Here is a 144,179-nt window from a genome sequence, read left to right on the forward strand (position 1 = left end):
TAGACAGCGTACACCTTTGAGGGAAAGGGGGCTGTTACAGAGGTGGAGCTCATCTAGTTTAGAGTTTTTTCAACCTCAGCAACTTTAAGATGTGTGGAGTTCAGTGCTGGCTGGGGAATTCTGGGAGTTGAAGTCTACACACCTTAAAGTTGCTGAGTTGAGAAACACAAATCTAGTTTGTATTTTGTAAATCTCATAAGGGGTAAATCTCAACGGGATTTCTTAAGATGATCACACCAGATTCAACCCTGACTAGCCATTCTGTGATACATTACATGTGCAGGAAAAGGTCCCCATCATGGAATTATAAAATGCAGTGTCATATGCCTCAGGGATACATGGAAGTATTTTTATATTAAAGATGCAGAATCTAAAATGCTGTAAAATATACTAGAGGGAGCACTTATCAAAGGCAGCAATAGGAAACTAGATTCTCCTTTCCCTTGGTCTACTCTGGTTGTTCTCTTTCAGCAACTGATGGGTCTGGCCCAAACTGTATAAATATTAGGTTGAGAGGTTTGCTTTAAATATATGTATAGTAAAATAAGAGCAAAGTCTTCCTTCCCCAGAGGCAGTCAGCTGCTAGCAGGGAGGGGTTTACTTTCCTCCCTTCGAAGAGATACTCATAGTTGCAGATGACTTGCTGCCATCTGCCAGGAAATGAATGAAAATGTAAATTTTTAAAAAATGCTCATGAACCACATTCACAGTCCACAATTCTCCTACACTTTGTGTCATCAACTCATTTTGCTTGCCTCATCTACATTTGGTTATTTCAAAAGAAAAGGCAGAGAGGAAGAAAATAAGAACAGTAACTTTAGGAAATATTTTTGGTGAAAGGAAATGTGGATAAATACTTTAATTTCTCTTCAGAAAAAAGAAATTGTAATCAGGTTTCCCTTACAGTCTGGTTGATCAGTGGCCAAATAGCCACCGATTAAATATTAATTTAGTTTCCACATAAAAATTAATATTGAATGCATTTCATTCAGTAGAAACTGAATAAAGAATAATTCCTAGTTTATATATCACATGCAAACAAAATATAAATGGTTTGCTTGATTGATTAGGTTTGCAGATTGCATTCAGTCACAATGAGGTTTGTTTGTTATTGACGGTGTTAAGTATGGCTTATTCAACAAACTATAGTTAATCAAATCATGTCTGAACACATGGAATAATCCAAGTTATTCTCTCACTTTGCTACTTCTTTAGTGTTTTTAATGGTCTATGGCAGTGGCAGTAGATATTTTACATAGCTTGTATAGTATTTGCCATTACAACTTAAATAGAAATATTCAAGAGTATTCTGTTACATCATTCTTTTCTTTAAGTGGTAGAATCATGAAGCAATACACCGGCATCTTCAGGTCATAATTTATATGATTCTATTTCATATGAAAATATTTGAAAATTAAGGTTTGCTTTAAGGCAGGGGTAGGCATGCTAGCTCAGGAATTCAAGGAGTTGAAGTTCACAGGTTGTAAAGCAATAGCAATAGCACTTAATGGGGTTTTCAAATGTGGCCCTTTTATGACTTGTGGACTTCAACTCCCAGAATTCCTCAGCCAAGTCTGAGGACCCCTGACTCTGACTTATATACCACTTCATTATGCTTTCCAGCCCTCTCTAAGCAGTTCACAGTGTCAGCATATTGCTGCAATAATCTGGGTCCTCCTTTTACTGACCTCAGAACAATGGAAAGCTCAGTCAACCCTGAGCTGGTGATAATTGAACTGCTGACAGTGGGCAGAATTAGGTAGTTTTCAAATTGAGCTTGTCTTTGGTAATTTCACATTCTCCTCCCCATGTAGTTTTCTCAGGGACTATATAGAAGTAGCTTTCTATATGGATTTACTCTAAGGATTTTCAGCTTTCTAGTGTCACCTAAAGACCTGAGTTCCCATCCAAGGAGTAGCCAGGTCCAGCCTGCTTAATTTTTCAAGATTAGCAAAGTTGGTTTTAGATACTGCCACCAGCTAGACTTGGCTTGTTTTATTAGTAACGGTGATGCAGGCTGTTAAATAGCTCACACTTCTGCCAATTGGAATATTAGCCTGTAACCCAAAGAACAGCACATTAGATTCAGACCACATGAGCAGTGGGTATAAGCTACTCCTACAAGATTGCTGTTCAACAACTAAAATCAAATATGAAAAAGTTGATGATGAACAGGTGTCTGTATAAATAAAGTGCTACACATATCACTGTTAATATACCAGAATCTCATTCATCATCATCATCATCATCATCATCATCATCATCATCATCAGAAGAAGAAGAAGAAGAAGAAGAAGAAGAAGAAGAAGAAGAAGAAGAAGAAGAAGAAGAAGTTGGAAGGGACCTTGGAGGTCATCTAGTCCAACCCCCTGCTCAGGCAGGAAACCCTATAACATTTCAGGCAAATGTCTGTCCAGTCTCTTCTTAAAAACCTCCAGTGTTGGAGCATTCACCACTTCTGGAGGCAGGTTGTTCCACTGATTAATTGTTCTAACTGTCAGGAAGTTTCTCCTTAGTTCTAGGTTGCTTCTTTCCTTGACTAGTTTCCATCCATTGCTTCTTGTCCTGCTTTCAGGTGCTTTGGAGAATAACTTGACTCCCTCTTCTTTGTGGCAGCCCCTGAGATATTGGAACACTGCTATCATGTCACCCCTCACCCTTTCTCTTCGTTAAACTACACATACCCAATTCCAGCAACCGTTCCCTATATGTTTTATCCTCCAGTCCCCTAATCATCTTTGTTGCTCTTCTCTGTACCCTTTCTAGAGTCTTGACATCTTTTTTACATTGTGGTGACCAAAACTGGATGCAGTATTCCAGGTGTGGCCTTACCAAAGCATTGTAAAGTGGTATTAGTACTTCACTTGATTTTGATTGTATCCCTCTGTTAATGCAGCCTAGCACTGTGTTGGCTTTTTTGGCAGCTGCAGCACACTGATGGCTCATATTGAAGTGATTGTCCACTAGGACTCCAAGATCCCTCTCACAGTTACTACTATTGAACAAGGTACCACCTATACTATACCTGTGCATTTGATTTTTCCTGCCTAAATGTAGAACCTTACTTTTTTCACCATTGAATTTCATATTGTTAGATAGCGCCCAGTGTTTGAGTCTGTCCAGATCCTCCTGTATTTTAAGCCTATCTTCTGGAGTATTGGCTATTCCTGCCAGCTTGGTGTCGTCTGCAAATTTGATGAGTTCCCCATCTATCCCCTCATCCAAATCATTAATGAAGATATTGAAGAGCACTGGGCCCAGAACAGAGCCCTGGGGCACCCCACTACACACTTCCCTCCATGTACTGTAGATGCAGTTCCACTGAGGACCACACACTGAGTACGGCCTATCAGCCAGCTACGAATCCATCTGGTGGTGATGCTATCTAACCCACAATTTTCTATCTTATCAAGTAGTAGGTTGTGATCTACTTTATCAAATGCCTTACTGACGTCCAAGTAAATTATATCTACAGCATTCCTCTGGTCCACTAGTTTTGTCACTTGGTCAAAGTATGCAATAAGGTTTGTCTGGCACGATCTGTTTTTGACAAACCCATGTTGACTTTTAGTGATGACTTTGTTTGCATCAAGGTGTTCACTGATTTGTTGTTTGATTATCTTTTCCAGAATCTTCCCAGGTATTGAGGTCAGGCTGATAGGTCTGCAGTTTCCTGGATCTATTTTTTTCCCCTTTTTTGAAGATGGGAACTACATCAACTTTCTTCCAGTCCTCTGGTAGTTCCCCAGTGCTCCAGGATCTTTGAAAAATATAGTTCATTGGTTCTGAGATCACGTCTGCCAGTTCGTTCAGAACTTTGGGGTGTAATACATCTGGTCCTGGTGATTTGAACTCGTCTAGGCTGGACAGGTGCTCACTTACCATTTTCTTGCCTATCTTAACTTGCATTTCTATTCTGTTTTTTATGGCACTGGTTTTGGTAGGTTGGACTGTTTTTTCCCTTTGTGTAAAGACAGATGCAAAAAACAAGTTAAATAATTCTGCTTTCTCCCTATTGCTTGTCACCTTCTTGCCACTTTCCCCTACTAATAGACCAATCATTTCCTTAACTTTTTCTTGTTTTTTATATGTTGAAAGAAGCTTTTTTTTGTTATTTTTGACTTTGGTTGCAAGCCTTAGTTCATTTTGAGACTTAGCTTTCCTCACTTCATCTTTGCAGGCACGGGCTATTTGCTGATATTCTGACTTAGTTATGTGTCCCTCTTTCCAATTCTTATACTTGTCCTTTTTATCTTTCAATTTATCAGAGAGTTCTTTATGCAGCCATGCTGGTTTCTTTTGAGAGCTGTTATTTTTCTTGTTTGTTGGTATTGTACTAGACTGGGCCTTTATTATCTCACTTTTCAAAATTTCCCAAGCTTCTTGAGTTGTTTTCCCCTTTAGGATTCTCATCCATGGAATTCTTCCCAAGGTCTCTCTAAGTTTATTGAAATTAGCTCTTTTAAAGTCCAAGACTCTAGTCTGGCTGTATTCTATTGCTTGTGCTTCCATAATGTTGAATTCCAATATTGCATGATCACTTCCCCCCAAGGTTCCTGTGGCTTCGACATTTTCTATCATTTCATCTCTGTGAGAATTAAATCCAATATGGCTAATCCCCTAGTTCCCTTCTCTACTTTTTGGGAGAGAAAGTTGTCTGCTAGGTTTGTCAGAAATCTGTTTGATCTTCCACTTGGTGCAGAGTTTGTCTCCCAGTTGATATCAGGGTAATTAAAGTCCCCCATTACTATTGTGATGTGCTTCTTACATACCTTAGTTAGCTGACTAGCAAAAAGTTTATCCATTTCCTCTGCTTGGTTGGGCGGCCTATAGCATACACCTATGGCAATGTCATTTTTCCCCCTTTTATATTGACCCAAATGCATTCAAGTTTACAGTTTTCGTCATTGTTGTGCTCTATTTCTGTAGAGATAAAGTTATTTCTTATATATAACTCCCCTTATCTCCCTACCATATATTTCAAGGCCATTCAGAAGAATCTTGATTTCAGTTTGAAATAGGTAGAAGGTCACTATGTTGTAAAACCCCAATACACGAGACTTTCCATTTCATAAACCGAAAAGGCCACCATTAACTTTATTTTGTGTTTAGTGTAGAAAACACTAGTGACACATCCTGAAATGTTGCTAAAAGGTGATTTTCTGAATTGATTAAAGGGTAATATAATTTTATTGATGAAACTATCCTATTCTGATGCTTACAGTAACAAAGGTAGGAAACTTCAAGCTATATTTCACTGATTCACAGTTACCCCCCAAAAGGTTGGATATATGTAGTAAAAATGTGCATATCAAAGACAACTTGGGCATTGTCAGATCTTGTTTCAGGTATATAATATGCTCATTTATAGTTTTCCTTCACTGAGAATCACAAGAGTTTTCTCTACAACAGATATATCAATAATTTGATAAATGCTAAGAAGTTCCCAATCACACTCAGTATGCAGTTTTATCCTATGTATTGCCAAGATATCTGTTGATGTTGAACATAGTTTCAGAAATCCTGAAGTTTGCACAACATTGCTGAATGCTATCGAAGTCATAAGGAAAATCTATGTGAGTAACCAATCAAACTTTATTATGGATTGAATTCCAATTATGAGTAACAGTTTGCTGGACAACATAGCAACATACATTCAACTACAATCATAGGTCTGTACAATTAAGGTTCACTGCAGAAGACAAAAACAAGTTGGAATTGTGTATCGATCAGATGATAAATAATTTGTGTTGATTCTTGATGGAAACATACTCTTGGAATGTTTTTGATGCCAAAGGACTGGGATTTTTTTTTTCCTAAAGTTAGAATTAAAAGGAGAAGTATAGCAAGCTATAATATTCCTCTGCACGTATTCAGAAGTGAATCCCACTGATTCAAAGTAATGGGATACATTATATAGTTGCAAACTTAGAACAGGTCAGCTGTAGACTCGATGAACTTTATCTCTGGACTCTACAGAGGGCTGAAATTTAATATGCAGACTGAAAGTGATCCATGTTATTTATTTATTTCTGCACAATGCTGAATGTTGCCCATTCCAAAGACTCCAAAGGATTTTTGAATATTCAAGTGACACCAGCTCATATAATAACAGAAAAAGAGTTCAATGGTTGTGATCAGAACCCTGGTTGGCTCAGTGGTTAGAATGCAGTACTGCAGACTACTTCTGCTGACTGCTGGCTGCCAGCAGTTCGGCAGTTCGATCCTGACCAGTTCAAGGTTGACTCAACCTTCCATCCTTCCGAGGTTGGTAAAATGAGGACCCAGATTGTTGGGGGCAATTGACTGACTCCGTAAACAGCTTAGAGAGGGCTGTGAAGCAGTATATAAATCCAAGTGCTAATGCTATTAGATTATGAAAGGAGCTTTGTCAGACACACACACCCCCGGTGTGTGTACACAGCATTTCATCTTATAGCAATTAATAAGTTGCATCTAGAAAGATCTCAAACAAGAAATCAAGGTAGCCACCTTCCTCCATTTTTCCTCCATGTATCTAGTTTGTATAACATGAGTAATACTCCTTCCTCCCCTTATTTTCTATTTTCTATTTTCCCCACAACGACACTGCGAGGTCTGAAAGACACTGACTGGTTCAAGGACACACAGCTCATTTTCATAGCTAATGTAACACTAGAACTCACTGCCTCCCATTCTTTAGCCTGATGCCTTAACCACTACACCAGACTGGACCAGTTTTAAACCATCCCTAACTGTGCTGGATTAATATTATGTTTCTCCCTTATTCCCACAGTCTCCAAGGATATTCACAACAGGTACTGTATATTATTTATCAGCTTTTTTCACCCATTACATGGAGTGGGTGGGTGGGGCTGGGAACAGAGGTGAGAATGATGACAGCAACTTTCATGCCGATATAGGTCCTTGCCAGCTCAAGGATGGGTGGAAAGCATTTCAGCTCAACAGTGCAGACAAGTTCTTGGATGCTGATGATGGCAGCGGCCCAGTTGCCGAGATAGGAGAGGCAAAGAGAAAATGCTTGAAAGACCAGAAGGAATGTCTTTCTAATATCTTCTGCTTTCCAACATCTATCACGTACTATTGGTGCTTTATCTATCTAATAAGAGGCCACATCTGGCTAAGGTAACAAATAGATGGACGTTGTCTGTTTCCTGCTAAAATGGAACTCCTGAATTACTTTTTCCTTGGTTTCACACCTGATTTTCAATCTATGCAAACAGTTTTATAAGTAATACGTCTCTCTCTTCTGCAAGTACATCAGAAGCAATAATGTCTTCTTAAGTGCAGAGGGGAGAAAGCTAAGTAGGCAATTATAGGTGCATTTTATAGCCATTGTGTTTGCAAATACATAAACTATGCTAACACTTAGCTAATACAATGAGAAGGAAATTGTGAATCAGATAACAATCACTGTAAACAAATTGAAGTGCCGTGTTCATTATCCATGTAGCTGTTCATGCCAGGAACAGTGTTGCCAGGTGAAAGAGCGGAAACCAAATCATGCAGAAAACCGTTTCATCATAACATAAAGACAATTATAACATCTGTTAATCTTTTGTGCCAGATGTAATTAGGTTCTATGGAGAAGTCACCCCTTAAGGATGATTCCTTTAGCATCTGTTCAAAGGACAAACAATTGTGGGTGGGTAATAAATGACCCTTTACAAGCAAGCAGTAAAATGTGCATATAGCGTGAAGTATAAACAGATCACTTTCAGAAAAAGCCAGCGTTTTAGGTTAACTCTTTACTGAAAAAATTCCGGAGTACCAACAGAATCAGTATCGCTAGGCCCTGTGTATACGATTCACATCCATTAAAAGTACGTGAATCATAAAAGGTAATGCTTTTCTTTGTCCTTCGTTGTTTACTGTTGACATAGGCTTCTAATCTAAAAAGTTCAGCTAAGTTCAGCTAGTAATTTTATTTTATTTATTTATTTTAATTCCATTTATATCCCGCCCTTCTCCGAAGACTCAGGGCGGCTTACAAGCTTAGCAGTAGCCTTCATTCTATGTATATGCCTGCTTATTAGGGCTTTCACACACACCCCAAGCGGCATTATTACAAAGTCAGCTTAATTGCCCCCAACAATCTGGGTCCTCATTTTACCTACCTCGGAAGGATGGAAGGCTGAGTCAACCTTGAGCCTGGTGGGATGCGAACCTGCAATAATTGCAGGCAGCTGGTGTTACTTAAGGAGGCATTAGCCCACTGCTCCACCAAGGCTCTTATCACTTTCCCCCCCCCCCCCAAATATGCCTATCTATACAGGTAGTCCTTGACTTACAACCACAATTGAACCCATTTTTTTTTATTGCCAAGCCAGACTGGTGTTAAGTGAGTTTTGCCCCATTTTCTAACCTTTCTCACCATAGTTGTTAAGTGAATCACATGGTTGTTAAGTGAACCTGGCTTCCCCACTAGCTTTCCTTGCCAGAAGGTCACAAAAAAAAGGATCACAAGATCCTGGGACACTGCAACTGTCATGAGTCAATGGCCAAGCATCTGAATTTTGAACCTGTGACCAAAAGTTGAGAACCAGTCATAAGACACTTTTTTTAGAGCCATTGTCACTAAATGAATGATTTTATGTTGAGGATCTACCTATGTAGTCCTTTATTGATTGGATAAAGCAGTTATTCACAGAAAGATTATACTTGGGAATTCCTTTCCTTGTTTTTTTGTTAAATTACAAATTTTGTTCTAATTTAGTTCAATGAAAACATTTCCACATTAACTACAAATAATACTGGTTTCCTATTTTTCTTTTTTTTTTAAAAAATCAAAGCCATCAAATACCCGGTACAAATCCTGTCCTTTAAAATGCTTATAAAGGTAAATATTTATTTAAATTACCTATTGCCATATTATTCAGCTTAACGTGGCCCTCTGGTGGCAATACTCACCTCCAAATTCTACCAGCAAAAGTGTCTTTTAAAAGGACTTAGTGTGAGCAGATTTACTCCAGGACAGGAAGCAAACTCATTTTAAAAAATGAGGGTCTCTCTCTCTCTCTCTCTCTCTCTCTCTCTCTCCCTCCCTCCCTCCCTCCCTCCCTCCCTCTCTCTCTCTCTCTCTGTGTGTGTGTGTGTGTGTGTGTGTGTGATGAATATGGAAAGTTGTCTGCTTACCTACTTTTTGAAACAAATGTTGAATGGCCAAACTGAAATCTACAACACAATTGAATTCAGAGCTGTCTCACAGTTTAGAGATCCTGTCTTTGAAAAGACACACTTGTGATGCTTATGGTGCCATGGGCATAGGGTGGATGGCAGGAAGTCTTTTAAAAATCAGTTTAGCTATCTTATAGAACAACAGAATTGGTCTTCTGGTCCAACCCCCTGCTCTAGTCAGAGACCCTATACCATTTCAGACAGATGGTTGTCCAATCTCTTCATGAAAACCTCCAGTGATGGAGCACCCACAACCCCTGAAGGCAAGCCATTCCATTGGTTAATTGTTCTGATTGTCAGGAAATTTTTCCTTAGTACCAGGTTGCTTCTCTCCTTGATTAGTTTCCATCCGTTGCTTCTTGTCCTGCCTTCAGGTGCTTTGGAGAATAGCTTGACTCCCTCTTCTTTGTGGCAACCCCTGAGATATTGGAAGACTGCTCTCATGTCACACACACCCCACTCCTCCCTTTCATTGGACTAGACCAGGGGGCTGCAACCTTGACAACTTTAAGACTTGTGGACTTCAGCTCCCAGAATTCCTAAACCAGCTATGCTGGCTGAGGAATTCTGGGAGCTGAAGTCCACAAGTCTTAAAGTTGTCAAGGTTGCAGACCTCTAGACTAGACATACCCAATTCCTGCCCTTATATAATTAGGGCATCAAACCAAAGAAACCAAACACCTTCATTTTAAAACAACCAGCAGCTGTCTATTTGTAGCATTTTCAATGTGCAACCTTTAAATACACATAAGGATTTTCCATGGCACGGAAATATTTTTGATTCTCTTTAGAATCAAAGGAGCCATTGTGGATCATCCAGTGGAAGCCAACCATCTCCAGCAGGTCTCCAACCATCTTCAGTCTCTACTCAGAAAGCTCAAGCAAGAGAGGAAACCCCTGTCCATCAGGGAACTGCATCCCCTATCAAAATGTCTTAAATCAGGGGTCTTCAAACTTGGCCCTTTTATGACTTATGGACTTCAACTCCCAGAATTCCTCAGCCAGGCAGGCTGACTTGTGGTTGAAGTACAGTCATAAAAGAGCCAAGTTTGAAGACTCCTGTCTCAAATTTCTTTAGGCTCCTCCCAAACAAATTGAAGCTGTATTCTGGAGACTGAGTTTAGAGATGGGAAGCAGAGGATTTAAATGAATCGGTTTCCTCCCAGTTATGATTCCTTCTCCCTTTCTTTTAGGGTCCCTTCAAAATACTAATAATATACCAAAATTGATCTGAGGAAGGAAAGAAGGAAACAGTGATTTCTGGGTTTTGGGAAGAAGGTGGAAGAGCTACAAAAGCCTTCCACTCCAACAAAAAAAAAGTGCCACCAAATTTGTGCCATTTTGCTGAACGGCTTTTTGATGGCTCAGCCTCAAAATGCGAAATAGGTATTATGGTTTTGCACACAGGTTGCCGATCTCTGAGCTATGTTACTGTTAAGGAAGGATCAGGAGGTACTTTCGTATTATACCTTAAAATCCCAAATTAAGCAAAATTTTCCCTTTCTCAATATAGTGATTAAGATTAAATCATGTCCCGGTAAATTAAGTTCCAGTAAATCCTATTAAATCACAATTATGACACCAAAACCAGCTCCACAAGAAGACTAATATGATACAATAACAGCATAACTGTATCCAACACAATAGTCATGCAAAGCATATGAAAGCTGCCCATGAATATGTGACTGTGTGAAAGGAATTTGTGCCTACACAAACGCCCTTTCTTTTAAAATATACAAAACCAAAAGTTTCTTAATAAAGGATAGTTTATTATTCTGATTTATTTCCATCTCTCTCAGAGCAGCCTTTCCTAATAGTGCCTTATTTTCCATCTATGATTATTTTTTTTTCCTTTTAAAATTAGGCAGATTATCTGCCCGTGTTCTCATTTTATATTTTCAAAGGAAAAGAAAAAGAAATGAGGAGGAAGAAGCAAGAAAAAGGAGGAGAAGGAGGGGGAACTGTTGAATTTAACAACTGAGATAAGACTGGAGCCTTATAATCAATTAGCACTGTCAAAGAAAATAATTTGCGACACAAATTTCCAGCTGCACAGATCTATTATGCATTCAGGCCATCCAGACCTCATCTGAGTCTGAGAAAACAAACTGGATCTTTCGGTGGCAAGCCTATCAAAACAAGGGGCTCAACAGAAACATTGGTTCTATAAATGTCCATCTTTCTGCAGCATAATATTTACCGGCTGCTTTATTAACCAGGCTGTCTTGGCATTAAATTCGCATTGTTCACAGTGCAAAAGGCAATTCCCATCACAGCGTTCAGCACCGTCTGTCACACTACATGGAGTTTGATACCTTAGTGCCAGTCAAAAGTAATCACCATGGCAAGAGGTTTTAAAGAACAATCATATGCCTCAGTTTCTTGATCAATTCGGTAACTATCAGAAACTAACCAAAAAAAATGGCTACTAAATGTCAAATTTATATAGCTTCTCACAGTGACTCTGGGTGACGTACAACAAAATATTAAACAATGAATATATATATATATATTTAAAAAGTCATTATTACAAAAGTTTTAAAGGCCATAAGGCATAAATGAGAGGTTAATAGTAACAATGGAGCCATTTCATGATCTCATTGGTCCCTTGGGAATCCCCCAGATCTAACGACCTAGACAGGTTTTGATGAACTTCTGCAAAATAAGGAGGGTCTGTGCTAACCTACTTCACGGGGGGCACCATAGTAGAAAAGGCTCACCTACGTCAAGCGTAGTTCCCTAACATACTTGCAGGATGGCTCTTTGCTGGATCTAATGCAGGCATGTCAAACCCGCGATGTCATGTGACATCGCGTGACATAGCGCAACTTTTTCCCCGTTGCCGGCAATGGAGTGGGCACAGATTCCGCGGGCTAGCAGTTTGATATGCCTGATCTAATGGGATGGGCAGATGTAATTGAAGAGAGGTAGTCCCTCAGGTAAACCAGCCCAATGCCAGAAAGGTTTTAAAGGTCAAAAACAACACCTTGAATTGGACCTGGAAGCAAGCTTGGCAACCAATGCAGCTCACAGAGCAGAAATGTAATATGTGCTGCTCTAGAAGCCTAAACTACTGGATTTTGCACCAGCTGAAGCTTCCCAATACTCTTCATGGGCAATCCTCTGTAAAGCACATTACAGTAATCCAAACAGCTGGTTACTGGGACATGATTGACTGTGAGCAAAGCCCCCCCCCCCATCTGGCAATGGGCACAGGTGGACACAACACAAAGCTATGCAAAGGGCCTCTTAGCCACCTGCTCCTTGAGCTGGAGTCATGAGCCCAGGGAGACCCCCAGATTGTGCACGGAAACTGTTTGGGTAAGTGCAACCCCATCCAGCATCAAGAACCAGCAGGTCCCAACACTTAAAACCACTCAGTCTTGCCAGTTCAGCTGAAACCTGTCGTTTCCCACTCAGACCCCCAGATCCTCCCTGGAACAAGATGTTTGTGGCATTGCTTAATTCAGAGATACAGTATATAGTTAGTATGTTGTTAGTATACGGTTAGTATGTTAGTATACCTCACCCCCATCATGGCAGGTGAGGGCGCCCAGTGGCCTCTTGCAGTTGTTGAATAGGAGCAAAGAGAGCACCAAGCCCTTTGGTACACCATAATATTTACCTCATTTCCAGCTGACTTTAAATTCAGAGATTCTTTCTTAGATGTAATGCAAATTTCACCACACTCTGTTGGCTCTAATTTATACAATGGACCATATTGCTTTAAACCCAAGCATGAGAGCAGGTGGATGGCTAACTATTGCCAGGAGAATGAAAATCATTCACTAATTGATATGTTAGCCAAATAGAGATTTGGCAATAGAAAGTAAATTAAAGCTGAGCTTTTCCCCTTATTCATACTGATAAGAAAATAATCGCAACCAGTAGTCAGATAAGATGAAGTCTCTTAACATTGCCATGCATCACTATGCTATCAGTTGAATTAAGCTTTAGAAGGGAATGAGGTAAAGCACTACAAATCCAATAACTTAGAGCAGGCCAGTGGCGTAGCGTGGGTTGTCAGCACCCAGGGCAAGGCAAGATAGTCCCTCGCTCTCTCTCCGCACCGCACTGCATGCTTGGCACCCCCCCTCCACAGTGGGCGGCGACCCGATCGGATCGGATTCGGATCGGATCGGATCGGATTCGCACAGCCAGCACTGCAGTGAGAGAGTGAGTGAGCCAGGCAGGGGCAGAGAGCTGCGAGTGCGAGCGTGCCCCCCCAATGTTGCGCCCGGTGCAGCCGGCCCCCCCTGCACCCCCCACGCTACGCCACTGGAGCAGGCATGTCAAACTGCCAGCCCGCAGGCCGGATGCATCACGACGAAACCGCGCCCTCCCCATTGCTGGCAATGGGGAAAAACTCGCGATACGTCACGTGACATTATGTGATGTCGGGAGTTTGACATGCCTGACTTAGAGGAGTCTTTTGACCTGAATCTATACCTGTCTTAGCAAGGAAAAACTCATACAGTTGCATTGTTTTTCCCTCTGCCTTTCAAGAATTTGTCTTTGTCGTTTTCCGAACAGGCCCTTTACCTCCTCCTTAGCTGAGTCAGTTTCCAACCAGGTATCTGTCTCGCATCCTTAAATCATAATTCCTTTTTCCATTTCCCCCAGAGAATAAGAACCGGCAAGATTTCTTTCTCCCTTTTCTTACAGTCTGCTTCACGTATTACACTGTCTGGTTTATATATTACATTGATCTATGGTTTGCTTAACCGTTGAGTAAGTCACAAATGACTTATTTGTGGCTTCACTAAGCCACAAACCATGCTTTACAAACCGGATTCATACACTGAAGTAAGCCGCAAACAAGCAACTCTCATTATAACTTAATTCTATCTCTCTGGGTCTGTTTTTCTTATAGATTAAGGCACTTCTGTGCAAGTATTGTGGGCCACTGCAAAGGAGATCTGGATTTCAATGTTCTTATTACCTTACTAGTGTTGTTGGTTGATTAATTTCCCGCTCAAGTGTAGTGCAGCTGAAAGGGCTCCAAAGGTAGGGTATTTTTGTTTTGTTATTTTGTTTTGTTTTGGGGAAACTGTAGGTCCCTTTCAGCATTGGAAAAGATACTTTTAAAATCTCTCCTTCCAGTTCTGGTACTCCAGGCCTATGCATATTTGAGGGCTGTGTAGTTCTCTCTTATAGCCAATAAAAGAAACGGGGATCACACTGAGATGTACTGTGTCAATATCCTGTTTTATTTCATCACTGGAAGAAGGAAACAAAATGCTAAGCTCTGGAGTTGATTTTTTCCTCTTCCTTTCATACGGAGGTGGGAGTAAAGGCTGGAAGAAGATGTGTTGCTGCAGATTTTGCTGGAGCTCAGCGCAGGTCTTTATTCTCTCTTCTCAGAAACATTTAAATCAGAAAAAGTGAAAGATGGCCTTCAGACTGCTTCCAAGGTTTAAGAAATTCAAATAATAGCAGCATGGAAGCGTACTAAGTATAATTTTACCCTTCTGTTTAATTTGATTTATTCCATTTAGACGGTCGCCCAACTTCAACTGACTTTGGCCAGTGTACAATAAAACTAACAAACATAAAAAAATACAATAATTATAAGAGAATAAAAGAGTAAGTCGCAAAAAAATGGCAACCTCACCAACACACCATCCAGAAGGGGCCCCAAGCACCCTAGCTTTGAAGAACATCTAGGTGTTTAAGATTTTCCAGAATGTCAGCAGGGTGGGATTCACATGGTATGGGGGAAATCTCATTACAGAGACCAGATGCTGTGAGAGAGAAGGATGCTTCTAGGGTCTTGTAGATAATACTCTTTAACTGAAAGGACCGTGAGCTTGTCAACTCTATTGGATTGATTCAATCCATGGAAGATAGGTGCCTCAAGTAATTAGGATCTATGCCTTGTAGGGCTATATAGGTCACTATATAACTAGCACCTTGAATCACAAACAGAATCATAACAGGAACCAGTGCAGATTGCAAAACAGTATCACATGGGCATACATTGATGCATGCCCAGCACTGGCAACCTGCTGCATTCTGGACTAGTTGAAGTTTTTGAGTGGTCTTCAAGGTCAGCCCTATGTAGAGCACATTGCGATAACTGAGTGACAAGTGACTGTCTGAAGGGCCTCCCAATTTAGGAAATGGTCCAACTGGTGGAGCAGATGAAGCCACACAATGGTCTTCTTGGCCACAGTTGCCTCCTGTTCATCTAGGAGATGTGAGTACCACAGATTGTCCATCATTCTTTAATGGAGAAGTATGACCCCCATCCAAGGTCAATCTTGATTGAGTCAAAGATGGTTCCTCTCCATCCAAACCTACATAGCCTTTAAGCACTAGGATAGAAACTCGAGGTAAAGGTCAAAGGTTATATGCCACCTTGAGAACCCTAGTTACTCTTCCTTGGATCCAAAATCAGATTTATTTATCGACCCTGTGAACTATGCAAATGTTTGTTTCTGTCTAATCTTATTTTGTTCCTAGAGAATTCTAACAAGAAGGGTACTTTATATTTTGTCAAAATCACCAAATTTATACTCAATATATCTGGACTGACATATTGGATGGACTTAACACTCTTTATATGTGCACACACAGTCAATGCAGAATATTCTCAAGATAAAAATATGGTGACTTACTGTATATTTACATGGTATTATTTATTTTATAAATATTAGAATAAAATTGTGAAACATGTAGAGAAGATTCACACAGAAACATTTCAGATAAATTCATGCTTACGTTAAACACATGCTGAAGTAATTAGCATTTCCAAATATTTATATATAATATTTGTATAATATAATATAATATAACAATATTTGAATAATAAAAAACCACAGATATTTTTAAAAGTGCTACTATATGCAAAGGACTACCCTCTTGGTTGGTAAAGGTCTTTATCTTAATTACAATTAAGGACAATTAATTTTACATTAATAATTGCATTAGTATATATGTTTAAATGTACTTCTTGTTAGGATCTAAAACCCACCATAGCGATATCCACAGGGCTTGTAAACACCTTATTTTAAATTCTTTACGTCCTAAAAAATGAGATGGGCAATGGTTTTTGCAACCAAGAGCTACATTTTCCATTCATTAACTCTTTTCCCCAAGGGAAGTCTGGGGATTTAAACTGGGTTTGTTAAGCCTCATAGAGATCTAACAGAAATATTTGGTGTGGTGGGTTTTTGGCTTGTTATTTTGCTAAGATCAGATCACACTAGTGAAAAATGGTGGGATTAATGCTGAATTCCAGTGGTGTCATCTGAGAGAGCTTTGTGGGGAAGTACAAATGGGAATGAACCACAGATTGTCTAGCTTTGTCTTCAATCTTACAATCTTACAAAGTCCCTTACCGTATTTTCTTCCTTACTTGGTTTGGGATTGTTTCCAATCAAATGAAAGAAACAGACAGAATTATTATTAAATAAATAAGGTGTGGAGAACATTCTGAATAAATAGGCATAGAATTTGTGGGTTGGGGATCAAAATTTTTTTCAGCAATAATCAAAGGAAACCCAAGGTGAAACTAAAATAAGAAAGAATATGAAAATAATTCAATTCAGCCCATTACAAAAGGCTTGAGTGATATGGGTTGAATAAACCTATTCTATATTGAAGATGTGGGGGCTTGGTTTTCATGTGTACTTATATTTTACCTACCCCTTTAGGTCTGTGGAGTCAATGTCCTTAGAGTGAAAAGTGAATCACGGAATGGAAAACACAGAATTATGAAATTTAAAAGGTCAGGCAAAGCTAAAAGTATGGCATCCTTATGAAGAGAGAGTACAGAAAGAGGGTGAGAGAACACAAGAAGGTATTTTGACCATCTTCTCTGCCTCCATGAGATGGTAGGAGCAATGGTTGAGAACAACCTCTTTTTGCATAGGAAGAAAGGATGAGAAAGCATTGTATAATATATTATTCCACGAAATATCTATGGGGACTTTGATGATTAAAAATACAATCCTATGGACGATCGTTCAGAAGTATACCCATTTGGGATAAAGGGGGCTTATCTCCAGGGAAGTGCATTGGGGATTGTATCCAAAAGCTCAAATTCTAGACAGATTTACAAGGGATTAAGTCCCATGAAATCCTATTATGTTCTCTTCCATGTCAACATGAGTAAGTAAGATTGCCCAGAGGGTGAGAAGGGACAGCATGGCAAATTCACATCATCTTTTTTTTCCTGCTTGCTCTCTAGTAAATATTTCATGCAGCTTTATTTGCAATTTTGGATTAATGTACACCAAGCTTTCTGAAAATTTACGTTGCAATAGCATGCAGCAATTTTGATTTGAAGCTGCTCCTTCTACTACTAAAGATTAAACTGAACATTCCTCCATCATGTTCCATCCTATGCACTATTGGTAACATCATCCAAACTTTCATGTTCAGCGGTTAATAAAGGGCTTTTCGCATGTGTAGTTTCAAACATTTTTTTTTGATGCCCTGAAATTTTTCAAACCTTGTGTGCCATGGATCAGGGCAGATCTGTGTTTTTTCTAAGTCTAAATACATCAGAACAGGTAATCCAATTTTGAAGCCCTTATCTAATATAATTTGAGCGATAACTCAAAAGTATAAAAAGTAGATGAGTAATTTCAAATTCAATATTTAGCTAGTGACAAAATATTCATTACAGCATTAGCCTTAAAATTGTAGACAGATGAATCAATTACCCCAAAAAGAGGTACAGCTAAACATATCCATAAAATTTGAAGTCAAAGTCAAACTCACGCTCAGCTTTGATATTCCTGCTTTATGAGAAAATGCATAAAACATATTGAACCATCTAACTATACTTCTGCCTAACAGCAACACAGTTGCCAGTTTGATAATGAATATTAACCCCCAGCTGCGAGACTGAAGCATAGTAAATAGAGTGACAAGAAAAGAATCAGAAATGTGCAAATAATAATAACAACAATAAACCCCTTACTTGCTGTTGCTCCATTAAATCTTGTTCCAGTACTAAAGAAATGAAAAACCTGTGGAAGTTTCCTGCAGTCCAGAATCCTCTTGAGTAAATGCTGTGTTTATTTATCAAGCCTTAAAAATTTCTGGTGTGGAGGACTGAGTGAGCTCTCAAGTTTATCATGAGCACAGTTGAAAGTCCTACTGTAACTGCAGACATAAAGTTTGCTGCCAGTTAGTTTTTCTGCGGCTCCGTACTTGTAAATACAAGCTCTGTGGACAAAGTCCCAAATGACATCACAAGCAGCTGCTTATTGTTGAGTCTTTATTAACTGGCTGTCAAAAAAAGAAAGAACGAACCACGAGGGGTGGGGAGGAACCACTGTCTATCTTGAAGTGCAAGCTGGGAGCGTAGTAAGAATTTTGCTTATACATATGTAAATACTTGTGATTATCTCAACTATGCTTTCCTTAGGAGGATGAAGCCAAGTTTCCGTAGGAATCCTATCCTTGCCAGACCCCAAAGCAGAGGAATAAAAAAGACATGCAGCCAAATAAATAGATGCTTAGTAAATTAAACGCTGCACTTTTTAAAAAAGACCCTGCATGCTTTAAGCATGACTGTGTCTATAAATATTATATAGAAGCATTATGGACTCAGCACAGATTTAAAATTTATTTACTAAATCAAAATTTGATAGAGTATGCCAGATCTTCCAGTAAAGGGGGAGGGTAAACAGTGTATATTGCACACAGTGTATATTGCAAAGATTTCAGCTCTTTCATTATACAAATATTTGTAAATAGTTTGTAGGATTAATAGTTTCTCTCTAAACAGCATTGTCCATGAGTTATTTTTTAGCAAAACAAAATTGTAGCAAATATGTAAAAGAGGAGAAAAAAATGTGGGTCTGTAATCCTTTGTTCACAATGTAAATTGTAAATTGGAGTGGCATTACTACTAGGTCTCCCCCCCCCCCCAGTAAAAATGGAGGAGAAACCTTTGGAAATGACAAAGGCAGCTATTCAGCTTGTGGTAGCTGATAAAACAAAAGAAAATATTGACCTTTCACTCCTCCTGGGTCTTCAGACTGGCTGGCTGTTTTTGTGTAAAACAAGGACAACATCTTCTAGTCTTCAAGAACTTGATGTTTGCAGCCATGCTCCACATTCTTGTCCCTAGGAATGTCTCCTCAAAGAAAGGCCTTAAGCGAAAGTCACACTAAATCTGCACTTATTTCCCAGAAGCTGGCCTTTTCAAGTGAAGCCTTAGATCACTGAAAGAGCAACATGACAGAAGTGCTACTGTGTACACTAATATCTTTTCTGTGCTGAGAATGTAAACATGGGGAAACTTCAGAGTAGGGAAAACTCAAGCAGGTTTATGAAGAAAAAAGTGATGATTCAACAAGCAAAGCGATGAAGAGGGCTTAAATATGAATTTAGATATTGATATTTTTGGAGAACTGGTTTCAAAATTCTGACTGGGGCTCTTGGGAGTTCTCTGAGTTTGGTTGTTTCCCTGTGGGAGTTTCTTTCTCAAACCCCAAGACCCCAACAGTTCAATTCTGAGCTACATATATTTCTACTATTGATTGAAATCCTGGTTTCCATACAGTTCCAAATTATACTTTCTAAGTTCAAACTATTCTTTAAGAAACAAGACATTTTGCTTTGCAATAGATACACAAGAGAACTGCAGCCTCTAAGTCAGGGGTGTCCAGTCTTGACAACTTTAAGATCTGTGGACTTCAAGTCCCAGAATTCCCCAGCCAGACATGCTGGCTGAGGAATTCTGGGACTTGAGGTCCACAAGTCTTAAGCCTTCAGGTTCAGTCAAATATGATTTGTTGAAGCAGCCCTGATACATCTGCAATATCTTTGGATTGTGTAAAAGTATACCAGGTGCAGGGTAGCCAAGATGTATCCAATGACTTAGTATGCCTGATCATACTATGCATTGTCATCCCATTCTGAAATCATTATTTATTTAAATAATCAAATCTAAAAAATGCTCATCTCACTCACAGACTAGCAGTAGCATCTGTAGTAGCAGTTTTCTTTGGTTATTTGTAAACAGAACGGGATGACATTTGCAAGGAAATTAGAGTTGGCAGGACATTAAATTCCTCAGAAATCGGTGGAAGAATTTTCAAGTCATGCTTGAACATAAAATTTGATTTTAAAAATCATTGGTCATTTTAAGAAACAAGATAATACGTTCACATTGATGGCAGATCTCACCAAAGTTACTTAAGTTTGGTTTCAGGGAAACACGAAAGGAAATGCAAGAGGAATTATTCATCTTTGTGAAGGTGATGGAAGCTACTTTCAGAAAAATGAATTGTAGGGGGGAAAGTAAAATGTATTAATATATCAAATTAGAGGTAGAAAAAGGTCAATTAATTAAATAATAATAATAGGCCAAGGTTCAGCAGGCTAATGTAACTATACAAGACCACACCACAATAGTTTGGATTTAAAAACTGACTGTGCCTCATGATGCAAATAGTAAAAATTAAACAACATTGGGTATGTATGGAAGAGTCCCTTCAGTTTGGCCTTCTTCCATTGTTTCTCCTTAGTAAAGCAAAATGCTTTGACATGTGGAAAAGAGCCAGAAGCAGCTATCAAAGCAGCTGCAGTACCTGGGGAAAAAAGGCAGGGCTACTTTAATCATCCATAGACACTTGCCTTATCCTGTGCCTTGTGAAACACCACTTCTGAAGACTATGTACAACCTTGTTAGTAATCTTCTACATATACATTAAAGATCTTTTCCAAATATATAAACTGTTTGTAGCAAAGTAATAAACTATATATAATTTGTTCTTTTTATAACCCTGTAATCCCTTTTTATCAGAGTGAAACTGGGACAACTGAATGAAGCTGAATGTTTTCTGCCTGATGCCTATGCAGAAGATATTTTCTCTTTGCACCCTGATAGAGAAACATCTGCAACTGCCTAGGATTGAACTCTCAACCTCCTGAGAGTGAGGCAAGCATCTTCACCTCTAGGCCATGTCGTTCAATAAACTCTATATAGAGGACATATAAATGTCCCTGTATAATTCATTAAGTTTGCTCAATATGTGGCTAAGGATATATGTTTTGGTTCTTGGTAATGTGCATGAAACGTTTTCAAGATCAAATCTGCCACAAAAGTGATAAGTAATCCTAAAGGTATAAATAGATTTCCAATTATCCCACTACCTTAAGTCTCAATCCAGTCATCAATTATGAACTCCACTGAACTGAAACATCATTGCTCTGAGCATATTCAGGCTCCTTTGATTGTAAAATAAAGTAAAACAAGAGTTTTGATTCTTCTAATAAAAACTCATCTCTAATCAGTCAGTTGACTACAAGTGTAAGGAGTTGATTTCTGACTGGCTATGAAGCTTCACAAAATGTATTACAATGAACTTTTATTTTGGGTTTATCCTGGTGCAAAATTTCACTTTACTCATCTCATGGCAGGTTGGCTTCCAAAGAAGAATATTTATTCTTCTGAAAAAGGAGGAAAGGTATCTATGATAAGGCAAACCAATAAAAGAGAAACAAGACAAAGCACGTGTCTATAGCATGCATGTATTCTTGTCTAGCGGATCTATCTGAAATAGCCAAAATAAATAAAATTTGAATCATGTGTCTAACTTACAAGTCCTAAGGATTAGGACCTAGGTAGTAGTAGAAACACAAAGAAGCATGGTCACTGTGAAATATTCCTCTCTGATAGATTACTATTATTTATTTACTAACCAAATTGTGTCCCAACTTATAGTATTCTAAGAAATGTGTGTATCTCTGTGGGGGGGGAGAATTTCAACCAAAACAGTTCAAGATCCTGTTAAAAAATGTTAGGCTCATCATGGCATTCTGGTGAATCACCACAACCAGAACTACCTCAGGCATTTAACTTGAGAAAACTTTCCACCGCAGGAGATACATATCATTTAGCAGGCATCACAATCTATGGGGGGGGGAAGTCTTTACACAATCATTTAAATTAGTGGTGTCCACTCTAATAATTTTGAGGACAGGAGCTGTGGACTACTAAGAGATGGAACAGATTTTGTGCAAGCAATTTTGGGCTTTGCCTTTTAACAGAGATGTGTGTCTTAGGGCTTTTCTCCTACAGTTTTGAATACTTCTCGTGACAAAATATCAGGAAACTGTGCGTCTGTTTTCAACAATCCTGGTCAGGAGGGCCTCTTGTGGCCACAAAAATACATGGGCAGTGTATGTGTGCATGCATCACATTATAAACTCTTGCATATGATGAGAAGATATTTGCCCTGTATTGTTCGTATTGCATAGATGATTCTCTTTGGCTTGTTTTACATTCTAAGGCAATGTAGGGATGTTCATCAATATTCCCCAAAGCCAATGGATCAATAAACTATATACTGGCAGATTGTTCTATCTCCTCTGAGAGAAAAAGACACAACCATAACATCTGTCACCCCATTTCCTCCTCTTCTATAGAAGCTTTGTGCATAGCCTCTAACAACAGAAGTCTTCTCCTGGTCAATTGGCATCAGCTGCTGCTACAGCAACAACAAAACCTCCATATTTTTCTTGAAAAGCGAATAGCAATAACTGAAAAAGGGGATGAGTTAGTGTCAAACAGCAGAAGATAGGGTGGCTATATCAGTCCTCATTAAGCAAATATGCGAAGATAAGGCTGCCAGCCCTTCAGCCTTTGTCTCCTGCCAGTTTGTAAAAGAAAGATGAAGGTTGACATACTTTAGGTTCCTTCTTTGAGCTCTTATATTTTAAAATCCAAAGACTAGACTTATCTATTTTGCATGAATGACTGGATAATACAGAGTCGTGACCAATGACTCTAAAGAACCCAAGCTAAGGCATTCAGGATGAGGCTGAAATTGTGCTGTTTTGTGTATCTATAAGGTAATAAATCAAAACTCAGAAGCCAGTTTGGTATGGTGATGACCTAAAGCTAAGGCTGAGGCTGACCTAGAAACTAGGTGATTGTGAGTTCTAGTCTCACTTTAAACATGAAAGCTGGCTGGATGACTTTGGGCTAATCCCTCTCTCTCTGCCCAATCCATCTCACATGATTGTTGTTGTGGGAAAAATAGGAAGAGGAAGGGAAGGAGTATTAGGTATGTTCACCACCTTGAGTTACTTATAAAGTAATAAGGGTGGGATAAAAATCCAATACATAAATATATAAAACCAAATCAATAGAATGCAATAGAATGACTGCAACATTCATGGGGTGATTTTGGGCAAGTGAACCTAGTCTATTTTACAGAGTTGTTGCTGCATAAAATTATGCTGCAGGTATAAAATCATACATACCGTATTTTCCGGCGTATAAGACGACCCGCCGTATAAGACGACCCCCTACTTTTAAGAAGTTTTTCAAGGTTTTTTGTCTTATACGCCGGAAAATACTTACATGCCCTGCCCTCCCTGTCCGTCGCAGAGGAGGCGAAGGCCCGACTGGCCCCGCCAGCCCTCCCACTGCTCCCACGCTTCTGCTGGCCCCCGAGACGCAGCGTTTCCTGGGTGGCAGGCAGCGCCGGAGGGCAGCCGCCACCCCGCCACGGCCGGCGCCCCTCCTGCTTTCCCCCCCAGGCCTTGAACTTCTCCCATTCGGTGCAGGGCGGGGCAGCTCCGCCCACAGCCTCTTTTTCATGTGCCGCTTCCCTCTCACCGTCAGCCGAGGCGCGCTCGGCCCGGGCTCCCAATCCCTCTTCCCGGCCGGCTTCCCGCCCTGCCCCTCATGGAGCTGGACTGGGCGTGCAGCCTCTCGGTGTGGCTGCTTTTCCTGGGCAGCCTGGTGGTGTGGCTCCTGCGCTTGGACCTGTTGCTGAGCCTGCGGCGGTTGCTGCACATGGGGCTGCTGGCCGTCCTGCCGCTGCCCCTCAGCGCCACGCTCACGGCGGCTGCCTGCTGGCTCGTCTCAGCACAGCGTCGGATGGGAGCAGGACTTCCCTGCCGACTCCTGTCCGACGCTCTTCCCTCTTGAGGCAGCAGCTGCCTCAAGAGGGAAGAGCGTGGAGCCGGCAGGGAAGTCCTGCGTGCGCGTGCGTTTGCAGGACTTCCCTGCCGGCTCGCTCTTCCCTCTTGAGGCAGCAGCTGCCTCAAGAGGGAAGAGCGAGCCGGCAGGGAAGTCCTGCAAACGTGCTCTTCCCTCTTGAGGCAGCTGCTGCCTCAAGAGGGAAGAGCAAGCCGGCTCTTCCCTCTTGAGGCAGCAGCTGCCTCAAGAGGGAAGAGTGTCGGACGGGAGCCGGCAGGGAAGTCCTGCTCCTGTCCGACGCTGCGCCGAGACGAGCCAGCAGGCAGCCGCCGTGAGCGTGGCGCTGAGGGGCAGCGGCAGGACGGCCAGCAGCCCCACGCGCAGCAGCAGCAGCAGGCTCAGCAACAGCTGCCTCAAGAGGGAAGAGCGTCGGACGGGAGTCGGCAGAGCAGTCCTGCACACGTGCGCACTCCCCAGCTGCTAAGGAGCAGCCGGGGAGTGCATGCGTGCGCAGGACTGCCCTGCCGGCTCCCGCCAGACGCCACCCACTGATTTTCTGGCGTATAAGGTGACTGGGCGTATAAGACGACCCCCCAACTTTTAAGGTGATTTTCATGGGTTAAAAAGTCGTCTTCTACGCCGGAAAATACGGTACACACACACACAAAGAGAGAGAGGGGGAGGGAGAGAAACACATAAATTTGTTCTCTGATAATTTTACTTAAACTCTTAAAGAAAAGATGAGATAAAAATGCAATAAATATATACATGAATGACCCTGCAGTATAGAGAAGAAATATTGCAGAAACCATCCTTCACAAATGCTTCCATTAATGTCAACCAAGTATGTTGGACATAAGAGTATAAATAGGTCCATCTAATTCTATAGTTCTCTGAACTGATATCACAAAGAATTGTGGACTGCCTTACATGTATAACTTCCACTTCATATAAATTTCCATCAAGTAAATTATTTTCCCTGTCACAGAGTATATAAAACCAGTTGGCATTTACATCCATTTTCATTCAGCTGGAAAAGCAATTCCCAAGTATCAGCCATTGTTTTCATCTGCATATGGTTATTATTGGCTAGTTCAATGCAAGGGAAAGGACAAAAAAAATATCATTACATGAACAAGTATTGCTGAGTAATACACAAAGTACCCAAAGAGTGCCAAGCTAGGACTGTGGGAGACTTAAGAGTATATATGTGTGTGACTGTGGACTTTGAGGACTAAATATCATAGAAATTTGCACACTTGTTTGCAAAGCCTGGTCAGGTACAACCATGGAAGTTAATGTGAAGAAGAGTCCTTAGCTAATCAGTAAGAGCTAATCAGTAAAATTGGTAGCAAATCATGGGCGGTATCAATATATTTCTAGGAACCCTGCTGCTTAAAAAGACTATGAAATCATATATTTTGGGACATCTGAGTGGCTCCCCCTTGATGAATAGCAGAATAAGAGAGTTGGAAGGGAATTTGGAGGTCTTCTAGTCCAAACCCCTGTGCAAGCAAAAACCCTATACCATTTCAGACAAATGGTTGTCATAATCATAATAGTAAAGTTGGAAGGGACCTTGGAGGTCATCTAGTCCAACCCTCTGCTCAGGCAGGAAACCCTATAACATTTCAGACAAATGGCTGTCCAGTCTCTTCTTAAAAACTTCCAGTGTTGGAGCATTCACCACTTCTGGAGGCAGGTTGTTCCACTGGTTAATTGTTCTAACTGTCAGGAAGTTTCTCCTTAGTTCTAGGTTGCTTCTCTCCTTGATTAGTTTCCATCTACTGCTTCTTGTCCTGCCTTCGAGCACTTTGGAGAATAGCTTGACTCCCTCTTCTTTGTGGCAGCCCCTGAGATATTGGAACACTGCTATCATGTCACCCCTAGTCCTTCTCTTCATTAAACTAGACATACCCAATTCCAGCAGCCTTATATATCTTTTAGCCTCCAGTCCCCTAATCATCTTTGTTGCTCTTCTCTGTACTCTTTCTAGAGTCTCAACATCTTTTTTACATCGTGGTGACCAAAACTGGATGCAGTATTCCAGGTGTGGCCTTACCAAGGCATTGTAAAGTGGTATTAATACTTCACATGATCTTGATTATATCCCTCTTTTAATGCAGCCTAGCACTGTGTTGGCTATTTTGGTAGCTGCAGCACACTTCTGGCTCATATTGAAGTGATTGTCCACTAGGACTCCGAGATCCCTCTCACAGTTACTACTATTGAGCAAGGTACCCCCTATACTATACCTGTACATTTGATTTTTCTTGCCTAAATGTAGAAACTTACTTTTTTCACAATTGAATTTCATTTTGTTAGATAGCGCCCAGTGTTCGGGTCTGTCCAGATCCTCCTGTATCTTAAGCCTGTCTTCTGGAGTGTTGGCTATTCCTGCCAGCTTGGTGTTGTCTGCAAATTTGATGAGTTCCCCATCTATCCCCTCATCCAAATCATTGATGAAGATGTTGAAGAGTATTGGGCCCAGAACAGAACCCTGGGGCACCCCACTACACACTTCCCTCCATGTAGATGTGGTTCCATTGAGGACCACATTCTGAGTACAGTCAGCCAGCTACGAATCCATCTGGTGGTGGTGCTGTCTAACCCACATTTTTCTATCTTATCAAGTAGTAGGTTGTGATCTACTTTATCAAATGCCTTACTGAAGTCCAAGTAAATTATATCCACAGCATTCCTCTGGTCCACTAATTTTGTCACTTGGTCAAAGAATGCAATAAGATTTGTCTGGCATGATCTGTTTTTGACAAACCCATGTTGTCTTTTAGTAATGATTTTGTTTGCCTCTAGATGCTCGCTGATTCATTGTTTGATTATCTTTTCCAGAATCTTCCCAGGTATTGAGGTCAGGCTGATAGGTCTGTAATTTCCTGGATCCATTTTTCTTCCCTTTTTTGAAGATGGGAACTAAATCAACCCATTCTTTAAAATTTCCAGTGTTGGAGCACCCACAACTTCTGGAGGCAACTCCTTCCTTGGATTAATTGTTGTAACTATCAGGAAATTTCTTCTCAGTACTAGGTTAGATCTCTCCTTGAATAGTTTCCATCCATTGCTTCTTGTCCTGCCTTCAGGTGCTTTGGAGAATAGGTGACACCCCCCCCCCCCTTAGATATTGGAATACTGCTGTCATGTCACTCATATTCCTTGTTCTCACTAGACTAGACATATCCAATTCCTTCAACCATTCTTCACACGTTTTAGCCTCCAGTCCCCTAATCATCTTTGTTGCTTTTCTCTGCACTCTTTGTAGAGTCTCAATATCCTTTTTATATCATTGTGACCAAAACTAGATGCAATATTCTAAGTGTGATATTACCAAGAATTATAAAGTGGTACTAACAGTTCACATGATCTTGATTCTATTCCTCTGTTAATGCAGCCTAGGACTGTGTTGGCTTTTTTGGCAGCTGCAGCACACTTAAGTGATTGTCCACTAGGACTCCAAGATCCCTCTCACAGTTACTCCTATTGAGCTAGGTACCACCTATTCTATACCTGTGCATTTGTTTTTTCTTGTAGAATATTATCTTTTCCCACCACTGATATTCTTTTTGTTAGATAGGGCTCTGTGTTCAAATCTGTCAAGATCCTTCTGTATCTTGAGCCAATCTTCTGGAGTATTGGCTACTCCTGCCAACTTGGTGTCTGCAAATCTGCAAATTTGAAGATGATTAGGTAGCTAAAAAAGATCTGGCTATTTCTTCAGGTTTTGGAGACAGGATGAAGGTTGAGCCTTTGGATGATTTGGCTGCATTCTTCTTTTTGTTTCATTTATATATTTCAAATATTTATATGGTTGTATTCAGGCCACACACAATTTTTTCTTATATTTTAATTGTAAGCTTTTCAGAGTTGGGAGTCAAGGTTATCTGAATTGTGTGCATGTATACATAAATAAATCAGAACATTTATCCTTGTTGCCAAATCTTCCTGCCATCCTAAGATTTCCTATCTATTTATGTTCCTACAGTAAATCCTTATATCAGCAAAGTGGGAAGCAGATGCTAGGTAAGGCTTTCTAAGCCAGGAGAACTGTTGGAGGCTTTGACTGTCTTAATTACAGTATTATCCATATATCTCCACTATATCTCTCATAAAATATGAGTGGATGTTGGACAGAAACTAAGAAATATTCAGAGTTAGCTGACTGCCCTTAGGCTATTTTAAGTGTAATGCATATAGCATAAATTTGGCTGTTATACTACAGTCCCAAACGTATTGGGTTACAAGTGAATATTTACAAAACTCTAACAACTGGCATGGCTAGTGCTTGGTATCCAAACCAATTTATTCATATGCAATATTCATATGCTGCTGCTTAACAAATGTGTTAGTCAACAGGTTTTTACAACCTGTTATTTTGAAAACAATAGTCCCAGTACAATTGCAAGAAATCAAGTTGAGCAAGGGCTGTCCTAATATAAATCCTAGGTACAGAGCACCATCTTAATGAGAAACAGTCTTCTATGTGGTATAATATATAGTTGGATTGCATTGCACTACTATGGTCAAAATGTCTTCAACATTAGTTAAATGTTGCTAAACACACAAAAATGACTGCACCATTCAAGCAATGTTCATCCTGGCCTGCTGTCCATTATAGCTCTGTTTCTTAAGTACTTCCAACATTATCCTCACTCCCAAAGTAATGAGTAGTGAACATGGACAACATTCAAAGATTAGATAGGATTGTTGGCTGAATTGATGATACCAGTATAAGCTCAGTGAGGTATAATGTAGCCCAGTTCAAAGGTCTTACCATTAAAACTGACATCAACCAGATCATAAAACAAGTCAAAGAAGTAGTGCAAGACTGTAAGATGAGAAGAGACCCAGCCCATAGGATCTCCAAGAGTCGGACATGATTGAATGGGTAACTTCATTATCATCATCATTATCATCAAAAGCTTATTCAGGTATAGTCCTGGCTGATATTATTTGAGAATTCCATTGAGTTTCACTGACTTGAAAATAAAATGGAGAAGGAAAACATCCCTTGAGTCAAACTCAGTTCTGGTGACCACATTTACGCAGGTTGTTGGCAGCATGACAGGAATAATTCTGGTTTTTCTCAAAACTTTTTAGTCTAAACAAAACTCCTGGAATTCTCAGATGGTGCCCAGTTCAGTCCTAAACAGGACTGATTCCAGCTTAGCTTTCAAAATCCACAGACCTGTTGTGATGAAGGCAAAATAGATGGTGAACTGATGCCACCAGGAAGGACATCTAGTATGCCAGCTATACTGTATGTAGAGCTCATAAGCAGAAGGAGCTACTCTCAACAATAACCTGACTCTTGATAACACTTAGGTGACAATTACAAGATATGAAAACCAATGGAAGTGGAGAACATGGATGTTCTACTTGTGGCTTTCATCTAGCAGACTAACAGAATAACAGAGTTGGAAGGGACCTTGGAGGTCCTCTAGTCCAATTTCAAGCAGGAGCCTCTATATACCATTTCAAACAAAGGGCTGTCCAGTCTCTTTTTAAAAATTTCCAGTGATGAAGCACTCACAACTTCTGAAGGCAAGCCGTTCCACTGGTTTATTGTTCTCGATGTCAGAAAAATTCTTCTTAGTTCTCGGCTGCTTCTCTCCTTGGTTAGTTTTTTGTCTTGCCTTCTGGTGCTTAGGAAAATAAGTTTTGGTTTTGGTTTTGGTTTGTTTGCACTCATGTCAGAAGCACCGAGGTGCTCCTGGGTTGAAAGAATTAGCCAGTGATATCACCATTGCGCTCGGGATGCTCATTTGGGGGCTCCTTTCATCCCCTGGCATGAGCTGGAATGAAGGACGAGAGATCAACCCCACCCCATGGCAGCATTCAGGTCTCAAACATGGGCTTGCTAACTTCCTGCCCAGCATCCCAACCACTCGAGTCACTGCACTGCTGGAAAATGGGTTGACCTCTCTTTGTACATCAGCAGTCCAGCTCATGATGGGTAAATTGCTGCATTTTTCTGATCCATGGTATGATGTATATAATGTGGCACTTGAAAAGAAAAAAGCTTTTCCCCAAACAAAAATACTTTAAGTGTTCCCTTTGTCCATCACAAATACACTTCATTGTGCTGCTCCTACCAGATATGAAGAGCAATCAGTGTAGCTTATAGAAAATAAGGAGTTTATTTTACCTTGACAAATTAATGCTTGGTATCCTTCTGAATATATAAAACAGATGGGGATAACATGAATCAGGCTGGGAGCAATCTGATGTATCCTAGAGAAATAATTTTATAGTGACAAAGAGAAAAAAAGAGACTTTGCCTCTGTTCTGTCTAAATTGGTCCAATGGAAGCTCTGTTAAAAATAAAGTTCACAAAATTATCATTTTCTGCCTTTGCCGTCTTTGAGAAGAAAGATTAATTTCCCAAATTGCATTTTTTTAATTAAAAAAGAGCAACCAAAAATAGAATCAGTCAGTTCTGTTTATGAAGAAGGAAATTTGTTTCTGCTGTGTTTCAGTGTTATTGAATGTTTGTTAAATAATAGCTACAAAATGTTGACGAAAGGTGATAGTAATTCTGTTTATATATAGAATCACAGATCAAACAGAGTGTAAAGTCACTGTGTGCTTTACTGCTTAACTGTTTAACTGTAACAGGAAACTCTACTTAGAACAAAAGAACATATTTACCATAGATCCAAAATTGTAAGTACTGTCATCTACTGGCTGAATACTACTGTAGTTGTTGCACAAAAATACATTCCAACAATGAATTCCAACAAAAGGATGAGAAAAGGATGGGTATTAAGGTAAATCCCTTCCTTGTAAAAAGGCTGATACTCTTCTCAGTCCACTGTAAAGGTAAAATTTTAGCATGGGAAAACCTGTCTTCTAACAAGCTATAATTCATTTTGCTATTCACTCCTTAATTCAAAATTGAATTGATGTGCATAGTAACCCAAGATGTACATTATGTGAGATTTTGTAATTAGTGTAGTCATCATGACAGAAATGTTTGTTCATATTAATTCAGTGACTTTTTCACTTCCATTGATTTTGGGAAAGTGTTCCTCACTTCTTCACTTCCTATACCAAGGCATATTATAATTGTGGCTGTTATAGTGTTTAAATAAAAAAAAGGTTGAGTTTTATAATACTCAAGATTTACCCAAGAAATCCTCCTTAGATCAATGATACTCATTTTATTCTGTGTTTAAGCTTGCAACCTAGGTTGCTCCTGTTTGTTGCAGAAATTATTTATGCTATTTTCTTTCATTTTCTAGTCCCTATGGATAACTTGAAAACATATAATAGGCACTAGTGGCTGAATTTAAGAATTATTTTTCTCCAGTTACTAGTTCTGGAGTCTTTATCAAATAAGGAAAATTATTTTGTGTCTCTATGAAATAGAAAATGGGTGTCATAGTTTGCATAAATGTAGTGTAAGAAATAACATCTTGATTATATTTTTATTTTTATAATTACATTGTACCATTTCTTTTTTACCAATGGGTTCTGAAAAGTGGATGTAATCTGCCGTGTTATTGTCTAAATGTTTTCTCTGCTGCAGACCTTGAACATTTTTCCCTGAACTCTTTAAAAAAATCCCTTCTGTACTCTTGACGCAACTGAAGTGCACTGCATAGTTTTACCAGTTATCTGAGCTTAGAGATGCAACCTCATACAATGTAATAAACTCCTCAGCAAGATTAGAAGCATCAAAAGAAAGCTGCAATTCAAAGCAAGAAACACAGGGATTATTATATTAGTTACAATAAAATTTCCAGATTGGGAACATTCTTCACTATTTTTATCTCCCTTGCATTAAACAGAGTTTAGAAGTTAAAGCTGGATGGAACAGTTTATCACCTAGTTTACAAAAGACACACTTTGAATACTGGGAAGAAGAGAAATGATTTGTCATAGGAGGGCTGAAAAAATCCAAGTGATCATCAGATAGTGAACATTAGGGTATTCTACCTTTTTTATGTTGAGGGAATTAGAGAGTAACTAAAAGGGTCATCTTAAACCTCACAGAACCTTGAACCACCCCACCCCCACCCATGGTGTCTGGTCCTGCTCACTTGTTGAGAAAACCTTTGTCCTGCCTTCTCTGTAGCCCTAAAAAGTTGTGTACCTGTGCAGTACAACATCCCATCCCTTCATAGTTCCTTTCCTTACAGATCGCAGTATATAGAACCAACATATGCAAGTAAACTATCATGCTTTTCCCTTTCAGGGTGGACAGTGTTAAGCAGAATAAAGAAAAGGGGCAGAAAGTGATTTATTTACCTATTCATTCATTCATTCTATTCTATTTTATTTTTATTTTATTTATTTATTTATTTATTTATTTATTTATTTATTTATTTATTTATTTATTTATTTATTTATCACATGTCTATCTCTCCCTAGCTCAAATGATTCTTGGAAGCTTACCCAGAATTTAAATGGGAGAACAATAAAAGCAACAATCAGCCCAACCCCACTATCAATAAAATGAACAATGATGGCATTGCAACCTAAAATTAGGAGAAAGCCCCTCTGAAGCAATTCTGTTTTCAACAATTTACAGAAAATCATCCAGGAGGGGGCTAGCCTGATTTGCATGGGAGTCCCTGAACAAAGAAACTGCTTACTGTGCGTACACTCATCTTGTTCCAATTGGTTCACTGAATAGGGTTTTGTCTGCTTGTTTGTTTTTATCTTGGATTGCATTCAGTATTGTGCAATTTTCCTCTAAACTTATCTTGATTCTTCTGCCATCACTGGGCATTGCAATAAAACATGTAATTATCCCCATCCTATGGATTCTTATTTTCAGAATAACCTAAAGTCCATGACATAGATCAGGGGTAGGCAACCTCGGCTCTTTTATGACTCATGGACTTCATAGCTGACTCAGGAATTCTGGGAGTTGAAGTCCATGAGTTGTTCAGTTCTGTTGTTCAGTTAAGTAACAAAGTGGTTAAATGAATCCGACTTCTTCCATTGACTTGGCTTGTCCGACGACTGAAAAAGGTGATCACGTGATTCAGTGACACTGCAACTGTCATAAATATAAACCAGTTGTCAAGCATCCAAATTTTGATCACTTGACCGTGGGAATGCTCTAATGATCATAAGTGTGAAAATAATAATAATAATAATAATAATAATAATAATAATAATAATAATAATAATAATAATAATAATAATAATAATTATTTTATTTGTCCCGAAGGACTCAGGTCGTAAGTCCCTTTTTTTCAGTTCCGTTGTAACAACAGAAGTCGAGGACTACCTGTAATGTGGCAGCAATCTGTCCTAGACCTCTTGTTTTAGACAGCTTTGTCCATATTGAGGTTCTCCAGACAGAAATAGTTCAGGATTTCATAACTACCATGACAACCGTGAACTTTCCCAATGAATATCTATCTGGTCTCAGGTTTACAGCAGAGTTCAGGCTGGAAATTGGTTCAGCTGGAGCCAATGATTTGAAAGTGGAGTTGCTCTCTATAGCACCCTTAATATAGACAAGTCACTTTTTCTTCAATGTTACACTAACAGGTGTTTTTTTAAAAAAGGAAGAAGATCCATTAACTTGCAGAGATAGAAGATGAATTAAAACATCTGATCCAAAGGTGCTGGTTATCACCTATAAAGCCCTACATGGCCTGGGTCCGGGGTATTTGAGGGAACACCTGCTGCCGGCATCAAACGCCCTTCGCCCAGTGCGCTCCCACAGGGAGGGTCTGCTCAGGGTCCCGCCGGTAAGAGATTGCCGGCGGGTGACACCCAGGGATAGGGCCTTCTCAGTGGGAGCGCCTGCCCTCTGGAACCAGCTGCCGGTGGAGCTGAGGACTGCTCCCGACCTCCAATCATTCCGCCGGGGCCTGAAGACCTGGCTCTTTGAGCTCTCGGGCCCAGGCTGAGGAGACATTCATTTTAATTGGGGTTTTTAATAGTACAGGGTTGATTTAATATTTTTTAAATTGGGTTTTAACTTTTGTATGGTTGATTTTTAACTCCCTGTAAACCGCCCTGAGTCCTCAGGGAAAGGGCGGTATATAAATGCAATAAAAAATAAATAAAATAAATAAACTGGCTAACACAGCCAAATGGTTTCTTCAGTGGACTTAGGGAATTTTCTGCCTCATTTGTCAGTGAAACTGTTGAAGCTTTGGCCAAACTGCAGATGAGGGTGGTCTGGACAGGTGATGTAATTGCTCATGAGCATTTCCTTTCCTCTAACAAAGCTAAATTAGCATCTTGGTTAAGGGAGTGATTAATGCCTCCTTCGTATTATGCAATGTGTTCCCATGCACTTCTTTTATATGCACCATTTTGTTTGTTTTTTGTTTGTTTGTACATTCAACCAATCATTTGGAACTGGAAGTTTGCTTGTGTTCTTGAAAGAAAATTTAATCTATTTACCATCATTACAGAACTGGTCCTTGGGGAAAATAAATGGAGCAGTTCTTCTTTAAGGATGTTACAGGTGTTGTCTTTGACAATGTAAACCTATGAAAATATTCAAATAACATTGCTCAATTTTTATCAAAGGTAAATGTTGCTTTTGTGGCTAGTCATGATCTCCAATGAAGCATTTAGTCATAACCTAGATTAGGGCTCCTGATTAGAAGGAGAAGCTTTCACTTCAATCCTTAATATTTCAAAGTAGGACTGAAAATTCTCTGCTCCAAAATTCTGGGGAGTTCCTGCAAATCGAAATCGAAAACTAAACTGGAGGGTCCAATGACCTGACTTGAGTTTAGAGCAGTTTTCTGTGTCCAGTAATTTTTCAAAAGCATTAGATCCCAGTGAAAATTACTCAGTAGAATTCGGATCAATGTCACTAGTATTCCCATTTCAACCTTTTGTAATGAGTATCCCTAAAAATACTTTTATAGATGTAACTTTCAGAAATATAACGAAATCTTAATTTAAGAGACCCTTGGAAAGAAAGTGCATCCATTAAACGGAAAGTCTGAATTTTAAAAAGTACTTTCCTGCATCTGGTGACTATGGAGACAGCCAGAAAGAGCAGATCATTGGGGTCTGAGAGAATAGGCAAGAACTGGACAAGCTCTAAGCAGAGATCAAATGTAGGTACTGATGGTGATGATGATGATGTGTCTTTCAGCTGAGTCTGACTCTTGGAGTTTCAAAGCATTGCTTTGTTGTTACAGATACAAAACCCAGTGGCTTTATGTAGGATTGGGGAGAGCATTGAGAAAACCCATCAAGCAAGGACTACAGGCTAGACTTCTCCCCCTCACTCTCCGGCACTGACAACACTGTCCAAAATCAGCTCCAAAGGAAGAAACAGAACAAGCACAACACAGCTCTGCCCATTCCTAACACTCAAAGCCAATCCAGAAGGATGCCATGATTGAAGGCATGGAAGGCCACTGATAGGTCAGTAAAAGCCAGGCTAGACACATTACTCTTAGTTCACTCCTGGGATAAGAAGATCCCACAGGTCACCCACAAGCACAATCCCAACTGAAAGGGATCCTCCAGATGATCTACTTCCTCCAGCATTCTTTGGAACTGCCATCTTCTCAACAGTCATCAAGGTTGGACAAAAAAAACCCTAGACAACCATTGTCCAGCATGATTGGACTTTTAAGCCAAGAATGACAGACAGTACAGGAATCTGTACACTACCATTGCTTGTATACATTCGTTACTGATAGATCACCTTTTTTTTTTAAAAAGAAAACTATAGCAGATTGCTTTTACATCCTTAAATATTATCCTTAAAGCAACTGATTCATGGAAGGAGAATGGTGTTTTCATGTCCAGTTTCAAGATACAAAAACAGCCAAAATGAGCCTTTATCTTCTAAGGATTTATTATTATATATTTATTGTCAATATATGTTCACAGATAACGCTTCCAGTGCAAACATTTTTGTTCATAACTTCCTCGAAAAGCCACTTCTGGGAATCTATTTAGGTTTGCTTTGATTTCATTTCCTCAGTTTATTGTCTAATCAGTTTTATAACATGAAGTTTATTTTGAGGTAAATGTTTAACAAATTGAATCCAATTCTCAGAAGACCAAATCTGGACTTATCAATTTCTGAGTAAACCAGCCTTACATCTGCTATAGAGGCACACATTAGGAATGTCCAGAGGTCATATCATACTCTCAAATGGCATTCTTTCTGTTAGATCAGTGCCTAAACTTGGTAGGATTTCTCCCTCCTTAAATACTGTCATGGAATGAACATAAAGGAGAATGAACACCTCATCTTACACTGGGAGTCCTCATTTAATGATGATAATCCTGTCACTAAGCAACATGGTTGTAGAGTGTGATGTCATGTGATCACACTGACTTAACAATGGCAGTTGCGGCAATCTCAGTTGCCATCGTTAGGAGGTTGCAGCATTCTACAGTCATATCATCACCCTTTGCAATATCCTGCCATTTATTGTGTGTGAAGAAGCTAGCAATGAAGGCTCAAAATGGCAATCATATGACCATATCATGCTGCAACATTGTAACAGAAAGCTGATTGCCAAGAGCTCAAATCAAATCACATGCCTATGGAGACATTGTGATGGTTGAAATTATGAGAATGTGTCCTAAATCTCCTCATTCAGCATTGTCAAAACTTCAAACAGTTGTTAAATGAATGGCCATTCACTGAGGACTGTAGCAAACAAACAAGAACAAGCTCCCTATTAAATTTTTTAATGATACAATAAATAAAAAAAGGAAGGAACCCAAATATCCCAATGGAATGGAATGGAATGGAATGGAATGGAATGGAATGGAATGGAATGGAATGGAATGGAATGGAATATGCAGTTCTAAAGATACTTGATTTTGGAGTTTAAATTTAAATTGCAGGCAAGGTAGTTTTATTCTGTCTCTGCACAGCAGGAGAATTTATGTTAATGATTTGAGGGACTACAGACACAGAAATGAGTTAAAACGTGGACCTTGAAATTAATACTCTTCCATAGAAGTAATTAGAGCTTCCCGTAATTGGATCATACTTTTCACCGTGTTTTCTGTTATTATATTATGTATTATTGTACAGTGTATTCATTTTATGTATATTATATATCATTATATATTATTTCTATCCCACCATTCCATCCAGAGGAAATTCATGAGGGATAACAATTTCAGAAAAGCATAAATTGTTAAAACTGATTAAAACACTTAAAATCAATTATACACAAACTCAAACAGGAAACCCCTGGTTGAAGAGGTCCTGAAACATAATAACGATATGCTTCTTATACCATGCACCAGTTACCAGCATTTTGTACCAACCAACCATCCTTTCACTATGTGCAAAATGCATTGCAGACGTATAGATGGGAAATCACCAATCGCCAAGTCCATCACTGTCTGACTGGCTTAGGAATGGTCACGGTTAGTGCATTAAATGCAATTGTGCAAACACACTCCTTGCTCTCATACAGAAATCCAAAAAGCTAAAGAGTTTAATGAGTACTTCATAACTCCAGACCTACACTTTCAGGAAGAATGCAACTTCATTTACAAATAAGCTGAATCCTAACCCCAGAGCCTATTTTTCCTACTGATTATCAGCATTTCTCAGTTTGGGGTTTTTGCTCTGAGATTTTATTTGATCTTGTTGACCTTGGTACAGCCCATTTCTGAACTTAGAAATCAATCCTCAAACTCCACTGCTTTCAAATTAGAAGGTAAGGTACAGTAGAATTGGGTGTCATCAGCATGATGGTATCACCACAACACTCCACAGTATGGAAAAACTTTGCCCATAGTTTCAAGTATAAATTGTTTAGGGGACCATCTGGAGTCATGCAAGGCATCACAAGTACAAAAGCCTAGTATAGTAATCCCTATACCCTTTCATGACATGGGTCAACAAACAGACCAGAACCATTGTAAAATGATATCCTTGAGGCTTAGTACAGGCAATATAAGTAGAACTGAAATCCATCAAAAAGTCCAAGAAAACTGGTCATGCTTCCCCAAAGGCACAGGACCATGAGAATGTCCAAAGTCTCCAGTCACAGTTGAAAGCTCAGTTGAAATGGGTTCAGATAAGCAGTGTCCATAGCTGTGCTGGAGGTGCCAAGCTCACAAGCTCCCTGTCAACACAGTAGCAACTGGATGATCACTTGAGATCAACCAACATTTTTTCAGCTTTTCTCAGGTCTTTTTAACAGAGATCTCATTACTATCTCCTTTAAGTAAGGAGCGATGTATCCGTTGTGAAAAGAACAATTAAATAATATCTCTTAATTATAAAGCCACTCTTCCTCTGGCTAACTTATTGTGCAAAGAGGAACAAGGACTAAACCAACAGGTTCTTGCATTCATTTTGCCAGACTCCTTTTCCATACTTTTGAGATCCATCAGCTGAAAATAATAATAAAAAATAACAGGACAACTGATTGCCACAATTACGTCATCATATTTTGTCCCAACATTGGCATCTAAGTCCAATTAGATCAATTTCACCCGCATAACTTGACAAACTTTTCACAGTTCATGATCCCCATTGAGGCCAAAAATTAGGAGGACAAAACTGAATTGAGAGGCAGGAAAAGAAGATCAGGAAGTGCTTGAGTTTGTTTGAAGGCACTTTATACATTTTTCTGTCTGCATAAATACTCCAGGACATACAACCACAGATCTCCACCAGATTTACTTTCATGATCCATAAGACATGTGGGGACGATATAGCTGAATGTCAAAGGTGTGATATTTTCTTTTCAAATAAAAGTAAATATGACTGCAAATACAGATAGTCCTCAACTGACGACCACGCTTGACCCCAAAATTCCCCTGGGTAGGCAAATTAGTTGTTAAGTGAGTTTTGTGCCATTGTACAACCTTTGTTGCCACAGTTGTTAAATAAATCGCTGAAGTTGTTAAGTTAGTAACATGGTGGTTAAGTGAATCTGGCTTCCCCGTTGACCCTGCTGGCCAGAGGGTCACAAAAGGTGATACCTGGGACACTGTAACTGCCATAAATACATGCCAGTTGCCAAGCATCCAAATTTTGATCACATGACCTTGGGGATGCTGCCGTGTATGAAAAACAGTCATAAGTCTTTTTTTCCCAGTGCTGTTGTAACTTCTAATGGATTCTAAATGAACGGTTGTATGTTGAGAACTACCTATACAAGTATTAAGCACATGATAGGCATAACCCGTCTATTTTTAACCAAAGAGAAACATACACAAGAACAAAATCAACCCTATATTCTCCCCCCTCCTTCTGTAATGTCAGCCAGCCTACCAACCACCTCTAGAAACCCACGAAAGCCAAGTTATTTTTAAAAGACAAATTACAGCTTGGAGACAAAAAAATATGTGCCAAACTCAGCACGGGTTTATTATACTAAATTATGAAAGAATGCCTCTAGCATCTTGGCCAATGCTGCTAATTTGAGCTCTGGCCCATTTTGGGGCTTCTATGCATTATGCAGCTTTTCCACTAGGTTATATAGTACATGCTGTGATAATTATAGGAATAGTTAATGGAGAAATGGTAGAATTTCCGGACACCAATGATATAAAATATTAATTTCCAGTATATTTCTGAACTATAAATGAATTAGCTCCATCTGGAGCACAAGAATCTACTAAGGCTTGTATCTATATCCTGGGGATACAGATTTTTTTTAAAAATCAATTTGCCTAGAGACATAGTCTGATATATAAAAGGTATGTAGCTATGCAGTGCAAACAATAAACATTGACATGCAACATCAGCAAATATACATTTGCAAATTACTTATCACTGCTTTTGAAAGATAAAACTGTCACTCAAGGGTTTTTCAAATATCAAGGCTGTAGCCAGGAAAAGACATGGCAATTAGTTCATTTAATGATCTAATCTGAATATAACTGTCTTTTCAAAATGCAGCTCCATATGAATAAAATATACAGCACATAACTCAAATCCTATAAGAAGCAAATGTCTCCATTTTGGGTTTTACAATTTGTGCACAACAGTCAATAAATCTAATTTATCTTTGGGATGTCCCACACCTATGAAAGAAGCATTTTCTGAAATGAAGATTTAAGCGGATTTGGCTTTTACAAAAAGTCATACTTTCAAGCCATTTTAGATGTTTAGATGTTTTATATTTTGGAGCTTTATTTATTTAGCCCAATCTATTGATCTGGAAAATATGTCGCATGTCAAAAAAAAAATCCAGAACACCATTTGACTCTTTTTACTGAAAGTTTAAATGTACAAGTAGTCTTTGATTTATGACTACAATTGAGCCCAAAATTACTATTGCTAAGAGAGACATTTGTAAAGTGATATTTGGCCCATTTCATGACCTTTCTTGCCACAGTGGTTAAGTGAATAACTGCAGTGTTTAAGTGAATCTGGCTTCCCTATAGATTTTGCTCTGAACTAGGCTAGACTGGGGATGAATACCACAAAATCTTCCCACATTAGCTTTGTGGTCAGGCAGCAGAGATATGAACCAACCTTTCCAGTAGAATCCAGGACCAAAATCAATGAATCAGAATCTTTGGAGAAGAATATCTTCCAATAATCAATACTGGTGCTCTCTGAGCTTGGTTGTTTTCTTGCAGACATTGCATTACCCAAACTGAAGCACTGTTGATGTTACCTTGTTTGGGTAATGCAATGTCTGCAAGAAAACAATCAACCTCGGAGAGCACAAAGGACCTCCAGTTCACCCTGGGTTATAAATATGGATCTTGCTGCCGGAAGAAATAGCAATTTTCACCAGCTATATAAGAATTAGACAGATTTTCAGTGATTAGTGGTTCTCACTACCTCATTTCTCAACCATTATTAGCAAGCTATGGAGGACGTTGTAGAAGAGAATCCTGCACTTGCTTTCACCACTTTATTCTCATGGAATCAAGCTACAGGCATACAAGCTACAGTTAGAACAATTAACAATTAATCAGTGGTACAATCTGCCTCCAGAAGTTGTGAATGCTCCATCACTGGAGGTTTTTAAGAAGAGACTGGACAGTCACTTGTCTGAGATGTTATAGTTTCTCCTGCTTGAGCAGGGGACTGGACTAGAAGACCTCCAGCTCTATTCTATTTTATTCTATTCATAATGCCAATATGTTGTCCTTTTCCCAGCCACCCCCACGTTTATTTCTGTCCTCTCCCATCAAACAGCTGTTGGGAAAATATCTACCAATTATCTGCTTAAGATGAAATGCACCTACTTACTCCTTTATCAAAATTTGCTCCATGTGTTTGTTTTTAATCAAAAGTGTACAAAGAGAGCTTGGCTATGGGGTGTCAGTTGACAAAGGGACTCCTTTTTTACATGGTTTACTGTGACTCCAGAAAAATGTTAAACGTGTTTAAAAAGTAGCCCAAGTAATACTTGATAAGATGTGGGCAACATGGTAAAAGATTCACTTCAGGTACAAGTAATCCTCGACTTATGACTACAACTGAGCCCAAAATTTCTGTGGCTAAATTTCTGAGACAGTTGTTAACTGAGTTTTGCCCCATTTTATGACCTTTCATGCTACAGTTGTTAAACTGTGTGGTTGCTGTAGTTGCTGAGTAGGTAACATGGTTATTAAGTGAATCTGGCTTCTCCATTGCTTTTGCTTGTTGGATGGTCACAAAAGGGACATTGAAACTGTCATAAATATGAGCTAGTTGCTAAGTATCTGAATTTTCTTCATGTGACCTTGGAGATACTACAACGGTCCTAAGTATGAAAAACATTCCCAAATAGCAAGAGCACTTAGACTAATATACTGATCCATTGTGCTTTTCAGCCCTCTCTAAGCAGTTTTGTCCCCAAAAATCTGGGTCCTCATTCTACCCACCTCAGAAGGATAGAAGGCTGAGTCAACCTTGAGCTGGTCAGGATCGAACTGCTGGCAGTCGGCAGAGTTTGCCTGCAATGCTGCATTCTAAGTCATTTTTTTCAATGCCATTGTAACTTCAAATGGTCTCTAAATGAATGGTTGTAAGATGAGGACTACCTGTAACACCAACAACTGTAAAGGATCCAACAATGCTTTTATTAGTTCTAATGTGGGCAAGATTAGGGTGAGTCACCCTGATGAGCCTTTAGATTATATACACCTTATACAGAATGTTGATCAAACACATAGTGAGCATCACATATATTAAAAGGACTCCTCTCCCGCCAAATACGGAGAGACTTGTTTTACAACAGATAAGAATTCAAGATAATAAAAAAAGGAGAGCTGGGCATATCTGTATGAAGCCTCTACTGATGGATTCTTTAAATTGTAACTTAGAAGCTTTGATCTATGAGAGGTGCCAAGTCTCTCATTGCCATTCTAACATGCTGACTTTATTGATCACTGCAAGAGGAAAGAGATATGAGGGCAAAATCAGTTATCTTTGAATCTGCTTGTCTACAAAAGATACATTGTAAGCAAATCCTTCTAAAAATCAGTTCTTCACTGGCCACCGAGTCACAGAAGCAACAGAGAGAAAGTTTGTTTCACCATGCAGCTGCCCTTCAGCACCACTTCTGGCCCAGTGGTGGGATTCAAATACCTGTATGTGAACAACCGGTTCTCTGTGTGGATGTCGCTTCCGGAAGTCCATTCTGGGCCTGGGCAACAAAAAATTAGCTACCGGTTCTGCCGAAGTGGTGCAAACTGGCTGAATCCCACCGCTGTTCTGGCCCCTCCCTCCTCTAACTTTGAAGTCCAGGGATAGGGGAAGTGTACCTGCACCAAAATGGCCAAATGGTGGTTAGCTGACTCTGGACCACTGACAGAAATGTTGATGAAGAATATCAGATTGTTTCAACAGCAAAATGTCTGGCAGAAGTAAGGGGGGAAATACATCTAAGGCAGCGCAGTCATGAGAACACAGCAGGGAAAAAGGAGGTTGCCGGGGCAGATGCAAGCAAGGAAAGAGTCATAGGTCAAATTAGGTTCACTGCTATCAAATATATATTCTGCTAGTGAAGATTCATACATAAAAGAGAATATATGATCTTCAAAAATCCAGATGGTCCTGAAATACAGTACATGTAGCAATTAAGCTATTGCAAGAACCCATAAATCGAATTGGAAATTTCTCTTTCTCCCATAATACAGCATAAGGTATCTCCCATTGCAAAGATGATAGACAGGACCCATGGAATTTAATTTTAAAGTGTAAAACATGGTGACAAATGTTTTACATGCCCTTTAAATTCCACTTTTTAAATCTGTATTTTTATAAATTATTCAAGGCAGCCAACATACTAATAATCCTTCCTCCTCCTATTTTCCCCACAACAACCCTGTGAGGTGGGTTGGGCTGAGAGAGAGTGACTGGCCCAGGGTTAGCCAGCTGGCTTTCATGACTAAGGTGGGACTAGAACTCATCGTCTCCTGGTATCTAGCCTGGTGCCTGAACCATTAGACCAATTCACCAATGTAGTGATATATATATATATAAGATACTGACAATGACTTTTAAACAGATGGCTGCATTAAACCATGTGAAAAATCATTCTCCATGTATTACAGGAGACAGAAAGATAACGAGTAAATTTTGTGATACACTAAAACACCTTGAGTGTTCTCTATCGTGCCATACATTGGGTAGCAGAGAAGATATTTAATATGCATTTTATATACACATGCCCACCCACATGACCCACCCTAAGTTCCTGTCATGATAATTAAATCATAATTCTATAAAAAGCAATTTAGATTAGTTTTCAAATGACAGATGATTTCAAGGATACATTTGGTTACTTGGAACTATTTATTGTAAACTCATTCTTCCAGCTGAGCACATGTAATGGAACACAACACCAGAAACTGACAATCAGTGCTTTTTTTGTAAAAGAAAAAGGTGCCGGAACTCACACACGTCATACAACCCACCTTGCCTACCCTACAAGGTTCCATCCAAAAAAGGTGCTGGAACTCCGTTCTGAGCGTTCTATGAGGAAAAAAGCCCTGTATAGATCAAACCATCAAGTCATTACTTGGCATGTACATGCTTGTGCACTATAAGCATTTGGCAATTTATCTCTGCCAAAATTCAGGGGCTTCTTATTCAGCAATTAGTAAAAATGTTCTCACGCACCCAAATTTTCCCCTGTGGCTCTTAACAACCATATTTTAGGTACAGACATCCTTGTTCAGCTTTTATCTGTCAAGAAGGATAAACTTAAAAGACAATAGCACTCCCTGGTTGGAAGGTGTATGTGTGCATGAATTATATACATAGGTCTAAACACTAAACAAATATTCAATAGACACCCACAGGTCTACTAATCTGAACTATTTATCAAATGAACCAAACTCTAAAGACAGGAAGCAGTGACAGGTTTTCTTGAACCGACCCAATAGTCAAAAGCTAGAAGCAGTTGGAGCCTGATTTGATATTATAAAAGAAGTTTTGAGAAAGACATGGGAAAAAAAATAATAATGCTGTGCATGCAAATGAATGTGTGGGAATATCTGCCAAAGAATGCGCAGTCAAGGTTAAAAGATGTATACAGTATTCAGCTTCCAGTGTAGAGGAATTGAGAAGATGGGTGGAATCCACAGATGATGAAGTTATCATTATTGTGTCCTACAAGTTCTTCTGGAAATGCAATTGGAAGACATCACGTAGGCTTGTTTGATGAGATGTTAGGGTTGACTTTATGCAAGAGGTTGCATAATGCTTCCTGCAAACATACTCCCTAAGATGCATCAGTTACTTTCTTAAACAGATTTCCCAATTGGCCACAGTAAGGTATATTACCTGATTTCAGTTCTCTTTTGTATGCAAAGCTCTTGTATTAAGTCTGAAAATGCTCTTCCCCTAACAGGAAATTTCTGCTACAGAATGATACTGTTATGATATCCATTCTGATATGGAATTCATTTGTATGTACAGTATATGCCTGCAGTATGCATGTTTCCTTGATTTATAACCTGATTTTTCAAGAAATTCTACTTATTTCTCCTCACCACTGTCACTTTGTGAGCTGAAAATGTTAGCCTTATGAAGCAGTTTAGACAAGCACACCCAGGAATACTAGCTCTATTTTCATTGCAAGATTATATTAATTGAATCTGGCAAGCCTGAAACCACCCCTCCTGTCACTTATTCTCCCCAAAACTAGGAAGGGTCCTTTCTGAGATACAGATAATCCTCAACATACAACCACAACTGGGCCCCAGATTTCTGTTGTTAAGCAAGACAATTGTTAAATGGGTTTGGCTCCATTTTACAACCTTTTTTTGACATCGTTGCTCAGTGAATCACTGCAGCTGTCCCATTAGTACCACGGTTGTTAAATGAATCTGGCTTCCCCATCGACAGGAGGTCACAAAAGGTGATCACATGACCCCAGGACACTGTAACTGTCATAAATACATGCCAGTTGCCAAGCATCTGAATTTTGATCACATGACCATGGGGATGCAGTAATGGTCATAAATGTGAAAAACAGTCATATGTCACTTTTTTTCAGTGCCGTTGTAACTTCAGACGGTCACTAAATGGGTGGCTATAAGTCAAGGACAACTTATGCTTTTGCCATCACTCCTCCTAAGAAATCAAGTTCCATTTGTCAGACTGTTGTCTAGGCTGGGTTTTTTTTAACCTGTCTTCCAAGGTTATCCCCACATGCCATTGCAACTAGCCCAAAGTCATGTTTAAGAGTGTACTTGAACTTTATCTTCCCTTCCTAAATCTATACGTTCAACTGCTGCAGCATACCATCTCTCCAATGCTTATATAAGGAAAGGGATTTATCTAGGTGATGTACAGTAGTAAAAGTGTGCAAATCTGTAAAATCAGATCTGAATCATCAATCTGATTCAAATTTGTAATCTGGTCCAGACCTCTGAACTCATCTTGCAAGTCAATCCATTTGAACAACTACTGTAGATCAGATTATTGAATTAGTACCATTTAGACTAGATTTTAAAAATATGGAAAAACTGGTGCATGTGCAGAGGTGTCCCAGACCATTTAATATAAGTCAAGGATCTGAATTTGGTTTAGAGTTTATTCGACACTCTGAATTAAACATTCATATATCCCTATACAATACTCCATCATTTTCTGATCAAAAACAGAGAAAGACTGAGAGAAGTTGCTGGTCCTTATCGCTATATCTCTTTCCTGCTTCCTCACTATTGTTCTGCCTTGGGTTCTTCTCCATTCAAAGAGTTACAGCTTCTGAGTAATGACAATGAAATGAAAATGCTTTAGTAATAATGTTCATGATTAAATGGTGTTTTTTTACTGAAATATAAATACAACCAACCTCTTTAAATCCAACTGCCAAGAATTTATAACAGATACGGTGATTAAAACCTGCTCCACATTCTCAAGCAGATTGCGGAAAGTTACATCAACAGATTTAGTATACCGAAGAGGAAAGTAATATATATGTTTTCCATCTGTGTGCTGTAATCTTGTGTGCTTTTTCTGTCTGTCTGTCTGTCTGTCTGTCTGTCTGTCTGTCTGTCTGTCTCTCTCTCTCTCTCTCTCTCTCTCTGTGTGTGTGTGTCTGTCTGTCTGTCTGTGTGTTTGTGTTTGTGTGTATCTGTGTGTCTGTATATCTGTGTTACTCATGGGTCTATTTCTCTTACCTCTTTGACATAAAACTATTAATTTCTTAAGTTTCAAAGTTTCTGCCATCTGTTTAGAAAGCAGTTTTCTTGCCATGAGGATCAGATATTTCCCCTATCACAAAATAATCTTTTAGACTATCTTTGCCTCTAGATTTGGAGAAACATCTCCCTTCCCTTCCCTCTGGTCCTAAGGGATTAGAAGGGTTGTGGTCAATTTTATATTTTCTGTAGATCCATCAACTGGAGTTGACAAAGTCTCTTACAGTACTTTAGCCCCTCTTTCCTTTTGGCTGGAGATCTCAGGAGGAAGAAGCTTTTCACTGAAGTTCTTCAGCCATAGTTGGAAAGAATTCCCCCTGCTTCTCCCCCTTTTAGCTATTTTAATTTTTCCCTTCTTAGCTAGAAACCTTAAGTGAGAGGAGAATACTGATTTCTTAAACTGACTGGAGATGAAAATGATTTATCCAGAACAGTCTCTTGTTCCCTCAAATCAGTATCTCAGAACCTTCCTCCTCTACACTCTGTCACCTTTCCTGTCCTTCACCCTCAAAATTTGTACAGTTGAGAACAGGTTGTCAGTCAGGCAATTTTAGTTTGTGGAAATTTTGCAAATGGAACTGTCAAAAAAGGTGAAGCAGAGTGGGGAGGACTGTACAAATTCTATTACTTCTCATCTTCAACCTCTGGGTAGCCCTTTCAAAGTTCTCCTTGCTATGTTGGTGGAAACCCAACATAAGTTTTACCTCAAAGCTCCTTTCTCTACATGTATTTGGAAGGGCTGCAGGACCAGGAAGGAAGGATGAAAAACCGGATGAGATACATTCTCAATGGCCAGTTTTTTTTAAGGCAGAAAGCAAAACTAAAGTAAAAATGGAGGGGGGAAAAGAGGGAATAACGGGCGTAGTTCTCTTCTGTCCAGTGTTTGCACAATTCCAGTCTTTCATCAAAATCTAAATGTACCTTGAATAAAACAAAATCTCTGGGATGCCTACCAAATGAGCATTTGGCCAGTATTGGCCAGTATTTCTTCTGATAGTCCCTATATATACTATCCATTTAATTTCTTCCATTTTGTCTCACCTGCTGAGCTAACAACTGAAAGCCATCTTATTCTCTCACACAGATCATCTACCTTATCATAGCCAAGGGATTTCATAGTCCATGGTTATCTGTTTGATAGTTTCATTGAACATAGCTCGCAAGATTTTTCCTTTTAGATTTGATGGACAAAGAGCTTAAAAGAAAATTTGAAACTCTAGTACTATATAAGTTGACAATGGCAAGAATCTTATATGCATAAAGATGGAAGGACACGCTAATTCCTACAATGCAAAAATGGAGGGTAAAGGTGATGGAATTGGCAGATATGGCAAAATTGACTGTTCTGATTAAAGAGAAGAATCTATCTAGTTCTCTGTTTACATTTGGAAAGAATCACTTGAAACAGAAAAAAACTTTAAACTTAGGTTTTGAAGATTGGAAGGATTTTGTTCTTATAGAAATGCTTGAAATCTTTAGAAATATAAAGCAAACGGTTGAGGCTGCAATTCTTTTTCTATTCTGCTGCACTGAAAAAACTTGGAAATTGCTACTTTGTTTTCTGCTTTTTTAATCTCTGTTTGCACCTTTCTGTCTTTCTTTTAACATTCCAAATGTTTATTTGTGTTTTATTGTAATAAAATGAGTGTAGCTTTTCATAAAATAATTTAGTTGTCTAGGAGGCTATTTTGTATGAAAAGTCTGGTTCCTTCATCAGGTTGATTGTAAACCATACATTAGATTGATTTTTTTTTAAAGAAAACCTATATACCACCAGCTCACTCTCAGTGACTCTGGGAATGGCTTACAAAAATAAAAACTTGATATAAAACAATAACAAGCAATAACAACCCCCCCCCCCCGACACTCCCCTGGTGATAGCAATCAATCAATCAAATAATGGGCTCCATCCTGCTTTAGCGTCCCCAGACTAATTGGCAAAACCAGGTCTTCAAGGGGTGGGAAAATACTCAGATTGTAAAGGGATTCCTCAATTCATAATGAAGGATGCAAAAAGTTTATCAAGATTCTGTTCTGTTAAGTGTCCCTTTGTCTTTTGATTATTCATGTCTACTCTCCCTTCCATTCTTTTCCCAATCTCCCACAATCTCTCATACTCGGTTCAATAAAAACATAATTGCAAATAAACGGCACCTATGAAAGCAGGCTAATGTCTCCTCATATTTCTCCTCTTCTTTCTCTTTCTCTTTTTCCATGTTTCATAATGTAAACTAAAGCAATGTATGCAAAATCGCCATTCTGGGTCCATTTTCATTATCAACATCCATGGGGTACAGGAACATGTTTAATGTCAATTCACTCAAGTATCAAGCAATCTTAATGTCACACAAAGAAAATAAGTAGATTCTTATCTGTACAAATTGGCAGATTGCTACTTCTTCTAGAGCATTCTAAACCAATCCAGCTATGCAAACTGCACACTTTTCTCCAAATAATAATAATAAGTTGGAAGGGACCTTGGAGGTCATCTAGTCCAACCCCCTGCTCAGGCAGGAAACCCTATACCATTTCAGGCAAATGGCTGTCCAGTCTCTTCTTAAAAACCTCCAGTGTTGGAGCATTCACCACTTCTGGAGGCAGGTTGTTCCACTGGTTAATTGTTCTGTCAGGAAGTTTCTCCTTAGTTCTAGGTTGCTTCTCTCCTTGACTAGTTTCCATCCATTGCTTCTTGTCCTGCTTTCAGGTGCTTTGGAGAATAGCTTGACTCCCTCTTCTTTGTGGCAGCCCCTGAGATATTGGAAAACTGCTATCATGTCACCCCTCACTCTTCTCTTCGTTAAACTACACATACCCAATTCCAGCAACCGTTCCCTATATGTTTTAGCCTCCAGTCCCCCAATCATCTTTGTTGCTCTTCTCTGTACCCTTTCTACAGTCTTGACATCTTTTTTACATTGTGGTGACCAAAACTGGATGCAGTATTCCAGGTGTGGCCTTACCAAAGCATTGTAAAGTGTTATTAGTACTTCACTTGATCTTGATTCTATCCCTCTGTTAATGCAGCCTAGCACTGTGTTGGCTTTTTTGGCAGCTGCAGCACACTGCTGGCTCATATTGAAGTGATTGTCTACTAGGACTCCAAGATCCCTCTCACAATTACTACTATTGAACAAGGTACCACCTATACTATACCTGTGCATTTGATTTTTCCTGCCTAAATGCAGAACCTTACTTTTTTCACCATTGAATTTCATTTTGTTAGATAGCGCCCAGTGTTCGGGTCTGTCCAGATCCTGTATTTTAAGCCTATCTTCTGGAGTATTGGCTATTCCTGCCAGCTTGGTGTCGTCTGCAAATTTGATGAGTTCCCCATTTATCCCCTCATCCAAATCGTTAATGAAGATATTGAAGAGCACTGGGCCCAGAACAGAGCCCTGGGACACCCCACTACACACTTCCTTCCATGTAGATGCAGTTGCATTGAGGACCACACGCTGAGTACGGCCTGTCAGCCAGCTACGAATCCATCTGGTGGTGATGCTATCTAACCCACATTTTTCTATATTATCAAGTAGTAGGTTGTGATCTACTTTATCAAATGCCTTACTGAAGTCCAAGTAAATTATATCCACAGCATTCCTCTGGTCCACTAATTTTGTCACTTGGTCAAAGAATGTAATAAGATTTGTCTGGCATGATCTGTTTTTGACAAACCCATGTTAACTTTTAGTGATGACACACTTCCTTCCATGTAGATATGCAGTTCCAATAAATGTCCCAGTTATTCCCGATGCCTTCTTCAAAAGTTACGGCTATTGTTTTCTTAGCTGTTAGAAAACTGTGTTATTTCTGAAAAAACACAAACACATTTCTCAATGAATGCTTAAGGAAAATTTTACCTGCCCTATGTAAAAATTCCTGTCAATAGTTGTAACCTGCAGAATCACCTCTTGTTTATGACTCCAAGATTTTTTCTCCTTTGGAATGTACATATATGATCGCACAGTTTTGTGGATTTAAATTTACATCAGGTTTCTTGATTATTTGGGAATGCAATATAATCATTACCATACACAGATCTGGGGCAAGGATTCCACATCTTAACAAATAAAGCCCTACTGTTTAAAATATTTGTAGAAGGGGACATAAAACACTAAGTGCGTCAAAGCAAGATCAGAGAGTACAATCACAAGTTGGGTCTTGTTTAGGCCTAATCCATATCATGCCTCTATGCCTCAAATTGAAAGGCTCTCCGCCTTCACGAAAAAAACAGTCAAACATTTTAATCATAACACATTGACGAATACACAAAGAATGCTGATATTTTGCCCCCACTCAAGGCAAATTTATAAACTGCATTATGTTATTTAGCACTGAGTTAAAATGAGGTAATCTAGCAATATGTGGAGAGGCCCAAGATCAGGGGTCTTCAAACTTGGCCCTTTTATGAGTTGTGGACTTCAACTCCCAGAATTCCTCTGCCAAGGCACACTGCCTGAGGAATTCTGGGAGCTGAAGTCCACAAGTCATAAAAGGGCCAAGTTTGAAGACCCCTGCCCTAGATAATAAGCCTGGAACAGTAAATATATTTACTAGGGAATAAGTTCCATTGAACATGGAAGGATATGATTGCTATGTATACATCTTTGTACAATTTTTTTGAAGCCAACAATTGCCATTACATCTACAGGATGTTAACTTTTAAAATTATTCTTCTGTGTGTGTGTGTGTGTGTGTGTGTGTGTGTGTGTTTGTGTGTTTGTGTGTGTGTGTGTGTGTGTGAGAGAGAGAGAGAGAGAGAGAGAGAATATGCAGCTGTTTGAACATATCTTACCAGATTTCTTTTTTTCACACCATCAGAAATGTTGGTGAATATTAGTATTCCTCTGCACAAGCCCAACTATATCTGATGGTATATTCATGACCACTTATCTGTATCCACTGGCCTACTCTACATACTAGATATCTACAATGGCATATTGCGACATCCTTCTCTTTACCTTGCTGCAGGACAATATCACACAACTCCTCTAACCTGCTATCTGGGTCCTTATAATGTAGAAGAAATTGAAAAAAATACATACAGGATTTTTATATTGTCCATATTGAGCTTTCACCAAAAGTACTTTTCTACTTTTCTGGTAACAATGCCAGGACAGTCAGGTGATTAGCATAGTCTTCCTATTAACAACAAACACTTTTGCTATAGGTCACTTAAAACATTCCCAAGTTCTGTAATCTACCATTGGTAGATGGTAGATGTTGCTGATGCAACTTAGTTCCTCCTCTGTTAGCTACTTGTCTGACTTTTGTATTTGTTTTTCCTTTTCCTGACTTTGGCTGTAATAAAGTTTTTATATTTGATTGGACATTAGCATTCATTGTCCTTTCACTTATACATTCATGATTGTTTGTGAAGCCTATGGTTTGGTGTATATCTGTTTAAAGTAAACTCTTTGAAAGCCATATTATTTATACTAGGCCAATCAATGGTGTCATTGACTCCAATGTGTTTTGTCTCAATATATCTAAATGGACCCAACTCAATACATAATTAGAGGCATGATCTCTTTTGTGGCCTTTTATGAAAAGCCAATGCAGGTTCTGACAATGGGAAAAGAGCTCTAATGGCTACATAAAGGGAAGGGATGTTATAGACCTCTTCAGCTAAAGAGCCCTCAGTCTGACTGGCAGGGTCCAAGGAAGAGGGCCTTCTCTGCTGTTGATCCTGCCCTGTGGAATATTCTTCCCCTGGAGGTGAGGAGGACCCAAACTCTTCTGGCCTTCAAAAAAAGGGTTAAGACACAGCCTTGCGTGGGGAGCCCAAAAAAGTATGCAGTCTTGGGTTAGCTGGTGCATGAGAGCCCTCTCTTTGTCCTTGTCAGCTCATTTTTAATTCTAAAACTTTAACTCTTAAAATTTATTTTTATATACTGTTTTATATTTTGCTGTTTTATTGTACACCACCCAGGGTCCCCTCTTTGGGGGAAAGGGGTGGTTTAATAAATACAGGTAGTCCTCAACTTACAACAGTTCATTTAGTGACTGTCCAGAGTTACAATGGCACTGAAAAAAGTAACTTATGACTGTTTTTCACACTTATGACCGCTGCAGCATCCCCATGGTTATGTGCAGTGCTTTTTTTGTAAAAGAAAAAGGTGCCGGAACTCACACATGTTATACAACCCACCTTGCCTACCCTACAAGGTTCCATCCAAAAAAGGTGCCGGAACTCCGTTCTGAGCATTCTATGAGAAAAAAAGCCCTGGTCATGTGATCAAAATTCAGATGTTTGGCAACTGACTCATATTTATGATGGTTGAAGTGTCCCAAGGTCATGTGATCACCTTGTGCAACATTTTAATAAGCAAAATCAGTGGGGAAATCCAATTCACTTAACAACCAGCTTACTAACTTAACTACTGTACTGCAGTGATTCATTAAATAACTGTGGCAAGAAAGGTTGTAAAATGGGGCAAATCTCACTTAACAAATGTCTCACTTAGCAACAGAAATTTTGGGCTCAGTTGTAGTTGTAGGTCAAGAGCTACCTGTAAATAAAGAAAAAAGGGAAAGAAAGAAAGAAAGAAAGAAAGAAAGAAAGAAAGAAAGAAAGAAAGAACGAAAGAAAGAAAGAAAGAGAAAGAAAGAAAGAAAGAAAGAAAGAAAGAAAGAAAGAAAGAAAGAAAGAAAGAAAGAAAGAAAGAAAGAAAGAAAGAAAGAAGCTATGCCCATTAGAGAATAGGTTGCCATGGCAGGTCTTTACTAAATGATTCATGTTCATAAACAAATTAATCAAGCTTGATAACTGTGCATTAGTGAATGCAAATGTCTCAAGGGATTGAAGACTCAATAAACTATAGAAAGCACACCATTATATAAAGCACAATCTGTCACTTACATATTGAAATAACTGGTATAAATGCACACATTTATACCCAGAATCCACTAGAGAGTACTAAAAAAAAACAAATATAATTTCTACCGCACTGATCCTGTTGCACATTCTCATTTCAGAGCTTTCAATGTCCTTGCAGGTTGCCAGCTAAAGAAATGCCTGATGATTTGCTGTTTTGCAGATCTGCAAATCACCTAAATGCTCATATTCTTGTCCTACACCCTTCTGATTTGCCTCAACAGATCACAGATCGCAGAATAACTTGTCAAGTGACATATCATTAATAGTGCTTTCCATAGGCTAGCAAACATTACTTTGAGGGGAATAAAAAAACCTGAACTTTTTACTACACAAATATCCTTTTTTCCCGCTGTCACTGAATGTAATTTTATCTAAAGTGGGACTTTATATGTATGTATGTATGTCTATATATGTATTTATGTGTGTTTGTGTATCTCTCTCTCTCTCATACACACACACGCACACACACACACACACACATCTTTCTGAGATACACTTGCACAGTTAATCATTTGAAGATTGTTATAAAGGCAGCTTGTTATTAATGGTGAGACTAAAGGAAGAAAGAGGTTACTTCCAGATTTTTTTCACTAATATAGCCAAATTCACTCCATAGGTTCAGTTCACAAATTTTCTAATGGAAATTGCAAGAAAGATGTTACCAGGCTTATAATGAACTTAAAGGACTTTCCCTGGTCATTCTCCCTGTTTCCAAAATCTTCTCTGGGTTTTGAAGATACGTCAGGTGGCCAAGAGTACGCAGAAATACTGTAGAATGAACTCTCTCCTTTTACCAGTTATCAGAGCAACTGTACAGGACAAGTCATTAATTGTTCATTAGCTGTTGTTGTTTTTCTCTTCCAATACAACAATACTTAATATGCATATATATCAATACCAGTCTAAATAGTAAAGTAAAAAAAATTAAAAGTAAGAAAGTAAAATTATCAAAAGAAAGGTCTCTGTTTCTGGGAGATTTTGAATAGCAAAGAAAACAAAGCAAGTGGAAGGAGGTAAAGGGCAACATGGAACAAACATGAGCAAACACAGCTAATGGGGCAGGATGCACATGAAAAGAGAGATTAAACTACTTAGAGTGCTAAATAAATCTAGAAAAATATAGTTACTTTATGATAATATGATTCCAAATTTGGGATTTCAGGAACAGGCCAATCTTCTCATCTTACTTAAGTTCAACTAATGGCAAATGTTTTCACAAAAGTATTTCTAAATTCCAACTGAAGCATATTTCTCTAATTATAATCATGCCTAATGATTAGATGTGATTATTCTATCAGTATCAGGGGTTCCCAATGTGTGGACTTCAACTCCCAGGATTCCAAACATGCTGACTGGAGAATTCTGGGAGTTGAGGTCCATCTTAAAGTTGCCAAAATTGGGAACCCCTGGTCCTAGATGTCAATGAATGAAGGACCTAGAATTAAAAATGTCTTCCATAGAATCTTATAATCAAATAACACAGGAAAGACGTTGCATTTTAGGAGTAAAGTCATTGCTTTGCAAACCACAGTGAGAAAGAAACAATTATTCCCTTTATTTCTTAAACCCAGACAGTAGTATTTATTCAGAAATGGTCCTTTAAATGTTGCTGGATTTCAACTCCCAGAAGCTGACCAGGTGGATGTCAGGGAGAATAGCATGGAATGGAATGGAATGGAATGGAATGGAATGGAATGGAATAGAATAGAATAGAATAGAATAGAATAGAATAGAATAGAATAGAATAGAATAGAATAGAATAGAATAGAATAGAATAGAATAGAATAGAATAGAATAGAATCTGGAAGGGACCTTGGAGGTCTTCTAGTCCAGCCCCCCCCCCTTCTCAAGCAGGAGAACCTATGCACAGGTGATCACATCCTTGATTTACTATGAAAGTCTCAATTCATTTAAACACCTGAAGAGAGAGAAAATATCTTTCCAAATTGATAGAAGCTCTTTAAGTAAGGACAGGATGGAGTGAGAAATCCTAACAGCGGTGCATGGCTTTATCAAAGCTCTCCAGTCATGGAGGTTTGGATGGAGACCATTGAAGTAAAGATAGTTCCGGTATTCAGTTGCTCTTTTTTCATTTTCTCCTGGAATGTTTTGGTGGCACCTGGGGGATGAAGAAGGTTGTTTTAGTGGGTGTTTGCCTAGAAATTACTGGATGTACAAGCCCTCCTGCTTTTGCTACTAGATCCATCAATTACCTTTGTCCTACCACATTTTTTGTGAACTGGATAGCAACAAAGTAGAAGTCAAAAATTGGAATCTAGCAGGGAAGATTATTTTTTCATAAATCCCAACATGCTGACCTGCCCTGAAAGCTATCATAAACATAGGGAAAAGCAGAAAATTATTTGAATAATATGAACATTTCATGAGATTTAAGAGGTCTGCTTAGAAATGTCCTTGTTTTTATGCCTATGGAGATTCTCAATCACACAGGTCATGGTTATCTTAAAGGTCTCTCTCTCTCTCTCTCTCTCTCTCTCTCTCTCTCTCTCTCTCTCTCTCTCTCTCTCTCTCTCTCTCTCTCTCTCTCCCTCCCTCTCTCTCTCTCTCTCTCTCTCTCAAAAGGCAACTGGACTTTCTAAGTTTTTTCCTTTGAAAATGTTTGGTTCTCATCCAAGAAACTGCCAGATGACTGCAAAAAATATAAATCTTTCCATTCCCACCAGTTAGTTACAACCGATAAAATTTCCTGGATGAGAAGCAAAACATTTTAAAAGGAAAAAATCAAGAAAGTCCTGTTGTCTTTTAGAGGTGGGGGGAGAAGCACCTTTGGGATGTCCTTGCTTTTAGGTATCCCTTTAAATCAAGATCATCTAAAAGTCTTCATTACAGACTACCCTGATATTTAAACAACTGTTTTATCAGGCTAGCAGATCCATTCTGAATTATTTTTTTAGCTTCTGGACTTGGTTTTCCATTTACCAACTCTCATTTCAACTTCTAGAATATTATCTCTGCTGACCGAATGTTTCACAAAAGAAACTAGTTTTTCTGGTAATAACTTCTCAGCTGACTTTCACTGCTCTTTTCACAGGTTGGCTCTGTGAATTGTGTGTTGCAAAAGCTTTGCTTTGCTGCTTGTTATTGCTTGGTACTTTGCATGCCTGAAACAAAACAAGAGAATATCTTCATATGAAATCTGATGGGTGACTTACTACATTATTCCATATGGAAAAATTTGTTTAGTACGCGGTGGCTTAGTGGTTTAGGATGCTGAGCTTGTCGATCAGAAGGTCGGCAGTTTGGCAGGTCGAATCCTGAGTGCCGCGTAACAGAGTGAGCGCCTGTTACTCGTCCCAGCTTCTGCAAATCTAGCAGTTCGAAAGCACATAAAAATGCAAGTAGAAAAATAGGGACCACTATGGTGGGAAGGTAACAGCGTTCCGTGTGCCTTTGGCGTCTATTCATGCCGGCCACATGACCACGGAGACGTCCTCAGACAAGCGCTGCCTTTTCGGCTTTGAAACAGAGATGAGCACCAGCCCCTAGAGTCAGAAATGACTAGCACACATGTGCAGGGGAACCTTTACCTTTACATCATTTTTGGAACTCATCGCGACTCCCAGAACCAATTAGTGATGAGTACTGAGGTACAACTGTAAAGCAATACATCAATTTATATACAATAAGAGTAAGTTAAGGTAAGGTAAGGGTTCCCCCACACATTCGTGCTAGTCGATTCCGACTCTAGGGGCCGGTGCTCATCTCCGTTTCAAAGCCGAAGAGCCAGTGCTTGTCTGAGGACGTCTCCGTGGTCATGTGGCCGGCATGACTAGACACCAAAGGCACACGGAACGCTGTTACCTTCCCACTGTAGTGGTCCCTATTTTTCTACTTGCATTTTTACGTGCTTTCGAACTGCTAGGTTGGCAGAAGCTGGGACGACTAACAGGCGCTCACTCTGTTACGCGGCACTCGGGATTCGACCCACCAAACTGCCGACCTTCTGATCGACAAGCTCAGCATCCTAACCCACTGAGCCACCACGTCCTTACAATAAGAGTAAAGCACTATAAAAATACAAATATATGTTCAGCTTCATCCACTAATCTGGTCCGATTTTGACCCAAAATGTATTTATATAGCTATTCAATAGCAATTTGGTTATTTATATAGCTATCATAGCTATTTTAAAAAAAATGGGACTATAATCAAGAGATTAGTAAGCCTGTTTATCTGTCTAAATTCAGAATGTTTTCCAAATTGAGGGCTGAACCAAAACTGGACATGCTCTTCGTCTAAAACATGATTGGTTTAGACTAAGAAGGAATTATAAGTGCCAAAGTGATCTTTGTAATTGTTGTGTCTGTAAATAGTTTGCAAACAAGGAAAATAGCAGATTGCAAAAGCAGGGTTTAGAGCGGGAGATTCCTGTGCAATCATTGGTTAAAGTAACAAGAAGCGGGAAAAAGAGTGTTGATGATTGGTGACAGTTCAAACAGTTCCACTATAAAAGCTTGCAACATTTGACAGTTGACAGTTGACTTATGTGTATTCAATAAACTCTTTCATTGTGAATCACTCTGAGTCCTCGTCTATCAGAACCAAACAATTGGCGACGAGGGTGGGATAGACAGAAGACCAGAGAATTGGCGAAATAGCTGCGCAAAAGCGGCAAATTCGAAAAAGGTGTCACAGTCAACCGAGCGGCCGCGGCGGAATAAAGAAAATTCTCCGAATGGCGCAAATTGGGTCATTGAAAGAATTCGACCCAAACTTCCCAGAGGATTGGGAAGAATACATTGGACAAGTCGAAGGGTTCCTGCTTGTGAATGGAATTACGGACGACCGGAAAAAGGCGGCAGCGTTACTGACAATTTGCGGCACACCAGTTTATCGGATCGCTGTGGGACTGTGTCAACCACAGCCGGTCTCTAGTGTGCCGTATGCTGACCTCTTAGCCAAACTAAAGGTTCACTTCACGCCTAGGAGATCCGAACTCTTCTGGCGGCGCATTTTTGAGAAAAGGAACCAGAGACCGGGCGAATCAATACAAAAATTCGTTGCTGCCGTCAGGGAAGCCGCAGTACGCTGTAAATACGATAATTTAGAAATAAGAATTCGGGACCGAGTAGTATTGGGCTTGCGAGACGAGCAGCTGCAAAACAGAATAATCGCCAAACCCACTGGCGATCTGCAAGAAGTGTTGGATGAACTTTTAACATACGAATCCACAGGGTATCGCGACCCCCCCCACAGTAGCATGGCAGCGTCTGCCGAGATCAACCAAGAAGGCTATGTGGACTGCGGGGAGGTGGATCAGCAATGGGAAGAAGACATTGCCGAAGTCTCCAGACGATTCGGAAAATTGGCGCCAAAACCATCCCGAAGTGAGGGGCCTGAACCAAACCGCTGTCACCAAGCCGCAACACCGCAACGACAAACGACAGGGGCCCCACGACCATGGAGAGACTCCACGACAAGACCACGCGACAACAACAACCGGTGCGGCAGCTGTGGGGGCAACCATCCCCGCGCTTCTTGCCGATTCCGTACCGCCAGATGTAGAGCGTGTGGGAAGACCGGCCACATCCAGGCCATCTGCAGGAGTTGTGCACGCGACAACCGCCTTCACGAAGTCGATGTGTGGCCCGAAGGTAAGGTAACCCCTTATTTTAGTGGCAAAGAGACCCCTAGACCGAGGGTTAAAAGTCCAAACCGCGGGGAGGTGGCGCGTGTCAACCGCAGTAGGAAGGGAAAAAATAACAATTTTCCAGAAGGAAAATTAAAAATCATAGTCCATTTGCAAGGGGTTCCTTGCAAAATGGAAATAGACTCAGGGGCTTCAGTGTCAATAATATCCAGTGAAACCCTTGAATGGATTGAACAAATAAGTGGAAGAAAAATTCCACTTAGTTCAACAAAAATCCAATTAACTGATTTTCAAAAACCCCCAATTAAAATAAAGGGAAAAATTACCATTAGCGTTAAATTTAAGGGGTTTAAGGGGGTCTTAGATTTAATAGTTACTGAGGGACAAAGGACTAGTCTAATTGGCCTTAATTGGTTCCCGGCCCTGGGCATTTGGATCGGGGGAATAAATTCAATTATTAAAAATAAGACCCTCGAGTCAGTCTGCAATGAATTTGCAGACGTATTCGATGGGTCTCTTGGTAAATACAAAGGGCCCCCAATTAAATTTAATCTAGACCCATCAGTCAAACCTATCAGGCTTAAGGCCCGAAGGGTGCCTTTCGCCCTGAAGGAAAAAATCGAGGCCGAGCTCAACAAGCTTGTAGGCCAAGGCGTCTTAGAACCAGTCGAGGGAGGCTTGTGGGAAACGCCGATCGTCACACCCCTCAAACCTAACGGGGATGTGAGGATCTGCGCTGACTACAAAGCCACCCTGAACCTGGGAATGAAAAAACATGCTTACCCGGTCCCGACGGTGAAGCAGGTCCTCGCCACGATACAGGACGGCGCCATGTTTGCCAAGTTAGACTTGGCGCAGGCGTACTTGCAATTAACTGTGTCTGAAGAGGCTGCAGAAGCTCAGACGATAGTTACCCACAAGGGGGCGTTCCGAGTCCACAGACTGCAATTTGGTATTGCAGCAGCTCCAGGCATCTTTCAAGAAGTGATGGAGAGGACCTTAAAGGGCATACCTGGTGTATGCCCTTACTTTGATGATGTCTTGATAGCTGGGAAAAATGAAGAAATATTAGCAGAGCGGCTAGAACAGGTATTGCAAAGATTTAGGAGGGCTGGATTGAAATTAAAAAAGGAAAAATGTTGCATTGGGGTCAAGTCCACTGAATTCCTTGGATTCAGGATTGACAAAAATGGAATTCATCCTACCCCTGATAAAATCAAAGCAATTAAATTGGCCCCTGAGCCTAAAAACAAGGCTGAACTACAAGCCTTCCTTGGCTTAGTAAACTTCTATCATACATTTGTGCCACACAAAGCTGCTATTGCAGAACCCCTCCATAGACTTCTAGATAAAAAGACCCCTTGGCAGTGGCTTAATAAACATAGAGTGAGTTTCCAAACTTTAAAGGACATTCTTTCCAGCCAATCAACAGTAACCCATTTTATAGAAAATAAACCAATTTATTTAGCATGCGACGCTTCACCTTATGGTGTAGGGGCTGTTATCAGCCACCTAGACAACCAAGGTATCCAAAGACCAATAGCATACTATTCCAGGACGCTAACCAAAGCAGAGCGGAATTATGCTCAGATAGACAAGGAAGCATTAGCAATCGTGGCAGGAGTAAAAAAGTTCCATGATTACCTTTATGGTAGGAACTTTACCATACTAACTGACCACAAGCCCCTATTGGGACTGTTTACTACAGATAAACAGACACCCCAAATCATGTCTCCCAGAATGCTGAGGTGGTCCATTTTCCTCTCAGCATACTCATTTTCTCTCCAACACAGACCGGGCAAAGACATGGGACATGCTGATGCCCTCAGCAGACTGCCATTAAATATCACGGAAGATGACCCTGCCCCTGTGGGACAAATAATGTCCTTACTGGACATTCCTGACTGGCCCTTAACCGCTAAAGAAATAGCTGTGGCAACAAATAATGACCATACTCTAAAGAGAGTTATGGCCTGGGTCCTTAGTGGGTGGCCAAATACTAACCCGGATGCCAAGTACATCCCTTATTTTAGAAGGAAAGATGAACTGTCAGTTCATTTGGGATGCATACTGTGGGGGAACCGTGTGGTCATTCCCGAAATCCACAGACCCGCAATTTTAGTAGAGTTACATGAGGGGCACCCGGGAATAGTACGTATGAAGGCATTAGCTAGGAGCCACTTGTGGTGGCCAGGATTAGACAATGACATTGAAGAATGCGTTACCAATTGCTATTTGTGCCAACGTTCTAGGCCTGAGCAACAACACACTCGTACGCATAAGTGGGAGTTAGCCAGGAATCCTTGGTCCAGGATTCATATTGACTTTGCTGGACCTTTCCAAGGGTTAACCTTCCTGGTAGTAGTGGACAGCTTCTCTAGATGGCTAGAGGTAGTACCAGTCAGTTCATTAACCTCAGGTAAAACAATACAGGTATTAAGGGGCCTCTTTGCCACTCATGGGTTACCTGATGTAATTGTGTCTGATAATGGGCCCCAATTCACCTCTGTTGAATTCCAGGATTTCCTCAAGGCCAACTCGATTAAACACAAGACATCAGCACCCTTCCACCCGTCCACCAACGGCTTGGCTGAACGAAATGTGAGGACCACTAAAGACGCATTAAAGAGAATCATCCGTGGCGACTGGCATCAAAGACTGGCCGAATTTTTGCTGACCCAACATACGACCCCATGTACAGCTACTGGCAAAAGCCCAGCTGAAATGAGGTGGGGAAAGAGACTAACCACCAAATTGGACAGATTACACCCTGACAGACTTCTACCAAGTGCAGAACTGGACATTCCAAACAGATCATTCAAAGTGGGGGATTTAATCTGGGCCAGGAACTATGCACAAGGAGACAAATGGATCCCAGGGGTGGTTACTGAAATATTGGGTCCCTTGTCTTACACTATTGAGGGGGAAGGGAATAGGATCAGCAAAAGACACATAGATCAGCTTAGAAAAAGAACTATTGGTTGTTTGCCAGTTGATGGGGATCAAAGTATATACGGGGGGAACTTTACATCAAGGTTCATTGATAACAACACGCCAGATAGTGGGGAAGCAGAAACGCAAAATAACTCATCCCCTGGTAACCAACAACAATTTAGTCAAATTGACTGGGAATTGCCCCCTCGGAGTAGGCCAGCGATAGCTGATCTGCAAACACAACAAAATCCACAAAGTAGTAACAGGGAAGCGTCAGAGTCAGTTAGCCAAGAGTCCAGGTCCACCAGAGGGAATCAGCCAAGCAGACAACTAGATAGGAATGACCCTAGTATCCATAGCAATAGATACCCTACAAGAGTCCATAGGCCACCCAAATATTTAAAAGATGTTGTACATAAATAACAACAACTGGGGGGTAAGGGGTGTTGTGTCTGTAAATAGTTTGCAAACAAGGAAAATAGCAGATTGCAAAAGCAGGGTTTAGAGCGGGAGATTCCTGTGCAATCATTGGTTAAAGTAACAAGAAGCGGGAAAAAGAGTGTTGATGATTGGTGACAGTTCAAACAGTTCCACTATAAAAGCTTGCAACATTTGACAGTTGACAGTTGACTTATGTGTATTCAATAAACTCTTTCATTGTGAATCACTCTGAGTCCTCGTCTATCAGAACCAAACAGTAATCTTAGTAATAATCCTAGATATACAAGAGTCAGATACGAGAGTGCTTAGAAATCAGTAGATAGATGCCAAACACCGATAATCTCATATTTCTTAATTCCTGGCAACCTTAGTAACTTTGTCCCTACAGTCCCATAACTGTGTCTGCCAGTGTTGTTACTCTTTCAAGCATCTTTGATTTAACTTCTTCTTATAAATTTTCTGTAGATTGACATACTAAGTTTATCTTCCTCTTAAGATAAATGTTTGTACTGAAGTAGCCCCAGAGTATTCCGCTAAATCCTTTGGGACAATATATAAATGTTATGAAAGTTTCGATAGAAACGAGCAGCTAAATTGTTTTTTAAAATGTTGTTATGTTTTAGGAATGCATTTCTGGCAAAGAAAGCAAAAACTTGCACACAGTGTCTTTTTATAGCCTAGTTTATGCAATAAATGGTTGTACTGATGTAGTTCGAATTGTAACCATTTTCCCTGCAAGAGAATGAGAGTGATATCAGTTTTCACATTGTTGGAGAACAGCTTGGTGGTGGTGGTGGTGGAAAGCATTTCACTTCATCTCACTCTGCCAAGATTTTGCTGCTGAAACAAACTTTTGCTTTGACTATTGTTTCCCGAATTTTTGATAGGTAGCCAATTTATTGCTGCAGTGGTGGCTTTTGTAATGGCATGTTTTAGATTCCTTTAAACATTTCATTATTCCACGTGGTAGTTTCAAAAATGGCATTTTTGGAACAATGTGGAATTGCTGTTTGCTTTATAGAACACTTACTGTCCTGCTGAAATTTCTTTTCCTGCATGCATTTTGACTGGTACGCTTTTGAAGAATTCAGTTAGACTTGCGGTAAATTGCCAGCTTGCAAAAGACCACATCGGAGTGACCTTACTCTTTGAGTAAAAGTACTATCAATTCTCAGGTGTCATAGATGAAATAATAGCAATTTTTAGGTCTTTACTCTGAGCCCATAATAAAATTCATATCACAGTGAAAATAATGATGCAGCTAGTAACTATAATTAATATTCAGATAGATAGATAGATAGATAGATAGATAGATAGATAGATAGATAGATAGATAGATAGATAGATAGATAGATAGATAGATAGATAGATGATAGATAGATGATAGATAGATAGATAGATAGATAGATAGATAGATAGATAGATAGATAGATAGATAGATAGATAGATGTTTGTGTATGTATGAGGGAGAGAGAGAATCTGAGAGAGAAAATAAATATGAGGAAATAACCACAAATTTTCTCAGGCAGCTCTATAAAGAATAATGTAGAGCTTTTCATATTCACCAACATGTTGGCACAGAAAAGTTACTGCCTGAGGAAAGCCTCTCTTTAGGAACACCCCATTATTAGAATCAAGCAGCAAGGAAAACCTGAGGCCAGATCACCCCCTTTGTCTTTCCAGGAGACTATACAAAACCAAGAAAGAAAGAAAAAAACATTAGAACTTGTGTGGCATTTTTAAAGCAATTTTCCCCTAAGCTAGAACCAAGAAATACATCAAACTAATGAGAGAGAGAGAGAGAGCTGACTGGGTCTGATGTAGAACTTGTCACTTAACCCATCAGTTAAAATCAACTGTCTCTCCTTCACAGAGAGTTGGTTGAGAGGTAAACTTAATAAATTACAAATTATTATTGTTGCCCACATATAACAATTGTCACTAAGACTTAACAATTGTTGATAAGAAAGGCAAAAAAAAGTCTGGAGAGTGGGCATTGATTGCAATGCGTGGAGAGAAGAGAAAGAACAGGAGACAATCACAAAATATAGAGACCTGCAAATAGAGTAGAAACACCATGCAAAAGAAAACCAAGATAATGCCAATAGTAATAGGTACCTTGGGTGCAATTCCAAAATATCTGGAGCACTACTTGAACACCATTGGAACTGACAAAATCAGCATCAGTCAATTGCAAAAGGCAGCTTTGCTCAGAAGAGCTTACATCTTGCAACGATACCTTTAATACTTTCAAACAACATCTGTTATCCCATACCCTTGGGAACGATTCAATAGGTGGATAAACATCTGGCTGACTATCCAACAAACCACAGTCACAAAATATAAAGACCTGCGAATAGAAGTAGAATGTTTGTGGCAAAAGAAAGCCAAGATAGTGCTAATAGGCACCTTGGATACAATCCCACAACACCTGGCATTGAGAAAATCACTCAGTGGGTTGCAAAAGGCAGCTTACAACCTATAATGATACATTTAACACCGTCAAAAACAACATCTGCCTATCTCAGGTCCTCAGGAAGGACCCAGTGGCTGGATAAAAATGCCAAGTCTAGTCTATACATCTGACCAACCATCATAATAATAATAAATAACTGTACTTGTTTGACTCTTTCTGTCTGCAGCATGGTTTCTTCCTGGTCCATCAGACATTTCTAATGAACATCCATCTCAGGAGAGAAGTTTGCCTATCATCAGCACGATGCCAGAAGCAAATGTTTTCTCATGATTATGGGTCTTTACAGATTTTACAGAATAGGTATATCCTATTTCTGATCAAGGAAAAGGATGTCTCAAGAAGGACATTTGGTAAACAGGAAAGAATTCCAAAGGAATCAAATTAAGTACTAGGGCTAGTTAGAGGCACTATGCGGCATCACATATATCCAACTGCTATTTATTTTCTGAAAATTTGGGAAGGAAGCAATCCCACAGATTGTTTTAAGTATCTCTTCCTAAACACAATTCACCCTACTATGCATGGCTTTATATATCAGTATTGAACTGAAATCGATGGATGATGGAAGATCTGTGCATTATTGCTGTGCTGCCTAGGATGGCATCCACAATGCTGACCCACCCTGTCATTCTAAAAGAATAATTTAGCAATAGAGGTAGCTAGTTTTGCAAGAGTGACATGCAGTAAAATGGTTTTCAGAATGATGAATGCTTCCTTGCTGTGCCATTCCTTTTGTAGAGTACTTTGGAATGAACTAACCATCTTTGTCTGCACCATACTTTTATCCAGGGATTGTCTCTTCTATCATTTTTATCTTGATGCTTGAGTCCAGGTTTGCACAGCAGTGTCCCCTGTGCAACTGAAATTCCTTTGCCAAAGTCCCTATATAGGCCATCAAATGAAATGCTTTTTAAAAATTCCTATCTAAATAAAGGGCAGAGCAGAGATAATAGATTGTAGTATTGTCAAATGTGAGAACTCACACATACACATACCACTCTAGGGAACCAACAGCCCAATTGTGGTCATCTGTTTTAGATAGGAAAACTGTTTTAGATATACTGTGGATCAGGCATGCCAAACTCAAGGCCTGTGGGCCAGATCCAGCCTTTGATGTGTTTAGATCTGGCCCACAAGCAGACTAGTAGGAGGACGTGATTGAGTATGTGGCAGGGGTTGAGCTGAAGCAGCAGCAGCACCAGAGAGGCCTGGGAGAGAGTCAGCTGAAGCTGCAGTGTTGCTGGGGCTCTGCTGAGGCCCTGGAACCAGCGTGCGTGGCTCCAGCTGATCGGGGCTTCCGGTGACCTCTGGGGTGGCCGACAGCCACACACAGTCTTCAGGGGAAGAGTCAGCTGGAGCGGCTGGGCTGCCGGGGTTTGGCGGGGATGCCAGGATCAGTGCACGCAGCTTCAGCTGATGAGTGCTGCTTGAAAAGGCCAGCCGGGCAGTGAGTGAACGCATGGGGGAGGAGAGGATATAAAAGGAGGAGTTTTGGCGAGAAGGAGGAAGAGGGAGGAAAGGAGAGATGGCGATAGGGAGGAAAGGAGAGATGGCGATGGGGCAAGCCTGGGGGAGAGAAGGGGATAGGATAGGAGAGGCTTCAGTGAGGCAAGCCTAAGGGAGAGAAGGCAACAGCAACTGATCCTTTGAGGGCAACCCTAATGCTGATGCGGCCCTTGATGAAATTGGGATTGACACCCCTGCTATAGATGGAAAAACAACTCTTCTGTACATTTACAGTCATAATAAACGACTGCGTGATATGAATTTGTCACTTTATCCATACACGATATGAGAAAATAAATGATGTATTTTCAGCATACTTCAAAAGTCCCATTAGGGAGATTCACTAATTTCATGATCTCCTTCTTGAGCTTCTGTTTCAGCTATTGGAGAATCTGATTAAGTAGCCCTAGGAACTTTAGCAAATGTATTTCAAGAATAATCTTTATTCATTGCAATCAATAAAAAATCTAACATAAAAGGAATGCTTTTAAGGAGTAATATCAAATATCATAACCCTAAACCAGAGAGCAGTCTACTCCTCCCCATTGAAATCCCTGGCAAATACTGGATAGTAATTAAGTAGATGAGTATGCACATACAGGGATTTTTAAATCATTGTTTCTAGACAAACCATGGGCTTTTAGCTTATATCTAATATAAAGGAGTTCATATGCCAGTGATCTTTGGAGAATATCTAATATTTGTGACCTTTCTCGCTGTGACAAAATTTGGGAAACCTACTTCAAGCTACAGGACAGCTTCTGAAAATCAATATGTACCCTGAAATAGCTGAAAGCAAAAATAATGTAATGGTACCCTTATGGAAAAGTTACCACACATAAAGGATTTGTCAGTCCCTTGGTTAATAAATATGCATCTTGGTTAATAAATATGCATCTGTTGCCAGCTATTATTTTCTTAATTTTCTTCACTAGGATCAAAAATCCATATGAAGTTTCAAATATTTGGCTCCTATAATTACTTTGCTGGTAAGGCTAAATATTGCCAATGGGGATTATGTAATTGGTGTGGAAGTGGGAGTGTCATTATTTCTATTTTAAGTATTTTTCACTAATAAATATCTTATATACTGCAAAGGTCTTGCTAAAAAAACAACACATTTCTAAAATTATTCTGTATAAAAATATTTCTCTTTGTCTTGCCAAAGCATTGAAAAGTAGTGTAATATTGAATCACCATTAATAAAAAGATGCTACAATAAATAATCCAGTGAACTTTTTATTGCTGAAGTTATAAGGCTGTTGCTTGCTTATTTCTGAGAAAAGACAAGAAGACCATGAAAAATATCAAATTGCTATTTCTACAGATTTCAAAAGCACTGGAAACAAGATTCAGAATAAATTTAGATATTTTTTCCCAATGTAATATCTATGTTATTTTGGTACATACTACAGTATGGTTTTATTATAAATATTGCACCAGAGGTCCCCAACCTTTTTGGCACCAAGGACTGGTTATGTGGAGAGAGGGTTTTCCGTGGACCGGAGAGGGTGTGGTTTAGTGTGCTGCCTGCATCCTGCAGATGGGACTTTGCTTGTTTGTGCAGACCGGTTGCTGGCATGCCATGGCCCGGTACTGGTCCATGAACCAGGGGTTGGGGACTCCTGTATCACACCCAAAGAGAGATACAAATTCTAGAGATTAAGAGACTAAACCTGAAATTTAGTAAAAACGAGCAGTATGATGGCGTGAAATAATTGGAATTCTATTTATCCAAAATGGCTTGGATGCTAAAATGGATTTCAAGGGAATTCTAAAGACTCCTGACTATAAATGAGGAGAAAATAATAGAAATCAGATAAGACACCATTTTATACATTTAAACATTCTTCTGATTGGGTGAGGAAGGTTTTCAGAATGTCTGTGAGAAACAAATATAGACAGAGAAGGGCAAACTGATGATACGAGTGTGAATACAGGGCCAGACCAGCACATAAAGGTTGAACAATGACCTCACCCCCTTTAGGGCTACAGCTCTATCCACTTAAGGCTGTAGTCCCATTTATTTATTTATTTGTTTGTTTGTTTGTTTGTTTGTTTGTTTGTTTTTATTACATTTATATCCCGCCCTTCTCCGAAGACTCAGGGCGGCTTACAAGCTTAGCAGTATTTATTTGATTGGCTCCCTGATACACTTGTCTAAAGTCAACTCAGTCCTCAAGCTGAAATACTGTAGTTTCCTACTGTTGATTTGTGTGGTCAATATCACAACAATCATCCCTCTCTGATTATTCTTTCAGGCCTTTTAATGTTAGCTCTGTTACAGTACAAAGAGACCACCTAATTATTTCTTTTCCCCATGAGTAAGTTCTGGGTGCCTAGTAGTTATTTAAATTCTTATTAATTATCCTGGCATGTTTTGCACTTTAACTTTTTGGTTTTAGTTGGAATTTTAGACAGGTTTTTTTTTAAAAAAAATGCAAACTATCCTCGGAAAGAATGCTAGATATAAATAGTGAAATGACAGATAAGTCAATGAATGGACTGTTTGCCTTCTGGTCACGTATAACAAGCCTTTTATAGAGTTCAGTTTTAGTCGATCTTATGGCCCCTTCAGCCCTGTCCCCTTCCTCTTGAGGAGAGGCAGGAAGAGAAGGTGAGTATGGATCATTCTGAATCTGGATGAAGGGCTGCCACTGGTTCCTCATTCTGAAATACAGAATTGCTTGGAAAAGTGTCATGAAAGTGCCACGGTCTACTCAAAGCTTGCAGTATTTACAATAATTAGTGGTAGATGTTGTAGGATCCAATCTGAATCGGTCACCGGGACCATAGATTTATTCTTCCAAACTTTGGGGCTCCCTCATTTTCAGGGAACTTTTCTCTTTCCAGAACATGGTGGAGGTACTTCAGGCAGGTTCTGCTATAAAAAGCCTATGCCTATCAGGTATGGGAATGACTTCTGTGAAGTAATCGGCCATGGTCTTGAACTGACCATGATTCTGACTTAGGCTGTCTGAATTTCTTAGTCCTTTACAAAAATGTTGTTGGAGTTGATCTTATTGGGGATAACTATAGTTTGAATCAATGTCATAGTAATGACATGGTAAGACGTAAAAAAGGAGACCAGAACCTAGGGAAAATTCATAGCAAACCCCTTTTGCAATAGGAATTTAAAATAAAATAAAAAAAATGCAATAATTGAAAATGTTTGAAAATTAGCACTAGTAATTGGATTCCTCTCTCTCGTGATGATTTATGAGTGCTAGTTAGGGCTCATCTACCTGGCTCTGTCTGTGGGTTAGAACAGCTTAGCCTGTGAAGACTTAGAAGAGTCTGACTCAAATATTCAACAAAGAACATACGGTAGTTTATGTGGCTGCCGTGTTGAAAGGGTTACGTAGGATTACATTGGTTCTGAAGTCCAAGGCCTTGCATAGAATCCACCTTCAGAGCTTATCCTGCCTCTCTGCTGGACCACATCCAAAAAAGGGAGCCTCTGATTTTATCTGTGGCTACTTAGATTAGGCTTTGCTTATCTACAATCTGGGCACAAATATCAAGAGATTTCAGGCATAGAAAGCAAAATCCAAACAGGTGATAAACAAACTACTAAAAGAAACAGACCTCTTTTCTCCTCTCCCTCCTACTCCTCTTCCTCCTTTGCAATCCTTTACAGCAGGGCTTTTCAACCTTTTCACTGATTGTACCACTTTTAGGATATGGCAGTATTCGAGTGCCACCAGTTGCCTCGCAATGTGTCAAAAACCTGATCACCCCCCCCCAAAAAAAAGGAAAAAAGTGATAAAGTACAGGTAGTCCTCGACTTACAACAGTTCACTTAGTGACTGCTCGAAGTTACAACGGCACTGGAAAAAGTGACTTATGACCATTTCTCACACTTATGGCCATTGCAGCATCCCCCAGGGTCACGTGATTTACATTTGCATGCTTGGCAACTGATTCATATTTGTGATGGTTGCTATGTCCTGGGGTCACGTGATCCCCTTTTGCAACCTTTTGACAAGCAAAGTCAATGGGGAAACTGGATTAATTTAACAATCATGTTACTAATTTAACAACTGCAGTGATTCACTTAACCACTGTGGCAAGAAAAGTCGTAAAATGGGGCAAATCTCATTTCACAAATTTCTCAGCCCTTTGCCTTTTATATCCTCTCCTCTCCCTCCCTCGTCCTTTTATATCAGGGATTCGAAATTGATTTCATTGAGAGCCACATCAGCATTACTGTCAGTGGGGAATGGGGCCATGAGGCCAGGTCTATGTCGCTCAGGTTGGGGGGTGCCTGTGGGGGGGATTCAGAGGTCTTCCCTCTTTCTCATTCACATCTCCTTCCTTCTTTTCTCTTCTACCTTTCTTCTCACGGCTTCTCTCACAAAAAGCCTTTTCTCTCTTTCTCACGCACATGTCCCTCCAAAATCTTTCCCATTCTCACACACACATCCCTCCAAAATCTTTCCCATTCTCACGCACATGTCCCTCCAAAATCTTTCCCATTCTCACACACACGTCCCTCCAAAATGCTCCCCATTCTCATGCACACGTCCCTCCAAAATCCTCCCCATTCTCACGCACACGTCCCTCCAAAATCTTTCCCATTCTCATGCACACGTCCCTCCAAAATCTTTCCCATTCTCACACACGTCCCTCCAAAATCTTTCCCATACTAACACACACTTCCCTCCAAAATCCTCCCCTTTCTCACGCACATACCTCTCCAAAAGCCCTCCCTCCCTCCCTCCCTCCATCTCTCTCTCTCTCTCTCTCCTTCTCTGACAAAAGCCTTTTCTCTTCTACCTCTTTCTCCAGCATCTTTTTTTTTCTCTCCCTCTCCCGCTAAAACTGCCTCCTTTTATATTCCTTCCTGTCTCCACCCTCCTCCTCCTTTCTTTTCCTGGTGAGCTGGAAGTGCCAATCCCGAGGCCTTTGCCTCACCCCAGCCACCCTGCAGCTCCTGAGGACTCTCTCGTGGCAAGTCCTGTGCTGTGCCACTTTGGCTCATTCTCTTCCCTGCTACACTTGGCTGGGCTGGGCGTAGCACCTGCCAAGTACCAACGTAGTCCTCAATTTACAAACACAATTGAGCCCAAGATTTCTGTTGCTAAGCGATACAGTTGTTAAGTTAGTTTTTGTCCCATTTTATGACCTTTCTTGCCACAATTGTTAAGTTAGTAACTTGGTTGTGAAGTGAATTGGTTTTGCTTGTCAGAAGGTTGAAAAAGGTGATCACATGACCCCAGGACATTGCAACGGCATAAATACATGGCAGCTGCCAAGTGCCCAAATTTTGATCATGTGACCATGGGGCTTCTGCAAGTCATAATTGCAAAAAACAAACAAACAATCAGTCACTTTTTTCATTTTAACTTCAAACAGTCACTAAGCAAATGGCTGTAAATTGAGGTCTAGATTGCTTAATTGATTGATTGACTGATTTTTCATGTGTCTAGACCGCCCATCTCCTTCAGGGGTTATGCAGCTTGTTTTTCTCTTATCTTACTGAATCTTATAAAATTTGCTTAGTCTATAATGCCTAACTGGTGCTGAAGAAATTGAGTAAGCAGAAGGCAGGGCAGAAGTTTTATGCCCTTGTCCATTTCTGGATAGTTTAATTCTTCCTTAAGCTTACAGTGGCTGTTTCTTGCCTTCTCCCATCTTATATAGAGCCAGCACATACATTCAGAGTCTTTTTAATTAGAGTGGAATAGATTAAAATAGATAACAGATTGTAATGGACTTCCGGTAACTCAGATGCCACTGGTGTTGGCAACGTTTATAGCTATTACTATTGCTATTATTCTTTTTTTTCCCCTGTTGGCTGTTGCTGCCAAATCTATTGACATAAATAGGAAGCAATCTTTTTCTGCACTTTGGCCTCGTTTGCAGAAACATACTGGAAAGTTCATGAATCATTTGGCCCATTTACAAAGGGAGAGTGGAAACAATATGCTAATGTCAAAGAAAAGGCCTTTCCCCTTTTAACTCCTGTATGTCCACTCCAATCTTCTTTCCCCACCCCTAAAGTATCCATTGATAAGAAAAACATTAACATACAACCAATGAAATCTAATGAAAAGAAGGAGTAGGGGAGAGATGATAGCAGTGCTCCAATATTTGAGGAGCTCCTACAAAAACTTTTTTCCAAAGCACCAAAAGGAAAAAAAAACAATGGATGGAAACTAACCAAGGAGAGAATCAGCCTAGAACTAAGGTGAGAGCAATCAACCAATAGAATAGCTTGCCTTCAGAAGTTGCGGGTGCTTCATCACTGGAGGCTTTCAAAAAACTGACTGGACAATCATTTGTTTGACATGGTTTAGAGTCTGTGCTTGAGCAAGGGGTTTCACTAGAAGACCTCCAAGGTCCCTTCCAATCCGATTATTCAATGTTCTAATTGTTCTGGAATGGATTCTGGAACTCTAAAGTGTTAGCTGTTTTAATAAAGCAAATATGCTTTGTGTAAGGTACTGAGGTTGGCCAATAAGACTGCACATCAATCTGGATCCAAGCTACATGAATGGATGCAAATATGCATGTGCTAGCCAGTATATTCTAGTAGTTAAGGGATCAGGCTAGAAACCAGGAGACCATGAGTTCATGTCCTGCCTTCAAAGCCAGCTGGATAATTTGGGGCCAGTCACTTTCTCCGAGCCCAACTCACCTCACAGGGGTTGTTGTTGGTTGTGGGGACAATAGGAGGAGGAAAGTGAGTTGGATATGTTCACCACCTTGAGTTATTTATAAGAACAATAATGGCAGGATACAAATTAAAAAAATTAAAAAAAAATAAATTTAAACCATAGAGACATACATACACACATTCCCACCACATCATTCTCTTTGGGGATAAGCAGTGGTATATTCAACACAGAAAATGAGTAAGAAACAACAACCTAAGGAAATTAAAGGAAGAGATAAAAGGGAAAGCATAGCTAAAACAAGTTACACCAAACTTACTCACTATCACTCTCTGTAGCTTTTCATCCTTGCAAACCACTCGATTTCATCACATCCACATCCACATTACACATACACACACACACACACACACACACACACACACACAAGGACAGGAGCTACTGGTAGGTGAGAATGAATTATTTGTAACTTGAAGCCATAAGACATGACTGAGATGAAACAAGATTTACTTATAGCTCTTAAGATCTGATCTCTTATTAACAGACCACTAATTTTCATGTATTCAACATCAACTGGCATCTAAAATCAATTCTTGGAACCCTCCAGATGTTTTGGATTTTAGTTTTCAAAAACATCACCAAAGAATTTCAGGAGTTTAAAATATCTCCGAGCATCAGTTTTCATTCTCCTGTTCTAGATTCAAGGAACTTGTAACATTAACATTAATAGGAACATTAATAGACAGAATTGCCCATATCATATGGAGCTGGGATGCAAAAAGTATGCTGTGGATTTTGACTTTATCCATTTTTAGTTTGTGGCTTTTAACAGGCTGGACAAAGGTCCATTGCAGTCCTGGAGTTGGTGAAAGATTTATATCCCTGATATAAAATATAGTACAGATAACAGACTTACATCCTCACTTTGGTGGTCATTAAGTGAATTATCCATGTCCTTCAGAGAGACAACATGTGACTGAGACTTGCAATTTTAATGCCAGGTTCCCCAATGATTTTGATTGTCGGAAGCTGGCAGCAAAGCTCACAAATGATGTTCACATGATTGTGGGATTCTGTGATGGTTATAAACGTCTGCCATTTGCAAGTGCCTGGATCTCAATCATATGACCCTGGGCATACTGTAAAACTCATAACTTCAAGGGCTGGTTTTAAAGTCACTGTTTTAATACTGTTGTAATATCAGAAAGCTGCTAAACAGGGCTATCAATAAGAGAGAACTAGCTGCAGTGCATTTTCCAAGTTATATCATATACCCTCCAGGATATTTATAACTATGAGGATTATATGAAATAATTTATAATTGTAAGATTAATTCCTACATAGTAAATTAGGGCATGGCTCTTTGTCTAGGATGATATAGACCGCATAATGGGAATATAAAGCACTGGAAATGGTATAGGTTCTCCTGCTTGAGCAGGGGGCTGGACTACAAGACCTCCAAGGTCCCTTCCAGCTGTATTCTATTCTAAAGCAGGGGTGTACAACCCACAAACCATAATCTTTTAAGTCTCTGGAATCTAAGATTATTTGTCAAGAAGAATTATTTGGCAATAAATGACCAAGATCCAATAGCATATATTTTTAATTTTTTTTAATGAGTAAAACACAACTGCCACAAAAAAGTTACACATAACTCCCGCAGAAAAGCTGTGCTTTCGTAGACTGAGCTATTCTCATTTCTCCCCCTTATGCAAAGAAAGACATGAGTGAGCATTGAATTCAATCCAGCCTTGTCCCACTTATTAATCCTGCCTTATTCATGGCCTGTCATTCCTACTGGCACATAGCTAAGTAAAAAAAAAGAAAAATTAAATAGAAGAGGGCTACATGTCTGAGCTAGACTGGACTGTGCCGGTTAACAAGAAAAATGTAGAAGGGCTGAAGGAACTGGAGAGGAATTTTGGGAGACAATTGAAAAAGAGCCCAACAGAAGACAGGATGGCTAGATATTATCATTGATGGCAGAAGCAGGAGCCTACAGATAGTCAAAGAAGCAATTATTGACAGACAATCTTGGCAAAATTATATCTGTCATGTCGCTCAGCAGTGATACACAACCCTTTCCCTGATACGGCCTACGTTTCTGCTGGTCTCTTTCATCCCAATCTAGTTCAAAATCCAAGTTCAGTGTTGCCAGTGAAGAAGGCACTATCAGAATATCCTCTGTAAAAATACTGTGAAAATATCTACAGACCCCTCACATCCTGGACATAAGCTGTTTCAACTTCTTCCTTCAAGACCACGCTATAAGGCATTGCACATCAAAACAACCATACACAAAGACAGTTTTTTCCCATGCTATCACTCTGCTGAACAGCTAATTCCCACAACATTGTCTATGGCCTAGGACAGGGGTGTCAAACTGACGGCCCACGGGCCGGACACATCACCAGGAAACCACGCCCACCCCATTGCCAGCAATGGGGGAAAAGCTCCGATACGTTGCATGACGTCACGTGACATTGTGAGTTTGACATGTCTGCCCTAGGATGTCAGACCACCTAGTAGGGCTGTATTATCTATTATCCTTCTCATCTTTCCTATTACATATTTCCTTAGCATATGATTATAATTTTGTTGTTTGCATCTCGATTTATGTTGACTGCCTTTATTTAGTTGTTGTTTGCTTTAGTATCCCAAGACTTATCACTGAGTTTGTATCTTATGATTTATGATGATTGCATTTTATGATTATGATCATAATTTATCACTTGTTCCTTGTATGTACACTGAGAGCTTATGCACCGGAGACAAATTCCTTGCATGTTTAAAGAATTAAACAATAAAGAATTCTGTTCTATTCTATTTGTGTGGCTAGCAGTAGCTGTAGCTCTTCAACCAATCAATCCTCCCTCTGCTTGTAGAATACAGGAGAAGGAAGAGGAAGGAAAAGGAAAGTCCTCTTTGGCTCTAGGAGATAATGGTGGTCTCTTAGATGAGAGAACACACTCATGTTTTTAGAAAGCAGTAATTCCATTACAGCAGCATAGGTAGCATTTAGCAGCTACGTGGCAGGCTTGCCAAGGCCTTTCACAGCTACAGCCTCTCATTCATCAACATTAATTACCGGTATGTGAGTAGAGTTAAATGCCAGTTTATCCTACATGACTGCTCAGGTTTAAAGGAGAAATGATTTCCGCTGCTGAGTAGAAAGAGACTGAAGAGATAGGAAATTATACTTTCTGTAATTTTAGGATGACGTTAAGGCCGAGACACTGTATGCCACAAAAATCTAGGTGTCAGTTAGGCTACAAACTTACTTAGCAATATTTGATAAGACAGCACATTAAGAGTCCGGTGAGCTGAGCTTTAAGATAATCATTGAGCCTTTAGACTAAGCTGTAAGACTAAAGGGCCCAGTGTTCCCATTCATTAGTTGAACTGATTTTGGCAACATTTCGAGAGAAGCAGATTTCCCCACCTGCTGTAAATTATTGCATTTAAGCATGGCAATGGTTCAAGGCTATTAATATCTTGTCTGCTCTTTTTATTATTTTTTCTTGGCAACTGTAACAGTTGATTATTCCTTTAAACTACCCAACCTTCTGAAGTATATATAGAAGTTATATATATGCTTTAGTTAATCATTGATCACTTTGTTAATTTACCACTACCATGTAATTCAGAACAGGTCTCCCTTTTTATGATTCGAATTCTATGAAGGTACAGTTAGTTCTAGATTCTTGATACCAGGATAATGTAGCAAAATAAATATTTGTGGTTATAGCACCAATTGATTTTAGCTTCACAATAAATTAGTTTTTCTTGTTGTTTCAATAATTCTTCCTTTTAATTGTTAGTAGCAGTGTTGTATTAAGCTATGAAAACTGATTATTATGTAGCTAGAAAGCTGACACATATTTCTGCAGATAAAAAAGAAACCGAATGTGGGTTATACCTTTATAAGGTCAAAGTTCAACATTCAGTTTCAAGCGAAATCACATGGACATTCTCTGAAACAAATGCACGCATACAATTAATTTGTGAGTTTAAAAAAGCTACAAAATAAAAATCTGATAGCAAATATAGAGAACAATATTTCCAAATTTGATTTAATGTGTTGGAAGACATTTGGGTACATGGGAAAAGATTTGCCAACCTAGTTTGCACATATATATAAAACTATAACTTAACTATAACTTAATGTAGGATAACTTTAAATGATTAGTTTCACAATTTTATAGTTTGTTAAGATGCCAAAAGCATGGTTTAAGAAGAATAGAATAGAGCTGGAAGAGACCTTGGTGGTCTTCTAGTCCAGCCCCCCGCTCAAGCAGGACAACCTATACCAGGGGTGTCAAACTCAATTTCATTGAGGGCCGCATCAGCATTGCGGTTGCCCTCAAGGGGCCGGGTGGGTATGGCCAGGGTGGGCGTGGCCTACTGGGTGGGTGTGGCTAAAGTGCATATGGCCTACTGGGTGGGCGTGGCCAGCTCTACATCGTTCGCATCAAGGGTGCCTATGGGGGCCTGGGCAGGAGTGGGACAGATCTGAGGGTCTCTGGGCCAGGGCCAAGGCAGTGGGGGCCATTCCCTCATTGTTTCCAGGATGGCTTCGCGGGCCACATGTAATCACTTCGTGGGCCGGATCCGGCCCCCGGGCCTTGTGTTTGACATGTCTGACCTATACCATCTCAGACAAGTGACTGTCCAGTCTCTTCTTAAAAACCTCCAGTGATGGAGCATCCACAATTTCTGAAGGCAAGCTGTTGCACTGGTTAATTGTCGTCACTGCTAGCAACTTTCTCCTTAATTCCAGGTTGCTTCTCTGATCAGTTTCCAACCATTGTTTCTAAAATGATCACAGCTGAGTTCACAAACTTATACAAAATCTACTGTAGGTGTCCACAGAAGTGCAAGTGATGAAATAAATGTCACAACATTATGCTGCAAATTCTGCCCCATACATATTTTATATAATTTTATTATTTGTAGCACTATCTTCCCAGTGCTTTAAGCAAAATCAATAAGCCTACTTTTCTCATTTTGTACGTAACATCCATATCTCTCTGTTCTGAGAGTTTTGGGGAAGATGGACTGCATATGCCATTCCCAGACAAAGCAGTTTGGACTTGTAATCCAAAATATTTGAAGCACACTAGATTTTAAGCCTTTCTTCTCCTATAGATCAATTCTTTCCAAACTTCAGAATTCATAAACGGAAAGCCTTTGATTTATTTTGCTGAAATTCTGGTTCAAAAAAATAGCAAAGAACATTTCTTATGTACGTCTCTGCAGATATTCACACCATTTCTTTCTCTTTTATGTTTCTCTAGAGGCACACAACTCTGCAACGTTGTATTTTTTTACTGCAGGTTTCAATCTTCCTTATGATTTTTATTCATCCACTGGCAACCTGATGATGTTGGGAGGAACAAGAGACTGTTATTAGCCCAAGGTCATATGATAAAGTTCAAGACTAAGAGAAAGATTTGAAGTGACATCTCCCAAATCCAGATGTAACACTGAACCCTTGAAATATGGATTCTTGAAAGAGAGCAAGAGATTGCCCTTCTCTGATGAATGTAAGGTTCATTGTCAATCTTTGGCCTTCTGAATTATTTACATGTACTCAGAATTGCTTGGTCATAAACAGAACATTCCAACAAAAAAATTGGCATTGATTCCAAGAAACAACAGACAAAGGTCATATTCTCACAAGAGTCTTCCCTAATGCAACTGAGCATGGAAAGCAACATGTTCTAAAATGAAATATGTACTCACAGCTTTCCTGTCCTCTTTGTGCATTTTACAGAGATTGAAGGAATTCATATTCATATTCAACACACATACACAGAGGGAGAGAGAGAGATTAATATACATTAATCTGTATCTACTTGAATAGATACACACACACATACAAACTATTATCAGTAAAAAGAGGGGCTCCTATTCCAATTACACAAGGTCCAGGATTCAGTGAATACAAAGTTCTACTCTAAATTTTTAGTGGCTGGGATGGAAGATTGAAGAAATGATTGCCCAGGAATGAGGAACATGGTTTCATTCAAATTAATGATGTGTTCATGTGATAGATAGATAGATAGATAGATAGATAGATAGATAGATAGATAGATAGATAGATAGATGGATGGATGGATGGATGGATGGATGGATGGATGGATGGATGGATAGATAGATAGATAGATAGATAGATAGATAGATAGATAGATAGATAGATAGATAGATGATAGATAGATAGATGGATGGATGGATGGATGGATGGACAGACAGATAGATAGATGATACAAGATAAATAGATACATATGACAGATAGATGTTATTATAACAGAATAACAGAGTTGGAATGGATCTTGGAGGTCTTCTACTCTAATCTCCTGCTCAGGCAGGAAACCTAAACCATTTCAGACAATGGTTGTCCAATCTCTCCTTAAAAACCTCCAGTGTTGGAGCATCCAAAACTTCTGGAGGCAAGCCATTCTACTGATTAGTTGTTCTAAGTGTTAGGAAATTTATCCTGATATCTAGGTTGCTTTTCTCCTTGATTAATTTGCATCCATTGCTTCTTGTCCTACCTTCAGGTGCTTTTGAAAATAGGTTGACCCCCCTCTTCCTTCTGGCAGCCCCTCTAATATGGAAACACTGTTTTCATGCCACCCCTAGTCCTTCTTTTCACAAGACTAGACATACCCAATTCCTGAAATTGTTATTCATACATTTTAGCCTCCACTCCCTAATCAACTTTAGATAGATAGATAGATGATAGATAGATAATTGCAAAAATAACAGTGATGATTTCTCATCCTTCTCCACCTTTGTTTGTTTGTTCAGTTTTTATATTTTCAGAACATTTTTAAAATATGTTTGTGATATTCCTGATTATTCCATTATTAAAAACTATCCACTGTAACTGCCATATGTGAAACAATTCGACTTAGCTGCTAGGGTATTTTTTCTTTTTAAAAATCTGCCAGGGTAGTCACTGGGGTAGTGACTAACCCAAAGAAATGATTCAGTATGAGAGAAGCAGAAAATTATTGCCAAAACAAATGTTATTGAGTCCCAGCAAAATAAAAAATCCCATTCGGGTCAGGATTTTGAAACCGAGATCAACACCCAAGACACTATGATGTTTGTAGTTCTGTTCCTGAAAACTCAAATCACAATATATTAAAGCATTCTTTGTATACAGTAAATGTATATAACCAGGGGTCTGCAACCTTGACAACTTTAAGACCTGTGGGCTTCAGCTCCCAGAATTCCTCAGCCAGCATAGCTGGCTGAGGAATTCTGGGAGCTGTAGTCCACAAGTCTTAAAGTTGTCAAGGTTGCAGACCCCTGTATATAACTATGGCTTCTCCCACTTAGTCCAGTTAAAGTTGTACTATGAAAAGGCATATTGTCTTCACAGAAAGGTTTAAAACTTCCATTACTAAAGACAGCAATGCAATTCTATCCATTTTCAACCAGATATGAGTCCCATGGTTGTCAGTGAAACTTCCTACAGCCAATGTTTTCAGCACATCAATGAAGTTGCATTGTGAAACATTTTACAATCTGCCACCACGTTAGCAGGTTATTTGGATTGATTCTGTGAAACAGTGTCTAAATTTTGTCCCCAAATAGATCTCATTATTTCCTTGGTAAAGATTTGAATTTGCACCTGCTCATTGATTTCCCTCCGGTTGCAAACTTATCAAAATGCACAGCACTGTGTACTGTATGGAATAAGGCACAAGTCAAGGGGAAAAAAAACAGAATAAGAAGCAAAGTTAAGCGTGTAAAAAGAAAATACCAAGTTCTTGCTTGTGCTATCAATCTTAGGTTTGAAAAAGTGAGGATCAAAATATTGCTTCATTATTATGAAAACTGGGATTCTGAACAAGCTTCCTGCAAGTATTATGATTTTATTGTTAAAAAGCCTCTCACTTTTCCAGCTTTCCACTACAGATTTATAATATTAATTTAAAAAATACAGCAAAAAATCTGTGGAAATGCAAACTGAAAATAGTTTTGACTGAGAAAATATTACAGTTCATGATTAGCTAAAGAAAGCATCAAAAAAATTGAAGTATGGCGACATACGAAAAATTGTAGCATTTCTTTGTTTCTAAAATTACATAGTCACCCATCTCAACTGAATTACTCTGGATGGCTAATATAATTATTCTAAAAATAGCCATTGACTTGATGTTCATTTCTAGATGGAATTCCATCATCACAGCAAACTCTAAAATAATATAAATGCAATTTATGTCTTTAGTAACACTGTAAATAACTAGCAGCTCTGGAAGCACCAGACAAATAGCAATACTAAAACACAAACAGGAGAATTTCATTCTTCTCATGCCAAGGACCAAGAAAAACGTCTTCCTAAAGCTGCAGGTTGCATTAGGAAAGTGAATCAGGAAAGAATGGGTGATGGATGATTGAAAGTGGAATAAATACACAAATGTTGACTGGTATGAAAGAACTATGTTGTGGGAATTTGGTCACATGGAAAGAGCGAAAAACAATTAAATAGCAAAACAAACATATGAAGTAAGAGGGAACAAGTAAAAAAAGGAGGAGACTAAGAAAGTCAAGGTTGGATGGAGTTGATGAGATCCTCGTAAGGAGGGATATATGGATGCAGTGAAGACAGAAGTAGCTGGCAAGGATAGAAAAATATAGAGAAGGATGCTGATGTAAACAAGTTTCAGCTAGGTTTCCTTTCCTTGTCCCTAGCCTTATGCTATTATGTTCTTGGGTTTACTGTTTTATACTTCTTAACTAGTTAGCTAGTTCAGTCCAATTCACATGAACTGGTCATTCAGTGTTGAACTGCCTGTCTTTTTATCTCATCTCCAAAAAGAAGAAATAAAAAAATAAGAGCTTTTTTTCCTCTGTCCATAACTCTTTAATCTTTTCAGCATCCTGTACTTCTCTCATCACATGACTTTTCACAACTTCCTATTTCCTTTTTTTCTCCACTTAATCTCTTTGTTTAATAAAGTCAGTCAATCATGCTCCTTAGCAAGTTTAAACACTCCTCTTTCCCACAGTGTTTGTCTAATTTCTATATCAGGGGGTTTTTTTCCTCATAGAACGCTCAGAACGGATTTCCAGTACCTTTTTTTGATAGATTTTTTCAACTTTTGCACAAGCTGTGCTACTCCCTCTATTGGCTTTCGAAAGCCAATAGGAATTGGTGCTGAGTGCGCCAAAAGTCCCAGCTGGCAAACGTTGCACATGCAAGTTGTCTGCAACGAAGGTGAGTTGGCAGGAACTTTGCACCCCTTCCTGCTGCCCAACTACACCATCTCCTAGATGTAAGTAAGAGAGGACCAGGAGTGGGAGGTGGGGAGCAGCACTTAATTCTGCCCTGCTGAAAAAGCAGAGTCCATGTGCACTCCTGCCTCGTGCTCACCTGTATCAGCCAGGCTCTCCATGCTGCGCTGCAACATGGAGAGCCTGGCACCAAAGCACGGAAAACATGTGCGTGCCTGCCTCATGCTTACCTCATGCCAGCCAGGCTGAACACAAGTCAGAAGGAGAAAACACAGTGGCAAAGAAACCCCCTCTTCAAATACCGGTAACTTGCATTTGTCAAGTCCACCCTGCCCTCTGCGAGACCCTTGGCCCAATGGCGAGGTGAGCCTGGTGGACATGATTTCCCGCTCCACCTCTTTTTAACGGTTGTCCTGAAGATATCTGGAGGAGACAGGAGCGGCAACGCCACAGTGCTGTGGGAGCCACGGGGCCCGCTCTACACGGCGGGGCAGGCGGTGGGGCAGAGGCGGTGCTAGCGGGGTGGTTGCGGGCGCTGGGCACTGAGGTGGCACACATGGAGTGTGGCGGGCGGCTTACCTTCCATGGGCCGGGCCAGCTGGTGGCCTACCCGGTGCTGGACTGTGCTGCTGCCTCACTCTGTGCATCTACGTGGTCGCCCTGGAGTGCCTGGCCTGCAACGCCTGCTGCTACCTCGGCCTGCCCACCACCCGCACCCTCCTGCCGTCCCACACTGGCATCTGGCTCAGCGACTGCAAGCTCTGCACCATCAGTTTGCATTGCGGGAGACACATCACCTTGTACAGATTGGCCCTGAACTGCTACACTGACTTAACCTGGTTTGACCATATCATCCCGTGTGGCCTGGAGGGGCTGGGGGTCACCTCCCTCAGCCAGGAACTGTGTTTCATGGCTACTTTTTTAGTGGTTATCTGGATTCTTGCAGATTTTGTACATCTATCTGAAGTGATAATCTTAAGCATTTTTTCATAAATTACTTAAGGATATGCAACTATATTTTCTCATATTTATCTAATGTTACTTTTGCATCTACTTTTTTCTAATCCATTTTCTTTCTGTCATTAATTCCTCAAGAATAAGAAATGTAAATTGTAAGCTCCTCATAGCACAGTTCTATATCATTGTTAAAATACACTGGGCAATTGTGGACATATTCATTCATATTCATAAATAGATTGAATTGTAACACTTTCCCCCTCACCTAAGCCTATTCTCTTGTGTGTATAATTTGAACATAGCCAGGTCATTTTTTATCAGCAGTTGTAAAGAAATAGAAACAAAATGTTTAACTTATGTATTAATAACAATTTCTTTGCAATTCATTATCTTGTCAGTAACATGACTCCATCAATTAAACACATACAGTATATGTTGAAGACAGCATATGCACTTGTATTAGACATCTATTATCTCCAACTGCTAGTCCTTCCAAAAGGAACTCAATATATGTCATACTATATATGGAAAAGTTGTCTCCTCTATTAAAGTGCAACACATCATTTTCCAAGTAGACAAAAAAATAATATTCCATCTTTACTATACCCACTTGCAGTATATAAACATGGGGGAGCTATCCCACAATTTTTCACCCCAATGGCAGCCTACTATGCTGTCTTCATGATAAATCTGATAAAACAGAACTTAGTGTTCTAAGTTCATCATGAACTAAGTCTGATGAAAATAACTATTTTGGCAGGGATGAATTAATAGCATGCATTTTGGGTTATAGGAGCATCTCATTCACTTAAACCAATGTGATCGTATCTTTAAAATGGCATGTACAAGCCATCAATAATGTGGTTGCTAATATAGATAGGTCCAGCTTATGAGCTGTTTGTATTTAAGGAGATGCTCACAACAAATTCTAGTTTCTTTGGTGAATGCCTGAAAGATGCATTATTACTTCATCTAAGCCAAAAACAGATGAAAAAACTAAAGGCAATTATGAATTAAACTTGACTCAAATCTCAAAGATTTGCCAGATGAGAATTGGACAAAACTTTGGAATTTACTATGAACATTTGCCTTAAATACAATAAATTAAATTTATGTTAAGAATTGAATATATAATTTTTAAATTATATAAATACAGGGCTTTTTTTTCTCATAGAACACTCAGAACGGGGTTCCGGCACCTTTTTTGGATAGAACCTTGTAGAGTAGGCAAGGCGGGTTGTATGACATGTGTGGGTTCCGGCAACTTTTTCTTTTACAAAAAAAGCACTGTATAAATATATAAATAAAATGAGAGTTCCGGCACTTTTTTTTAAAGCACTGTCTATAATTAATTCAAAAGTATTTTAAATAAGGCAAAACTCTCCCCTTAATCCATTTTTAATGTACTTTACAAACTCCGGTCAAGGTTTTTGCTTTTTTTTTTTGCTTTTTCTTTTTAGATTGTTAGAATTGTATCCTTAATTTTTTTGAAGGTGCATTAACTTGGGTGCCTTAAAGCTTACCATTACCTGCCCTCTCTGTAAACTATTTGTTTCCCAGCTTAGCAAAGACATAAGCTTCTGCTGCTTATTTAATGGATCTTTGTAAATTTACTGCAGCTTATGCTCTTGGCACAAGATATATGTGTCATATTTTGGATTGTCTTGCAGCCCTTTGCAATCTCCAAAAACGGGTGTCCATCATTGTTCTAAACAGTGGTGGGATACAGCCGGTTCGCACTGGTTCGGTAAAACCAGTAGCCAAATTTTGTTGAGTTCGGAGAACCATCTGAACCCATGCTGCTTCTGGAAGTTCGTTCTAGGCCTTGGAGGCCTGGAGGAGGTCTCCCAGCCTAGAAAGGCCCACTGGAAGTGCATGGACGTCACTTCCGGAAGTCTATTCTAGGCCTGGTGGATACCTCCCAGACCTAGAACGGCCTGCCGGAAGTGCTTTGATGTCACTTTCAGAAGGCTATTCTAGGCCTCGGAGACCTGGAGGAGGCCTCCCAGGCCTAAAACAGCCCACAGGAAGGGCATGGATATCACTTCTGGAAGTCCATTCTAGGCCTCGGAGGCCTAGGCCTGCATCCATGCAGAGAACCAGATGTTGAGATATTTGAATCCCACCGCTGGTTCTAATGTAAGGAGAAGCAACCTGATACATTCCAGATGCTTTGAATTTTGCTCCCAACCAGATGGTCAGTAACAAGGAACTGAGGAAGTGGTCCAATATGAGAAGCTCATCAGGATGTCTAATAAGTTATGTCTATGATACTCAGCATGCAGTAAAAAAGATAGCCACTGTTGTATAATCAGTACTGTAGCCAAACTCCTGTAGATTTCCCATAAGCTGGGGAGAAGGGAAGGTGCTTGCTATTTTGTTCCCTAGACTGAATCACTCCACTTTAAAAGGAATTCAGTGTCTGTCTACTAAAGCTTCTTTCCTAACTGTCAATGGGCTCTTTAGAGTGCAGTGCAGCTACATTTTTTTCTGGGGGGAGGGGAAAAATCAGCAATCTTCCAATAAATAGAATTGCCAGCAAATATATTGAAATAAATCAGCCATGCTTGAGGCATTTGGCTTTTTTAATGGTTTTCCTGCACAAACCTCACAAATCCCTCTGGAACAGTAGCTCCTTTCAGTTGTCCTTTAACGTTACATTTTTACTTAGCTCTGCTGGAAATTAGCAAATTGTTCATTTATTGAGGTGAAGATGGAGCCCCTGTATTGTCCATCCAACATTGCGTGGTCTTTTAGGTTTATTGGTATCAGGAAGATATGAACGTTATTTGACATATTTATTTGTACTACACAATTTTCAGGAACTGAAGCCTTTTTACCACTGAATTCAAAATATCATCTAGTGTTCTTCCAGCTAAAAGGAAAGAGGTCTTCATGTTTTTTGTTTTTGTTTTAAGAACCATCAACATAGTTCAGGAATAAGCCATGGATCGTGATCTTCTAGTTGTCCTCTAATCTCTGACTATCCCACATCATTGGCCATGCTGTCTGGCAGGCCATGTCTCACTCATCCTGACTAGTGAACAGATTGTCCTGCTTGAATAAAGGAGTTCAGTTTCACAGCTATGAAGCTCACCGGATGACTGTAGACCATAAAAAAGCCACTACAATTATATCACGGAAGCATTATGAAGATAAAAATAGGGAAATAGAGACAATTGTAGATAATATATCTTCTCTGCTTCTTGGCAGAGCAGGATTGGGTGTCAGAACACCATAATCCCATTTCGTATATATTTAAGTTGATATGTGTGTATGAGAGTGGGGTGGTGTTTGTATATTTTGGACTCCAGATTGTGAATCTTTAAGGGCAATATTCCCACATGCTTTTCTGTTTATTGGTATTTTGCTCTATATTCCTATCCTTCAGCATTAAGTGGACACTGGACAGCCTATATGCTGATAAATAGTTTCTATAAAACTAGTTTCATTTCACAGTAATGATGCATAGTACTGACTGAAACAAGCTGTTCCACTGAACCAGATTGAACTAGCTTCATGAATAAGTGACATTCAGTCAAAAGAAAGCTTACAGCATTCCAGTCCTCCAACTACAGATTTTAATAGTTAAGCTAGCATTTCTACATTTTCCAAAATACATCAAAGGATAAAGAGACAGTTGAACTCACATGTTGAAGTTGGTTGGAAATTTGTTTTAAAAATATTATTTTGTGGAGTGCCAGAATTTATTTTGGCAAAGGGTTTCTTAAATGTTTCAGGTTGGTGTAAACTGAATGATAGTTGGACATTAGAGATTGACAAGGCACGTTTACACAAATTGCTCGTGGGTGACATAATCCCTTCACATGAAAGAGTCTTGCTTACTCTTACAAGAAACTCCAAGACTTACAATAATTAAGGTTTCTACATGGAAGAACTGGAGGGAACACTATTAATAAACTCACCAAATATTGCCATTTTTAATCTATCATTTAAAAAACATGAATAGCACATTCAGTTATGTTATGGAAGTTACCGTACTTAATATCCCATTCTGTCATTTCATCAGGGATTTTTTTTTACTGTACCATGTGCCATAGAGAAAATATTTCCCTATCCAAAAGCCATTCAAGTTAAATAATAACCTCAGGTCAAACAGGTTTTTCTGAAGCCTTTAGCATGCATTAAAACTAAGACAGTGATTAACTACTCAGATGGAACAATAAAGTTTCACAAGTAAAACCAGGCAATAAACTTCAGAATCTCTGCTGAGGATCATTCGGAGGCAATCCAAAGGGAATTTCACAAGTCTTCACTACTGGGTCAAAAGGTATCTTTAAAATATCTTTCAGATTTTTGAACTTCTCAACCCCTAAAAATGGAACTTCGGAAAGGTAAAACTAACATTGGATGGCGCACAGTTTCTGGTGTACTTCATCTCTCTGCTGGCCCAAGATAATCTCATCGCTTCTCAGATTAATTTGCAAACATTAATACTTCCTTTCACCACCATCGCACCTTCCCCCTCCTTTCTTTTAAAAGTTCCTCTTCTATAAACAGATTTAAAACATGTGGCAAAAAGACGAAGTCAAAGAAGTTGGACCTTACCTAGAACAAGGCAGAGGAAAAGGTCAGTGCTCCTGTTTGGCTAAACTCAGCATTTTCACTTTCACTCTGTGAAAGCTGTGAAGATGAGGGGGAGAAGGGGAGGGGGAGAGAGAAGGGAAGGTCTGAAGTGCTAAGATCTTCCTCTAGAGTTTTAATCGCTCACTTCCCAAGATCCAGCTTAACAATGCCACTGTGTTCTGTCAATATTTGCACGCAGCTCCACCGAGTGCCGGCAGCCAAATGCACATGGTTTAAAGAACCAAGAGCCGGACCAACACTCCTGCCTTTGTCTCTTTTAAGGTAGTGCCCAACATGTCATCTGAGTTTCTGACTGCACACAGGCGCCGTGCAGAGATTCCACCCCCTTGGACAAAAATAATAACAGCCATGTGTGACTTTAATTATCTTGTTTGACAAGCGCAGTGACTTTCATGTGATGATGCCTTCAAAAGTTGTAGGCAGTTTTTGCTTTGTGTTTTGCTCCAAAGCGGCTGCCCTTTAAATGTATTTTAATTGACTGGAATTTAGAAAGAATTTCATTTGGCAGCAATTTCGCATTGGAAGCATGCCCTTTAGCAGCTGAAATAGGCCCCCATGACTTGACCAAAAAGAAACTGCTGGAATATCATTGGCTTCCCCCATAAGGGGCAAATTCAACCATGGAATCAAAATTATGTTGTTACTAATTTTTGGTATATTGTCTTTCAATTAAGAGAGAAGTCATTAAAAGGGCATGAATCAGAAGCCATTCGAGCAAAACACTGTAAAATGTTCTCAAAGGGTTCACAACTGGAACAAATCTTTATTATTTGGATGCCAGAAATATTTTTGTGTTTAATTGTTGCATTATGGGGTTGCAGCCAAACAGACCCCCAATTTCAGAACTTAATCCCACTGAATAATTGGGAACTTCTATGCTCTGCAGAATGACAACAAAATATACGCATGTGCATATTACCCACATTTCCATGCATACTCAATCCTGATTAAATGGGGCTACTTGCAAGAAACTTTACACATAGCTGTGATCTAGATTTTGCCTCTTAATTTGTAACATAGCCAGATGTTTAATTTCAATTTGACATGTTGATCTATCTATTGAGCCCTTCCCAAGGATCTAGATAGGCCAGGGGTCGGCAACACATGTCTCCGGAGCCGCGTGTGGCTCTTTCATCCCTCTACTGTGACTCCCAGTCTTCCGCCGCCATCTGCAATCCCGCAAACAAAAGAAGTGGGACTAAAAAAGTTCGATCAATCAATTCCAACCTCGCAGGAAAAAAAAAGATCTCGCAAAGTTGGAATTGATTGATCAAACTTTTTTAGTCCCACTTCTTTTGTTTGTGGGAGCTCCCCACAAACTTCTTTTGTTTGTGGGACTGCATGCTGCGGAGGAAGTGACGGAGGACTGCGGTGGAGCTGGAAAGAAGGTGCTGCGTGGGTCTGATCAGGGGCGCGGGGGGGCTCTGTCAAGCATCTTGTACAGAGCTGGGGAAACAGGCTGGGTGGGGGAAGCTGCCACTGCCACTGCCATGAGGCTTGACAGATCCCCCGAGCATCCATGATTCTCCCTTCCTCAGCCAGCCAGCCACCATCGCCCGACCTACCCCTCACCTAGCCAGCCGGCTGGCACAAAGCCTCACCGCTCTTCTCCTCCTCCTCCTCCTCCCCACTCAATCAGCTGCCAGCAGCTTGGGTGGCTCTGCTCCATTCGAGTTGAAAGCGGAGGTGCAGCAGTGAGATTGCTCTCAAACAATAAGAGCCGGGTGCGCTGCTCGCTCGTGTGTGCCCGGAATGCGGGAATGTGAGGGATTTGTATTTCAAACCATAGGAATATTCAGGAATGTCAGGTGTATGGATTTCAGCTCACAGAATTCTCAGCAGTGGCCAGTTAACTCAAGAATTCTGGGAGCTGAAGTCCATACTTCTGGAGGGTGCTCAGATTAGGAAAATCTGCCTTCTAAATGTGTTGCATCATAAATTCCAGAATTCTCAAAAGAGTCAATTGCCACACTGGGAATTCTGAAAGCTGTAATCTTTCATATCTAGAGAGCTCCAGGAAATCAAATGGCTAACTGGAAATGTCTCACATCATCACTAGTGTATTAGAAAGAATAAAGGCACTAAAGAAAAGGAGATTATTTTCTGGCTAGAGAACAATGAGAATTGTTTTCTATATATGTTGTCAATCTTCATGCTAAAATTCTAACAACTTTTGCCAGGAGTAAAAAAAAATGGCAGCACTTAAGACTGACTGTGTTGAAAGTGAAATATACATTATACACAGAACACTTCACTTAATTATAAGGAGAGGGATGATTTCACAAGTTGGCTGAGTACAAGTGTTGGAAATTTAGGTTCAAAAGCCTTGAAATTCTACACATTTTCTATGAAATTCACTCCTCTTCCTCCTCCTCCTCCTCCTCCTCCTCCTCCTCCTCCTCCTCCTTTTCTTCTTCTACTTCTTCTTCTACTACTACTACTTATTATTATTATTCCACTCCAAAAAAACACACCAGAGCTTAATTCTCTCACTGTGATCTTGCCGATACATAAAATATCCATGAAGCAACACATCTGGTTAAAGTCACTCAGAATCAATTTCTAGTATTCTTGATATTAGCGAAGCATTGAAATAAACACTCAGCTGATGATAAGTATCTGCAAGCCAGACATGATCAGGGCAAGATTTCTAGCAGCCTTGAGCCAATGGATCTGTTTTTTTATTTTAATTCTTCACATACTCCACTACCCGTTATCCATGTACCTCTACTTTTTTCTTTGCCATGGCCAAGGAAGAGGGTCACACAGGAAAGGACAACTATTCATTGAAGGTCGACATATTGGAAGTTCCAAGTTTAAATCAAACATCAAGAGAAAAAAGACTCTAGAGACAGTGATAAAATAAATTTCCCGCTCTCTGAAACCTGAAAAAGAGCTAGAGCAGACAGGGTCAGCCCTGGGGGACTGTTAAGTCCGGAATGACGAGCGTAGACAGCGAGGTTGAACAAGAGAACGTTTATTGAATGCACATGGGTCAACTGGCTAGCAGCCTTTGAACCCTATCTTATATACTAAGGTGCCTTTAAACATAACCAATCCCCGGCCCAGAATCTCCCGCCGAGAATGTAACAACTAATAACTGCACCAGGTTTTCCCACCTTAGGAAAACCACTCCCATTAACTATGGACACAACACCCCTTCCCCCCCAGATAAATGTTATTTACTTAACATAGTCTTTTAGATAACTTGGTGGCTTATGATTCCTGGCTGGGTATCTGCTAGCCGTGCTAACAACTGGGGTGCCTACTGTTCCGCTATTTGTTTCTGCCTCAGGGCCTGTTGTTTGTGGCACTGACTCAGGCAATGCCACACTTGTGGGTTGTTGGGGTTCAATGGACTGTCCAGGGGACTCTGTTGGGCTGCCCGGGGAAAATGGTTCAATTTCTGCTGTGCTACTTTGGGGAGTTGCTTCAGCTGCCCTGATTTGTATTCCAATCCCCTCACCCCCTGGTGCTGCACCTAACTGGTCATGACTGCATGCATTGTCTGGTGTAGTGATGCTCCTGTCATTGTTGGCCTGTACAATTTCAGGGGACCTTTTCCTTAGCTGATCAATGTGTCTCCTGATCAGCTGATTCCCTTCCCCCTCAATTAGGTAAGATAATGGTCCAGTTTTGTCAATGACTACCCCTTGTGACCATTTGTCCCCGTGTCCATAGTTCCTTGCCCAGACTGCGTCCCTGATATTTAGACACCGGGTCGGAATGACCAGTTCAGGTTCCACAGGTAGCCTGTCAGGGTGTAGTCTGTCCAATTTGGTAGTTAGACGTCTGCCCCACCTCATTTCAGCTGGGCTTTTCCCTGTGGCCGTGCAAGGTGTCGTATGTTGGGCCAACAGGAACTGAGCCAGTCTCTGATGCCAATTGCCCTGGATGATCCTTCTTAGGGCGTCTTTGGTTGTCCTGACGTTTCGTTCAGCCAATCCGTTGGAGGAGGGGTGGAAGGGTGCCGATGTCGCGTGCCTAATCCAGTTGGCCTTGAGGAAGTCCTGAAATTCATTGGATGTGAATTGGGGCCTGTTGTCAGAAACAATCACATCAGGTAACCCATGGGTGGCAAAGAGTCCCCACAAGACCTGTATGGTTTTGGCTGAAGTCATGGACTTTACAGGCACGACCTCCAACCACCGGGAGTAGCTATCCACAACAACTAGGAATGTGAAGCCCTGGAATGGGCCTGAAAAATCAATATGAATGCAAGACCAAGGGTTCCTAGCCACTTCCCACTTATGTACAGGCCTAGACCATTGACACTGATAGCACCCGGCTACTCTGTCCTCAATTGCTGTGTCTAACCCTGGCCACCATAAATGACTCCTCGCTAGGGCTTTCATACGAACAATCCCAGGATGCCCCTCATGTAGTTCCCCAATCACTGTGTTCCTATGACCCTCTGGAATGACAACCCTATTTCCCCACAGTATACATCCCAGGTGTGATGACAATTCATCCTTCCTTCTAAAGTAAGGTGTGAATTTGGGGTCAGGATTTTGTTAGGCCACCCCCCTTGTACCCACGCTGCTATTCTGCTAAGGATGTGGTCTTTTTTGGTAGCTGCTGCAATGTCCTTGGCTGTCAGTGGGCATTCTGAGAGTTCCTGTAGAGACAGGATTTGGCCCACAGGTGCTGGGTCCATGCCAGTATCTGCTAGGGGTAATCTGCTAAGGGCATCTGCATGCCCCATCTCTTTGCCAGGTCTGTGTTTGATAGAGAACGTGTATGCTGAAAGGAAAATTGACCATCTCAGCATCCTAGGAGACATGATTTGGGGTGTCTGTTTGTCTGTGGTGAATAATTCTAGGAGGGGTTTATGGTCTGTGTATATTGTAAAGTTCCTACCATACAGGTAATCGTGGAACTTTTTTACGCCTGCCACGATGGCCAAGGCTTCCCTGTCTATTTGTGCATAATTCCGTTCTGCTTTAGTCAAGGTCCTGGAATAATATGCAATAGGCCTCTGTTGACCCTGGTCGTCCATGTGGCTTATGACTGCCCCTACTCCATAAGGAGAGGCGTCGCATGCTAGGAAGATTGGTTTGTTTTCAATGAAGTGGGTGACTGTGGAGTTGCTGGACAATATGTCCTTCAATGTTTGGAAACTGATTCTGTGCTTTTCCTGCCACTGCCAAGGGGTCTTCCTATCTAACAGCCTGTGTAAAGGTTCAGCAATAGCTGCTTTGTGAGGGAAGAAGGTATGGTAGAAATTTATTAAGCCTAGGAAAGCTTGTAGTTCCGCCTTATTTTTGGGTTCAGGTGCTAATTTGATTGCCTTAATTTTCCCTTCAGTAGGGTGTATGCCCTGCGCATCAATTCTGAATCCTAAAAATTCAGTTGATTTTACACCTATGCAACACTTGTCCTTTTTTAATTTAAGCCCTGCATCCCTGAATATCCCCAGTACCTGTTCCAGCCTGTCTGCTAAGATGTCCTCAGTTTTTCCAGCGATTAGGACATCATCGAAGTAAGGGCATACACCTGGAATGCCCTTCAAGGTCCTCTCCATCACCTCTTGGAAGATGCCTGGAGCTGCTGCTATGCCAAATTGAAGTCTGTGAACGCGGAACGCCCCCTTGTGGGAAACTATCGTTTGAGCCTTAGACACAGTGAGTTGCAAGTACGCCTGCACCAAGTCGAGCTTGGCGAAAATGGCACCGTCCTGGATCGTCGCGAGGACCTGCTTCACTGTCGGGACCGGGTAAGCGTGTTTTTTCATCGCTAAATTTAGGGTAGCCTTATAGTCGGCACAAATCCTCACATCCCCGTTCGGTTTAAGGGGTGTGACGATTGGTGTCTCCCAGAGGCCTCCCTCTACGGGTTCTAGGATGCCCTGGCCTACTAGCTTATCTAGTTCGGCCTCGATTTTTTGTTTAAGGGCGAAAGGCACCCTCCGGGCCTTAAGCCTAATGGGCCTAACAGCGGGGTCTAAATTAAAAGTAATGGGGGGTTCTTTGTATCTCCCTAACGACCCATCGAACACGTCTGCGAAGTTATCGCAGACAGACTTAAGGGTCTTACTATTAATTGTGTTAATTCCCCCTACCCAGATTCCCAGGGCCGGGAACCAATTGAGGCCTACTAGGCTGGTTCTCTGGCCCTCGGTGACTAAGAGGTCTAAAAATCTGCTAAACCCCTTGTATTTTACTTTAATAGTGGCCTCGCCTTTTGGGGGGGGTTTGAAAATCGGCTAACTGTAGTTTAGTGGGTTTTAGGGGAATTCTACGGCCGCTTTTATTCTCAATGTATCTAAGGGTGTCACTGGAAATTATAGATACTGAGGCCCCCAAGTCCACTTCCATCTTGCAGGGAATGCCCTGCAGTTGGACTCCAATTTTTAATTTAGGCCTCAGAATGTGATTAATTCTAGGGGTGTGATTAATTCTAGGGGTTCCCACATGGTTGACCCCCACCCCCGCCCCACGGTTGGAAGTGCATGCCTTAGGTCTTGGGGTCTCTCCGCCACTCCCTTCGGGGGTTACCTCACCTGAGGCCCATGCGTCGAGCTCGTGGAGACGGTTGTCGCGTGGTCGGCTTCGGCAAATGACCTGGATGTGGCCCATTTTTCCGCACCCTCGGCATTTTGCGGTTTGGAACCTGCAAGTTGCTTGGAGGTGGTTTCTGCCACAGCTGCCGCACCTCGCTTCTGGGTCGCGAGGCCTGGTTTGGTTCTCCCTCTGGGGTCGTTGTAGTGCTGGAGGCTGCTGTCTTCTCCCTTGGTCGGGTCCGTCGGAGCGTGAGGGTCTCGCCGCCATCTTCCTGAACCTTCGGGCAATTTCTGCAACGTCGGCTTCCCACTGGTAGTCCACCTCCCCACCGTCCACATGGCTCTCAAGGTTGATTTCAGCCGAGGTAGCCATGCTGTTGTAGGGGGTGTCGCGTCTGCCTGTAGACTTGTACGTGAGTAGCTCGTCTAAGACTTCTTGCAGTGTACCCGTGGGCTTTGTGATTATCCGGTATTCTAAGTGTTCATCTCGCAGCCCCAAAACTAATCGAATTTCGAGGTTATCATATTTGCAACGCAGGGCCGCTTCTCTGACTGCCGCCACAAACTGCGTGATTGACTCGCCTGGTCGTTGGTTCCGCTTTTTGAATATTCTCCGCCAAAACAGTTCGGACCTCTTTGGAGTAAAGTGGACCTTTAGCTTGGCCAACAGGTCGGCGTACGACACGCTGGAGACCGGCAAGGGCTGGCACAGGCCGACGGCAACCCGGTAAACCAGCGTGCCGCTAATGGTGAGAAGAGCCGCCGCTTTCTTCCGGTCCTCCGTTATTGCGTTGACCAGCATGAACCCCTCGACTTGGCGAACGTACTCCTCCCAGTCTTCGGGGTAGTTCGGGTCGAACTCCTTCAGGGATCCGACTTGCGCCATTCTGTGAGTTCAGTCGCGGTAGTAGTTTGGTTGACTGCAATTCAAATTTCCCGCTTTTCGCTCAGCTGGCTTCCGCGGCTCCTTCGCTGTTCCGCCGTCAATCCCACCTTCGTTGCCACTGTTAAGTCCGGAATGACAAGCGTAGACAGTGAGGTTGAACAAGAGAACGTTTATTGAATGCACATGGGTCAACTGGCTAGCAGCCGTTGAACCCTATCTTATATACTAAGGTGCCTTTAAACATAACCAATCCCCGGCCCAGAATCTCCCGCCAAGAATGTAACAACCAATAACTGCACCAGGTTTTCCTGCCTTAGGAAAACCACTCCCATTAACTATGGACACAACAGGGACAATGTCTGATACACAGTAAGACTGTTGTGTCTGTAGCTAAATTGCAAAAAGGGTTTCTTTGAAGCGGGAAGTTTGGGTGCATTCATTGGTTAATGTTTTAACGGCGGGAAATTCCGGGCTGCGGATTGGATACAGTTCAAACGGCTGGAGTATATAAGCCGGAGTTATTCTGACAGTTGTCAGTTGACATATGTGTATTAATAAACTTCTTACTGTTAAACCTCTCTGAGTCATTCGTCTGCCTGAACCCAACAAGTGGCGACGAGGATGGGATTCACAGCAGACTAGAGACGGTTCGGCGACTAACAGCTGAGCGTAAGGCGGTAAAATTAAAGAATACACAGTCAACCGTTGGCGGCCGCGGCAGAAAGTAACTAAACCTCCGAATGGCGCAACTAGGCTCTTTGAAAGAGTTTGATCCAAACTACCCAGAGGATTGGGAGGAATATGTTGGACAGGTCGAAGGGTTTTTGCTCGTAAATGGCATAACCGACGACCGGAAGAAGGCTGCTGCCTTATTGACAATTAGTGGCACACCCGTGTACCGGGTTGCCGTTGGACTCTGTCAACCTATGCCAGTATCTAGCATCTCGTACGCCGATTTACTGGCCAAATTAAAAGTACACTTTACGCCAAAAAGATCAGAGCTCTTTTGGCGACGCATTTTTGAAAAGCGCAATCAAAGACCGGGCGAATCTATCACAAAGTTCGCCGCTGCAGTCCGAGAAGCAGCGTTGCGCTGTAAATATGATAACTTAGAAATTAGGATTTGTGACAGAGTGGTGCTGGGCTTGCGGGACGAACAGCTACAGAATCGTATTATCGCTAAGCCCACCGGCGACTTACAGGAAGTCCTAGACGAACTGCTAACCTATGAGTCAACTGGGAATCGCGACCCCCCCCCCGCAATAGCACGGCTGCAGCAGCCGAAATAAACCAAGAAAGCCTTGTGGACAGCGGGGTGGAGGACCAACAATGGGAAGCCGACATAGCCAAAGTCACCCGAAGGTTTGGAAAAATGGCGGCGAGACCCCCTCGAAATGACGGACCCGAACCGGGACGCCGAGTTCAAACAACTGCACCGCAACGACAACCAAGAGACTACCAGTCTAGACCATGCGACAATGAAAGCAGATGTGGAAGCTGCGGGGGCAACCACCCTAGAGCAACATGCAGATTCCGCTCTGCCAAATGCAGAATGTGCGGAAAGACTGGCCAAATTCAGGCCATTTGCAGAGGTGGTCCCCGAGACAATCGCCTTCACGAAATTGACGTTTGGGCTGAAGGTAAGGTAACCCTTAAATATAGTGGCACTGAGACCCCCAGACCTCTGGCACGTTACCCCAACCGCGGCGAGGTGGCACAAGTCAACCACATAGGGAAATCCAAAATACACCACATCCTGAGGCCTAAACTAAAAATCGTAGTACAATTGCAAGGAATCCCTTGCAAAATGGAAGTTGATTCTGGGGCCTCAGTGTCCATAATTTCCAGTGAGACCCTTAAACAAATTGAACTTAAAAGTGGACGTAAAATTCCACTTAGTTCAACCAAAATTCAATTGGCAGATTTTCAAAAAACCCCAATAAATATTAAGGGGAAGGTTACCCTTAAAGTTAAATATAAAGGGTTTAATGGCTTCTTAGACTTATTAGTCACAGAAGGCCATAGAACTAGTTTAATTGGCCTTAACTGGTTTCCAGCCCTGGGAATTTGGGTCGGGGGAATAAACACCATTAATAATAATAAGACCCTCAAATCTGTCTGCGATGAATTCGCAGACGTATTTGATGGGTCTTTAGGTAAATATAAAGGGCCCCCAATAAATTTTAATCTAGACCCAGCAGTTAAACCCATTAGGCTTAAGGCCCGCCGGGTGCCTTTTGCCCTGAAGCAAAAAATCGAGGCCGAGCTCGATAAGCTTGTAGGCCAAGGCATATTAGAACCGGTCGAGGGTGGCTTGTGGGAGACACCAATCGTCACACCCCTTAAACCTAATGGGGATGTGAGGATTTGTGCTGATTACAAGGCCACCCTGAACCTCGGAATGAAAAAGCATGCTTACCCGGTCCCGACGGTGAAACAGGTCCTCGCCACGATCCAGGACGGCGCCATATTTGCCAAGCTTGACTTGGCGCAGGCGTATTTGCAACTTACTGTTTCCAGGGAAGCTGCTGAAGCTCAAACTATTGTCACCCACAAGGGGGCGTTCCGAGTCCACAGACTGCAATTTGGTATTGCAGCAGCTCCAGGCATCTTCCAGGAGGTGATGGAGAGGACTTTAAAGGGCATACCTGGTGTATGCCCTTACTTTGATGATGTCCTAATAGCTGGAAGAAATGAAGAAATTTTAGCTGAGCGTCTGGAACAGGTACTGGGAAGATTCAGGGAGGCTGGACTTAAATTAAAAAGGGAAAAGTGCTGTATTGGAGTTAAATCCACTGAATTCTTAGGTTTTAGAATAGATGAAAAAGGAATTCACCCTACAGCTGAAAAAATTAAAGCAATTAAATTGGCACCTGAACCAAAAAACAAGGCTGAATTACAAGCCTTTTTAGGATTAGTTAATTTCTATCACACATTCTTGCCACATAAAGCTGCCATCGCTGAACCATTACACAGACTATTAGATAGAAAAACCCCATGGCAGTGGCAAGAAAAACATAGAGTCAGTTTTCAAACCTTAAAAGATATTCTATCCAGCCAGTCCACAGTAACTCATTTTATTGAGAGCAAACCAATCTATTTAGCTTGTGATGCTTCACCTTATGGTGTGAGGGCTGTCATCAGCCACATGGATTGTCAGGGCATTCAAAAGCCAATTGCATACTATTCCAGGACGCTTACCAAAGCTGAACGGAATTATGCACAAATTGATAGAGAAGCATTAGCTATTGTGGCAGGAGTAAAAAAGTTCCATGATTACCTTTATGGTAGGAACTTTACCATACTCACTGACCACAAACCGTTATTGGGACTGTTTACCACTGATAAACAGACACCCCAAATAATGTCTCCCAGGATGCTGAGGTGGTCAATTTTCCTTTCAGCATATTCATTTTCTTTGCAATATAGACCTGGTAAGGAAATGGGCCATGCGGATGCCCTTAGCAGACTGCCTCTAACTAACACCGAGGGGGACCCTGCCCCGGTAGGGCAAATTATGTCACTACATGAAATTCCTGAATGCCCCTTAACAGCTAGAGAAATAGCTGAAGCCACTAAAAAAGACCATATTCTCAATAGGATTATGACCTGGGTACTAGGGGGATGGCCAAGTAGTAACCCTGACTCCAAGTACACTCCATATTTTAGGAGAAAAGATGAACTATCATCTCATTTGGGGTGTATATTGTGGGGTAACCGTGTTGTCATTCCTGAACTTCACAGGAATACAATTATAACTGAATTACATGAAGGTCACCCTGGGATTGTCCGAATGAAGGCATTAGCCAGAAGTCATTTGTGGTGGCCGGGGTTAGACAAGGCTATAGAAAAATGTGTTTCTGGGTGTTATCAGTGTCAGCGATCTAGGCCGGAGCAGGCACACGCACACACGCATAAGTGGGAATTGGCCAGGAATCCTTGGTCTAGGATTCACATTGATTTTGCAGGGCCATTTCAAGGCTTAACCTTCCTAGTTGTGGTGGACAGCTTCTCTCGGTGGCTGGAGGTTGTGCCTGTTACTTCAATGTCATCTGGTAGAACAATACAGGTTTTAAGGGGCCTCTTTGCCACTCATGGGTTACCTGATGTGATAGTATCTGATAATGGGCCCCAATTCACCTCTGCTGAATTTCAGGGTTTCCTCAAGGCCAAATCGATTAGACATGCAACATCAGCACCCTTCCACCCTTCCACCAACGGCTTGGCTGAACGCAACGTTAGAACCACCAAAGACGCCTTGAAGCGAATCATCCGTGGCGACTGGCACCAAAGACTTGCAGACTTTTTGCTGACTCAACACACAACCCCTTGCACGGCTACCGGGGAAAGCCCTGCAGAAATGAGGTGGGGCAGATGGCTAACCACTAAACTGGACCGGTTACACCCTGACAGACTACCCTCTAGTGCAGAACCGGACATTCCAAACAGGTCTTTCAAGATTGGAGATTTAGTTTGGGCCAGAAACTATGGTCCGGGGGACAAATGGGTTCCAGGGGTAGTCACTGACATTATGGGGCCATTGTCTTACACCATTGAGGGGGAAGGAAATAGAGTAAGCAAAAGACATATTGATCAACTAAGGAAGAGGGTTTCTGAAAGTGTGGCAATCAATGGGGGTCAAATGGAACACAGGGGTGATACTGTATCGTGGCTTATCCAACATGACTTGTCAGCTAGCGGGGAAGAAGTGGAAACGCAACCTAGATTAGCTGTAGAAACTCCACAGCATAGTCAATTTGATTGGGAGTGGGTTTCCAGGGACAGGCCAGCAGTACCTGTACAACAACAACAGCTAGATCAACAACAACCACAACAGCCACATCAGCTTCAGCAATCAGTGAGTAGAGATTCTGCGGAGCCAGTAACCCAAAATTCTAGGCCCATAACAATCAGCCAGTCATTCAACAATGATGTAAGTTGCAAGTCCAATAGATACCCATCTAGGGTCCATAAGCCGCCTAAATATTTAAGAGATTACGTCAACAAATAACATCAACTGGGGGGGAAGGGGTGTTGTGTCTGTAGCTAAATTGCAAAAAGGGTTTCTTTGAAGCGGGAAGTTTGGGTGCATTCATTGGTTAATGTTTTAACGGCGGGAAATTCCGGGCTGCGGATTGGATACAGTTCAAACGGCTGGAGTATATAAGCCGGAGTTATTCTGACAGTTGTCAGTTGACATATGTGTATTAATAAACTTCTTACTGTTAAACCTCTCTGAGTCATTCGTCTGCCTGAACCCAACAAAGACAGTAGCTGCCCAGAGTCATTTTGTTACAAGATGGGCAATAAATAAATTCAATAAACACAAAAATAAAAGACATTTTCCTAAGAAAAAAACCACAGCAAATTGCAGAAGCTTCCTTTGGTGGGTTCTATGTCAGAATCTGGTAAACAAGAGACATACATGTTCAATGCTGTACTCTTTTCAAGGAGTGTTTTGATCTTGGCACGAAACTAAAATATTTGATAGGGATGCGAGGGTGATCCCTTCTCCCATGAACTGGTCTGGTTGGGTGCCACAGGGATACATAAATAGTGGATTGTGGTTTTAGTAACTTTTTAAAGATGGTTTGATTTTTTTTTGAATGTGTATATAATAAATGGTTTTGATGTCTCACTAGGTTCTATAAATGTGTAGGATTGGAATTACAGCTCTCCAAGTGGTTCATAAGAATAACAATCAGATGGATAGATGATAGATAGATGGTAGATATAGATATAGATAATAGGTAGATGATAAGAAAAAGAGAGTGAGACTGAAAGATATGATAGATGAGAGAGACACAAGGAAAGAAAGAGAAAGAGGAAAGAAAGAAAGAAAGAAAGAAAGAAAGAAAGAAAGAAAGAAAGAAAGAAAGAAAGAAAGAAAGAAAGAAAGAAAAGTAGATAGAGAGACTGAAAGAGAGACAGGCTGATACATTTATTTTGTCAAAACAGATCTTTAATCTATGTAATTTATTTATGTAATACTACAACCATATTTTTCCAATTAAAAAAAAATCACATTTTCCCACTATTTTATGGAAGCAAGGGGATTTGTAGAGCTATGCATTATATTAAAAATATGTTGTGAATTTATTAAATATGGGAATATATCTGTTAAAAGCAAATGTGAACCGAAGCAACCACAGGTGATTCCAGATACAGAAGTGTTCCATGTAAACCTGGGGAAGGACAATAGGTTATGTCATTTATTGTTTTCTTTATGTCAACCTTATTGTTTTCATCTTGTTAGTTTAATACTTTAAAAACGAGCTCAGGAATTCATCCTAAAATTTAAGTCTTTCCCCCTGAAAGCAGACATGCTCAAACTATTTTAGTCTGATATAGCTAGATAATATCACTAGTGTGTGAGAGTCTGCTGATTAGTTTTAGGATGAAATTCCAGGTGCTGGTCACAATCTTTACAATCCTATAAGATATCATGCCTAGTATCTGTGAGATATAGCGTGCCTGAAGAGAAGGACTGCTGACATCTCGATTCTCATAAAATATGCCTGCAGGATCTCCTGTCTTGTTGTGGAATTCCCATCCATCAAAAACAAGATCTGTCTCTCATTGCTGATTTTTACAAAGTTGTTAAAGATTTGTCTCTTCCACTGAACATGTGGGACTGTGGACTGAATATTCCCAGGACATACTTGATTTTATATTAGTTAAGAGAGAGTTGTGTGTTTGTTTATTGCTTTGGCATTTTGGACTGTTCTTAATGCTTGAAGCAACCTTCAACCACCTGAATATTTTTAAAAAAATGAGTGGAAATGAGTACACTCTGCTCAACATTTTGTTGTTCAATTTATGCACATTTGAATATTGTATAGTAGTTAGTCCGTGTTGTCTTATGATGCAATTCTGTGAAAGGCTCTGGGAATGCAGCAAAACATCTTGTGCCTCCAAATCTTGCTTGTAAAAATCACCATTAACATATGGGTAACCATTTCACATGTAGACATATAATACAGAGGAGGGGTTACCAGAACATGCAAATATCCTGCATTCTAGCAGAAGAGAAGAAGAACACTACATATCCTGCATAATTGTGTCCTAGGTTCCAGTCACTGGAATATTTTGCAGTGTTTGATCTGCCTTGGTTTTTATGGTTGATGCTTGTTATGATATGATAGAAAGATCATCACTTAAAAACCCAGGCTAACATGTAATAAAACAGTGCAGTGCTTCGGATTTAGACTGGACAAGGTGATTCAGGACAGGCAGGAGCATAATCATAGCACCTGCTTCCCGTTGGAGCTTAAAGCATTCTCTCTGTGCATTTGAGCATTACACGGAGGGGAATCCCTTAACCTGATCAAGAATGCATGAAGCAAGAGATTGACTTACAGGAAAAGCATTATAGGATATGCAAAGCCTAGCATTTATCTAGCTACAGGAGGACAGTCCAAGAATATGGCCTGTCTGTATGCCAGGGAAGAAAGGCAGAAGGAAATGGCATGACATCTTTTAGACCAAGAGTGATCAGAGTGAGGCAACCCACAGCAAATCTGTACCATTTAATCTACAATCCATTGTCCCCTTGGGGTAGTTATGAGGGCTAAAAAGTCAGCACCATTATATTTGTACTTCCCACCCCTCCAGCCCTTCAAAGCAGCTGTATCTTTCCCTAGGATTGCATGTTTGCCTTTTGCAGCTCCCACATGATCCCAGGAAAAGATATAGCTGCTTTAACGGGTTTCAGGCAGGTGTTACATTTACATCCCCATGCAGTCTGAAGCACCCTTTTTGAAATCAAATCAGAAGGATTGTTCAGCCCTACAAAGTCATATCGAGTAAGGGCATATATGTGTTTTCTGCTGCCAAATAATTGTCAAGCCTCATTCCACTAAACCAGAAGGAGCCCTAAATGGTATTTCGGTCAATTCTCCTATATTGGCTATATGCTGTCCAATCTTAGGCTGTGCCAGTCTGGCCTTGTGATTAAGGTGCAGGTCTAGAAACCAGGAGATCGTGAGTTCTAGTCCCATCTAAAGCCTTACTCTCTCAGCCTAACCCACCTCAAAAGGTTGCTGTTGTGGGAGAAATTGGAGGAGGAAGGAGTATTATGTAGGCTTGTCACCCTGAGTTACTTTAAAAGTAATAAAGGCAGGAGAAGGGCGGTATATAAATCAAATAAATAAATAAATAAATAAATAAATAAATAAATAAATAAATAAATAAAAGTCTCATAAATAATAATAAAATAAGACAGCAGAACAGAAGAAAAATTACTGGAGCAGATAACAAAATACATAGATCTGAAAATAGAAATGGAACTGAGGCAAAAGAAAGCAAAGGTATTGCCAATAGTAATAGACGCCTTGGGCGCAATCCCAAACCCCAAATGGAGCACCCTTTGAACACCATGAGCACTGACAAATTCCTCATCTGCAAAAGGCAGCTTCACATAGAACAGCTTGCATCCTGCAATGATACCTCTAACACCATCAAACATCCACATCTGCCTATCCCAGGTCCTTGGGAAGGACTTGATAGGCAGACAAAAATGCCAGATCCAGTCTGAACATCTGGCTGACTGTGCCACAAACCATAATAAATATTATGAATTCATAAGACAGTGTGTCCTTGTGTTCAGTAGAGCAAACTTGGTGTAGGTTTGTGTCTGCAGGGTTATGCAAAGATATTTACGCAGCTTGTTTTCCATTGTAAGAACAGCAACAAATGTTATGTCTAAATGGAGGCATCCAGCTGGCAAAGTTTTTAATTACCGCTTTTGTGCATTTGATATACATCTTTAAAATGGCTTTAAATGCCAGAAAGATATGTTAGCATGATGGAGGGGGGGAGGGGACTTTGGAAAGAGCGTATCTTTTTATTAAATATTCCCTGAGCTTTATGTGAGATTTTCTTCTTCGACAAGCCTGAACCAAAAATAAATAAATAAATAAACTAGCAGAGTTTTCCATTACACTATGTTGTTCATATATAAGGCAATATTGAACTTTTTCTTAAGCCACTTAACAGCCTAAAGGAGATGAAAATGAGAAAGCATTACTTTGATGTGTGTGTGTGTGTGTGTGTGTGTGTGTGTGTATGACAGATATCATTAAAAAGTTCATCAGTCCTAAAAAGTAAAACTGTAAACATCTAAAACCAGTTTGCACTGTCTCTAATGGCATTTTGCCACTACTTGCTTTCCCGAGGCTGCTGATAGGTAACTGGCAAAAAAACATAATAAATATTATGAATTCATAAGACAGTGTGTCCTTGTGTTCAGGAGAGCAAACTTGTTGTAGGTTTGTGTCTGCAGGTAACTGGCTAAGAAGGACAAAAATATTCCATCGTATCAAACAAAAGGCAGGAAGTCTTCTGTCCAGGGAGAAGGTCCACCCAGAATCTAACTGATAGCAAATAATGACTCCAGAGTAAACAGAAAAAGAGTTTTCTACTACACATTCTTTCCATGCATACATTATAGCTCCCAGAAATCTTTTGTGGAAATGTATTAGTAGCTACTGTATTAAAAAATAAAATCCTACTTGGGTAGGAAATTTCTCATGAAATTTTGCACCACCACCTGCTACTTAATCATTCTGTAGGCATTCCAGACTTATTCATTCATTTAGTGACCATTTGAAGTTACAACAGCAGTGGGGAAAAAATGACTTGTAATTGGTTTTCATGCCCACAATTGTTGCAGCGTCTCCATGATCATGTGATCAAAATTTGGATGCTTGGCAACTGGCATGGAGTTATGACGGTTGCAGTGTCCCAGGGTCATGTGATCATCACTTGGAACCTTCCCAGCCGGCTTCCAACTAGCAAAATCAATGGGGGAAGCCAGATTTGCTTAACAACTGTGGCAAGCCAGGTCGTAAAATGGGGCACAACTCACTTAACAATTGCCTTGCTTTGGGCTCAGTCGGGGTCATAAGTCAAGGACTTCCTGTAGTTCTTTTGCAGATCTGTAAATGGGATCTCATAACGTCCCATCCTTTTGGTAGCATTCGTGGGAATTTATTTTTTTTCAGCATCTCTCAAGGGAAAGATTTGATTGTGGTGGCTCAGCCATCATCTGACTTCCTTCTCTTGCACCACTGCATGTCACCCTTTATTCAGCTGCTAGATTTTTAAGTGAGTGTAACGGGAAGATGTACTGCTGCTATGACTTCACATGCAATAGGTTGTATTTACTTTGAGTGCTGCTGTGTTTATTTTCAGTTTGTCACTGTATGCAAAAGGCCTGCCAGGCCTTTTCCCTCTGCCACTTAATATCCAGAACAGCTTGATTGAAGACAAACATTTGTATACATAAGAATATTTGTGCCTGGGTCCTGTCCTGGTTGTGTATCAGCTGGGGTTGTATTGCACACTATAAAGGTGGGAACGTAGAAGCAAGGGGGTACTACTAGAGCAGTGCTTGGTGCTATGAACCTGCCACAGGTTTTCCTATCCATGTTTTTTCCATTGTGAGAAATAGACCAGGGGGAAAAATGGATTTGGTTGAGATGACAAGGTAGATTGATTCAAACAAAGAAAAGTGTTTACTTCGTCCTGTTTTTATCGGGAAGTCGCTTCTGATTTTTATGCTCGAAACAGAAAAAAAATGGAACTCAGATTTTACTTTGAAGACTGAGTAATTGCATTGTTATAGAAATGGCTTGTAATAACTATGTGTAATAAAAAGGTTCAGGATACAAATGTAGTTAGTCCTTAACTGTATTGATCGGAAGACAATTTTCTTTTCTTTTTTACACCCCCTCCCCCCCTTTTTTTTAAAAAAAAAATCTTTATTTTCATTGCAATGAAGTTTAATAAAGAGTGGTCCAAGAGCACAACTCCTTAGTGAACCGGCACTTATTGAAGAAATGGATCATAGCAGAAAAGAGTAAGTGAGTTTTAGTCCAGGTTCCAGGGAAGGGAAGAAAAGCAGCTTCAGGTGGCTTTAAAAGGAGACTGACCAGACGTCACCAATCAATGTCGCCTCCTGAATTATAGACAAGATGTTGGGGAGAAACAGTGGAAGAAGTCCCCAGTCCGTGCTCATGCTGACTCTCTTGGGCCTCTTGGTTGTCTAAATGACACAGGATGCTGCACTGAATAGGATGTCATCCGTCTTCTCTTTTCTTCCCAAAGGGAAAAATAAACAAATGGATGTCTGCCAATAGCAATCCAAGCAAAGACGAAAGCCAGAGACAGCAGAAAGATTATCTCATTGTTACGTTCTGGGAAAGAGTGTTGTTTTTAGTTGTGAAGTCGTGTCCGACCCATCGCAACCCCATGGACAACATTCCTCCAGGCCTTCCTGTCCTCTACCATCTTCTGGAGTCCATTTAGGCCCACGCCTACTGCTTCAGTGACTCCATCCAGCCACCTCATTCTCTGTCGTCCCCTTCTTCTCTTGCCCTCAGCCTTTCCCAGCATTAGGCTCTTCTCCAGTGAGTCCTTCCTTCTCATTAGGTGGTCAAAGTATTTGAGTTTCAGCTTCAGGATCTGGCCTTCTAAAGAGCAGTCAGGCTTGATCTCCTCTAGGACTGACCGGTTTGATTGCCTTGCAGTCCAAGGGACTCACAGGAGTCTTCTCCAGCACCATAGTTCAAAGGCCTCAATTCTTTGGCGCTCAGCCTTTCTTATGGTCCAACTTTCACAGCCATACATTACAACTGGAAAGACCATAGCCTTGACTATACGCACTTTTGTTGGCAGGGTGATGTCTCTGCTTTTTAGTGTGTGCTGTCTAGATTTGCCATGGCTTTCCTCACCAGGACCAAGCGTCTTTTAATTTCTTGGCTGCAGTCCCTGTCTGCAGTGATCTTGGAGCCCAGGAAAATAAAATCTGTCACTACCTCCATTTCTTCCCCATCAATTTGCTAGGAATTAAGAGGGCCGGATGCCATGATCTTGGTTTTCTTAATGTTAAGTTTCAATGGGAAAGAGTAGAGAATGAGTATTTCATCTCAAAAAACCCATTTTTTTCAGTTTACTTCTCTGGGCCTCAGTTCTTTCAGGTAGGCTGACAGGTATGCTGAGTGGTCCGTTTTGGCTGTGACTGCTTTAGAATGAATTGCAGCCCTTTGAAAGAGGCTGATCTGAAATAACCCCAAAACTGCCTTTGCAAAATGGTTCTGATCAGGCCACCATTGATTGACAGACCTCTGTAATGACACTAGTATATCTATGCCGACCGAATGGCAATTACAGGTGTTTATCTGTGCCACTAGTCTACGCACATCTGTTCTGCTGACTGTTTGCAGTAAGCCTTGAATTTAAGCCACAGGCATGCAGAGACCAACTGCTGGAGGGTTAGCAGGAAAAAAAAGTCAATTCTGCTGGTCTTTTACCTGTGCAGGTAGAAAGAGGGTTGAAAGAAGGGAGCATCCTTTCTCAGAACAGCCAGTTCTGGTGTAGAGTAGTACCACTTCTTCTGTACAGGTCGTCTTCGACTTACAGTCACAACTGAGCCCACAGTTTCTGTTGCTCAGAGAGTATTTCCCAGTTGTTGTGATTCAGGGTCAGCCTGTGGGTTTGGCAGTTGGGTCGGACGACTCAGAGGAGGAGGGGGGTGTTGAAGACCTTGCTGAGGGGGTTGAAGATCTTGCTGATGAGAGCCCTCAGCCAGGCCCCTCCCACTTGGTCACCACGGAGACCCAGCTGTGTGAGCCTGACAGCGTGGATGAAGATGACCCACAGCTGGCCCTGTTCAAGGACGCCCGACGCAGGAGGCAGTCAATCAGGAGTAAACAGAGGAAGGCAATGAGGCACCTCGGAAGGAGGCAGAGAGAGGCCATGCCCTGAACTGTATTTAAGGGGAATGTGTGGGAGGGCTGGTTTGCTGAAGGCAACCGCTTGGATAGTTCCTGTTTCTTAAAGCTCCTGTTTCTTGGTTTGTCTTGTTCCGTTTGTTTTTGTAGCAATAAATTTGGCAGGCGTAATTCCAGCCTCTTGCCTTCTTGTAAAAGGGGTTGTCCCTGCCTTTTCTGCAGGGCCGGTAGCAGGCTGGTACAGAACATTAAGTGACTAGCTAAGCGAAGCTGGCTTCCCTAATTGGCTTTGCTTGTCGGAAGCCAGCCGGGAAGGCCACAAATGGTGATCATGTGAACCTGGGACGCTGCAACCTTCATAAATACATGCCAGCTGCCAAGTGCCCAAATTCTGATCACGTGACCCATGGGGTTGTTGCAAGTTTCATAAGTATGAAAATTAGTCATAAGCCACTTTTTTTCAGCACTGGTATGACTTTGAATGGTCATTAAATGAATGGTTTGTAGGCGAGGACCACTGAAGGGCAAATTGATCGGCAATTGAATCTTCTTTCTGCACAGTGGGCCGCAACCTCCTGTTCTGCCTAGTTCAAAGGACTACCCATTCACAGACCTTGATCTCTATCCATTGGTTCAAAGCTGCCTCCCATCCTAATAGTCAGGTTGATCTTGACCTCTTCCCTGTGCACCTGACATAGGAATACATCTCTGGGCCCACTCTTCTGCCTTCTCTTAGCAGACCGCTAACATTTCCCCCCCCCTTGTTTGGCACATTTCAGGACTAATGTACAAGGCATCACTATAAAATGGAGCAGTGTGTATCTGTAACTTAAATAAATTATATCTGACTTGTATCTGCTTGGCTATCATGCTGTACATGCAGCTATTCATCGTAAGACAAACATGCCTTTATTTTCACACTTGTCATGATAATTTTCTGCTCGGTAAATATTGACATAGGCAATATTGTGCTTTAGGAAGGTTTGTATAAACACAGAATAGCATTGCCATGGATCCTGAAGGCCGAGGAGGGAAAGGAAACCAAACTTTATAAGCTACCTACATTTGAATAGGAGGAAGAAAACCAAAGACAGGGAATCTTTTTAGTGCAAAAGGAAAGATAAAATGGAAAATATTAAAAATTATTTTATTTATAAAAGATCTAGGAGTTCTGAGATGACTAACCGGTTGGGGAAAATGAGCTTTTTTACTAAAAAATAAAAATAAAAAAGGACTTACAACTGTAAGCAATTTTGTATTAAAAAAAATCTAAACATACCTGGTCATTTTATAAAAAGTATATGTATAAGTATGGCATAGGTTTGCCATACAGTTAGAAGTGTTAAAGATCTCTTCAATGATATCATTGACACAATTCTGCCTACAAAGGATACAAATGACCAGGCTTGTTCAACTCTTAACTTTGTGTATGTGTTTGTGTGTTTGTTTGTGCATCGATTATGAAAGAAAAATAAGATGTAATCCATCTGATTTGCAAAAATCTTAGCTAACAGATTAATGAAGGTAATGCAACAAGTGATTCATAGTGATCAAACTGGATTTATAAGTGGTAGACAAATGAAGAATAATGTGAGACACATTGTAGATCTATTGGAATTTTTGGAAAGAAATAATCAGATCCCCGCAGCGCTGATCTTTTTGGATGCTGAAAAAGCCTTTGATCAATTGGATTGGCAATTTTTGATGAAAGTATTAGAGAAAATGGACTTTGGGGAAAAATTTTTACAACCTATTAGGGCAATATATCAGAAGCAAACAGCCCGTATAATAGTAAATAACAGTTTGACAGAATCATGTAATATTGAAAAGGGTACAAGACAGGGGTGTCCGCTGTCACCTTTATTGTTTGTTTTAACATTGGAAATATTACTGATTAAAATACGAGATTTTGTATTCAAAAATGTATTGTAAAACTTTTCAATAAAAAAAAGATGTAATCCATCTGAAGGGCTGTTCAAATCTCAGTGTGGATAAAGAGTTGTAAGAAGGTATTAACAGGCAAGTGATGGTGGTCTACATCCATGTGTGGAAACTGAACACACACAATGAAAAATATCATTCAAATAAAATTCAGAAATAGCTCTAAGCAAGGTGATGGATTCAGAACTGTGTTGGCATGTGGGCAAGAACATAGAATATCTACATCTAGAAATCTGAAAACATTGTGGGTGGCTTCAGATAGTATAAGGACTTTTCTTAGGAATAATTGAAGTATTTGTGTATCTGTGTATACATACACATACACACTTACATATGGCTTTAATACTAATGCTCAACATTTAGCCTCTAACTACTCCATGAACTGCAATTATGATAATTAGGAAATACCATCATGTCATCAATATAACTTTGGAGGTTGAGCATGAATAAAATATAATTAACGGGAGATATAATTAAAACTTTTTCCCCTAGAGGAAAAGAGGTAAATACCATCACAACCTGAGCCTCAATTAATATAACAGCTGTCTTTTGCTCAAGATTGTACAATTATTAACATTAATGAAGAGCACATAACAAGAGGGGGAAATCTAGTGGGATTTTCCAAAGAATGTTTATCATTAATTTATGCTTATACTGTATTTATAGTATCACAACCAATGCTTGTACTCACTTGAATTTATTTAAATTTGTAATAAAAGTAAAATCTCCAAGTTGAGCTCAGTTCCTGGTGAATTCATGGACATGAACCTGGCAGCAATTTGAAACTGAACTATTACTGCTTTCTTCTAGAGTAGAATTTGGTTTGGTATGATTTGACTTTCACTCTAGCCTATAGGCCTACAAATCCTTGTTGCCAATTCAGGATTTAATAGGATACATATAATTATACTTTTTTTTTAATAAACAAAATCGGTTATGTCACTGGGCTAAAAATCCTATCACATTTGAATAACCCGAACGCACTGAATTCTAATTTGTTCTAAACTGTAGAATAGAAGTGGGAAAGAAAAGGAGATAAATTTGGGAAGCTATTTCGGAGCTAAAAACATAAGATTGAGGAGGATCGCGATACTTTCTCTTTTATTACCACCAGAGACATCTAACTTTCCAAGGCATTCTGCTCCACTGAACATGTCTTGAAATTTATCTACCCTGTGGTGTCACTGGAAAACTCTTTGATGGCAAATTCTTCGGCCAGGTGGAATCTGCCAGTCACAGAACAAGGAAGAGGCATGTTTGAGTGACTTCCCTTCCCTCCTATACTCTTCACATCTCCCTTTAATCTGTTCCAGATGGTCATGGGGCATTTTAGAACAGTGTAGGCTGCAGGAGGAAGGGAGTTTGATCATTTTTAGAACTTGCCAGAAAATCTGATCCCAGGGATTAAACACAAACACACATACACACACACACAGAGAGAGAGAGAGAGAAACATTGGAGTAAAAAGGTAGTTCTTTAGCAATGTGGCACTGCTAAAGAATGACCTTAGTGTGACACTAATTGGATTTAGCTTTCTGGCATCATAATATGCTAGAAACATAATATCTGAGACTATAATGCTAATGGCAATAGGATTGTGCAGTGATTTGATTTCAGCTGCAAAAAGGGGGTTTGAAGTTTTCAGCCATCATCCCAGGAAAAGACACAGAACTGTAGACAGATGTTATGCTTACACCCTACATGCCTTGAAGCAGATTTGAATCTGAAGTGCTATATTGCCCTAATTGGCAATATTTCATACCTTAATAAAAAAGTATGTAAAGTTATTAAAGATGAAGAGGTCACATTTATAATTTGTAGAGACAGTTCTGAGGACTGGGACATGAATAATACTTTTGGACGGGTATTTTGTCATTTTAGCTCGGTAATGCTTGCAAACAGGTCTGGAAAGGCAGCTTATCTAAAACATAATAAAGAGTGAGGACTTTCCATTGAGCATAAGCCTGAATAACGATTTTTAATTCCTGAAACCAACCTGCTACATTTCCTGATCATTCTACACATCTTTGCCCAAGCTTTCTTCTTCTCCTTTCTAAAAACAGTTCACTGCTTTTATTTAAGGTGCGTTAACACCTTATATGTTTCTGAACATTATGGTATCTTTGGCTATTTGTAGAACTTCTACCATTATCAGAAATAATACAAATGAGAGCCTGGTAATGCAAAATTGACGCTCTTCCTTATTGACACAGCAAGATCGTAAGTCAGTGAGAGAAAGTGGAAAAATATTGTGTATTGCATTTGCTTACACTTAATACAGTGTTTTAGCTTCAAAAATGTTTGTGAACTTGTTCTTTTTAAAGAATAAAACCTTCTTTGTTATGTTGAATTTTAGTCTTTTGTTTATATTAGGACGTAGAGTTTCTTTATATTGCTAAATGTGAAATTCTTTCAAGTCATGAGTTGAGATATGGAATGTTTATTTCACTGATATACGTTGCTATTTGGTATGATTTTCTTTGGAATTGTTAGCATTTAGAATAGGAAAAAGCTGTGTATTGGGTTTGTTTACATTCAACATGGGGCTTAAGCTTTTTCCCCCTACAGTTAATCTAGAAGTAAGACCTATTTGTAAGCTTGGTTTTTTTTTAAGAACAAAAGGTCCCTCTTTGTCATGTGAGTTTTTGGTTTACACTAGAATACTGCGACCACTTTATGTCTTTAAAATATGATTTTGCTTAGAGCTAAAAGTTGAGATGTGAAACGTTATTTTAGAGCTCGGTCTGGAGTTTTAGTTGATACCTGGATTGAAAAAAATGTTACTTATTGGATTTACCTACAGTTAAGAGATAAGTTATGGGACGAAGAGTTTTATATTTGTTAATTAAGAGGAAGTAAAGAAATTATGAAACTGCTTATACCAGATGTGATGAGGGTGGAAGTTATTTTCTTTTTCTTTTCCCTTTCATACTTGTTTTTTTGCATCTTTTTCCTTTTGTTTTACAGTTTGAATTATATTTGCTGTTGTAACTAAATCTTTAATAAAAATATTTGAAAGTTATTAATTTAAGTTAGTAAAAATATATCAAATTGATATCACGCTAATAACTTCTTGCGCATTCTGAGTTGTGCACATTATATTTCAGTATAGCAGATTTACATGGTGATAGAAATCTCCATCACTTTCCAGATGTCACTGAAAATTCAAATGATTTATCATACTTTCTGCATCTGTAGACATAAGAGATAGTCTCCCTCCGATGCCCAATTATTTTAAATCATTTCTGATTAAGCATTATTTATTTCTCTAGCTTTTTCTGAGTTTAGACACTTTAAATCATCAAAGTAACTGGGATATTGTCATTCTTCTTTATTATCACAGCATATTAATTCCCTGCTGAAGGAATACTCCAGTGCTTGCTGTTGTAGTCATCCATTACAAAAAAAACACATTCTGCTCAGCGATTGATTGATTGATTGCACTGTGGAGAATATAGACTGTCTCTCAGAAATGGATGGGCTGAAACATTCTGGAAGTGTCAGATCCCAATCGATACAAAAATATTAACGTAACCCTTAATCAAATGCTAATCAACTTTGCTGAGTTAGGTTGATTTTATTTATTTATTTATTTATTTATTTATTTATTTATTTGTTTATTTATTTAATTAATTAATTTTAATTCCATTTATATCCCGCCCTTCTCCGAAGACTCAGGGCGGCTTACAAGCTTAGCAGTAGCCTTCATTCTATGTATATGCCTGCTTATTAGGGCTTTCATACACCCCCCAAGAGGCATTATTACAAAGTCAGCTTAATTGCCCCCAACAATCTGGGTCCTCATTTTACCTACCTCGGAAGGATGGAAGGCTGAGTCAACCTTGAGCCTGGTGGGATGCAAACCTGCACTAATTGCAGGCAGCTGGTGTTACTTAAGGAGGCATTAGCCCACTGCTCCACCAAGGCTTTTTGCATTCTGCATTACATCTTACTCTGAAAAGCTCAGATATTTTCAAAGATTCAATGTGATCAGTGCATGGTGCACTACTCAGAACGGGTCTATTAGAGGATATCTGGCTTTTCCAAGAATAATTGTTTTACTGGGTTGCTGTCAATAGCTGTCATATAAAGGAAAGATTTTTTTCCCCTAGATGCTTCTCAGTATTTTGGGCATTTGGGTAACAATATGCTGCTTGCACCATTTCAGGTAGTCCTCGACTTATAACCATTCATTTACTGACTGTTTGAAGTTACAATGTAACATAGAGAAAAGTGACTTATGACCATTTTTCACCCTTATGAACATTGCAACATCCCCATGGCCACATGACCAAAATTTGGACACTTGGCAACTGGTTCATATTTATGATGATTACAGCGTCCCAAGATTATATGATCACCATTTGCCAACTTCCAACAAGCAAAATGGGGAAGCCAGATTCACTTAAAACAGCCATGTTACTAACTTAACAATTGCAGAGATTTACTTAACAACTCTGGCAAGAAAGGCCAAAAAATGAGGCAGAACTCATTTAACAACTGTCTCATTCAACAACAGAAATGTTGGGTTCAGTCGGGCTCGTGTATATTGTAGATTAAAGTAAAATCAAAAGGGCATCAAAAATTTATAACCAAAATAATTGTTGGCGTGTGGCATATTTATTAATTTAATTTAATTTAATTTATTAATATTTCTATACCGCCCTTCTCCCGAAGGACTCAGGGCAGTGAACAGGGCAAGAATAAAAACACAGAATTACAAAAGTTAAAAAATGATTAAATACATGCCCACTAAAAAACAATTAATACATAGTAAAACCCCAATAAAATACAATAAAAACCCTACCAATCCCCCATCAGGCCAGGCCGGCTTGTTCGAACAAGTATGTTTTTAGATCGCGGCGAAAGGAGTGAAGATTGGGCGCCGTCCGGAGCTCAACTGGTAACTGGTTCCATAGCTCCGGGGCGCCCACAGAGAAGGATCTCCCCATGGGGGCCACCAATCAACATTCTCTGACCGGTGGCACCCTGAGGAGGCCCTCTCTGTGGGAACGCACAGGGCGGAGGGAAGTTGATGCCGGCAGCAGGTGTTCCCTAAGGTACTCCGGACCCCTGCCATGTAGGGCTTTAAACACCATTACTAAGCTGAATCAACACTATCTCTGAGTTTTCTAGTATAAATAACAAATGAAGAATTATATCCCACCAGTCATCATGGGAAGGCGAAGACATCTCTACCACTGAATATGATAACTAGGCAGGATGCAAGTTGAAATCCAACATCTAGATATTCTGCCATCCAGGAAATTGGTATTTTTTTTTATATGGTTATCTTTGTTGTGAACCGAAGGCAATATCGGAGACCTCTTCCATGCAAAGCCTACAAGTTTCTACTGAAATATCTATTTGCTGTTTCTCCGTCAATAAAACATATAATAAACAGTCCACGTTTCAGTGTATGTGGACATCTACCTTGAACTGTCTCAACAGACTAACAATATTTCCAATCATCCACTATAATTAATACAAACAAACTGGAAAAAAATGGAGGGGGAGGATCAAAAGGATGAATAACAACGATAGGCATCAAGGACTGAACTAATGGTTGTGAAATATTTTGTCGATTATCAATTAAATACCTCTCAGCAATACAAATCAGCCTTCTCTCTTTGTTTTGATTCCATTTTTATCAATATGGATGGTCAGTTCCTTAGGAGCCTACAAATATCCTGTTCATTTTAGAGCATAACACTCAGAAGGTTTTTGTCTATCCAGAATATGTCAAGAAAATCAGTGCCACGGATTCTTTGAACAAGCCCAGTTTTCGAAAGCTCTGCTGTCATTCCAGGTAAATGTTGGTTCAATGCAGCCTTATGAGACTTAAGGCTGGTATTGGTTCTTCATTCGTGTTTGTGCTTTTTCAAAGACCTTTATCAGGTTTCATATCTGTCGGCTTCTACAACCTCAAGGGATCTGAAATTGGTCCTTGCACTCTGTGCTGTGGCTAAGAATGTTTACAAAAGGTTAGTCAACGCAAATGAAGTTTTCAGTTAGATGAAGAGGTCTGCAATTCAACCTCCCCTTTCTGGAAGCATTGGTGATTTCTCCCATTGAGACCAAACCATGTGTGAATTTCTATTAGGTCTTAAGTACTTTGGTTCAAGAACACAAAAAGAGAAAACTGGATGGTAGAAGACTTTGGTCAAAGAACAAAGATTTAAAAGTTCTGTGCCCTCACATTAGTTTATGTGAAATTGCTATTGATTCTTTATTTAAAAACCTTGGGTGGTTTTTTTCCAGTACATTTGTACAGTATGCATTCATTTTGCTTTTCCAGTTCTCTGCAAACGGAAGTGGCATCTGAAGTGCAAAGGAAGAATAAAAGCATACCTATCACGCTCCATAAGCAGAAGCAACGGCAGGCCATTATTTCTAATGAACATATTTGTTCAAAATGTGCTACCTCCTATTAAGACCTCCTCTCATTAATAAGAAGAGCTAACTGAAATAAAATCAAGTTGACTTTCCTTGTAGGCATTTCAATTAATTAACCCATTTAAAGAGCACATACAGTAACTAAGCACAACCATTTGGAGTCAGTGCAGCTTCTTCAAGTCAAGCTCAATGAAGCATACCCCACAAGATTTCCCAACAGCAACGTGATGACTAATTGGTATATTTTTATCCCTCTCGCTTCCACAAAGGTAATTGAATAAAACATGTCTTTACTGCTTAAGGAATGTTTGTGATGCATATAAAAGTAGACTAAGCCATAAAAAAGAGAGCCAGTTCAATATAGTGGTTAAGGCATCATGGTAGAAACTAGAAGATTTGGAATAGTAGTCCTGCCTTAGGCACAAAGCCTGGCGGGTGACCTTGGGCTAGTCATTTTCTCTCATCCCCCAGGATGGAGACAATGGCAAGAAAACTGCAGGCACTTGTCCAGGCAATCTCTAAAGCCGGACAGCATTCTTTCTTTCAAGTTTTGCTTCCTGATATTCTCAATGACATCCTTGAGTGCTTTTCTCTAGCCCCACTAACATAATTTTGAACCACTTGTCATTGATGACATATTTGATTTATGGACCAACAAAAACACCTTCTTTAATCATGGAATCAGTTATTCTTGGAAACAGCTGTCTCAAATACCGTAATGAAAACCTTCACCTTCCTTATTCATTGCTTTCACAAAATGTGATGTAAGTTTGAGTTTTATGTGAAGCGGAGGCAAAAATAGCTTTGTCAAGTCAACAAGTGATTCATGTGCCATGTTTTTCTGTCCTATAACCAACTTCTTTCAGAGTAACCATTTCTTTTTGATGTAATGTGACTCTCATGCATGGGTGTCCCATTCAGATAAGAATCAATAGTACTTGGCATATCTGAGCTACATTTCAAGCAACAGAGCCATTACTTTTAGATTCCCACAGATATTCCAGTTATACTTGGTGTACCAGATGTGCTTCAACAACAGTTACATATGTTGTTGAAGCACATCCAATTCATATGTTTTCATAATGTTTCTTTCATGTGTCGCAGTATAGCCGATAGGTACTGAAGGGGGTACATGGCCATTGTGAAAAACAAAATAGCCTTGGTGGAGCAGTGGGCTAATGCCTCCTTAAGTAACACCAGCTGCCTGCAATTAGTGCAGGTTCGCATCCCACCAGGCTCAAGGTTGACTCAGCCTTCCATCCTTCCGAGGTAGGTAAAATGAGGACCCAGATTGTTGGGGGCAATAAGCTGACTTTGTAATAATGCCGCTTGGGGTGTGTGTGAAAGCCCTAACAAGCAGGCATATACATAGAATGAAGGCTACTGCTAAGCTTGTAAGCCGCCCTGAGTCTTCGGAGAAGGGCGGGATATAAATGGAATTAAAATAAATAAATAAATAAAAAATAAATAAAAATAGTACGATAGCTTAAACTACAGTTTATTAGCAGCCAAACATCTATAAAGACAACCTTAAAAGGGTTAAAAGGGTTCAGGAAGCAAAATCTTTGTTGTCCAGTGGAATCAGACATGACTGAACAGAAGAAAGAAGTCACAAAAAGGTTTGTTGTGAAATCTAATGAATATCATATAAATCTTTGGCAACTTGATTGTATTACCCAGTGCTTTTTTTGTCATAGAACACATGGAATGGCGTTCCAGCACCTTTTTTGAAGGGAAGAACCGGCTCCTTCTAAGCTGCCAGCGCAAGTAAAGCTCTGGCTTGGTGAAAGGAAACTGCCCAGGGAAATTGGGGGCACTGAAGATCAATCTGGAAACACTTCCATGTCCCTCAAAGCAGACCCTCTTCTCTGCCTTGGTTCACAGGGCTCCTCCCACCACCGCCGCCTGTCCTCACCCCTGTGTTGGCCACCAGGGACCAGGACTGACTCCTGGAGTGAATCTCTTCGAGCAACCAGGCGCCTTGGTCACTCTGGCTCTGGAGGAAGCCTCTATGTCATCAGAGGCAGAGGAGGACAAGGTGGCAGAAGACATGCTGGCTCCAAACAAGCGCCCTCTCAAAAGCCACGGCAATGGCGTCCGTCAGCTGATGCTGCTAATGTGATTTGCACCTCAGAGGCTCCCTAAAGTGGTTTCCCCACACACACATACTCTGTGAAGGGCTTTCAACCTGAGCTGGAGTTGTGCATGAGTTCTGGCATCTTTTTTTTTTTTACAAAAAAGCACTGGTATTACCACAGCAGAACAAATGCTGTTTGCAATTCCTTTTGACATGTTTTTGGCAAGATTATTCTCCAGGGCTTTTTTGCCAGGTAGGAAAATTCCCAATCATGCATACTGGCAGTTTCAAAATCTTTCAACCATCTCAGATCTTATTCCAAGGAAAGAGAGCCAGAATAGCTTCCTCATTTTGGCATCTTCCACAGTTGTTTGTAAAGTGAGATAGTCAACATAGTTTTCTTAAGAACTACAAGACATTCCATGCATATTTGGCCTCACTGTCTAGAGTAGAGTAGCTATTCAGAGAGGAATTGTAACATTTGTATTTTGGGTACAATCAAGACAGAAAGAGTTTCTACACTTAGTGGATCATCAACTAGGGAGTCATTCTGAAACAACAGTTGCTACTTCAGTTGACTTTCATCCTTTAAACATTTCCAAAGATATTTGAGATGACAGTCAGGAGATGAATTATTGTATAAGGATATTGCAAATGTATTGTTAATAAAAAAATAAGTTATTAAGGCTATACATTGCATATGTGGATTTCTGCTGCATTTAAAGAATGAAAATCTTGTCCCAGCCATTTTTTATAATTCCAGTGATCATTTGTGCTTGAAAAAGACAGTTGTGGATTTTGCATGAGGAACAGGTCCAGCAAATGATTACATGGCCTAGCATATGACATTTTACTATTTTCTGTTGAATAGGGTCATTGCAATTAATAGCTTGAACACCAACGGTGCCATTATTAATAATGAATGTTTAAAACCAGAACAGGAGAGAAAACTCAGGGGATGCTAAAGCTGTTATCTTCCCAATGCAATGCTAGATCTTTCAGATTGTTCTGCAGAAATGAGAGTACTTTTGTGTAGCACATGACACACCAATATATGCCTAAGGTGCAGCAGCAGAAGTGATGTTATTTGTAAATATTGCTTAACACACATTCATAGCAACTTACTTGATTCTACTTTTATACCATAAATTTATCCCCTATAACAGATAAGTAGCAATTTCTTACTGTGATCTTCTATAATACAGTATTTCTGGAATGTCTCCAGCACTGTACAAAATCACTCACTAAACATATTCATAAAGTATCATTTAAATATGACATAGACATGAAATAAAATTTTAAAATGTATGATATATGCAAAACATCAAAGAAGTAATAGTAGTAAAATGAAGGAAAGTGTACCGATAGAAGAGAATATTTGTACTTCAGGGTTGATGCTCTCTGACCTTGGTTGTTTTCATGCAGGCATTTCATTACCAAACTAGGTAACATCACCAGGGTTAGAAGGAAGTGGGGTTTGCTCTCATTTTATATACAAGTGGCTTGCCCTGTTGGTGTTTGTGGGAGTCATCTTGGTGGTTTCCTTGATTAGGTTGTTGTTTACTGTTGGGTTGTTGGTCTGCATTGGTAATTTCTTGATTGGGATATTGTTTACCCCTTGATTGTTGCTCTAGTGTTAATTTTGGTGCTAATCTCTGCTCATCTGGATGTTGATTGCTGATGAAGAGATGCTTTGGTCTTTTTGTTTCTGTTTTGGCTTTTTTATTGTCTCTCTTAAGAGAGTAATTTTGCTAATTCTGGGTTTATAGATATAAAAAATGCTGTGACATCAAATGACAATGATTTCATCTTCATCTATGGCTAGGTCTTTGATTCTTTGGAGGCACTATAGTGGGGAGCTTATGGAGTATTTGCTTTCCTCTGACCAAGCTTTTTTTTTTGTCAGTTCTTTAGCAACATTGTAGGTTGGGGTCTCTATAACAATACAATTGGATAAAGAGGTATGATAACAATAATGCATATATATTTATACACTTACATGCAGGCACATACAAAACCAAGTCACATAGGGCCCACACAATTTGAATTGTTCCCTAAACAAGACATACAATGTAGTTAAGAGTGCATGTTTTTGTAATTATAACAATTGCACTGCAGTAACTTATGACTAGGGTATTATCACTTGGGAACCTTTTGTAAAAACAAACATTTATCCTGAAACATAATGAGCAAAGATCTTAACCCAATGCTGAAATGAATTCTGAGGACCATGTAGCTTGCATAGAAAATGGGACAGCTTTCATTCAAAAGATCGTGTGTGCACAACACTTTGTGATCCATATCCAACATTACATGCATGTAGCAGCATCTTTTCTTTTCTTGAAATTGTATTGGATTGGAATAGATCTGAGGCCATTGTGGTAGCAGGAAAAATTAGATATAGTCGTCAGTTAACATTAAAAGCAGATATCCTACATTACTACAAAATATGGATGACAGAGCTGTCATAGCTCTGTTCATCCTAGGATTTAAAATATTTGATTGTACAGCCAAACTGTCTCCATCCCAGTTTTGTTATGTCCAAAACTCCATTGCCTGAAAGACCATAATTTGTGTTTTACAATAATGTGCAGAAAAGAGCAGATTCCAATGGCTGACTGCAATTATTCATGCTAGCTTATCCCCTTTCCTCTCTAGTTCTGGACTCATTTATCTTGTTTATTGGGTTGTTGAAATGCCAGTCCATGCAGAGTTTCTGCACTTCTCTCTATGGAATCTATAAATTAGATACCATTCCTTCCTGAGTAAGCTCATTTTTAAACATTCAGAAATGTTTGTTTTTGGTATACAAGCCAGAGCAAGGTTAACAAAACATACTCTGCCAGTGTTTTGTTTATTGCAATATAAAACACCATAAGTGGAGAATAAATTGTCATTCAAACATATGCACTCTGAAGTCTGATACAGCTGTCATATTTTCATTAAGAGTTTGTGCAAATTGTATCACAGGCAGCAGTTTGCCAGCATGTCATGTTCATATAACACTGTATAATTTTTGTCTCACTCGGATGTCAGAACACTTCAAATTCCATTTAGAAATAATTCATCTGTTTTGCTCAGTTACATATAGTTCTATTAGTTTATTGAAGTCTAACGAAGAAACAGATGCAATGAGTCTAAGCTGCATTTCTGACAACAAATATTAAGGCAACATATAACTTCTGGTAGCTAAATAATTTTAATGTCATATTCGTTTATAGAATGTCACAACTATTATGAAAATAGTTATGAGAAGGTCAAAAAGTGTTGGAACTGTTCTCATATTAGGTCCAGAGGTTTACAAGGTAAAGGACAAACATTACACAAATTATGAATATTTTTTATCTTAATATCAGATACGTCTTAATGTTCAGTTTTATTTTATTTTATTTGTGCCTTTGAATCAAGTTTTAACGCCTGCCTATTGCCTGAATAAGTCTCTGCAGTTTGCCTGGCAAGAAGTGAACATGATTTGCCCTTGCGTGCTTCCACAAGCTGAGAGTGACTAGCCCAAGGACACCCAGCTGGCTTTATGTCTCAGTTGGGACTAGAACTCACCATCTCCTGGTTTCTAGCCTCAAATTGGCTCTCTCACATTCAATTTAACATTCCACAATTAATGAGAAGACTGCAATGTTCTTTTCAAATTAATCCCAGCATTCCGTTTTTATTAATCAAATTTCATAGATCAACTTTTATAATCTTAACTTAGGTTATTATAACATCATAGTCTTCCTCACGTCTATAACAGGAAGTCAGCTGAAATGATCTCTTTACTTCTGTAAGCATTCCTGTCTGGATTAATGCGTATCTGGATTAATGCATGAAGTTTTCAAGAGTACTATATTCAGTTGCTGAATGTAAATTAACCTTTTACAGAAAGTATGACTTTTGTGGTAATTTTATTTATTTATTTATTTGTCATATTTACACCTGCCACAATCACAAGATCTTTAGTTTTAGGGAAATGCTAATGCATCCAAGACTGAAATGTCAGGGTTTATACATCATATCAAGCCATCATGGTCTAGTTTTGCAAGTTGCAAAGACTAGTTTCATTAAGCTAGCACCAAATGTTATAGTTTAATACCAAGTTGAAATATGAATTTCCTATCTGTCAACCTGCCTTGCAAGCAGACTGACACATATCTAAATAACTAGATTGATCCATGAATACTTTAAGTTTAATTACTACTACAGAACTGCTACACACTAAGAACTGGAAGCTACGGTTTGCTGAAAACTGAAGCATGCTAATTTCTTTTTTTTTCCTGATCAAAATTCAAACTTTTGAAGTTTCACCTAAAAATGGGAGAAGGGAAAAATACTGGGTCCTCTATTTCCCCATCAAATAAAACTACAGATTGGAGACTATAAAGTTGGAGATTATAAAATAGTATGGGGAAAGCATTAAAAAGTTTTTCTCCAAGATAGTAGGGCAAAGCAAAAGCATTTTTACAAAATGTTCAGAATCTTCATGTTCATTCACAGATGTTCCACACATACATCAATTCCCCACAACTAAACTGAGACGTAAGAATAATAGAGTTGGAAGGGACCTAGTCCCTGCTCAAGCAAGACACCCTATACCAGGGGTCTTCAAACTTGGCCCTTTTATGACTTGTGGACTTCAACTCCTAGAATTCTTCAGCCAGGCATGCTTGGTGAGGAATTCTGGGACTTGAAGTCCACAAGTCATAAAAGGGCCAAGTTTGAAGACCCTTGCCCTATACCATTCCGGACAAATGGTTGTTCAATCACTCCTTTAAAACCTTCAGTCATGGAACACCCACAACTTTTGAAGGCAACCTGTTCCACTGATTAATTGTTCTATCTGTTAGGAAATTTCTCCTTACTTCTAGGTTGGTTCTCTCCTTGACTAGTTTCCATCTATTCCTTCTTGTTCTGCCTTCAGCTGCTTTGGAGAATAGGTTGAACCTCCCATTCTTTGTGGCAGCCCTTTGGAAGACTGCTATCATGACACTCTTAGTCCTTCTTTTCATTAAACTAGACATCTTGCAATTGCTGTTCATATGTTTTAGCCTCCAGTCCCCTAATTACAGGAACTGGCTGGAATGAGAGAAACTGTGAGATGGAACATCTATGCCAGTAGCAATTCTATCTGTACTACTGAGGTCTTGGGTCAGAGGGACCAATACTCTTTTTCAATGTAACCAGCAATTAATCCCCTGCAAGCTGGTTGACCCAGTGGGAGGGATGGCCTGGATCTTAGCTCCAGTACGAGGGGTTAGAAAGACTCCTCCTGTATCTTCTCCAGCAGTTGCTAGAGATGTTCTGGCACCTTTTTTGGATGGAACCTTGTATGGTACGCAAGGTGGGTTGTATGACATGTGTGAGTTCCGGCACCTTCTTCTTTTACAAAAAAAGCACTGGTTACTGTCTTCATAAATGAAGCTGGACAATCAGTTATAACTGCAACTCTCCTTGCTTAGTGCAACTGTTAATCCCTTTTACTTGTACATTTTTTGTGACTCTCCTATTTTTGGAGGAAAAAAAATACCTTGTCATTTTCATGGTCAAATATTTCTTTCCTGATTGCTCTGAAGGTTTAATCCATTTGGACAGAATGGCTCTATTAATGAAAAAGGGTCACTTTGTTTCAAAATGAATTGTATATGTTGGACATTACTAAAATGAGAAAGAAGTATGTATCTCTTTAAATTTTAGAATGTGTCCCAAAACTTCAGTGAGCTGAACAGATGGAAAAAACAACCTGCTGCAGAGTTAATATCCTATATTAAGGCGGCCATAGCTCATTTACTTGTCAACTTAGCTAAATCTAATGCATATATACATGAAATTACGTTCCTACACTGCATTTAGACTTCTCCTATTAACTGAGAACTTCAGCATTTGCAGTAGCATATTTCCAAGCCAGTCTTTATTTCTTTCCTGTAATTTATTTGTTTCACCTTATTTTCACTGAAATAATAATAATAATAATAATAATAATAATAATAATAATAATAATAATAATAATAATAATAATAAGAATAAGAAGAAGAAGAAGAAGAAGAAGAAGAAGAAGAAGAAGAAGAAGAAGAAGAAGAAGAAGAAGAAGAAGAAGAAGAAGAAGAAGAAGAAGAAGAAGTAGTAGTAGTCCTGGCCTTTTTCATGTGAAGGAAAATAAAGCCTCAACAAAAAATATTACTAGAGAACTCCCAATTATAAGGATTCTTACAGCAACAGTTGTGTGATGCAGGATTTGGACTGGTGAGCAGTACAGTAACTGCTTTGTGAAAAAGTAACTTGGGTATCAGAAAGATTAGGCATTTTACTCATTCAATGTCTTAAAGTATCATCAAAGAAAAAACATCTCTGAATAATCTGATATTTAGCTCCTCCGTGTAAATCATTGCATTGCTCATTTATTCCTTTCTTCTTTGGCTCCTTCTTACCCTTGGCAGATAATCCAGGAATAAAGCAGAACCATCTCACACTAGAATCACAAGAAATATTGGTTTAGCCATGTACTGTTCAACATCACAGATCCCTCTTATCATAAGAATAATTTGGGGTTCCAACTTGAGTCAAGGTTAAATAAAATTGAGATCCAGATAGCTGTGAAGAAAGCAGAAATATTTATTACTAAAAGCAAAGAGTCTGCCTTTAGGGGCAGCTGCAGAGAAATAGGGTACAGCTACATATTTTTACAGGGGAGCTTGTCCAGGTGTGGAAGTATCTACTGTACGTGTTGATTCTAGTGTGCCACTTGAGGTGTGTGTGGGGGTGTGTGTGCGTGTGTGTGCATGTGTGTGTGTAGGCATGCCATCTATGATGTTTATTCTTGTGAACATGCAGTTCTGCTGGGAGACCTAATTTAATTAACTCTGTTTGTGTTTGCAGACCTTTTCCTTTGATACTTGGATTAGGTCTAGGTAATTTATTGGGGCATTTGAGGAAGTTTGAGTAAAAGATTTCCCCACATTTGCTATTTTTACTTGATTAACTTAGTTTAAACTTGACTGCCAATTATCTAGTGGAGATGCCGATTCTCAAACTATTGTGGATTCTGTTAATGTTCTAAGGGAAGATGGAAACAGTATAAAGAATATTTTGATATAAAACTTCTCACATTCTGTATATACTAAATATGCAATTATATTTTGGGATGTTATGAAGAATGGGCAAGGAGAAGGCAAAGAAATTAAAGGAACAAATAATACAAGAAAAAGAAGTGGAAACATGGCTAAAAGTAGATTACAACAACACCACACACAGTATTTTTCTATCTTTGCAAAGAGTATTTTCTTCCACTGTGGCCTTATATAACTTCCTGCACTTCATACACTTTTGTTCTTTAAATTTTTCATCTCTTCCTTTTGGTTGTTGTTGAATTTCCTAAAATTAATCTTGACCCATTCACTCTTCCTTCACATAGTTCTTCTGCCACTCATTCCTCATTCTTTATTCTACATGACCTGACAATCTAGACATATTTTGTTCACTGGCCACCCACTTTTGTATTCAGTCCATTGTTGAAGCCATCACTTCTTGTTTTACCATGCATATTTCTGCACCACATTAGTTGCCCTATGCTCAACATACTTTCATTGTTCTCCTGACATAACTCACCTCCTGCTACCATAGAACAAAGTGGGCAGAAACAGACTTTATAAACAGTTGTTTTTGCTTCCTTCAGCCAACATTTACTCCTCACAAGAAATTGCATGTTATTTGATGTCCTTCTGCCACTTTACACATTGTAACGTATCTTCATGGATTTTATTTAACAGTTTATTAAATATATCTCTATGGGTCTGGAATCAAAGTGCTCTCAGTGGCTTACAGAGAAAATATATAATACAACAAATCCATGGTACAAAATCAAAAGCAACAATGCACCACACAATGATAAAATCATTTTTTAAAAAAAATGAAAAATGACAATGTTTTTCATGGGCAGTAACAAAAACCTACCTATAGATTATCCTACTTGCTCTTCTTTTTCACTATTTGTATGCAACTTGCAATTTTCTAGTCCATTTTTCCACATATTTACCTTAGTAAATTGTCAGATCCAATTTTCTGGTTGTATCATCCAGTCTATCCAACATTTACTGTAAATCATTCAGGTTCTCAGCCAGCAATGATGGCATCATCTGGTTACTTCCCAGGGTGCTAAAGGAACTGGCAAATGTAATCTCATAACCACAAAGTGGAGAATTCCTGGAGTACAGGAGAAAAGTGCAAAATACAGAAGAAGAGCTGACATTGTTCCAGTCTTTAAAAAGGAGGATGAAGTAGACCATGGAAACCACAATCCAATTAGTCTGACATCAGTACCAATTTCTAAAAATATATCACCAAGAAGTGGGTTTGTAAGAACTTTAAAAAGAGCAAAATATTACCACAGTAGCCAGCCTGGATATGTTCAAAAAATAAATCATGGCAAAGTAAGCTTATTGCTTTATAAAGTAACTAGCTTACATTCTGAATGTGCCAGGCACATGGAATGACTCCAAACAATGAAACATTTGCCCTTGCCCTTGGGCTCAGTCTACTTATCTCCTACAGAATGTAACCTAGACTTCAGTAAGGTATTTGATCAAGCTGACTATAAGTTATAAGCGAGACAATGTGGGATAGATTAGATCAGACATGTCAAACACAAGGCCCGGGGGCCGGATCTGGCCCGCGAAGTGGTTTCATGCGGCCCGCAAAGCCATCCTGGAAACAGTGAGGGAACGGCCCCCACTGCCTTGGCCCTGGCCCAGAGACCCTCCTTCTGCCAGAGACCCTCAGATCTGTCCCACTCCTGCCCAGGCCCCCATAGGCACCCTTGATGCGAACGATGTAGAGCTGGCCACGCCCACACAGTAGGTCATACGCACTCTAGCCACGCCCACCCAGGCCATGCCCACCCTGGCCATACCCACCCGGCCCCCTGAGGGCAACCGCAATGCTGATGCGGCCCTCAATGAAATTGAGTTTGACACCCCTGGATTAGATAGCCCCACAACCAGTCACAATTGACTGAACAACCGTGCCCAACAAGTGCTCCTTAATGAGTCTATGTCCAGGCAGAGAAAGATATGCAGGCGGTACCTCGGGATTTTGTTCAGGGCCCAGTGTGTTCTTTAGCATTTTTATACGTGACTTGAACATGGGGATCAAAAGGATGTTCAGCAAATCTGCGGGTGAGACAAGATTTGAGAACATTGCTGATGAGTCAGAAGACACAGTTATGGTTCAAAAGGTTCTGAGTAGATTTGCACATTGGGCTTTTTTATTTTCCAGCAAAATGCAGTTTAAAATATTGGGTACTGCACTTACTGGTAGGCAGGAAAAACCCGGTACAAGGAGGAGGATATCTAGTGATAGTGGATCGAAAAGATTTGGGTTTCCTTGCAGACTAGAGATTAAATGTGAGCCAGCAGTAGCTGTCAAAAAAAGACAATGCAGCCTTCAAGGGACATCAGCAGAAATATAATGCTGAGATCACAAGAAGTTATGGTTGCATTCTGTGCTGCACAGATCACACCGTACTTGGTATGTTGTGTCAGGCTTTGGTTGCCATAGTACAAGAAGATTATTAAGGAGTTAGGAAGAGTGCAGAGATAGCAATCTTCCAAAATGGAAGGGTGGTCTTGGGAAAGATGATGACAATTTATTATAATGGCTCAGGATAAAATAAGAACCAAGGGGTGGAAGCTTTACAGCAGAGGTCTTCAAACCTGGCCCTTTTATGACTTGCGGACTTCAACTCCCAGAATTCCTCAGCCAGCATCCCTGGCTGAGGAATTCTGGGAGTTGAAGTCCACAAGTCATAAAAGGGCCAAGTTTGAAGACCTCTGCTTTACAGAGTCCCAAGCCTGACCAAAGGAGAAATTTCCTGACTATGAGAGCTATTGTGGAACAGCATTTCTCTTGAAATTGTGGGTGCACCTCACTGGAAATTTTCAAAGGTTGAACAGCTATTTGCCTGGGAGGGCTTGAGAATTCCTGTCATGGGCAGAGGATTGGGCTGGAAGTCTTCAAGAGCTTTTCCAACTCTATGAGTCTGTAATTTAGTCCAGAACCAAACCAGATACCTACCCATATTTCATTCAATGGATCAGTCACATTAGCATCCATCTATTTTACTTCCAAAGAAGCTCATGATTCCTTTAGCACAGACATGTCAAACACAAGGCCCGGGGGCCAGATCCGGCCTGCGAAGTGGTTTCATGCGGCCCGCGAAGCCATCCTGGAAACAGTGAGGGAACGGCCCCCACTGCCTTGGCCCTGGCCTAGAGACCCTCCTCCTGCCAGAGACCCTCAGATCTGTCCCACTACTGCCCAGGCCCCATAGGCACCCTTGATGCGAATGATGTAGAGCTGGCCATGCCCACCCAGTAGGCCATACGCACTCTAGCCATGCCCACCCAGTAGGCCACGCCCACCCAGGCCATACCCACCCGGCCCCCTGAGGGCAACCGCAATGCTGATGCGGCCCTCAGTGAAATTGAGTTTGACACCCCTGCTTTAGCACAAAGCTAAAGCTTTAGCACAGAGCAGAACTCTGGTGGAAATGATTGGAGAATAATCTCTTTTCCTTTTGCAAAATGTTTCTGCCACAATTGTGTCATAAATGGATGATTGTCAAACCCAACCCCCTATTTAATGCAGGAATACAAATTAGGCAGATGGATGTCTAGCTTCTTCATGAAGGCTGGACTGGGCTCCAGCACTAGTTTGGAGACTTGGTTCTCTATTGAAGTATTGAGATCTTAGGAAGATTTAACTTAAGTATAACTTAAGATTTAAGTTAAATCTATCATTATGTGTCTTCTGCTTTGAAACAAGAGGTGTCAGTCCTTGCCCATTTATGTGACATTGTACCAGCTGTATAAACATTGCTATCTTGGGCACCTCTGGGCTCTTTTCTCAAAGCTAAACAATCCAGCTCCTTCCATTTCTCTTTATATGGCTTAGTTTTTAATACTTTAAATATTTTTACCGCCTATCTCTGAGTCCATTCCAGTTGCTTTGGATCCTTCTTATGTGATCCTCAACAATGGACTCAGCGCTGAAAGCAGGGTCTTACTTGCCAAAGCAGACTAGAGCGAAATAATTACTTCTCTTAATTTGGCAATTGTTCTACTGCTGATGCACCCATAATTGCACTTGCCTTATGTGAACGCACTTCTCACAAATTCATTCACTTTAGAAGGATTTAGCCTTGGACAGTAAATACAATTTGATTTGTTTCATATTGCAATCCACTATTCTTCCAAAATCTTTTTCACAAGAACTACTGCCAGCCTAGGTATTGCCCATTCTATATTTATGCATTTCGTTTTTGCTTTTTTAAATGAAGACCTTTGCACTTCTCTCTCTGATATTCATGGGGTTATTTTCAGTCCGTTTCTCCAATTTAGCACAGTTATTCTGAAAAATGTTAGAAACCTGGTTATTTGCCAAGCCTTTAGGATAGGGTGGTTGTGGAACTTTTTAATTTAGTTTGGTTTTGCTCTTTTGGTTGTCTGTGTTCTCTTTTACATGTATTATTTCTTTTATTTGTAAGTCATCTAGGTGGCCTTGGAATTGGAATAAATAAATACATTTCTTGTTTATTTATGTCTTCTATGGTGTCAGCCAAAGTTGTATTTAAGCAAAAGCTAAATACACTACACCCTAAGGTCTCACAGTTTCAAGGAGCGTCTCAAATTTTTAATACATTCTTTATTGGTTATAGTTTTATATGTGAAATATAGTGCTCATATTTCAAAGTTAATTAAGTCCTCCTGTATCCCTCATATGAACGTCATTAATTGATTAAGATATGCTTTGCTTCTGCAGGCATTCATACCTTCTGTTCAAAGAGGACTTCCCCACCCAATACGGGTATGTTATGTTTCTTGGCAGTATTCTTGCCAAAATCACTTGTAACACAACCTCCTTCTCTGTTAGCCCTTGCAAATACAGACGCCACAGTTTCCAACCACTTTGAGCCTCACCATGTCTCAATCCAGCCCTGGTATTAGCTATCCTACCTAATTTTGAATTTGATAAGTGTACCCTCTATCTATGCACACAAATTGTTCCTGAAAAATATTGAAGGGTAGACACTGCAGGATCGAACATTCTAGCACCCTGTCTATTGCATTGGTTCCATTTGCAATACTATTGACTAATGCTCTTCTCAATTGTTATATAGTTATGGAATTTATCTTACCAAGTATCTGTTGTTCCTCTTAAGTCCTACTGGTAGTACTCACTCACCCAAAGTAATTGAAACTGGAAACTTTCTTACTAAGTGATGCACTCATAAGGCCCAATATTCCACACACAGCAGTCCTCATTGCCAGGATTAGGTGAATTCCATACGTTCACAGCATCCATGTGGTGGAATCTCCAGCTAGACTGGAGGCAAGTGAGGGCTGAGTCTGGAGTCTTTGCATTGCAGGAAGCAGCTCAGACCTGACCTCCCCCAGAATCTTTGAAATCTTTCCATTCCCAAGGAAATGCACTGCTCAGTCTGGTCAGATTCTTGTGATATAGCTGACTAGCAATAACATTCCTGCTCAGATTCTTCCAGTAGTTCTGATTGCTTTTGCCTGACATTCCTATAGTCATGTACTCGTCACTTGCAACCTCCTACTGGCTTCCCCAATGACTTAGATAGTTCAAAGCTGGCAAAGAAGATCGCAAATGGTGATCAAGTGACTGCAGGATGCTGTGACCTTGTAACTGCAAACCTGTTGCTAAGCTCCCAAACTATTATCATGTGACCATGGGAACACTGTGACAACCAACAGTATGTCAATCCTTCATAAATACTCTTCATTCAGCACTGTCATAACTTCAAAATGTCACTGAACAAGTAGAAATACCTGCATTTGGCCTTCTGAAATAAGCGTTTGGGATCACATTGCATGTTTCCCATAATATGAGTACTGGTTGGTTGATAGACCATAAAGGTCACAAATTTCATGGGACAACTATATTCTTTCTGAACATCTGGAGAGCCAGAGATTCTCCACCCAGGAGTGCTGTATTTTTGAAAACAGCACACATTCACTATTGCAATGAATCACAAAGTCAGTTTTCAAGAACAGTGTGTTAAATTCTGATGTATTTTTTTTAATAACAATCATTTTCCCCCCCAGCCCAGCTGATAAAAACTGACACTAACAAAGGATGGAGGGAGAATATACAGTAGAGAATCAAATTAATATTAATCTCTTGAGGTCTTAAAAAGATTTTTTTTAGGAATAAGGATGTAAATCATGCCACACTTGGCTGATTTGTGCATCCTTATGATTCAGTAACAAAGAACTGATGTGCATGTTCGCCACCTGTTGACAATTAATTTCAGTGGAGCCACAGTTTATGATCTAATAATGAGGAATCAAGAGATGCTTATTTATCCTTGGGTTAGCCTTCATTGTAGCGAAGCATTATAAGCATCAATCATCTTGCAATCAAAGTCTTGCATGCCAGTTGTAATTCTCAGTCAGTATTGATGTGATGCTCATATCTTACAAGAATCTGAATTTAAGCAGGAATTACATGAAATACCTGGTTATTCTAGGAACACTCATAGTAGTAAAACTAAGATGGGCAATTAGGTGGTGTCCTAATTGTCTTATTTGTGTTAAACATTCTATTTCTCTTCTTTGAAACAGTCTCAAGGCAAGACTATAAGGCTAGCAATCACAACTCCTTTAAGCACCCCTTTTTGTTTTTTGGTTTTTTTAAAAAAAAAATCCTCATGTTCTTAAACATGCAACCTTGCAACTTTTTCCTATACTTCAGCCACACAACTTAGGAATTAGTTTGATCAGGAAGCCTCAAAGGCACCAAGCCAAAAAATCGGAGACCATGAGTTCAATTCCTGCCTTAGCTATGAAAGCCAGCTGGGTGACTTTAGGACAGACACTCTTTCTTAGCCCAAAATAACCTCACAGATTTGTTGTTGTGAGGAAAAGGTGCGTTGGATATGTTCGCTGCCTTCAGTTATTTGTAAAATTAATAAAGGTAGGAAAAATAAAATAAAATAAAATAAAATAAAATAAAATAAAATAAAATAAAATAAAATAAAATAAAATAAAATAAAATAAAATAAAATAAAATAAAATAAAATAAAATAAAATAATAAAATAAAATAAAATAAAATAAAATAATAAATAAAATAAAATAAATAAATAAAATAATAAAATAAAATAATAAAATAAAATAAAATAAAATAAAATGAAATGACTGTTTTTGATATGTCAGAGAAAGCAAGAATCTTGAAACATGTTGGCTTTCTGTGACCGAAAAATGTGCCACAATTTTTTTATTAAATGTATATTTATTTATTAAATATATGTCTCCAAGAGTCACTAGGGAGATGGGCAGCATATAAATTTAATGAATAAGTAAATAAAAATTTAAAAAATCTATTTCTTGGCCCATCGTATGAACAGAAATAGGTAAACAGTTCACAGAAATTCCTTCCATGGTTTGTTTGTGGTGATTCCAGGATTCTGATTTCAGAGACAGAAGCCATAGTTTGTTTTTTGCCTCTCAAAATCTAATTATCATGAAGATCATAATGAACAAACCACAAAAAGATCTTCTGTGCCTTGTTTTGCTGCTTCGGCTAAATTTGCTAACTATGACTACTGACTTGGTTTCTGTTAGATAGACTAAGACAGGGGTCTCCAAACTTGACAACTTTAAGACTTGTGGACTTTAACTCCCAGAATTCCCCATTCAACCCTAACCTCTGGACTAAAAAGCTGAAAAATCAAGAGATATTATTCATGGGTTCATGTGAAAACTCATTGCTGAAATCATTAAATTGGAATCTATTTATTAAATAATCTGTTTTTAAGTCTTTCTAAACCTCTTGCAAAAATGTTGAATTACAGCTCCCAGAATATCTAGGCATCAAAAAATTGTAAAGACTTCTAAAAGCTTTTACTTATCCACTAAGTTGAGTATATCTGGACTTTAAAAAATGCTCAACATTCAATCTGTGTTGGAATTACAAGATATATATTGCTTTTCAGATTGTTACCACACGGTTTGAAAAATAATAATGTTCATCCTCTCAAATTCAAGAAATCTAACTGGCGTAAACAGATTGTTAAGTCTTGATTCACTTGATTTTACAATACATTTATTTATTTATTATAACTATTGAACATATTTCTATGTCACCACAATCAAATAGAAGCTTACACAGGGAAAAAATACAATATAAAATATTTACTTTCCTGAGCTGATCACCTTATCTTATGCTACACATCAGTGAAAGTTAACTGCCAGTTAAAGAGCATTCCATGTAAACCATCAAATACAAAACAGTACAATGTATGAAAAGAAAATAATAAAAATATAATGTGATAGCCAGTTTCAAAAACTGCAAAATGTGAATAATCTTGGTACATTAAATATTGGGGGGGGGGGGAAGAGAGAGAGAGAGGATACATAGAGATGATAGATAGAAAGATAGACAGACAGATGATATACTGTATATTAAAGCACTGACATCTTTTTAAAAAGTCAGAGTTCTTTGGCACTATCTTCCTCCAACAAACACACACCTTATTGTGGAGAGATTTGACTATTTGAAGGACAACTTTAGAAGCAGATTATCCCTGCAATTCCCTGAGCTGAGTGTTTGCCAGTATGGCGCTTATGTTCATGGGATATACATTATTTATTTATTTATTTATTTTTATTTTAATCCCATTTATATCCTGCCCTTCTCCGAAGACTCAGGGCGGCTTACAATTTAAGCACAAACCAATGTGCTTAAGCCACACATTTGGAAAACAGGTTCCTAATATCCCATCAGAGGTTTGCTGATATATGCAGCTACCCTGAAGCAACAACTTCATTTCCCCTACTCTTTCATGCAAGGGTGGTATCATAAATGAAGGTGTCAAAGAAATATCAATTATCCAAATTGTTATTAATCCCATGTTCTTATGAAGTACTTTGTACCCAGTAACATGAAAGAACTCACAGATCCACCTATTCTTCAGGCCAAAAAGGAAAAAAAAGACAGTAATGTGTTGCCATCAAACATAACTGTTGTGATTCAGTGTCAGCCTGTGGGTTCAGCAGCTGAATCGGACAATTCTGAGGAGGAGGAGGAGGAGGAGGAGGAGGAGGAGGAGGAGGAGGAGGAGGGGATTGGAGAGCCTGCAGAGGAAAGTTCTGAGGCATCTCAGAGCTCTCAGCCAGGCCCCTCCCGTCTTGTTCCTCCTCAGACCCAGCTGTGTGAGCCTGTAAGCTTGGACGAAGATGATTCACAGCTGGCTTTGTTCAAGGACGCTCGAAGCAGGAGGCAGACAAGCAGGAGTGAACAATGGAAGGCAATGAGGCACCTTGGGAGGAGGCAAAGAGAAGCCACGCCTTGAAACTGTGTTTAAAAGGGGAATGTGTGGGAGGTGCTGGTTGCTGAAGGCAACCGTTTGAACAGCTTTTGATTTAGTCGTGGTTAGTATTTGTTTTGCTCTGTTTTGGATCTGTTTCGTTTCATTTGTGTAAATAAATTTGGTTGGCTTACTTTCAGCCTATTGACTATTGAAAAGGGGTTGTCCCTGACATTTCTGCAGGGCCGGTAGTAGGCTGGAGCAGAGCAATCACACTACGCAAAAGGTGCAAAGCCATATATGGAAAAGGAGGATCTCAGAAGCTTTATGAAATGATGTTAACAATATAATAGATGTTTTAAAATTTTAATATTTTCCTAAACACATATCAGTTGGATCCCTCCTTCCTGTCAAGGTTTTCCTTCTTCTGGTATGTTGTGTTCCCTCTATAAGTAAAATTGAATCGTAAAAATGAAACAATTAAATGGGAACTTAATCATTACATAAGAGCGAAATAAATCATGTCAAACGATCTGATGCCATGAATACTTTTGGTGCTACTGCACTGGTTTGACAGTGAGTTACTTTATTCTGGGTACAATTAAAATATGTTCCCATATTCATTGGAATTTCCCTTCTTTTTCTTGTTTCTCTTCTATGATGCTTTTTCATAGGAGACTCAAGTCAACAGAGCTTAAATCCAGCTGGGTTTGAGACACTCAGCAAAAAAGTAAGGAAGTGACTTTGAAGAAGTTGCAGGTCAGTTTTAATCTAATTTAAAAAGAGACAACCTTTGACTAAAAAGCTATTGATTCACGATAACATCTGTGAATCAAAAGCATCTAAGTAATTTCATTTACTTTTGCTGATTCTGCAAAGTTCCCCTTTCCTTGCACTTGCTATAAGAGCTTACCCTAACTGGATGAACACATTACGTTGTTTAATCATGATTTATTGAATAGTTATAATTGGTATGATTCAGACATGTTCATCAGAAATGATGGTTTACGTATTGATTGGGCTCAGACAACATGCTAAGCTAAATCTAACCCTATTAGCGGTTAGTACAAAAGAATTATCCTAGCCTTTAATCTAAAAGTTATTTTTGAAGTAGGCACAGGGCATCTAGTCACAGGACTCAATAATTCTTCACTTTTAAAAAAATGAGATTTTTTAAATTAAAAATTATATCCAGTCTATATCTAAAGTCTATGGGAATTCTCCATTAGCAAAAGTGTAACCTTGAGAGAGCAGGTAAAATGTTTGATAGAACATTCTTCTTTGCTTGCTTCAAGAATGAACTCGTGTATACATGAACAAGAGCCATAAATAGATCTTCCTATCACGGCATAGAATGTCATGAGTATTGTTTCAAATAGAAGACAAGGTAAATAAAACCATTCTGATTCCACCCAAGTTTGTTCCTGTATTTTCTCTGGGAGTAGAAAATATAGTACCTCCACCTAGTAGCACCTAGTGGAAGGTCCACACTTGCATATATACAACTACCTAACTTGAAGCAGATTATCGTAAGCAACTAAAACAACAGGGAAGTAATACTAATGAAGTTGTCTACTTTGGTCTCACACATATAGCAATTTATTCACATCCAAAATTCACATACAAGGTGCCTTCATATGTGTTTCCTCTAATGTAATACAGTTCGTCCCCAGGTTAAGAAAGTCTGATTTTATGGAAAGCTTGTATGTATGAACAGGTTGCCCATTATTAAAAATGGTGGATGGCATTCTCCTTCCTTGAGCAGACAAATCACTGAAGCCTCACAATGTTTTCATGAACTGCTAAAGTCATACATTCTTAATGCACAGCCTGTTTTCAGTGGTTTTCAGCAATTCATGAAAATATTGTACTGCTTCAGCAGTTCATCAGCTCAAGGGAGGAGAATGCCATCCACCATTTTTTATAATGGGCAGTCTGATTTACATACAAATTCAAATTAAAGGCAGATTTGAAAACAGATCTTGTTCTTAACCCCAGGACAGCCTTTATATGCCATCATCTGCTAGCAATGCTTCTCTGGATTATACATATGACAAATAATAAGACTTTGTGCAAAAGAAACAGTGGATACAAGTTTGACATCAGGACTCAAAATAAGCAATAGCAAAGCATTTTAATCTTCCAGGATACTCTATTACAGTTGTTCTGAAACTAAGAAACATCAAAATGTTTCAGGGTATCTAAGAAGGTCTCAACAAAAAGAAACAGTTGTTAACACATTATAATTGTTAATTAAGAAGGTACTATTAAACAATCTCAGTGGTAACTTGCATCGGCCTGTCTTCCCCTCCCTTTCCCCCCATCTCATCCCAATTTAAATCCAGCATCTGATTACAGTAGCTGCTTCATGCATCTGATAAAGTGAGCTGCAATATATGAAAATTTAAACCATTTGGCAAAAGTTGTTAGGAAAGATACTACCAGGCTCCTTTTGATTTATGGATTAGACGGGTTTACACAAATGATCAAGAGTGGAAGAGAGGGGATGTCCATCACAATTCCCACAACACGCAGAAGCAGAGTGTTTCTGCTGCAATTATACTTTTCTGCTTCATTCTCTTACTCTATAATTTCCCAATAAAGTTCTTAGGAAATAATTGTTAAGTTATAGAATTTTGCTTTATTGAGCCAACAGCTTTATTTACAGACACTCTCTTTTAATCTATATCCACAATTTTACAGATTAATATGCCAACCACCTTCTCCATGGTTGATAGTTCTATTTTATTCCATTATTATTTACTCTTACTTGTGAATGCAATTTTTCCTTTCCTTTCCTCCACAATCTAAATCTCCATCAATTAATCTGAAACTAAATGCTGTTGAACTCTAGGCTTTATTGTACAGTATGAATAAATAAAAGTAATAGATAGAAAAGCTTATTCCTCTCTTCTTTTGTGTTTACATACATTTCTAAGTGGATTTATAGCAACTTTATTTTTTACAAATTCATTATGACTTGGGTTTTTATTCATTCTTATTTTTCAGTCATGGTACTTTCCTGATTTTTTTAAAAAAATATTTCATCCATTCTCAGTGTCTCAAGGAATCTACGTACGACTTTGGCTAGGCCAGGGGTGTCAAACCCAATTTCATTGAGGGCCGCATCAGCATTGCAGTTGCCCTCAGGGAGCTGGGTGGGTGTGGCCTACTGGGTGGGCATGGCTAGAGTGCTTATGGCCTACTGGGTGGGCATGGCCAACTCTACATTGTTCGCATCAAGGGTGCCTATGGGGGCCTGGGCAGGAGTGGAACAGATCTGAGGGTCTCTGGCAGAAGGAAGGCCTCTGGGCCAGGGCCAGGGCCAAGGCAGTGGGGGACATTCCCTCACTGTTTCCAGGATGGCTTTGTGGGCCACATGAAACCACTTCACGGGCCGGATCTGGCCCCCGGGCCTTGTGTTTGACATGTCTGGGCTAGGCTAACTGGTCCATAATTTGCTACCGCTTATCCTTTTAAAAAGTTCCCTACCTAAGAAACCTATCAGTAACTTTAGCCAAAATGAACTAGACAAATATAAACAAATGTTTCATTAGCAGTTCAAAAGTTTATTCAGAGGAATTTGTTCTCGTTTGGAGGCCACCTTGTTTGGTATTGTCTATGTCATTTAAAGACCTCTGGGAGACCAGGAATGAAGCAGCTGCAGCTCAAAAAAAGAGTCCATTTCATAGATATCTCTTAATTTCATTTCTGCTATCATTATGAAGCTTCATATTTCGTGTCAAGCTGGCGGGATCAAGGGAAAGGAAAGGAAGCAGCAGGATGTTCCTTTACAGTATACCTGAAACATCAAGTTAACATGTAACAATACAGCAATAAAGGTAGCTATGCCTTAAAAGTTACACAAGTACAGGAACATTTTTAGCCATAGAATTACCTTAAAACATGTAGAGATAAGATCAATTTTACTTAGCTCTATCAAAGTGATTCTAGATTAATTAGTAACGATATTCTTGGTGGGGAATTTTTAAAGTGCTGCTTTCAAGCGTGCTCTATTCACAAAAATTGTCATACATATGTTCCTGTCACAATTAGACAGTAAAAATAATTTTTCCTCATAATTTAGCATAGCCAATCGGCATCACCTACTGTATATCTGGCCCTTCGGTCCAGAACTGTCCAGAAAGAGCAGTCTATCTAATAGATAAAGTCACTTAAATTCAAGCTGATTTGGGCTCCTGGTTGGATCAGGTCTTGTGGAAACCCTCTTCCTGCAGATTAATTAACTGGGACAAGTTTGTTCTTGTTGGTCCTGGGAAGCTGGCAAGGCCCTTGTGACAGGTTGACTACCTCTGTTTTAGATTCATGTCTCTCCTGATTGGCTAAGACATCCCTGGAGATGAGATGTAGTTGGTTTTTCGGCAATGAGAGAGAAGATTGTTCCAACTGTTCTCAAGGACAAAGTAATCTTCACTCCCCAGGAACCCAACTATTTTGGACAATTTTTTGTCCAGTTTCCAACCTTCCCTTTTTTGAGAAGGTTATGGAAAAGGTGACTGTGTGACAGATCCAGAGAATTCGGAAGAAACAGGTTACCTGCACCCTTCCAGCCAAGACTGTGATCTGGGTATGAGATTTAGACAGCATTGATTGTACTTGTAGATGACCTCTAGTCAAAGCAAGATGGGATGGAGCAATGTCTACCCCTGATGATGTGGACAGGATCATGGGGAGACTGAGCTCCACCACCTGTTTGTTGGATCCGTGCCCCTCCTGGCTAGCTTATGCGGCTCGGGAGGGAACACGAGGCTGGTTCCATGCAGTAATAACTGCTTCTTTGAAGGAGGGTGTCTTCCCTGCCGCCTTGAAGGAGGCGGTGGTGAGACCCCTCCTCAAGAAGCCTGCTTTGGACCCGGCTGTTTTAAACAACTATCGTCCAGTCTCCAACCTTCGCTTTCTGGTGAAGGTTGTTGAGAGTGTGGTGGCGCATCAGCTCCCTCTGTTCCTGGAGGAAACTGATTATCTGGACCCGTACCAATCGGGCTTCAGGTCCGGACACAGCACGGAGACGGCATTGGTCGCGCTGGTGAATGATCTCTGGAGGGCTAGGGACAGGGGTTGCTCCTCTGTCCTGGTCCTATTAGATCTCTCAGCGGCTTTCGATACCATCGACCATGGTATCCTGCTGCGGCGTCTCAGGGGGTTGGGAGTGGGAGGCACCGTGCTACGGTGGTATTCCTCCTACCTCCAGGGCTGCTCGCAGTCGGTGTTGACAGGAGGGCAAAGATCCGCCCCGAGGTCTCTCATTTGTGGAGTCCCTCAGGGGTCGGTTCTCTCGCCTCTCCTGTTCAACATCTATATGAAGCCGCTGGGCGAGATCATTCGTGGTTTTGGGGTGGGGTATCACCAGTACGCTGATGATACCCAACTTTTTCTTTCCACCCCGAACCAACCCAGTGATGCCCTCTCCGTGATGTCCCGGTGCCTGGAGGCGGTTCAGGTCTGGATGGGGAGAAACAGGCTTCGTCTCAATCCCGCCAAGACTGAGTGGCTGTGCATATCGGCGTCTCGGGTTAACCAAGTTATTCCACCTCTAATGATGGGGGGTGAGGTGTTACCCCCCGTTGATAGGGCTCGCAACTTGGGCGTCCTCCTGGATTCACGGCTCAATTTTGAAGATCACATAGGAGCCGTGACCAGGGGGGCTTTTGCACAGGTTCACCTGGTGCGCCAGTTGCGTCCCTATCTGGACCGAGACGCCCTACGCACAGTCACTCATGCGCTTGTGACCTCCCGTTTGGACTACTGTAACGCTCTCTACATGGGGCTGCCCTTGAAGACCACTCGGAGGCTTCAACTGGTGCAGAATGCGGCTGCGCGAGTTGTAATGGGGGTTTCCCGATACTCCCATGTAACACCTCTACTCCGCGAGCTGCATTGGCTTCCGGTTGCCCTCCGGGTGAAATTCAAGGTGCTGGTTATTACCTATAAAGCCCTACATGGCCTGGGTCCGGGTTATTTGAGGGAACACCTGCTGCCGGCATCAAACGCCCTTCGCCCAGTGCGCTCCCACAGGGAGGGTCTGCTCAGGGTTCCGCCGGTGAGAGATTGCCGGCGGGTGACACCCAGGGATAGGGCCTTCTCAGTGGGAGCGCCTGCCCTCTGGAACCAGCTGCCGGTGGAGCTGAGAACTGCCCCCGACCTCCGATCATTCCGCCGGGGCCTGAAGACCTGGCTCTTTGAGCTCTCGGGCCCAGGCTGAGGAGAAATTTTTTAATTGGGGTTTTAATTGTGTACAGGGTTAATTTAATATTTTTTAATATGGTTTTAACTTTTGTATGTTGGATTTTTTAATTCCCTGTAAACCGCCCTGAGTCCTCAGGGAAAGGGCGGTATACAAATGCAACTAAATAAATAAATAAATAAATGGTGGAGCAGTGGGCTAATGCCTCCTTAAGTAACACCAGCTGCCTGCAATTAGTGCAGGTTCGCATCCCACCAGGCTCAAGGTTGGGGGTACGGAGCCAACTAGATGGTACCGCCCCAGGCGCTTAATGGATCCTGACAGGTTCCAGGCAGCACTGGGGTCCTCACCTGCCTCCGTTGTTCATAACTCAGTGGATGCCCTAGTGGAAGCCTGGGAAAGGGCGGCCACTGGGGCACTTGACCGAGTTGTACCCTTGCGGCCCCTGACCAGGTGCAGATCCCAACGAGCTCCATGGTTCTCTACGGAGCTCCGGGAGATGAAGCGTCAGAAACGGGGCCTAGAGAGCTGTTGGAGGTCCAGCCGATCTGAATCCGACCGGTTGCGACTAAGAACCTTTATTAGGTCTTATCTCGTAGCAATGAGGGCGGCGAGGTGTAATTACTTCTCTGCCCTCATCGCGTCCGCAGATAATCGCCCGTCCGCCCTGTTTAGGGTGACCCGCTCCCTCCTTAATCAGGAGGTGAGGGAGGAACCCTTGCAGGGTCGTGCCGAGGAGTTTGGTCAACATCTGCTGGATAAAATCGCTCGAATTCGGACCGGTCTGGACTCCAACTGGGCAGAGTCCGACGATCAGGACACGGGCGGTCTTGTCAATGTTATCTGGGAGGAGTTTGATTCTGTAACCCCTGATGAAGTGGACAGGATTATGGGGAGACTGAGCTCCACCACATGTTTATTGGATCCGTGCCCTTCCTGGCTGGTTTATGCAGCCAGGGAGAGGACACGAGGCTGGTTCCAGGCGGTGATATCTGCTTCTTTGAGTGAGGGTAATTTCCCCACCGTCTTGAAGGAGGCGGTGGTGAGACCTCTCCTCAAGAAGCCTGCCTTGGACCCAGCTGTCTTGAACAACTTTCGTCCAGTCTCCAACCTTCGCTTTCTTGCGAAGGTTGTTGAGAGTGTGGTGGCGCATCAGCTCCCTCTGGTCCTGGATGAAGCGGAATATCTAGACCCGTTCCAATTGGGTTTCAGGCCCGGGTACAGCACGGAGACGGCATTGGTCGCTCTGGTGAATGATCTCTGGAGGGCCCGGGACAGAGGACATTCCTCTGTCCTTGTCCTATTAGACCTCTCGGCGGCTTTCGATACCATCGACCATGGTATCCTGCTGCGGCATCTCAGGGGATTGGGAGTGGGAGGCACAGTTCTTCAGTGGTTCTCCTCCTATCTCCTGGGACGCTCGCAGTCGGTGTTGGCAGGGGGGCAGAGGTCGACCCCTAGGACTCTCGTTTGTGGAGTTCCTCAGGGGTCGGTCCTCTCGCCTCTCCTGTTCAACATCTACATGAAACCGCTGGGTGAGATCATTCGTGGTTTTGGAGTTCGGTATCATCAGGTGAGTTTTTACCCCCCGTGGATAGGGCTCGCAACTTGGGAGTCCTCCTAGATTCACGGCTTACCCTGGAAGACCATATAGTAGCCGTGACTAGGGGGGCTTTCACCCAGGTTCGCCTGGTGCACCAGTTGTGGCCCTATCTGGACCGGGATGCCCTGTGTACGGTCACTCATGCGCTCGTGACCTCTCGCCTGGACTACTGCAATGCTCTTTACATGGGTCTTTCCTTGAAGACCACTTGGAGGCTCCAACTGGTATAGAATGCGGCCACGAGAGTTGTCTTGGGAGTTTCCTGGTACTCCCATGTTACACCTTTGCTCCGCGAGCTACATTGGTTACCAGTTGTCTTCCGGGTGAGATTCAAGGTTTTGGTTATGATCTTCAAGTCCTTACATGGCATGGGTCCGGGGTACCTAGGGGACCACCTGCTGCCGGCGTCGACTTCCCTCCGCCCCATGCGTTCCCACAGAGAGGGCCTCCTCAGGGTGCCTCTAGTCAGAGAATGTCGACTGGTGGCCCCCAGGGGGAGGGCCTTCTCTGTGGGCGCTCTGGCTCTATGGAACCAACTGCCGGTTGAGCTCCGGATGGCACCGGACCTTCGCTCCTTCCGGCGCGGTCTGAAGACCTATTCATTTGAACAAGCTGGTCTGGCCTGATGGGGGACGTTAGGGTTTTTTAATGGGTTTCTTATATTGTTATTGTTTTTTATCTGGGCACTTGTTTAATTCCCTTTTAACTTTTGTATTTGTTATTTATATATGCCCTGTTCACTGCCCTGAGTCCTTCGGGAGAAGGGCGGTATACAAATTTAATAAAATGAAATGAAATGAAATGACTCAGCCTTCCATCCTTCCGAGGTAGGTAAAATGAGGACCCAGATTGTTGGGGGCAATTAAGCTGCCTTTGTAATAATGCCGCTTGGGGGTGGTGTGAAAGCCCTAATAAGCAGGCATATACATAGAATGAAGGCTACTGCTAAGCTTGTAAGCTGCCCTGAGTCTTCGGAGAAGGGCGGGATATAAATGGAATTAAAATAAAATAAAAAATAAAAATCCTGTGAATTGAACAGTAAAGGCACACTTCAGGTCCTGTCAAATTTCAAGTTTCAAACTCGCAACACAAAGTTTCTAGGTAATAATAACAGTTTACTTCAGTGGTGGGATTCAGCCAGTTCGCACCACTTTGGCAGAACTGGTAGCTAAGTTTTTATTGCCTAGGCCCAGAATGGACGTCCGGAAATGGCATCCACACAGAGAACCGGTTGTTCACATATTTGAATCCCACCACTGGTTTACTTTAAGCTGGTAGGTAAACTGCAGATGAGAAAATGAATACACTTCAAAATAGAGTCTCTTGGAAAGAAAGCTTGCTTGTTTACTTTTGTTTTCAACAACATAGGGAAGTAAAAACGCAGTCTGAAGTTCAGAGAGTCAAGAGACCAGACAGTTGTTTCCAGCAGAGAAACATGACTCAGGACTGTCTCTTACATCAGGCTGCAGCCAGCTATCTTTAATTAAGATATTTACCCCTCTGCTTGGCAAGGAGCCTCACTGGACGTCTTTGCTCTCATCTCCATTCTACTCACTGAATCCAAGGGCTTGGGGATCTTCTCTCATCATCTGATTGATTCAGCTACTCTG

At 40.3% G+C, this 144,179-nt stretch overlaps 1 long non-coding RNA gene across 1 annotated transcript; it reads right to left on the reverse strand.

Annotated features, from left to right (window-relative positions):
• Positions 1 to 50,323: 50,323 nt before the first annotated feature.
• Positions 50,324 to 88,107, reverse strand: LOC310633080. The gene is made up of 3 exons (XR_014490979.1): positions 87,868 to 88,107; positions 55,420 to 55,620; positions 50,324 to 50,431 (listed from the first exon to the last, which is right to left on the reverse strand). It is a non-coding gene; the product is annotated as an uncharacterized lncRNA (long non-coding RNA).
• Between the last annotated feature and the right edge of the window lie 56,072 nt (positions 88,108 to 144,179).

Source organism: Vipera ursinii, assembly GCF_947247035.1.
Source record: "Vipera ursinii genome assembly, chromosome: 1".
Lineage (NCBI taxonomy): Eukaryota > Metazoa > Chordata > Lepidosauria > Squamata > Viperidae > Vipera > Vipera ursinii.